This window comes from Vanessa atalanta, chromosome 20 (genome assembly GCF_905147765.1).
Source record: "Vanessa atalanta chromosome 20, ilVanAtal1.2, whole genome shotgun sequence".
Lineage (NCBI taxonomy): Eukaryota > Metazoa > Arthropoda > Insecta > Lepidoptera > Nymphalidae > Vanessa > Vanessa atalanta.
In genome coordinates, this window is record NC_061890.1 from 1,458,655 (window position 1) to 1,575,623 (window position 116,969).

The following is a 116,969-nucleotide window of genomic DNA, read 5'->3' on the forward strand; positions in this document are numbered from 1 at the left end:
AATAAGGACATCATCAATGTAGACAAGAATATCGCCAGATTCAATGAACTCGCGAAGTTTTTTAGCGATGATTCGCTGGTAAACTACCGGAGCGCGACTCGCGAAGTGTTTTGTCTAACAGTTCTTTAATTATTTCTCGAACGCGAAGCGTCTCGGCATGTGAAAGACGGTACGGACGGCAGTAAACTGGGGTACTGAATTTAATTTAATCGACATATACCCTGACAATCGTGTTTGCCCGCGCCGCGATGGCGATCTATCGTGAACTATGGCGAACTTTACTTTGAGAGGATCTAGTACTATCGCTCGAACTAAACGAAAAACGACGGGATCTACCACGAGAACGGGAGTGTTTGCGCGAGTATCGCTTCGTACGAGTACGCGACTTATAACGAGGACGGTGTCGACTTCGGTCACGCGAGCCACTTCGCGAACGAAACCGAGTACTACTACGCGATATACTACGTACCATTTTTGACAAAAACAACAAAAAAAAACAAACAAAAAGAAATGCGACTTTAAAGAAAAACAAACAAAAATACGATTGTGGAGGGTGATATTTTGTTTCCTTTAAAAAGTGGGCAGCGTTGGTGTTCTTTATCCCACTTCTGATGTAAGGATCAGAAGTGGTTAAAGATAAAAAAAAATAACAAATATGACAAACACTCTGTATTTCTATTTCTTACAATTTATTTAAGGAAACAAAATGTCAATCAACACTTTAACAAAAACACACAGCAATTCGATAATAGAAATAAACGTAAGCAAAAGAGTAATTAAAGGGCTCACGTGACCAGCGATCCGACCTCTCGGACTGTCGACAAGAAAATGTCCCTACAAACATCTGTTACCGCTCTTTTATACGATTCGGGTAGCAGCAAAAAAAATTGTTTGTCCGATTTTAAAGAAGCTTAGCTTATAATATATATATTGTTTCATCCCAAGGCATGCTATAATCTGTGATATCGTTAATCTTATAATAACCTTTTGCTCACAAACTTTCTGTAACGTTTTGAAATTTTTCTGACGAAAGATTTGAATGTTTTCTGGGATCTTGTGTGTGTGTGTTAGTCAGGTTACAAGAATAAAGAGTTTTTGTTTGTTCCTTGTGTTAATAGAGTGCACATCACAATTTCTAGATATTTTAACGAATATATATTAGAATGAGCTGAACCTGCGGCATTAATCACGAGAAATTTATAAAACTACCTATATAACACCAAACGTCATCCTCTATTTCACCTCCCCACTTCACCCCCTCGAGGGGCAAATGAAGAAATATTAGTCTATGTTTCCCGGCACTGAAACTATCTCCATACCAAATTTCGGCGGTAAAAGACAGAGTTCCTTACGCATTTGTAATATACTTATGTATATATTACATTATCGACTAAATATTATTGAACGTCAGTCAATACTTATTTTTCTTAAATTTACCTCTTCTTAGTAAGGCTTTAGGGTCCAGGTTATAAATTTCTCGAATAGGCTTTTTTCTGCATGACAAAGATCGTACTTATATCTGCTATAGTACTAAAATGCCGTAAGACATTATACTGTGAAACTAATTAATTATACCAGTCGCGCTGTATCCACATCAGTAGTGCGATTCTGCAAAAACCACGTTAGGATTATAAACAGTTTTCATTTCTGAACTCATTTCGATACGACCTTGAATTGAAAAATATATGGTATTCCGTAATTATATGTCATATCGTGTGAAGCGAAAACTGTGAAGCGAGATGATAGTGCAGCTACTTATATTGTCGGTTTTTAAAAAAACATTTTCGATTAGAAATTTCTAAAGAACTGAGGATTTAAAAGATCAATGACGTTATAATTCATGCAAAATATTTTATAAATAATTTATTTTCCAGTTTAAAATAAATTGTAACGCAAAATCATTCTAATATTTATGTGGCCGCGAATGCCGCAGAACTGAGTCTTCTCGCCAATTTACTAATATGTACGTGGACCCATTGGAGTTTACTATCTAAAGTTGAACCAATATATTCTGTGTGTGTGTTATTATGTCTAATGGTTCCTCATTTAAAAGTATCTAAATCACTTATGACAGATCTCACACTTGGTGTGTGTAGTCAGTATGTATATTGTATATAACAGAGAGAGCATTGTTCATTTCGTCATGTAGCAATTGAGATGTTTTTATTTTAAAAATTAATATACGACGAATATTAAGTTAATAAAAGCAATTCATTCATACTTCCTTATTTTATTGGAACTCATAAAGTCATTATCATAAAAATATTGTTAATTATTATAATATTAGTATTCATATTTATCTCGCTTTATTTTCTTATGGTATAGTTAGGAAGGACAAATGGTCGACCCGATGTCTAGTGAACACCAACGCCCATAGACTTTGGGGCTCCAAGAAATATTAACCATTCATTATATCGCCAACAGGGACCAGTCTTAGGAATTAAGATGCTAGATCTCTCGTACCTGTTGTTAAACTGGTTCACTCACCCTTCTAATCGGAACACAACAATGCTAAGTACCTATAACTATATCGCGGTACAGTATCTGATGTGCCATTTATGCAATCAAAACAATTCAAAAACTCACAGACATAAGAACTGCTAAACTAGTTTATTTTAGTAATTTTCACAGTCTTATGTCATATGGAATGTTGTTATGGGATAAGGAACCATTCTTTTATTACGTAATACTGTTTACACTAGTTCTTGACGCCCTCCTCCCTAATATAAGAAAAAATAAGAACTGGCCGATCCCTCCCTCCCTGTTTAATATTTATTGCGTAAGAATCTAAAGGAGAAAATGAATACAAGTTTGGTTTATTTTACTGTTTATTTTTCAAAGTTACAACTTTTCGTAAATGTGTTTATTTGTAATTTCAAAGGTTCTAAAGGTATACACCCGAGCGAACCTCAGCAATCGCGCGGGTTCCCGCATTTTTCAAATAATTTTAATTTTTTGAGCTTACGTAAGTACTATCGAAACTCCTTCCCACCCCCTTGTAAGAAAACATAAGACATGGTCGAAGCGACCCCCCTCCCTAAATGTTCTTACGTAATAAATGAATGGACCCTAATGCAGGAGATATTGAAATAATATTTATTATACATAAAAAAGCTATCCGAACTCTTTACAATATTAGTTCTAGGACATCGTTACACGAAAAATATACAGTTAGGTGTATTACGTAACGGCTGCTTCACAATATATTAGGATAATATAATGTTTATACAAAAGAAAATACTAAAATATTCCATAAATGATGTTACAGCTACATACATACTATTAAATTAATACAAGAAATAAAAATAAACTTGTCATCCATATTTTCCGTTTGCATACGGTACAGAAAACGTTTTTGAGCAATGGTATGCGCGTTTATAATAAAAAACCTAAAAATAAAATCAAATTACCATTCCACAAATTTAAAAAGTTTAAAGACTAAATTAATTAATAAATCATTATTATTCATTAACAGAAAACTTTTTCGAAAAAAACGCCTTTTTAGTTACGGGTTCCATCCCAGGACTGAACACTAATTTTGAATAAAAAACATTGTAAATCTGTTTATTGGAAAAAAAACAACTATGCGAGTTTCTTGCCGTTTCTTCTTCCTGGAGACTGATTTCTGAAACGCTGGTAACGTTTAAAAATTGACATTCAAAAACGCTCATGTCCATGCTCAGGACATACACCACCTGAGCAGGGATGCCCAGGCTGCCCTCCGAATTCTGGGGGGGGCAATTTTGCGCTCGCCACTGTTCGGGGCAAGCGGAGCAGGCATCATAAGGCAACCCCTACCACCCTCACTGTGGACTTCTGCAACATAAGGGGACTCAACTCGAACTTGAACGCCGTCCACTATCACCTTGAGACGGCGAAGCCGGCCTTGCTCTTTCTTACCGAGACTCAGATATCTTCTCCTGCCGATACGACTTTTCTTTCCTACCCCGGGTATAAATTGGAACATTCCTTTGTACCACGAGCTGGGGTGTGCGTTTACGTCAGAGATGATATCTGCTCTCGACGCCTCGGCAGCCTTGAAGGACAGGACCTATCAATTATCTGGCTGCGTGTAGATTGTGACGACCATCCGCGAATCTACGCTTGCCTTTATAGGTCCCATAGCGGTAATGCCGAAACCGACCGACTGGTTGAGCACGTCCAAATGGCTACAGATTCCGTACTGCAGCAGATCCCATCCGCAGAGATCGTGGTTCTTGGTGATTTTAATGCCCACCATGCCGAATGGCTTGGATCACGTACTACTGATCATGCGGGTAGATCTGTTCTCGACTTCGCTTTAGCATATGATTTGACACAACTGGTCACCTCGCCAACGCGAATACCGGACGTGGAGGATCATACACCTTCCCTGTTGGACCTTCTGCTGACTTCTCATCCGGATAGCTATCAGGTTATCGTCGATCCCCCTCTGGGCTCGTCGGACCACTGTCTCGTTCGGAGTACAGTTCCGGTTATGCGGTACTCACGACCTCGTTTCATGGGCTGCCGCCGCGTGTGGCACTACAAGTCAGCGGATTGGGATGGGATGCGGTCCTTCTTTGCCTCCTACCCATGGGGGCAGGTTTGTTTCTCGCTGGATGATCCGAGCGTTATAGCCAACTCTGTTGCCGATGTAGTGCTTCAGGGTATGGAACTGTTCATTCCGTATTCTGCGGTGCCCATCGGTGGCAAGTCCCAGCCCTGGTTTGGTCGTTTCTGCAAAACGGCCTCACGCCGAAAATGGGAACGTTACCATGACTGGGCTAACGCATCAGCGTCTCGTGATGTAAAGACCAGCGCATTCAGAAAGGAATATAACTCTGCCTCTAGGTCCTTCAAGAATGTGATTGCTAAGGCAAAGACGGAGTACATTGGCAGAATTGGCGAGGGACTGGTGCGTCTCCCTTCAGGAACACGTGCGTTCTGGTCTCTTGCTAAGGCTGTTCTTGGGAATTTCTGTCAGCCTTCCTTTCCCTCTCTGCACAAGGACGGTGAGTCACTGGCCCATACCGCGAAGGAGAAAGCTGATCTTTTAGGCTCTCTCTTCGCGTCGAATTCGACTCTGGATGACCAAGGAAAATCACCACCAACAATCCCGCGATGTGATACCACGATGCCGGAGATTAAATTCCGGCAAAGTGCAGTTCGTAAAGCACTCTTTTCCTTGGACATTCATAAGTCGAGTGGACCCGATGGCATCCCTCCAATCGTGCTACGGACATGTGCTCCCGAGTTGGCACCGGTCTTAACGCGTCTATTCCGGCAATCTTACGCATTAGGCGTCGTCACGATCTCCTGGAAAACTGCTTTAGTGCATCCGATTCCCAAAAAGGGTAACCGCTCAGACCCATCCAATTATAGGCCTATAGCCATCACCCCCTTGTTCTCCAAGGTAATGGAGTCTATTGTAAACTGTCAGCTCCTGCGGTATCTAGAGGAGTACCAGCTGATTAGTGACCGCCAGTACGGTTTCCGTCGGGGTCGCTCAGCCGGTGATCTTCTAGTTTACCTTACTCACAAATGGGCGGAAGCAGTTGAGAGCAAGGGGGAGGCATTAGCAGCCAGTCTGGACATAGCGAAGGCCTTCGATCGCGTGTGGCACAAAGCGCTTCTTTCGAAGCTTCCTTCCTATGGGCTTCCCGGGAAATTATGCAGTTGGATTACCAGCTTTTTGGCAGATCGGAGCATCAAGGTCGTTGTCGACGGTGCATGCTCCGACCAAAAATTCGTCAACGCTGGTGTTCCACAAGGCTGCGTTCTGTCACCCACTCTGTTTCTTCTGCATATCAATGACTTGTTGCAAATCAGGAACATTCACTGCTATGCAGACGACAGTACCGTTGACACCTCATACACCGGCCGTGCTAATATTTCTCGGTAAAAAGGTCGAAGAAAACCGGAACAAACTTGTGTCTGAAATCGAGTCTTCGTTAAACGAAGTCTCGAACTGAGGCCGGCTAAACCTAGTCCATTTCAACCCCAAAAAGACACAAGTTTGCGCGTTAACCGCTAAAAAAACACCATTCGTCGTATCTCCACGATTCGAGAACATTCCGTTAGCCGCCACAGCTAGTATCGGAATACTTGGCATTGATGTTTCGAGCCTCGTTCAGTTCCGCGGTCAACTGGAAGTCAAAGCCAAATTGGCATCAAAAAAGCTTGGTTTGCTCAGCAAGGCAAGACAGTATTTCACGTCGGCCCATCGCCTAAGACTATACAAGGCGCAAATTCGGCCTCACATGGAGTACTGCTCTCACCTCTGGGCGGGTGCTCCCCAGTACCAGCTCCTTCCATTTGACCGTATCCAACGTAGAGCAGCTCGAATTATCGACGATCAAGCTCTTTCTGATCTGCTCGATCCTTTGGCATTGCGTAGAGATGTTGGATCACTCTGCATCTTCTACCGAATTTTCCACGGGGAGTGTTCCGAGGAATTGTTTGGATTAATCCCGGCAGCTGAATTCCACCTTCGGACATCTCGACAAAATTCTAAATTTCACCCGCACCACTTAGATGTCCGTAAATCCACAACAGCGCGATTTTTAAGGCATTTTCTGCCTCGCACAACCACTCTGTGGAACCAGCTTTCGCCGGCGGTTTTTCCGAACCGATACGACTTGGGAACCTTCAAGAAAAGAGCGTACTTATTTCTTAAAGACCGGCAACTTAAAGGTGTTGCAGATTTCCATGGGCGGTGGTAGTCACTTTCCATCAGGTGAGCCTCCTGCTCGTTTGCCCCCTATACCATAAAAAAAAAAAATCAAAATATACTTTATTCAAGCACTTGTGTATTGTCATTTTATAGAATTATATTAAACATGAAACTTCAAATGGTTCGTAATGTAGATTTCACCGAAATAACTGGCAATAAACTCAGCAGTTAACAGCGTGTTATAATGTGCCCTAAACAGAAATTCTAATGCATAAAAATTTACACTCTTTTGTCTTTCCCTCCTCATCAGACACGGTCCTACCTAGGTCTTGTAACTCAACAGTAGGTAATTCAATAGGGACTGACTCCGCTGTTGAAGAAAAATCCAGATGGCGCTGCGATCGTGAGATGCATACACATAACCTGCATTTTTCAAATAATTATGTACTATACTTGTTTTTTTTTTTAAATAAACGGAATTTATGGAAAATATCATATATAAACAAGATTTTTGAGTTAAGATTCACAAGACAAAGATCTAACGACAATTCTACTAATTTAACTTCCAATATTCCCCACTAAAAAATAACCACAGCTGCATCGTAATTCGTAACTGACGGACAATTTTTACTAATTTATAAGGGTATCTGTATGATATGAATGATAAAAAGCGGTACAAATTATATGTTAATTAAAAATAAGAAAGAAGAGATCGCTGTTCAGCGATAAGGCCGCCTCTTGTGCATCTTTCTTAAATGTGATTCTTCTTTTTGTTTACTGGTGTACAAAAAAGAGTATTTTGATTTTGATTTAAAATATAAATTATAAATATTCAACAGAAAATAAATCTTCAAATAAACAATACTTGTACATATCAATTATACAGCATGTTGAACATAAATAGGACTTTAATCGGGTAATAAAACAAACTTTTAATGCATAACATTTTATGAAAGCTTAACATAATTGAAATGAAAATTTTACATTTTGTGGTGACATACATTTGTATAGTTATTTCGAATTGTAGCTCTGTTGATTGCTTAGAATAACAAAAACAATTAAATAATAACACATCATAGCTAAGATCTAAGACTTCTCAACCAACCACAAGTTACTCTCAGGATTTTCTAAAATTAGTTAGCAACGAGACGTAAGACAAATATTTGACATAATTAATTTATATGAGCTGTCAAAAAGCGATATTACTCACTATGACTACTTAATATTAATAATAATAGATAAGGCTTTGTCAAAGCCCACATCGGTAGGTAATAGTTACAATCCACTATTATATTCTATTGCAAACAAACCAATGTTTACAATAGTTGTTCCGGTTAGTGAGTGAGCCAGTGTAATTACAGGCACGACAGACATAACATCTTAGTTCCCAAGATTATTCATTGATAATATAAGGGCTCTGTTAATATTTCTATCAGAACCAATATAAATGGGACGTGATGATCATTTATCATCAGGTGGCCTAATTGCCAGACTGCATTTCTATTTTCAAAATTTAAAAAAAGAATGAACAGGTGTTCTTTTTCGAGTAGACAGTTTATAAAGAGTAGCATTCAATACATTGCTGTCTTTTTCATGTTCACATAAATAACCACTAGTTGTTTACATAGAGTGAGACAGGTATAAATCAGCCATACAAATTCAATAGCACATTAATCCTCTCCAGCGGGTACGGCATCTTCCAACCTTTTTATATATTTCACTCTAAGCTCAGTAACTGCATCACCTTTCAACTGATCCTGAAAATAGTTTATAATGTGGGATTTAATGCAATTGTATTAAAATATCAATAATAAATAATCATTTAAAATAAAACTGGAGCATGTTTGTTTGTCCTAAACACATTTTTTTAGCCTACATAGCTTATTAATTTTGCACAAAACTATATAACAACACACTATCCCCACTGGATGAAGCAATCAAAGGCAAAAATATTTATTAAATTTAGAAGCATAACACTTGCTTGATTGTCAAATATCTACCACATAATGTTCATAAATGTTATGTATGTTAAAAGTGGGCGAAACCACTTAGTGAGATTTAAGTATGAAATATATTACCTAACTGACTCAAAGTCAGTTATAAGGAGATTAAACCTGCTGTTTTGGTAGCCAGGTAGCTCATATTATATAATTAAATAAGTATTTACCTGAACAAACCAACACTGCACATCAAGCTGCACCATTTGCAAGGCACCTCTTATAGCTCCTGGTATCAGAGCACAATATTTAAGTCCATTATTTGGCATTTCAACCCATTCACTAAGCGAGCACTGGTCCCAAACGAGGGAGAATTCATCACCTGCACTGCTCCAGCTGGTAACTGTGGGCTGCATATTCAAGTATAACCTGCAATGTGAAATGAACTTGTAAATAATAATCTTACTAATATTATTATTAATGTGAGAGTTTAAAACTTAAATATTTGTTACTCAATTGTGCGAGAAATGCTACATAGATCTAAAATAAATTTTGCACAGATATAGATCATAGTCTAAGATGTGCTACCATAAGTTACTTTTTATTCTGGAAAATGTACTTAAACCTGCACAAATGCTAGTGGAAACTAGTAGAAATATTAATTTTATATAAGCAGCTGTTGCAGACATTTGAATAAGATATATTGATATAGCTTGCTACATGTATATTCTTAGTGGAGAAATGGTAAAATAAGCATAAAATGACTTCTTAATTTAGGATAAAATTCTTTAGCAAAAAGGAAGCCATTCCATAGATGCTCAGTTCAACTAGGCCTACCTTTCAGCCCATGGTGACAAGTAAGCCAAGTTGAGCTGAGTTCTTAGAAGTGCATTAAATTTAGTATTTGGGACAATATTAACATATACAAAAGCGTGTAACAATTTTTATAGTGACATTACTCTTGTGAACGTAGTATGATATATATATATATATATTTTTATAACTGCCTTTATTTTTTACGATTGCAATTTATTGGTAAAAAAGTGAACATAATTCAGTTAAAATCTACCTAAAGGCCTGTTGAATTTTATCAGCTGTCTCCCTCATTTCCAGGCAGCGAGTCGACGTTGTTCGAGCGAGAAAGTCTTCGATAAGTCGCACGCCCATATTGTAACCAATTCGCTCCAACTGTTTGTTTACGTCCTCTGGGTTTTCCGTTTCCTTTAGCATTTGGGAAACTAAAGCACCATATGTAAGCGTCAATAGTTCCGAATTCTGTAATTTTATAGTGAATTATTTAGTCGAAATATGTAAGTTTAGATAATAATTTAAATTTACCAAATTATTTATCATACCACTTTTTTAGCGTCCAGGCGAGATGTTTGACGCGACATTTCTATTTGTTTTTAACTTTCAAAGCGATTTTCTTTAATTTATTTTTCTCTCCTTCAGACTACAATAATATTTTCTAATTCACTTTTGTTTTTAATGACTCGTACTGGTATGATTCTGGTCTGACAATTGACGTCAATAAAAGATTAAAATATTAGTTGTCAAAAATGAAAGTGACAATTGTCTGACATACTGACATTTACTTGAATAATATATATTTTTTCAAAATGTGCTAAAAGCAACTGGCAAATTATTATATTCATCTTTATATTATATTATACAATATAAATACATAATTTTTTTAAAAGATTTATTGTATCGATAATCCTTTTTTATTTTGCCATTAATATTTTTTTACAAAAGACTTGATCCCAAGCCGGAATTATAGTATTAAGAAAAAACATTTTTGAACTTGTTTTGTTTATCAAAATATCGTTAATATTAACGTCAATCGAAAATTAAAGAGGCCTTAATGAAATTTATCATACTTTTATTACTTGTTAAAACATAGAAATTATATAGCAATGTTAATATTATTTAATTTTGAACATTTTTATTTTATATTGTAAATTTTAAACTATGGAAACTGATGGATCGGAGTATGTAGGTCAATCGAATAATTCTATTGAGGGATCCCAATCGGCAGTCAACAATTTGATTATAGATTACTACAAAAAATTTGGAAGGAAGAGAGATTTAGAACAATTTTTTTCTCTATCTACAGCCCAAAGTGATATAAAAGATCCTACGAGTTTGTTTTGGAGAAAGATGAAATCTCAGGCTGATTCTTCGGACTCTGGAGAGAAAAAAAGTGAATCGTCCGCAGAACTTTGTCGAATTTCTATAAAGTGCTCTATTCCTGAGCCCTCCACATCACAGGTTTGCTATATTTTAGATTTTAGTAATGTTTTCAAGTTTAGCAAATTTCAAATAAAAAATTATATCAAAACTTTGTAAAAACGTTTTCTATGTTAAGTTAAGCAAACATGCTTTTAGAATCGGTAATATTCATGTTCTGACTTAACTAATGATTTAAACATGTTATTTTTATAAAGTTTCAGATTTAAATTAATCATTTAAATAAAGTTCAATAAATTTTCAGAATGATTATAAAAACTTTAAAAGTGATTCAGAGTCTCCACCGATTATAAAAGATGAAGCAGCACCGGATGTGTCTAGAATATCAGATAATGAATCTATTAAATCTGAAGATATGTATTCCCATAAATGTAAGTAATTGATATTGTATCTTACATCAAATATTCGTCAATGTAATAGATTCAATGATTCAAAAGTATCTTCTAAGTATTGCAAGAATCAGAACAGAAAATTTACTTAGTTAAATACTGAGGATGAAGGAGGTTGCATATTTTTTATTATGATAGACATTAAAATACTTACAAGATAATAAAAATTGTTATATGCAATTAATTTTAAGTTTCATATTTTTATATAGTAGTGTAATATTATAGTCTATTCTCTGTATAAATGTTTATTTTAGAGACATACAAAACAGTCAAATAGAAAAATCAGTATAATTACCTATCTTTAATAAAGAATAACTTATATTTAACGAGTGTGTTCTAAATAAATATTGCCTTTACACTTTGTTACTTGAACCAGTAATTTTAGAAATATGAGATATTTACATAAAAGTATGAAAAAATATGCAGAGCTTGTTGTACCACTTGTACCACAGTTAGTGTGAAAGGACTGGTTGGTTAAACATTATTGCTGGTTGATTAAAAAATCGTACATAATACAATCCTTATTTTACCTTTGCAAAATCGAGACTGATAAATGCATTAAACAATGAGTAGAATAAGACATGTTCATGAAACACAATTTTTTAACTAATCTAAATTATGCTTATTATAGTCAAATCAAATCGAAGAAGGAATAAAGAAAATAAAGCCTTAGATTTGCATATTCACCATGGTTATCTAATATCTGTGCTGCCACTATAAACAGTTCTTGATTTATATATTTTTTTATAATACAACATTATATTACTTACCTACACATAAACACTTTAATTTTATTTTAAAAGGCATATTATTCGATACAAGGTTATATTGATGATAAAAAAGAGAAGTTAATGCTTGTTGACTTCCAGGCAGGAGACATAACATACTAATATAATTGTATTTAACTAACATGACTGTATTTTTAGATGTTGAAAAAGAGTAACTACTGAGTTTCTTGCCCGTTCTTTGCGGTAGAATGTACATTCTGAACCAGTGGTAGCTTTACTTTAAATAGTTTGTTAAATGACGATTCAAAAGTGCTTGTCAAAGACTACTTGAATAAATTAAATATTTTGATTTTTTTAAAGTTTCAATAACAGTTGAGTCAACTGAGTCAAATCTATAAGAAACATTATGATTATTCAAGCTCTCTGCTAAATATAGCGTCTCAATTTAATACCAAATTTGGGTTTGGTACTCTTGTTGTCAAAATAGACCATAGGTAAATCATTAAATGAAGTATTTTATAATGTTCTTTCAGCTGTTGATGGCACATTGGATACTTCAATAAATAAGCCACATTCACCAACCAGCAGTATTACATCTCAAAGAAAACTTGAATGGGATTCCTTGGCAGATGTTGGTTATGCCAATGCAAGTGATAGAAAGAATTCAGCATCAAGCTTAAGCACGATAGAGCGGATGGCATTGCAGCAACAATACTCAAATAATGATACAAAGCAAGACTCAGATTTAGGAATGCCAACTGCACAATCAACACCTCTTGATGTTAATGACAATAAAGCAAAAAACAAAAAAGGCTTTGCTAAGAAAACAACAAAAATATATAACAGAGATATTGATTCGGTTAATCTTAATATCTCTCAAACCTCTGACAATAATCGGCAACCAATAAATGTAAATTTGACAAAACATATATCTTTCAATGTTGAAAAAGATGGAGGTATTAGTATTGAAAATGTTTCGAAAAATGTATCTTTAAGTCCAGAAAAAGTTTCAGTCGAAACTGAAGTAACACCTCAAGCTACAATTGATAAAGAGATACAAACAACTTTGAATAAAAATAAACAGAAATCAAGCAGTTCTAGTGATTTCAAAGAACAACATGCCAAAACAATTCCTGTTCTAATCAATTTGAACACTTTAAAGAAAAAAACACGAAAAAAGAAAGTTATGCGAATAAAACGGCAGCAAAGAAGAAAATGTTTAGCCACTGAAAGAAAATATGTTCCACTTGAAAAAAGTACAGAACAGCCATCAGAAGCAGAGAGTTTTGAATATATGCCAGGTCATATTTACAATCAAAATCAAATGAATGAACTGAATAAAAACAATAATGACTATGGTAATAAATCTAGTCTAGAATCAAGTGCCGGACTTACAACTGACTCAAGTAAAACAATCAAATATTCTTTTACAAAGGATTTAGAAACAGGCATTGATATACTCAAAAAAGCTCTAGAACATCGATTTGAAGATTCAAAACTAAAAAAGAAACTAATTAAGGAAGTAGTCCAGAGACTTATTAAAACGAAATATAAAGATGATGATAGTTCAGCGGAATTTTTATCAGGCTTAAGTTTTGATAGTAAAAAATTAGATTTACATGATATCACTCATTCAACATCAAGTACCTCAGATGCAAATAACACCGCCACTAAATCCAAATCAGCCAAACCAAAGAAATCTATTTTACGCATGGACAAATTTAATGCTAGTGCAATAGCATCAACATCTCAGAGTGTCCCTAATTTACCTGTTCTTTCGAAGATTGAAACACCTATTGCTTGTCCCAAAAAGGCAGTTGACTTGTCTAATACAGATTCAGAGATATCCAATAAAAATAAAAAAATATCAGATACTGGAATTGATAAAACTTCATCAGAAGTATTATATAAAAAGTACTTAGATGCGTTGAAGAGAGAAGAGAATTACAAAAAACATTTAAAGGACAAAGAAATATTTCTTAAGCAAAAACTTGTAAGTTCCGATCTTGCATTCAATGTTGTTACTCAAGCTGAAAGGAGAAAAAATAATTTGAAAGACTTAATGAATGATTTAGTAAGAAACAATTACGACGATGGATCAGGCGATGCCAGTAAATTAGAGGGTGGATCCAATTCGAATATCAATTTAGACAATTATAATTCTTTAAGAAAACAAAGAAGTCATTCTGTTTTTACTCTGTCATCTGGTAACTCTGATAATTACACAAAGAGATCAAATGAAAATAAAAAATCACAAAACAAAGTTGATAGTGCCAAAGATTGTTACCACAGAGCTGAGAGGCACTATTGTTGTTGTCCTTATCACACATCACATTCGCGAATCGGAGTCTTAGATAGTGCAGTACAAGTAAATATAAAAAGTAAAGATGATATCTGTCCTGATACAAAAGCTACACAAAGTTCGCCACAAGAGCATAACGAGATAAGTGAAAAAATATGCCAACACAAATGTGAGAAATGTAAAAGGCCTCAGACTAAAACTCATATTGTATCTGATTGTGCAAATGATGATATCAAATATTTCTGTGTCTGCACTGGAGACGAAGGAACGCAAAAAGTACCTGAAAATATACTTATTTATAAATGTTCAAGACTGACCAATAAGTACCTAAACTTGGGTGATAATTTAACGCCAAAAGTATCTAATACTGTAAGTGAACAGTTTTCAAGTAATTCTACCTCACCTCGTCAGAAAATATCAACATTCAATAGTGAAGATTGTGAGAAAAAGTGTTTAATTATTAAAGACAATATTAGTTTAAATAATCAGACATCAAAATCATCACAAACAAATCTCAACTTACCGATTAAACTTCGAAGTAAATCTAGTGAGCAAAGTTTAGATTCGACTTCGACTGGAGAAAAATATGGTAACAAAAAGCTTGATAATATACAAACTACTATAGATCCGTTAAATGGAAGGACTAATAAATATATACATGAGGCTACTCGATGCATACAAACTGAAATAAGCATTGATCCAAAAATATCTGATCCTTCATTGTCTGATATAAACATAATTAATGATAAAAATTGTGTCGAATTAATAAGTGAAAAATTCAAAGAAGTTTCACAGTCCAGTAGTATCCAGAAACAAACCGAATTTAAAAGTGGTAGTAGTTCGGCAGAGAGTAATGCTATATATGAAAAAGAATCTTCCAAATGTGTGTGTGTCAATGTTAAAGAACAATCTACAAATACTGTTGAAAAATACGATAAAGAGATTCAATCGTCTGTTGATATTAATAATGTTATACCTGTTCACGTGGATAAACAGAGTTCTAACAATTTTACCATTCCAATTCAGGGCACAAATATGACACTAAAAGTCAGCTTAGGATCTGGAAAGGATGACAATTTATTTACGAAAGATACAATGCAAAATGATTTAACGCATAACACAAAATTTGTATGTACGGGAACTGAGACAGATAAAAATAATATCGTTGAAAATTATACGTCACTACAAGAAGAGTGTTCGAAAGGAGTACAGTCAAATAATGCAAATATATTTGATGAGTTTTATGAACAAACAAAGACTGATACTGCATGCTGTGAAAATAAAAATGCAGTTTGCGAAAATATTGCCACGAATACACAAGAACATACTACGTTCCCTAAACCTTGTTCCGTAAATACGTGTCTCACTGATTGTTGCAAATACAATACTTTTCCAACAAACGATAAAAGAAATATTCAGAAACCCTTACTTCGTTCCAATACAGACACCGGCAAAATGGAGAAATCTTGTCATGTAACATTTACTCCAATTAACAATCAAGTCATAAAAGATGCAGAAATACAACCAAATCTTGCGCCGATATCGCAAATGCAATCAAAATCTATATCCACAATGGATTGTAGAGATAAAGCTCAAGTTATTTGTTCGGAAAAAAACTCTTTAAAATCAATAGACACTAAGAAAAGCAAATCAAGTTCTGAAACGGAAGAAGGGATACCGTTAAAAAGTTCTAATAGTGACACCGATAATGATACCAAATCGTCAACCTCTAAAGATCCCATACTTGATATAATACAAGATATAACGAGACGATATTCTAAGAAAGATATTGAAAAAACTAAAAGAAAGAAATGTTTTCGTGAAATTATTACATTTCTAAATTATCTCTTAGACACAGATGAAACCACAGATCAAGATGGAAATAAAACGTCATCTTCGTCAGCATGCGAAACTGTATGTGATTCCAATAACAAGTTTTTAGCTAAAGAGTCTTACAAATTATCTCCAAGGAAGACTTTTGTGGATAAAGGCGTACAGTTATCCACAGAAAAGTCGAAATCTTACAAATCGTGTACAACTTCTTCAGATTCTCCTATTTCAACTGAATTACCGAGTACATCGTCTGATAATGCAACTTGTAAAATATTGAATAAAATAAAAAAGGAATGCGAAAAATATCATCAAAAGCGTTGCAAATCTCATGGTAAAGAAAAGAAGTGCGAAGCTTCGAGCAGTACTTCTATGAACTGCGACCAGTGTCGACGTGTGCACCATTGCTCGTGTAAAGGGCATAAATGTAAAAACCACAAAGCAAGAAAATCCGGCGAAAAAAAGAAAAAATGCGTCGCGTACAACTTGATTATACAGACATCAGACAGTGTGGTCAGTGAAGAGGTAACTTGTGATAATAAACGTCATAAGTTGCAAAATATAATCGTAAAAGTACCGTCGAAGCGGAAGGTAGAAAATATGCCCTTTAAAGAAGTGGCCACGAAAATTGAAAAGGATATGCTCCATTGCAGCCCGAGATCTAAGAATTACCGATCAAGAAGTTTGCCGAATGATAGCGAGATATCTAGCACAGACGAATTTCTGAGGAAGACTAATGCATACACTGTAAGGGAATATTTAGAAAGAAATCGTCCCGACTTTGTAGAGAAGTGTTCGAAGCGTCAACATTGCTTGAAGTTGATCAACGAAACTAGGTAATTATTTGAATTCTTACTACGTTCCGAATGTAATCCCTAGTATCATTTCTCAAATAAAACCATGTAAGTCCATAGAACTCACCAATTTTTCTTACTTTAGACCAAGTGAATGTGATAAACCTCGGCTGAATATGATAGTTGTTCACAACCCGTCGTGTACACCTAACCCTTGTACAGAAGCTTGCAATATGTGTTACAAAGGTATTATCATTCTTCAGACATTTAGATATTCGATATTAAATAGTTTTTATTATTTGATTTGAATTACAAATAATTGCATTTATAGGTGTACCAATAAACAATTGTAATCCATGTATTGATCCATATATTCATTGTGTACAAAACGAAGTAACAAGGATTGGTGAGTCCGTTGAATATGCTATTTTACATGGTAAATATTTAAATTGTATCCCAGTATATATTATGTTATTGAAGAGTCCAATAACCATTAGGGCAAACGGGACCTAGTCACAGTCACGATTGTCAAATTTCCTCATTGAAATGGCCAAAATGTGCATAATGACATAATAAATTCGATTAATCACATGATAATACTTGATAATTATGTATTAAATATTGCAGATAAAAGTGTAATTCGGAATCGCTTCCACAATTATCAAATACACTTTATGTAACGCCTGTTCAATTCAGGTACTTAAAAATTTGGTCCCAACTCAAGTATAAATACTTTAGAAAAAGTTTAGTTAGACTAACAAGAGCAAAAGTCATCAGATTGTTCTATATAACTACAATGGGCTTGGTAGCATCTTTAACGGCCTTATTTAAACTGCTATTATTATTAATTTTGTAAAACAAAATATTACCCTTTAATAATTACAGAGCAAGTGAACGCTCTGCCAAGCGGCAACTGCTGTCATTGCAGTTGGACCGAGCACAGGCATTGAGTGGTCTAAATGAGAATGAATTGAAGAATTTCGCCAAATTACTGGGTCATGAACTGCGGCGAAAAAAAGGTATTTGAAGCCTGGGCTTATTATCTATTTTTTCAATATAAAAACAGCAATACTTAGTGTAGTTAGATGCGTAAGGAATGTAACAACTTAGGATCAAGGTTTGAGGCTTATTGATGTATTAAACATCTATTTCTAACAGTGACAATGTCGACTGGCGAGGGGATCTACTTACCATCAGATGGCCTATTGCCACTCAGCCTACCTTATTTAGAAAGACTAGTAGTTATGCCTATAACAATAGGACAACAAGAAAGCACAACTGCACATAGACATTGGTGTCCTGCCTTAAATTGTACAAGCTCACTCGGCAGAAAACAAAATTGGTAATAATTAATTTTGTTTAAATAATATTTTATTTTCAGTTGCACCAAAATTTATCAGTGAACGTGAAATGAAAAAGCACTCTGAGAAAATTTATAAGTCACTACCTGAGGTTGTCCATAAAAAAGAAGAAATTAGAAAGGAGAACATAAAAAAAACTAATTTACTTATGGCAAATATTTTCAAGAAGGTATAATTCTCAACAATTTTCTTAGTATTATAATTTGTACTTAATTTTGTTACATTACTTAGAATGCTCATCTACTCTCCAATAAAATCAGCAATACCAAATATTAAATAATTTCGCATCATAAGAGGATATTTTATAACATATTGTCTTGGCCTTGAATTTTTTTTTGTATCTTTCCACAGTTTAGTCAAATATTGCTGAGCGTTATTTTGTTAAAATAATACTTTATTTATTATTTCAGAATCTTCAAAAGAAAACGCTACAAGGAGCCGTAAACTTATCAAATTACAGTACAGTGATAAAAATATGACATTCAAGTAAAATAAGATATGTTTCCAAGGTGTTCAATGATTAAATTTTATTTTTTTACCATTGTTGACGTCACTGTTTTATAATGAAATAAATTTAATGTAATTCGTTTCTTGTTATGGATATTAAATTAAATAAAACGTATTTCGTATTTTTTATAGACTTTCTTAATTGTATTGTTATTACATATCCCCCCACCTGTGTAAACTACGAAATTAAATATGTATGTCCAGAATATGTTACTAGTACTAGTAATACTTGGAAGATTTTGCGTTGCGTATGTATTTATAAATATAAAAGTCATGCTCGGTTGGAAGATATAGAAGGTTTAATAGAAGTGAATTGGGCGGCCAAATACGAAAAATATGAAGTAACGTCACTAATGGTTTCAATCATTTATTTTCATTTTTTTTTAATTCGGTTTTAAGCCTCATGTACACGTTGGGCCAACGTGTTGGGTTAATAAATTTAGCCACAATAGTACTGTCTACTTTTATCTAATAAGAATAAACTTGTAACCCCTACTTTGCGTTTGCATACAGTACAGAGAACGTTTTTGCGCAATGGTATAATCATATATAATAAGATACCGGGAAATGTAACCAATTTACCATTTAGAAAATTTAAAAAGTTTATTAATACTAAATTAATAAATAAGTCTTATTATTCATTAAAATAGTAATTAAAAAAAAAACGTCTGGTATTTGGCTTGGGGTCCATCACTAATTATTGTAAAAAAACAGCACTGTAAATCTGTTTATTTGAAAAGAGCAACTATGCGAGTTTCTTGCCGTTTCTTCTCGCTGGAGGCTGCTTTCCGAAACGGAGGTAGTATTTTAATATCGACGATTCAAAAACACTTCGTTGTGATTGGGATTCGGTGTCAATTTTATTCAAGTAAATTACTTGAATAAAATTGATTTTGATTTAAAGATTTGTAATGCTGTCATTGCATATATAAGTATTTTTCGCCTGGAATGTCAATACAATTTTGTTTGTTTTCTTAAAAGAGTAGCTATATTACTTTTTATAAGGCTAATTATTTACCTAATAATATCATTAACCAACAAATAAAGTCAAGTTGTTGCCTTGTCATTATTTGTATTTCTTTGTTCAAATTCATTATCAATCTAATATTCGTATGTAACTGAAATTATTCTATAAACAATCAAATATTCCGAAATAATTTCGAAATTGTAACCCTATCAGAAACCTATACTATATTATACATCCGTATTCATATCCACATCTGTAATTTCATTTCCATAACATTCCTTTTTTGTACCATTTATAAATATTTTTTCCATTGGAACGAGTTGATAACTTCATCGTTATTTTTTTTTCTTTTATTACTTATACAACGTCATTTCGTAGATTTTTTTCTCTTTCTCGTTACGTGTGTTAATAATTGCATCTGGTATTTAAAATTCCCTCTACCCAGTTCATAAAACATATTGCCTAAGTAATTATATTTGTAATGCATAACACTGTAGTTCAGCGCCGTGAAACAAAACGTATTAAATATTGACAAACTGTCAAAATCAAATCAAAAAGTGACTTATGACAGATAGTCGTTCGATCGAATGTTTTTCTAATATCATAATTAGAAAATGATTAATTCAGTGAGTAAATAAAACATAAAATGATGGACGAAAACGAATTCTTCAGGGAGACAGTCCAACATTTGGCAAGATGTCTTTCCTGTATAAATCCTACACCATGGGAGAAGGTTGGTTGCAAAACATCAAATATAATCTTGTTTATTATTAGTTGGCATTACGAAATCGTCGATCGGATGCATTACGAATATTGTTACATTATGATTTCAATAAAATATCTAATTAAAGTATTCACGTACGTTTTAAAAGAGTAAAACCTCAATAAATATGACCTCATCAAGTAAACAGTGACATAAGCTATGTTATCGTCATCCTACCTTAGTCAGGGTCAACTTTCCCTGTCTCCTAACTTAAATTAGAGCAAATTAATGTTGTTTAAACACCTATATAGTAAATAAAGTCAAAAATAGTACATAGTTCATACTTATATACTTAATTAATATAAAAGAGCTTTAAATATACCAACTGTATGTAATAAGAAGAGCTTAAACAGCTTGATTTTTAAATGTTGAAAAAAAAAAAAACAGATTAAATACTGTGTTTCTTACCAGTTCTTCTCGCTAGAATCTACATTCTGAACCAGTGGTAGCTTCACTTAATGTAGTTTGTTAAATGACTGAAAATTGTTTTGTTTTTTTTGATAGCTTATATCTTGATTCTGGGACATCTTCCTCAATCTTAAGACAAGCTTTACTATTTCTGAGATAAAGAATTTTGGTACTTTTTTGTAAAGAACTCATTACTAATATCAGCGGGTAAAATTCCCACTGCTGGGTAAAAATCTTCTTTTGGGCTAGAAATCAATTTGACACGTACAGATTTCCTCAGAATGTTTTACATTAGCCCTGTTACTAAAACAAAAATAATCTTTAAATATTTTTATGTATTTTTCAGGTGAATACACTATTCATGCTGTGCCCACAAGCAAGTTCATCATTTGTTGTGACACCACGCAATCAAGAAGCCAACATAGCTCTAGGCATTTATTTCCTACAAAGTGGCCTTCAGCACCAAGACAAGCTACTACCATATTTCCTAAAAGTACTCAAGTGCCTTACAAATGCACAATTTGAAGAGCCAATGTGTCGAATCAAGAATGGTGATCGTAAGTTAACATTTTATCATATACTAAGGATATTTAAATATATACATTGAGTTCTTTGGAATGCCATATTTAAGTGTCCCCTATAACACTCTCCCTTCTGAATGTTTTGAATAAAGTGGGTATACTTACTTTGCTATATGTTTACAACAATACTATGTATGTATTTACAATATAGATATATTCGAAATAAACGGTGACAACCATTCTATAGAGACAAGGATGTAAGGTAAACTAATAACACATATTTTCCTCTACTGACTTTCTTGCTGGTTCTTCTCAGTAGAATCTGCTTTCCGAACCAGGGGTACCTTTACATTTAATTCAACACTGTAGCATGAAGATTCAAAACTGCTTTTATGACTATACTTGAATAAAGAATATTTTGATTTTGAATTTGAAATAGCCTAGAGTGATAAACTTTTGGATAATTGGAATTGACATGTCTTCAACACAAGAAGCGTATGAGGTATGTGGATCTCACTGGCACCGAGTGTGCTATAATACCCACTCAAAATTTGCAGTACCATCTCTCTTGAGGGATACACTCGCCTCGAAGGTCGGACAGGCTATTCAGCCCACCAATGCCTAGCTCCGATGATGCCTTTGATGGCATGGGGAGAGGGTGTGCTTACCAACCTTGCGCATAGACTAGAATCTAGACTCTAGATCATATATTTGTATGTGTAGATTACCATTTTTTTAATTGGTAAATAAAAAACTACAAATTTTATTGATCATTTAATATTCTGAAATCACAGTAGGTATTGTAAAAATTAATTTTATACAGTCAAAATAACAACTCTGAATCCTTATTTTTTTAAGTTTTTAATTAATAGGTTTATATTTTACTTTATATCATTTTTATTAAATAATTACATTGGTTTATTAGTACACTGTGCCCAATATGATGTAAGTTACTACTTTCCACCTCCAGCTCCAGCTCCTGCATTGCCACCGGCTCCCATACTAAATCCTGCACCACCTGCAATATTAAAACACCTTTTTGTCTAGATGTTGTAGTCAGTTGAGAGTACTTATTGTAAGTGGGAAAAGCCTGTTTATGTGCCACTGCTGGGCAAAGGCCAGCTTTTGAGAAGGTTTGGTGCTTACTCCATCACGCTTCTACGATGCACGTTGGTTAAGACGGTAAAAGTATACACGTGGCAGTATGTGTATACATTTTCATCCAACACGAGCATGTTTCCACATGATGAAGGAATCATCGCCGAGCATGAGATATATCAAAAGCACAATTTAAGATTATGAATTTAGTGTTGATAGCCCCGGGTTCAACTAAAATCGTCGATTAAGATCAAATTTTTGTAAGGATTAGTCCATCATGGTTCCCTTTAAAATAATTGAATTTAAAATGATTACCATTTGCGCCACCACCAGCTTGGCCATCAGCTCCGCCAGCTGAAACAAATATAAGATGGCAAAAGTATCATTACATCTCCGAACAATAAAATATCGTCGCTATTATCTTTTTTTTTTTGTTAAGATTCACGGAAGTTGTGTTTTAACAGCCAAGAATTTTTAATTAACATCAAGACAATACATAAATGACACATAATTTAGCTTCGCTTTATCTTGTTTTTTTTTTTTTTTAAATAAATTTTATTTTTTACTTGAATAAGATATTTAAATTTTAGAATTAATGTGACTGTTTTTTTTAAGTTTTGTCGTGTTTTTTGTTTACCTCCAAAACCACCACCAGCGCCAGCTTGGAATCCTCCTATAAAAAAAAAGTTTACATTTCATAAAGACGATTGAAGATATTTCTTAATACTCAATAATATTAAGGGCAAGGCGTATGTTATGATTACCTAAAAGCATGTAAATATTTTGATGCTTTTAGGTTTAGTTTATGCCTCAAAAGGCCTCAAAAGAGGAGAAGGTTTGGATATTATTCTACAACACTATCTCAATGTGGATTAGTGAATAATACTGTAGCATATTTTCGTTCAACACATGCTGATGTCATGTGGCGTGAAATAGAATCACCTTACGAGTAATTTTAACAATACAAATTACCATATAATGCGTAGTAAAAAAAAGGTATACGCGGGTGATTATATATCGTGATGTCTCTTTCGTAATCGCCTTGTATTTGTAAACGCGATTTTATATTTGGGCTAATTTTCGGCCGCTGAGAGAATTCATTCCTGACACTCCATTATTTATTTATTTTTATTTTTTTATTGGAAAAGTTACACCATCAACTTATCACTAAGCATTTAAAATTAATTTCTGACTTGGGTAACATACAAAGTGATACGTCTTTAATGGTGTAAACAACATTGGCGGTCCCGTGTGTAAACACCCTTAGTGTTTATATTGTTATCATGAGTTAAAATATCAACATACCTCCAAAACCGCCATCAGCTCCGCCACCTGGTTAAATTAAAAATTATTTTTGATGAGTTTTGGTGGTTTCTGAACATTCCTAAAGAATTTTTAAGATTCGATCGACTATTAGAAAAAAAAAAGTTTCATTCACACTTACAGACAGTCTATTCAATTAATAAATTCGGATTTAGGACGCGTCTACACATATAGTATCTATCACTTCAGAAGAAAATTTATGAAAATATTCATAATAATTAATTTCAAAAATATTTTTTCTCCAACATATCTAATGTTGATTCTGCTTTAGGTGTTTGTAAACATAACCGCTTGACTTTATTTTGAGACTTGTTTGTGAAATAAATGGTTGAAGCATTTATTATAATTTGCATCTCACCTTGTGGGGCCGGAGACTGTTGGCTCTGAAATTAAAAAAAAAAATTATTCATCAGTTCAAGACCATAATGTTATAGGACGTGACTCTGACTGCACTCTCAGTTTATGTGGTCTTTGAAATTGTAATTCGAATGACGTTTTTATATTTATAATTATGTTATAATTTAGTTTCTCATACGTATTTTCTCGTTATTTCCGCCAAAGCAGAATAGTAACCCTGTTTCGTGGGTACCGTATGAGCTAATTTACACATTATTTATAAGAACTGTCTAACGGATATAATTACTGCACTTAGCGTTTTGTTGCGAGTTTGAGATGGTAGAAAACAAACACGCCAGTATAATCATTCCAAATGAGGTTTGGCTCTAAATCGTCAGCAGGGCTTGTGTTATACGTTTCTTGCAGTGTATTATCTATTAAAGATATGAGTCTAATTATGATAAGCACGGCTTAGCAGTTGTCAGACATAAGAATACTGACGTATTTAATTTATGATTTTAGTAATTTACATAATGAGATAATTAGTGGTCGGCTAGTGTTAGAAGTTCGACCACAATATTTATTGGAAATTTGAGGAAAACCTAACCGATTTTTTTCTAATCTTATTCTTTTTTATTTAATTCAAGCCTTTCAATAGGTATCTAATTAAAAAAAAAAAAAAAACAAAAAAGAATAAACAAACTGGACAAAAGGATACTGAACTGTTTTTTCTTTGCTTCGTTTATGTAAAAAAAAATTAGACAACAGTGAAATTCAAAATTGCCTCGACAATTGGACATCACTATTGATAATGTCAATCATTTCATTTTAGAAGTGCTTTATAAATAAATATAAAAATTCATAAAAAAAAAAAAAAAATGTGAATTATACGAAAACTTACATTTCCAACAAATATTAGCGCTAAAACCATTACACAAGCAATTCTAAACATTTTTTCTTAGAAAAAATAATCAATGGTGTCACTGTAGCTGAAGTGAAGTGATAATATTAAAAAACGTGTCTCCAGTTTGTTTATATAAAAGGAGAATCGTTAGAGGGGGAGGAAATGAATAATTTTCGCTAGAGTGTCATCTAGACGCGTTTATATGTACATTTATGATCGTATAATAATATAATTACACGGACTGTTGAACATGATTTTACAGAGATATATTATAGTAATAACATATTTTATGTCGTAATCTAACATTAAAATATCTCTTTAAACATATGACGGCATTTTTTTTTTTTAGTTATTACCGTCACGCCATCCGACTATTTTATTTGATGTTTTTTAATTTACTCGGCTTACTTCTCACTTCGGCGAATCCTGAGTTTTAAACTTATAATATTTTAGAATAATTCTTAATTTTATACGTCTGATACAAAGAAATAATCTTTTATAGGAGTTAACCTTGAACTGTCCATTTGTAGTCCAAGGTGTACAGCATTTTTTTTTATATTGGAAAAAAATAACATTATTTTTTTCGTCGCAAATAATCTATCAGATCAATAGGATGAAAGGACGAAGATTAAAAAAAACATTTTAATCCTCTTATACATAATGCATCCTGTCCCGTTTACGAGTCATTTTAAAGTTTATTCCACCACGCTGCTCCAATGCGGATTGCTTTGAATACACATGCGGCAGAATATCATCGGACACATGCAGTTTCATTGCATTCTTAGCGTTTTCCTTCATCGACGAGTAGGAGATTCATTATAAATACAAGTAATGTTAACGTTTGCCTGGTTTTGAACCCGCAATCAACGGTTAAGATTTATGTGTTCTGGGCCTTTTGGGATCGATAAACTGAGTTCCTACATGCAATTGTTCATAATTAAGTTTTAATGCGTAATAATACTGCGTTATTACATTTTTTATTCGCCTATTTAATTGCATTTTCGGGTCCTCATTATATTAAGTTAATTTAGAGAGATTTTGTTCGTCTATAAAAATATAATTAAAAGTTTTTTTTTAATTAAATATATCATATTCAAAAAGAAAACATTTTCTATATATTGTATAATAGGGTAATATGTTTATATACTATAGTAATGATTAATTTATAATAAACCTTTACATTCTAACTTGCAGGTATACCGATGTCAGAAAAATTTAGCTTCTGTTTAAATACATTGCTGTCAGACGTTGCGACGAAGCAGCCAGGATTGCGTGAAGAAATCGTCACAGCCCAAATCGAACTTATGTCAAACCTCACAAAGACCATAATCCACTGTCACGAAAGCAGAGATTATAACAATATATCGAAACTACAACTCTGTAAGAGTACTCTACCAATTTTAATAGGACTGGCCAGGTCTATGGGACGCTATGCAACAATTGAACCTCCTCTATTGTGTCGGTTATTCCCGCAGCCGAGCAGTCCAGTTAAATCAAAGGATCCTGAGCCGAGCTTCGAATATTCCACCCTGGATAAGAAAAGAAAGTTTAATCAGTTCCGCCCAATCATTCCAAGGTCTCTGTCAGGCAACCTAAATCCTAACATAGAGAATATAGTAGAAAATGGTAGTGACACAGTAGACAGTGCGAACGGAACACTAAAACGAGGATCCTTACACAGTTACAGCTCCGTCCCATACGACCCGACGACATATTTTTTCCACAAATTCGGGTCGAGTTTCAACCAGTTTCCGTATATGAGGTATTCTGAGTCGCCAGAGAAGAGAACTAGTGTACAGTTCTACGTGACGTATCTCCAGTCGATATTGTCTCTGGCGAAGAAGCTACTGACCAAAGATTTGTTGTCGTTTTTGGACGAAGAGGCTGAGGATGTGTTTGCTTCCGGTCAAATACAGGTATGTATGAAACTGTCCTTTCTCAATTGTTAATCGATCATCTATTGGTGGAAGAGTTTTGTGTTCAGTCTGGTTCCGATAATAGGTTTTGTTGTGTTCCGGTTTGAAGGGTGAGTGAGCCAATGTCACAGGCACAAGGGACATAACATCTCAGTTCCCAAGGTCGGCGGTGCATTGCCGATGTCTTTGGAATGGTTATTTTTTTTACGGCATCAATGTCGATGGGCAAGAGTTACCATTAACCATTAGTGGCTCATTTGCCTGTTCGCGTACGTGTGCCAAAAAAAAAGTAATTCGGGAATGAATGTCTATGAAAGGGACAAGTATTTTTTATCAATGGTATTTTTTATTCCAGGTTTTCCCATACAAATCATTTTCTGAGACGCTGAATTTGGTACTGGTAACACTGTTACGAGATATCCTGCAACACCAGAAAGATTTACCTGGACCTTTTACTAAAGATGTGCAAGTAAGTAGTTACATATGGTTATACATACTCGCAGAGTTCTCGTTTACTTGCAATGCGTTAATGTTGTATTTATTGTGTTTTATCGTGTAAGTGAATTACTATTTATTAACATATTAATTACTTTTCTTAATGAGAAATAAAGAATTATTTCTAACTAGATATATATTAAATATTTTAGCGCTAGCCTTTCTTAATTTTCTCAAAACGTCTAACACAAGATGAGACGAGATTTTCTCTCAGTCGTTTTTCTGTAAATAATTCCAATCTATTTTTTCCAGCTTTTCTAGAATTTTCTTCCTTTTTTATTTTATATATACGTACTCTGTTTTATTTAATATTATATGTACAACTTTGTTTGTTGTTTCTTTATTTGTAAGTCTTAGTTTGTTTTAATTATATATAATTTTGTTTTACTGTACATTCAACATCAGGGGGCTTATATGGTACAGGTAAAAAGAGATCGGTGCCAAGTATGTATAGAAATGTTTGGCGTATGAATTTAGTTTATTATTCCACGAGACGAACTCCTAGGAAACAAAATACTCGCACCTTATTGGTCGATACGTTTGGCCGGATTCGTCTCGCATATTATGCAATCCGATATGTAAGACAAATATAAGAAATGATATGGTCAATGAAGGTCACGCGCGTTGACCAATAAGCGCACGAGGATAATTTCCTTTGGGAACTCGTGTCGTGGAATGGATTTTATAGATTTCATTTTCCATTCATCCATTTCATTTATCGCCAACTCCAAAAAATGTGTTGTCATTTTTACACCATTTTATCACCTATCATTACCAACCCTTATCACCCATTGCCAACATAAAAAAACACCTGTGGTAGTCCGACCCTGTTAAATGGCTCTATTTTTTTTTTAACGCAACCCTCATTATTATAATATGTTAATAGATTTTTAATAAAAAAAATATATGTGTCGTCCGATTTGAATAGGCTAACTGTGATTGTCCGACCGTGTAAAAATTCTCTACTTTCTTAAACCAAACCCTCATAATTGTTATATGTTGACAGGAATTCGTTAAATGCCTGTTTTTGAGTGGACAAACTGAACTCCAAAGTCGGCACCACGATGCGTCAGAGAAAGAGGACCGAGAGAGTAACTTCGCGACTGTGAATAAGTTCAAAGTGAACGTTATGGCGAATTCCGCGTGCGTCGACTTGCTCGTTTGGGCTATCGGCGATGAAACAGGTAAATGCACTCTTATGGCACTATACATAGAGTTCAACATATACGTGATAAATATTTATTACACGTACATATTGTACAATATATTCTTATTAATGCTATTTTACAAGCTTTTATTTAACTTCACCTATGGTCAAAATTTCCCTTTAAACTAGTTGGAACTGGTTTAAATTAAAACTATTGAGTAGAACCTTGCACGCTTGGTGCGATTTTTCGCGCTAAAAATTAGAATCCCAACTCGAACGAGTTAGTATAGCTTTATATTAAATTTAATAACAAAAAAAAAATGGAGAAAACTTTTATTTGATTCTAATTGGTAATAAAATCTAGTATATTCTAGAAGGTTTTATACAATTTTTTAGTGCAATTTTTCTCTTAAATTGAATGCACAAACGTGTTCTCTTACAATACTTCTTTCACGAAAGGTTGTCCGAAAATCCGCCTGTGCGTACCATTTTTTTTTTCTTGTATTTTTTTCAGTTTCTCTTATGTCATCTGTTCTTTACATACTATGCAATATAGTAAAAACAAAAAATAAATAAATAAATAAAAGCTTGTTTTCAATATCTAATTATTTCATTTAATCGTATTGTATGTATTCTATTCTATAGTATAAATTCTTGGTTTTGTAATGGTTCCAGTGGATGAGGACTATGACGTGCCGGCACTTATAAATGCTCTAACAATATTAATAGGTATACTTATAAATAAGGTTTGAGAGTTTACCCTTGACTAACATCTACGGTGCGAACAACTATATATGAAAATTTGATTCATTCCATTCAATATTAATATATTTAGATAACTCTCATGCCATACTATGAAAACATTGCCAAATATCATATGAAAACTAATCCGATACTAAAACGTACAGACATATCGGTTTTAATGTGTTTTTCTCTAATTTCCTAGTAGAAGATATGTTTTGCATTAAATTGCATGCATAGATAGATATATATCATACCTTTTATCTATTTGAAATGTTCTCTTTTAGGGGCCGATTCTTTGTGTGGACGATTGACGGAGAAAATAAATTCTAACCATAATCACAAACTAATTCTAGCTCATATGCCACTGTTGATGGTCTGCCTTGAAGTAAGTACTATTTTTTTTTATGGCATTGGTTGGTGGACGAGCTTATAGGCCACCTGATGGTAAGTGGTCAACACCGCCCATAGTGCACAAAGCGCTGTAAGGAATATTAACCATTCCCTATGCGCCACCAACCTTGGGAATTAAGATGTTATGTCCCTTGTGCCTGTGATTACACTGGCTCACTCACCCTTCAAACCGGAACCCAACAATACAGAGTACTGTTATTTGGCGGTAGAATATCTGATGAGTGGGTGGTACTACCCAGACGGGTTTGCAAAGCCCTACCATCAAGTAAAATTAACTATTCTATATTCATTAAAATGGAAGGGATAATATTAAGTCTAGAGGAGGCATTTTGGTTTAATGTGTTGGAATAAAATCGCTTCGTTTGATCATATATATACATGTTGATAACATTTATTCCAGGGACTAGGTAAATTAGCGACGAAGTTTCCAACGATAGCGAACACGTCGATATACTGTTTGCGAGATTTCTTGGTTACACCTTCGCCAATATTGTTTAAATTACACAAACTGGAACTCGAAAAAACGGGGAAGGAACACATAAAAAACTCAGGTAGGATTACTTTTTATTCACAACAGATAAAATGTTGCAAAAAATTTTCAAAGAATTTTACAGACCAAAATCATTCATTGGACCTCATGAATTGTGTTGTGATTTTTCATGTGTTTAATTCGTGTTTATTATTCATCTCGTTCTCGCCGGTGAAGGTAAATATCGTTAGGAAACTTGCATATGGCGGATAAGATATGCCACGTGTACCTATAAATCAGGAAGAATGGTGTGGAATACATTCCAAACCTTCTCCTCAAAAAGGAGAGATCTTAGCTCAGCAATGGGACTTTTCTTTACCTCATTATTCACTGTAGCTCTAAGAGCTATTAGCTTCAAACACACTTCTAACATTTCGCAGTGCAAAACAAAGAACTTCAAACGGAAACAGGGGCGCCTTTAAAGTCGACTCCGTTCGAGAAACTTCGAGACTCTGCGATTGGGAACCTATGCGTCGCTCTCGAAGCTGCGCTGACAGTTGACCCGTTCTGTGTGCCCGCTCTGGTCGGCTCCGTCAGTAATAGGTTGTTCACTGCTGAGACCAGTGACAGGTGAGCGACTCTAAAGCATTTAAAATTGATAAATAATATATAAACAAAGTGTGAAATTAAGATTACAAAAAAAAAACGCTTAAAATTGGTATTTTTTCCAGCGAGTCCTCGCTAATCAGTACGAATATCGTTATAATGTTGGGTCACGTGGCTGTGGCTCTGAAGGATACACCGAAGACAACAGACACCATATTGCAATTTTTTCAACAGAGGTAAGGTCGAGATGTTTATTTCTTGAAAACAATGTTTTGCTATTTTAGTTATAATGATACACTATTTGTACAAACGTATAATTTAGTCTCCAGGTCTTAGAGCCTTATAAGGCAGTCCAGTAGTTGGGGTAAACAAGCATTAGTCATCCCATGGCATACGACAAAGTGAAAAGCATAAGCACTATTCCAATCAGTGGCGTAGCTATCATAGGGCCAGGTGGTGCAGTGCACCAGGGCCCCTGAGCTCTGGGAGTCCTCTAACCTAAGCTATGAAAAGAGCTTTGAATAGAGATGAAGTATGGATTTAAATTACTAATGATATGTTCAACTCACTGTATCCTGTATCCCATTTTTATTACTATTTATAATTTTGAATGCCAATATACGTTAAAGAGGGGGCTAGGGCCCGATTCTTTTTCTATGCACCGGGGCCCTTACCCACCTAGCTACGCCCCTGATTCCAATCGACGTTGGAGTAAAGGTAGAACCTTAAATTTACGTATTTCATGCGATTTGCTAATAACTCAGCACAATATGTCTTTTTTTAGAATACAATATCATTGCACTTAACTACTTATATCCAATTTAAGGTTACTTCTAAAATTCCGATAGCAATTTCGTCGACGTTCAAAACGCAATCTTTACGCAAATCCATAGTGAATATCATAGATTAATCAAGCTCTCGACCAATTATATCGCGTCAATTTGCTGTCAAATGTTGTTTATTTGACTTTGGAATAGACTATACACGTTATTTTCAGTATCCAACATCTTTATTGCCTACATGACTTCTATTAAATACAAGACTATAATAAGTCATACTAATAACAATCGATATGTTATTTGAATCTAGATTATGTCGTTCTCCATCTTCGCTGGACACGCTGATAGTGGATCAGCTGGGCTGCATGGCGCTCGCCAGCCCCGAGGGTCCAGCTCATGACGAGATCATGAGGATGTTCACCGTCATCACAGTGGAAGCAGCCAGCGCCGCCTACCAGCACACTGATGACAGGAAGCAGTATCGGTGAGAATCCCGTGACACTATCGAGACGAGACTGGAACAGTCCGCATTTTCAGATCATTGTACTAAGTAACTAATTGTTGAAGATACGCTTGAGTGTTATGTAAAATTAAGGTTATTTTATAGCCCTTGTAAACGAGTTATGTAAACAACCTTGACCTTAAATTGATATGTGTACATATTTAAAAGGAAATCGATTAAATGTGTTGTTTATTTAGTAAAATAATCATTCAGTACAGATGACTTCAAAAAATTTTATGAATGTGAATATAAGAGTTTTTTGTTTGTTGTGTCTGTCGGCCAACCACTGAACCTAATTTGATGAAATTTGGGGCGAACTAAGTTTAAATTCTAACGAAGGATTTTGGTTTGTTTTTTATACCCAAAACCTACGACCGCTATCCCTGACACTTGAGCTAAGTCGAGGTCAACTTAGGTAAGTTTGTAATGTAACGATGGAAGTCAAGTTGAACTATACGAAACGCACCAAAGCAGCGCAACATCAAGCATATATTTGTCCGTGTGAGTGAGCGAGACAGCGTATAATGGCTAAATATTAGTTGTCTCAATAAGCGTATATCGCATGTGTGCAGGCACGTGTCCGGCGCCGTCCTGAACGCGCTGGCGAACATCGCGGCCAACGTGCGTGGCACGGGCGCGCGGCTGGAGCTGCTGACGCGGCTGCTGGAGCTGTTCGTGCAGCTGGGGCTGGGCGGCGAGCGCGCCACGGACCGCTCGCCCGCGCCCGTGCTCAAGGCGTCCGGCAGCGCCGGCAACCTGGGCGTGCTCATACCCGTCATTGCGGTGAGTGCCGTCTCTTCCCCGCTCCTGACACGCTTCTTCTGACTCATCAGCTTAAAAGGAGGGGTAGACAGAGATATTAGTAGTGCCTTGATTATTTTGGGCCATTGTTACTAATCTTTTTTTAAAAAAACAGGAATCGTTAATTTTTTATGTCTCTAATGTAAATAGACTGTGGTGGCCTTACCATCAGGTGACCCATTATACAGTCCACCTACATGCTATAAAAAAATGAGGCACTATTATACATGTAGGTTGCCACACGAGGATTTGACTGGGCTATTGTTGCTCTTACGGCAACAATGTTATGACACCAGAATTTATTCCCTCCAAATATAATCACCTGTAATTTTCCATTCCCGAAATAAAAATGGTAAAATGATTCCAGGAACATTATGAACGTGTAAATTCCATCAATCGAATCAAATCTCGTTACAGGTACTCGTAAAGAGATTACCTCCGATAAAAAATCCAAAACCGAGATTGCACAAGCTCTTCAAGGACTTCTGGCTTTACTGCGTCGTGATGGGATTCACAGCTGCCGAATCAGGTTAATATATGAAACTTATTTGACTTAATCGAATATTCTTCCTATATTAATGTATTCATAATTTGAATCGCTCGAATTACAACCTTAATTTGATTACCTTTAAATTCAATTTGGCACTTCTCTTTCATAATTACTTACCACTTATAAACTGTGCTATTATTACTAGTATTTAAATCATCTTATTGTCTCCTCTTCTATGGCCACGCCTGTAGCCATGCGAAAGCGTGAGTAAAGATGCTTCTAGAATGTTCTTAGATGTATGTCGTTTGGTTTTGTATGACGGTTTCATTTTTTTAAATGATGATATATAGCTATGGTACTTTTTGTTGAGTTCAATATTCGTTACCCTTTTTTCAGAAAAAACATAACTAAGCCTAAGCCTGTCACCCTGAAACGACCTCCCCCAATCCCCCTCCCGGAAAACTAGACAAAATAAAAATATACTTTATTCAAGTAGGCTTTTACAAGCACTTTTGAATCGTCGTTTAACAAACTATATTAAGTGAAGCTACCATCGGCTTGGAATGTAGATTGTACCGAGGAGAACTGGCAAGAAACTCAGTAGTTACTCTATTTTCAACATGTAAAAATACAGTAATGTTAGTTAAATACAATTATATATGTATGTAATATATCCTGCCTGGAAGTCAATACGCATTAACTCCACGCTTTTTTATCATCTATATAATCTTGTATCGAATAATATGCTTTCTTTACTAATGTACCAAAACAAGTTATTTGAATGTATGAAACGGCAAAGTTAAAAATGTGAAGTTTAGTGTTATTAATATAGTCTGTATATCATCATTTAAATACATACAGTGATAAGTGTATGTTGATTCTACTGATTTAACCGTGTAAATACAAAGTAGTTATATGAACTCAGTGTTTTACGTTATGTCCTTTATAGAATGCGTTGTTAGTTCGATACATATATATATTATTATTTCTAGGAGTGTTTGAAGATTGGTTTTGCTTTTTGATATTTTGATTAAGCGTTTTTTTTGACGAGTTTTTTTTTTGTATAGAAAATTTGGTGCTGATATTTTTTTTTATATTGCAACGTTTTGTGATAAATTAAAATTTACAGTGAGGTTTGATTTTTTTTTCTTGTTTGAAATGTGTGTCGAGTTTTGAAGTTTTTTGAAAATTAATCTCTTGTGTATAATAATTTAACTTAATATTTTTTACAAACAGACATAGTAACAATGTATAAGTAGACTAACGTTGAATTTAGTATTTTAGACAATTGAGAAGAAACACGATGTTAACGAAAAAATATATACGCTCAAAAGTTCAGTAATTGTAATAACCTTTCTCAGGACTGTGGCCCCAAGAATGGTACGCAGGTGTGAAAGAGATAGCTGTAAAATCTCCCTTCCTTGTCTCGCAAACGTCCCTGCGCTCTGAAATGCGAGAACTGCAGTACACGTCAGCCGTGCGAAACGACTCCGTGTCGATAAACGAACTGCAGGAACTCAAGACACAGATACTGAACCTGTTGGACCACCCGCCCGACGTCACTGTTATCGTTAATAAGCTGACGTTCGCGCCTTGTATGTATCTCCTGAGTGTTTATTGGCTGGAGACTTTGAGGTGAGTGTTCTATATTTAAATTATATATATTTTTATAGGCCTTGTGGTTTTTCATGTTGAAAATTTTATTTGATAATTCCATCATTGTAAATATTTTTGAGGATACATTAATTCGAAAGCATGTTAATAAAATAATGACCATCTGATGCTAAGTGATAAACAAACTCCCATACATGAAGATCTAATGAACTAATACCCTTGTCAGCCAACCTAGGCCCTTATCAGCCAGTGAAAAATACTTGGAATATACGGGACATTACAATATCGATTCATTTTTCGAAAACAAAATCTAAATATAATATTAAATATTCATTAAAGTTGGCTCTCATTAGTAATTTTATATCATAATTTTACAAGATAATATTAAATATAAAGTATTATGGATTTGGATTGAAGATTCTTATCAAGTAAACCAATTTAGACAATAAATCGTGTTAAAATATTCTTAATATATTTTAATATCATACCGATAAAAAAATGTGTTTAAAAATACACACACTATACGTTTATACACACACACAAAATATATTTGACACTTTTTAAAAATGAATGTATTTTTTATAGGGTATTAAACTCACCAGAACCAAGTTTGCAGCCGATTATCGAATATTTGAGCGATACGGCTCTTCAGAAGGACAAAAGTGGTATGTGGCAGTGTGTTGCCAGGTCAGTATTCGAATTTATATTAAATATTTAATTTTTTATTGAAATAAAAAATTTGTTATGTATCTCGTTATATATTTATTCCATATTATTTGAAACAGCCTTGCTCGCGTTTCAGTGTTAGGGTAGGTCGTTTGGTGTTAAGCGTAAAAAAATCCTATATCCTACCTTGGAGTTCAAGTTTGGTTCATATCAAATTGGGTTCGATTCAACTGTGAAAGAGCAAATAGACAGACAGACAGATTTACTTTCACATTTATAGTATTATATATTTCCGAATTCATACAGTGATCTTAATCCAATTTTTAATGTACATTGTTCTATAATTTTCTACATTATTCATTTCTTAACTTAACAGGATTCGAATAAGGATGGAAAACCGAGGCATTGTTCACTTGTTTTCATTAAGAAACTCGTTAAAATGTTATGTTCATTTAATGTCCAAATAAACGATAAAAAATGTTGCCAACGTAGAATTGGCATATAAAATTAATTATTAATGCTTAAAATCAATGTATTTTTATTTTCATATTCTTATTTTTAATATTTTTAATCTATATTGATATCAATACTTTGATATTAGAGGATATTATTGTTGTTTTATTGAACACCATTCAATATGGTTTGCTGAAAGAAGAGAGATCTCTGTTTTATCATTAGGGCGTTTCTTGTACATTTTAGTGGACTTCTATGTATGTATTATGTACTATGTATATATATGTGTTGTACTATTTTATGTATAAGTTTAATTTCAAGTGTATTTGTCTTGTATACATCTTCGTTACTTTTTAGATTTTGCTTACGGAAAGTAAAATGTCTAATTGCCGTTCGTCCAGCTCTACAATCTACGATCCGTAAGCAAAACGATTGGTTTGCTGAATGTACTAAATCTATTAATCGTCCAAGAGAGGCCCATATACTTTCCAAGATATTATAAAAGAATATGAATTTTCCGTAGCGTTGGCGACAAAGTGTTCCAGAAGTTTCTGGATGTTATGTCGGAGAAGATAAAGGATGAGTCCCGCGAGAGGGAACTCGAGGGCCACGCTCAGTTCCTATTGGTCAATTTCAACCACATACACAAACAAATAAGACGGGTAGCAGATAAATGGCTAGCAGGCCTGGTTGATAAATTCCCTCATCTCTTGTGGAACTGTCGGGTACGTTTCTCTTCTTCTCTCTCCCTATCTTTCTATCCCTTCTCCTCCAATATCTCGATCATATATAACTAAAGCATAAATAAAAATTAAAATATTTTTAGGTACTTTGGTCGATGTTGGACATTCTTCAAGTTCTAAGCTTTAGTCTAGAATTGGACGCGAATCAAGAAACGCCATTACTGAAAGTTCCCGGGACTGACTTCACTCTACAACTACAAGATACATTGGAAGGTCGTGAGGTTAGTGAAATAGTTCTTTTATATTGATTTTCTTTTAAATTGCAAATCGGGGTATTATCGATTTTTTTTTGCTCTTGATAAAGGAGATCGTTGTGAGGAATCTCATATGTGTTGGAATAAGTTCGACTACATGTAAAATTATAAATGTGTGTTGAATTTGTATCTTCGAACTTGTACCAAACATTTTTCTAAAAAGGACAGGAAACTGAGCAATAGGTTCAGGGATTTTTACTGTGCGAATTAATGATTTTAAATTTAATTTTACAGGGTATAGTTAAGGATTTCGCTGATCGCTGTCATGGCATCGTCCAAGAGGCTATGAAATGGGCCCCGCAGTCCACCAGGTCTCATTTACAGGAATATCTTAATCAGGTAATTATAATATAAAACTCTTTTGATTTTGATCGCATTATAGATTATATCCACGAACACGATGATGAATTAGAGGAATATAAAGAGAGGAGGACCCAATTCAGCAGAGGGACGTTGACAGGCTTTTACTTATATTTTTTTGAATTAGGTACCAAATTCAACACTATGGCACCATTGTGGACTGGCTCTCGCAACGGGGGCTTTGCTGGGAGCGGCCGGCCTCAACCGCATGTCCGCCCCACTGCCGCGCTCTGCCTTGGAGAAGAGGCCCCCCTGTGTGACGCAGGACTCCGCCGCACTGCTGGCCGTCGTCTCGCAAAGGAGCAGATATTCCGGAGAGGTAAGTAAAGCTTGGATGAATAAGTGCTTTTAATTAATATATATATTTGTGATGATATTGACATGATTATGAGTCGATTTTATGGTAGAATAGCGCCACACGGTCTGAAATCGTGGGTGTCTTAAGAAGATTTTTGTAAAATGGATCTATTGATTAAGTTTACCACTTTTTTGGTTTCGGGAAACAATTCCATCAGCAAAATCATACCCAGCAAAGACCTGTTGGTGTCAGTGTCAAATTCTTTTAACGCAGTATGTTCACTATACGTTCTAAAACAAATATGAGAATAACGAGCGAATGATTATAATCTAATTTTACTTGGTGGGAGAACTTCGTGCAAGCCCGAGTAACCAATTACTCGTCAGATATTCTACTGTCAAACCAAGCTTAAGACACAGCGCTACTACTACTGAGGTCGATTGCGATAGACTGGTTAGTTATTTTTTATCGCGTCAACGTCCTCGGACAGGAGTGACTCACCGTCGGGTGGGCCGCATGTCCGTCCGGCTATAACTAAAATGAAAGCGAAGCTAAAGGGCGGGCCGGCGTCGCAGGTGGCGGGCGCGGTGTACGCGGAGGGCGGCGGCGAGGGCGGCGTGTGGCGCGTGGGCGCGCGGCTGCTGGCGGCGCTGCGCGACGCGTGCGCCGGCGGCAGCGAGACCGCGCACCGCGCCGCGCTGTGGCGCTGCACGGCGCTGCTGGTGCACGCGCGCGCCGCGCCCGCCGCGCCCGCCACGGCCGCGCCCGCCGCGCGCGCGCTGCTGCACAGCATCGGTGAGTGCGCCCGCGCTCGCTACGCCCTCACCTCCTTACTGCCGAGCACCAGGCGGTGCGTATTCTTAGACTCGTATGTGTCCTACTTGACGCGCTGTCCGGTGCGGTGATTTTGCGTACTGAGTTGCGGTCAGTCGAATCAAATTTTGTGTTAACAAGTGCTTGGGCTATTATTATTATGAGCAGTGAGAGCAAAGTGAAAAATGTGCGCTTGAACCATAATGGTTTTGTCTGATCTGATAAAAGGAAACAACGAACAGCAGGAAGCGTTTCAAATTCGTCTTCTTCAAATTCTTCTGATAGTAGGTCACACAGAAGAAGGAGAAAGAAGATCAAGTCTTCGAATCGGCTTGATGATTTGACAAAAAAGGTCAGTGAGCTTATCGACATTTTATTGCAAAATATTGATGTACCTGCACCTCAGGCATTAAATTATTGGGTTTCGTTCCTCCGAATAATAACCGACCCATTATTGATCAATCTTTCAACAAAGGTGGCATTCCATCGCCACAATCACCAGAAATTACTGACAAAATATAAATGTTACTGGAGCAGAGGGTTCTACAAGTGGTCAATCATCGCCACCCCAAGGCCAGTTTTCTATCAAAAATATTTCTCGTAAAAAATAATTTCACATCTCCAAATATCCCAATTTCTACTGAAGGGTGATTGGATGGTGAAACGCGACCTGTCCTCAGCCTACTTACATGTATAACGGAATATCATCGAATGTTCTTGAAACTTTTTTTAAAAACAAAAGACTTGCCTTCCATTGGGACTGTTTTGCGCTCCGACGAACTTACTGCTGCAATAGCCAACTGGGTGACACAACATTAGCGCAACCAAGCTTTTAGAATAGTCGTTTATTTAGACGATTTTGTAATAGCGAATCAGTCGGAAGCAGGTCCTCAATCTCAAGCAGAGTTAATAATAAGCTCTAAATTATAAGATGGACTATCAATTACGAGAAATCTATAATCAAATCAACTCGGAAAATGGAATTCTTAGGAATAATTTGGAACACCGAGTTAAATTTCAAAAGCCTTCCCAGAACAAGATGGACAAGATATTGTCCATTTCATAACGCCTGAATCAGAAACGTACAATAACTCTCACTCAAAGAAACGCTTTGGGCTCCCTAAATTGCGCCAATTTTGTTCCACGACGGAGATAACACTGCCATGAACTTGCAAGCTACGGTAATGAAACATCTGAAGTGGTGGATCAATACCTTGAAGATGTCGCAGCCAAAAACATCGTTGCATTCAGACCTGATTCGAATTTTGGATGGAGAGCTTAAATAGACCAGACAGTGGCAGGCTAATGGGGAAAAGATCAGATGCAATGGTATTGCGGCCGCAAAGAAAGATTTGCCATATAGCTACAAGACATTTCAAGTTAAAACAAAGGCGTCATTTGATTTCACTGTCAGACAATGGAACGTTATCTCATATATTCGAAAAGAAGACGGCACACGGTCGACAGCTCTTCTCAATAAAACATACGAAGAAACGAACCGGCTTTTAAAATTCCTGGACAAGTGGGATATCACAATGCCAGCAAAATACATTTCTGGAAAATTCAACGCCATCCCCATACAAAAAGAAGAAACAGGAAAGGCAACCCACTCTCACGGATGCTGTGCATCGTCTCTGCTCTCTTTGCCGATTTCTTTCCCTTTTCCGTCATTGTGGCACTAATTTATTTTGATAAACACCTATAATTTTCTTTGAAAAACTCCCTTCAAAAGTCAACGAGTTTTTAGGCAAGGGCAAAGGGAATTTGGTAACCGATGCTGTGAGTTTTATGAAAAATATTAATTGCTTATGTCACTTACATTAACAAAAATTATAAAACACTATTTTCGAATTGATAACGATGACGCTCATATTTTCCATTTCAAATTGTTAATTATAAGAAAATGATTGAGCAAGGATATCAAGTTGAATAAGGTTTTCCCTCATAGCATGGTCCCAAGTGGACATATTCACGGAGGACGCGGTGACCACGGCGGTGGAGTGCTGGCAGTGGCTCAACACCTCCCGACCGGACCTGGAGCTGCGGCTCCTGCAGGAGATCTTCGCCGCCTGGCAGTGCACTGTCGATCGGAAGATGGGGTTGTTCTCTAAGCAGACCGACGAAACTAGTCCCTTAGCGGCACATGAAGGTTATTATTAGTATTTATTTTATACAGTTAAATCTTTTAAATATAAAAAATTTAAGGATTTAAAACATTTGAATATATACAAATGCCAAATGCGCTAAAATTAACATTATGTTTTTTTGTATATTCAACATATATTTTGTATAGATTCATGTGTAGCTTATTCTAAACGAAGAAGCAATAATGATAAAAAAAGACTTAATTTTACATTTATTATATATCTCAGCTATATTATGCCCTACTAACAGTTCTTGATTAATATATGTATGTATCTTTATTGATAATACAATACAATCATCATTAACCATCATTACACATAACCACATATTTCCACTTTAATATTATTTCATAAATTCAGATAACAGTTTCGTCGACGTTCAGAACGCCATTTTTTTGCAAATCCATGGTAAATATCATAGAGTCTTCAAGCTCTCGACCAATGATGTTTAATGTGATATATGTGTTTATAAGTCATAACTATCTACCTCAGAAAAAATTACATACGATCTATTTTGTTGAATAATTTTACATAATGTGTTAGTAATAATATTTTTAATGTAGGTGCAAAATTAGAACCTCGACCACCATTCGTGGCTCCACACGCGGTGTGGATCCGATATCTGTGCGAGGTGGCTGAAACTGCAAAGTATAACAGTCTGGAGAAAGTCGAGATGTTAGCTAGTCTTCTGCACAGGTGAGAATTGTGATTGAATTTATATATTAGTCCTGGTAGCCTCCACCAATATGTATTCTATTACCGAACATATAACGTATTGTTCTATTTCATTTGTGTATGCCAGTGAGCCAGTGTAATTACAGATATAAGCGTTGACCTCGTATTATTCGGCCTATTCGCTCGTCTGGTTTTCTCATATAAAAAATAATAAAATTACGTTGTAGTTACTCGGTGTCTGGGCTTTGTGCAAGCCCGTCTGGGTATACGCCTCCCCCCCCACTTATCATATATTCGGTGGAATACTATAATAGTCAAGCAGCAACACTTAGTATTGTCGTGTTCCGGTTTGAAGGGTGAGTGAGTCAGTGTAACTACTGACGCAAGGGATATAAAAAATTAGTTCTCAAGGTTGATAGAGCATTGGCGATGAAGTGGTTAATTAACGCCGCCAGTGTGACCATAGGCAGTGGTGACCACCTACCATCATGTGATCTATTTACCCGTACGCCTATCTATGCCAATAAGCCAACCTTAGATAGTAACTTGGAATCGCTTTACTGTAAGTATACTAGCTCACATTAACAAGTAAAACAACACTCATTACAGGTAAATTGTCTAACGAGTGGTCAGTAGGTGTTCGACGTAATGACGAGAGTAAGAGAATAATTGTTTATATTTTTTTTAATTCCCAGGTCACTGCCAATAACAGTGGGCGATATACGCGACCACATAAACAGACACGTCGATGCGGCCGGAGTGAGATTCAGGTGAGTTATTTGATTTCTATTTGTATCGATTTTCTATCTTGCTCAATGACTGAATCGCCTTGCTTATAAATATATTCTAATTCTAAAATTCAATCAATCAAATTCACCAATTTGCGTGTACATAAGTGTTGGGAACGAATCTCTACTTTTATAAAATAACTTCCTAGTGTCCAACCTCGATCGCCTGTTTGGGAGGAGGGAGGCGGAGGATGATGCTAGATATCCTATGTCTTTTCTGTATTCCTGACAACGTGCATGCAAAATTTTATAATGATAAGTTCAGTAGTTAAAACTCGAGAGCGTAACAAGTACATAAAGTATTAATATTACTAGTTTAAAAAAGTATTCTATGTTACTTCCCTGGTGTTCAAAATTGAGACATACTAGATTTTATCAAATTTGGCTCAGTGGTTTAGTTGTGGAAGCGTAACAGACAAGAGTTACTTTCGCATTTATAATATTACTATGAATATAAGTATTCAGGTTCTCAGTACAAATATTATTAATTCTACGATTCAATTGAACGTAAATATCTAGCCGGTGCGACTCTTTTTTACTCCGACTATTTGAGCTCGACGAAACTTCGATGTCTATTCCTTCCATTCTCCTCTAGTATTCGACATCTCATCGTTTACATCCATCTTTCTCATCTCCTCCTCCACACATGGCAACCGGGTCTCCTCAGGTCCCCCCGTCCCTCTAGGCTGATGCTCATGACTCTGAGTCAGCGTATCTCACAAAAGTGTCCGTTCCGGTCCGTGCCGGCGGGCAGGCTGCTGTCGTGCGGCATCTCGCTGCTGCAGGGCGACATCCTGCCGCGCTCGCTGGCGCGCAACATCCTGCGCGAGCGCGTGTACAGCGTGTGCCTGGACTACTTCTGCCGCGGCCTGCAGTGCCCCTCCAAGAGCGCCGGCGCGCTGCGCGAGGACATCATGTCGCTCATCAAGTTCTGGCAGCTCATGCACTCCGACAAGAAGTACCTGAAGAGTAGCGATATCGGCGGTGATTGGAAATTATATTTACATTCGTCTCAATATGTTTACGTCTCCTCGACTCGCTCTCTGTGTAGTAGAAACGAAAGCTTTTGCCGGGTACTGCAATATTGCAGGCATATTTGTGTTTGGTTTTTATTCTAAACTTAATTTACGTGTACACTATACAGTAGGGTTTTGAAAGTAAAAATCGTTCGGTGGACGTGCAAATGGGCAGCCTGGTGCTATATGGCCAAAACCATCCATAGACATTTTGCTCTAAAGTTTATTAACCTTTCTCTATACCGCCGATGCAACATCGATCTTGGCATCTAAGATGTTATATGCTATCAATACAAAATATTGTTGTGCGGCGGTAGCACATGTGATGAGTGGTACCTGCCCAAACAGCATCGTACAAAACCCTACCATCAAGTAAAGTATCATTAGCGATTGACCGTGAAAATTTTCGATTATTAGATTTAGTTTAAATTTGCGATTAAAGACATTATATTAATGTTTAAAATTGAACTTTCAGCTGATTTCGAGTTAATGAATCCCAGCAGTAGGCAAAGTTTATACGCGTCAAATTCACCGACAGACCATCGCTCCTCTGTTAACAGTAGCGATATTGGAAGCAGGCAGACCACTGGCTGGATAAACACGGTAAGACTTTTCTCATTACTATACATACATATAAAATTAGCTTTAACCCTACTGATTTCTGATCTGGCCTGGCCGGCTCATTGGGGAATATGAGGACTCAGGGTCTCGGAATCTGAAGGTATATAAGCCAACCGCTAGATACATGAGGCCATTTGTTATCTCTTTTATAGTATGAAACAAAGTCGCTTCCTGCCGTCTGGACGCTTAAATCGAAATTAAATGCTGGTTTCATCAATAAACAGAGTTCTTCAAGAGGAAGGTTTATATGTACATGTCTTTTATGATAGAGAAAAGCCGAGAATTTCAACATTCCTAACCGGAAACACCTGATTTTTTCTATGTTTGTTCATCAATTTAAAACTTGTATATATACCCCTATTGTACCCGTGTAAAGCCGGGACGGAAGTACATAATACAAGATAATTGTTTCTAGATTCATCTAAATAAGTGTTGTGTCAGGTGCCGATGTCCACGACGACACTGAGCAGCGGGGCCGGCAGCATCGCCGGCAAGCGCTCCAACCGCAGCGTGAAGCCGCCCGCTAAATCTCTGGATCCTTTCGTTAAAGATTATGTCAAGAAGAGAAATCTTATTCTGGAACTCATGGTAAGTCGAAACTAGTCCCAAAACAAATTCATAATTTAATATACTTGATTTTATTTTATAATTCGTCCGTACTGAAGGTTAACAAGTTTTGGGCGAATTTTTTCATGAAAAAACGAATTTTGGACGCAAATTTTCCACATGTATTAATCTGTATTAAGAGTGGCTTAGTGGAATAAGCTCCCACACCAGCAATGGATTTGTTCATTCGTAGGTTATGATTAAAAACATCATTATAACTGTTATAATGAATAGTTGAAAAAGTAATTATTGCTTTATTAGTTAAGTGTAAAGTATGTATTGACAGGCAGTAGAGATAGAGTTCCTGGTGACGTGGCACAACCCGCACGGGCGGCCCGAGCAGGCAGTGCCGGGGGAGGACAACATCGCCACCTGGAGGTCCAAGCCCAACTCCGAGAGGATCTGGCGGGACTACACCAAGCTGGCCTGGGACATCAGTCCGACGTTGGCGGTGTTTTTACCGGAGAGGTCGGTAATTTTATAAATGGGGATTATAGAAATGCTGATAATGTTCTGTAAAACTCTTAAAAAGAAGTAACTACTGAGTTTCTTGCCGGTTCTTCTCGATTAAATCTACTTTCCGAACCGGTGATAGCCTTATATTTAATTCAACACTGTAATATGACGAGTTAAAAGTGCTTTTAAGAACTTATATATAATGTATATAGTCCATTGCAATGGCAGGAGCACCAAAAATAAATAAAGATTTTGACCTTGACCTGACCTCAGATTTGACTTTAACTAGTGAAGAAAAACTACTGAATTAGTTGTTCAGTGAATATTAAAGAATGATAAGAATAATAAGAAACTTATGTTTTATTATTTAACTTGATTTTGAAAGTACATTTTAATGGTAACGGTACCGTGACGATCTTCGAGAAATCTTCATTCAATTTTGATTCGTTCTCATAAAGTAATTCCTCACACGATGAACATCAGCTGAAGCCTACAAGTACATGTTGTTTCCAGGTTAAAGAACGAGGGCATAGTGGCCGAGATCAAGCGCAAGGTGCAGCTGCAGCCGACGGCGGTGTGCCACGTGCCGCAGGCGCTCAAGTACCTCGTCACCACGGAGACGCTGCTCAACGACGCGCACGAGGTGAGCGCTCGTTGGAGGTGGCACTCAACCCACCTAAAAACCTAAATGTGTTCCATTAGTATGCACACGTCTATGAAAAATAATATGACTGTAGAAGCATACCAGATAGCGTTACTTTCGCATTTACAATATTAAGAAAGTGATTGAATCCTCCCCCCCAGCTGGTGCACATGGTGACGTGGGCGCGCGTGTCGCCGGTGGAGGCGCTGTCGTACTTCAGCCGGCAGTACCCGCCGCACCCGCTGTCGGCGCAGGCGGCCGTGGCCACGCTCACGTCCTACCCCTCCTCCGCCGTGCTGCTCTACATCCCGCAGCTCGTGCAGGCGCTGCGCCACGACACCGTACGTTGAAACAGCCACAGCATAACGTAACATCAAATCAAATGTATTTTATTCATGTCAGCTTTACAATAAAGCGTTATGGAATCGTTAATATTTCAACTCTACCACCGATTTGGAAAGCAGCCTCCAGCCAGGCGAAACGAAACAAAGTCGCATAGATGTTCTTTTCAATAACCACATCACCATCTTATTTCCCAACCTGCCAGTCAGCCTACCTGCAGCATGACGAAAACAAAAAAAAAACATTCGCATTATACGTTCATAACACGGATGTCAATACAAGTTTTGTTGTCAGATTTATTTTCTGTTACTTTACCTAAAATTAAACGTAATCCTCTAGAATTGAAAACGTTATTTATCTTTTATATATTTAACTTCTGTGATGTAAACTGTTATGTTTATTAGCGACCACTATTAAACATATTCATTGGCCAACGTGCAAACGTCGCCTGAAAGCAATTGCTGTATAGCAAAACACACAAAAGACAACATAACTTTTGTCCGTATGTCTAAGTTTTTTTTTCTTTCTTATATACAACAAGATATTATTGTTTTATGCGCAATTAAAACACATATTTATTTTTATGTATGTACAAATGTAATTAATTTTGTCAAGTAACTAAAGTCGAAGGATATGATTAATATTACATCATTGGTAATTTTGATTCCAGATGGGCTACGTAGCCGAATTAATAAAATCCCTCGCGAAGAAGTCTCAGGTGGTCGCGCACCAGCTGATCTGGAACATGTACACCAATATGTATACGGACGAAGAGATGCACAATAAAGATAGTGAGTGCTTTGACATTATTTTTATTATATTATTAACAAAATAAAATTACTTTAAATAATATTATTACAAGAATGGATTAATCAATAACAAAATATTTTTATAAAAACAGTCTAACAATGATACCCTTGATCGTATTTGGCGCTGCCTCCTGTCAAAAGTGAACAATTTGAAACCAATGTGAGAGTATCCGAACGTCACTGCGTCACAGGACGTTCGGATACTTACACTAATTCTCCATATAGTATAATAACAGAACTGACGTCACGTAAGAAGAATCTATAGCATTTTCTATGAACGGAAAATATATTGGCTTAATGTCATTCAGACCGGTTGAAAGGCACCGGTTAGAGAAATAGCTAAACTATTAATTAAACTAGTTGGCTGCGACATATTATATATTTTGTTTATAAGGCCACAAATATTTAGCCACTCTTAAGTTCAATTATAGGACCACTGAAAACGGGTTTACTGCTGAGATATTCTTCGTACCAGCTTCCAGCTCTCGGAGTCTAGAATTTGGTAATACTTGCCTCTGAAAACATGCGAAACTGTTGATCCCAAGCGTTGGTCGAGGGAATACAGAGTGCCTTCGGGTTTGCGACACATTTCCATTATGAATTGTCCTGAGCAAATTATTAGCTAATAGCAATTCACTGCTCTACAAAGGCCCCCAAACGCAGTTCTTTGCCTTGCGTAACATATAACCTCTACTAACCTCTATAATCTGATATGGTATAGATATTATCTAATGTTAAAACTTTTGTTTGCTTTCACAGCGGCCTTATTCGACATACTGGAGAATTTAACGAAGTGCATCGTCGACACGCTCTCCGGTCCGGCGAAGGCGTTCTACGAGAGAGAGTTCGACTTCTTCAGTCAGATCACGAACATCAGCGGCATCATAAGACCTTTCCCTAAAGGAGCCGAAAGGAAGAGGGCTTGCTTGGAAGCGCTGAAGAACGTTAAGGTGAGCCGCTTACGTATAAATATTAACACTAAAAGATGTAATTTAATTTGATTGATTGTTGATACTACATATAATTTGACAAGCTTTTAATAATTTAATTGCATTTAAATTAAAAAAGGCAGTTGGTTAATCGAAGTGTGTGTACCCGTCCCACTATCATCAGACTATAATGCTTTAACGTTTCAGGTGCAACCAGGCTGCTATCTGCCATCCAATCCCGACTCTATGGTCATCGATATAGATTATAAAAGCGGTATGTTTCATTAACTACATACGTGTGTATTATTTTATCTATGGTGACACTGACTATACGCTGTATTTGTATAGGTAACTAATTTTCGTTGGTTTTAGGTATAAAACGCCTAAGTTCTTCCCTCGGGTTCAAGCTTGCTTCTAGATTTTTTGAATAACAATAAAATGCCTGGTGGCTCTTGGACTCATTTTAGTTGTTTATTTTTTTTATTATTTCATTCTAAATATTGTCAATTGAAAAAGTGTATTTGTAACAGGAACGCCGATGCAAAGCGCCGCCAAAGCGCCGTACTTGGCGCGCTTCCGGGTGCGGAAGTACGGCATCTCCGACATGGAGACCGTCGCCATGGCCATCGCGTCCGGGGAGGACCTGCCCGCCGTGAGTGCCTACCATTCGTACCTTTTGCGAATTTAAAGTTTATATGATTGATTCCAAATGGACCATCTGATGGTAAGTGGTCACCACCGCCCATAGACATGGGCGCCGTAAGAAATTTAAGTCATTTCTTAAATCTTCAATACACCGACCTTGGAAATTAAGTAATTATGTATTGTACCTGTATTTATTGACACTGGCTCACTCATTGTTTAAACCAATATATGATGAGTGGCTGGTACCTACCCAGACGGGCTGAAAGCTCACCCACTATGTAATTTATGAGTCATAAGAGATTTTGTCATTAGAAAACATAAAACAATAATATATACTCGTTCTTATGTCAAGCGAATGAATCGAAATCGATTGAAACCCTTTTTCGCCACAAAACGAACATGCTAAGATACATTTTTTTTATATTGTAAGTTTTAATAACATCTGATCTAGTTCTTTTTTATTTAAAATAGTTAGATGGTAAAATGGGCCACCTTATGGTAAGTGGTCACCACCGCCCATAGACATGAGCGCTGTAAGAAATATAAACCATTCCTTAAAACCTCATTCAATCGTTCATCGTTCGGAACTAAGATGTAATTTTTATCGTATATTTATATTTTCCTTTTTTAATATTCGTTGGTTCGAACTTACCTTTAATCGTGAATGAATGTTAACCTTATTACAGTTGTACGTAAAACGCTTCATTTAACATTCTGTGCTTCTTGTACACGAGCAGGAGGAAGGCAAGGACCGCTACACGTCGATCGCGGCGGAGACGTGGCAGGCCGCCATATTCAAGGTGGGCGACGACGTGCGGCAGGACATGCTGGCGCTGCAGGTCATCACGCTCTTCAAGAACATATTCCAGCAAGTCGGCCTCGATCTGTACCTGTTCCCGTATAAAGTGGTCGCCACTGCGCCCGGGGTGAGTGCTGACAGCTCTCCTAAGCTCGCTTAGAATACTTGTCTCTTTGAAACGGAATCATATTGATCTCAAATGGTAATACTGGAAAATGGATTCGAGCTGTGCATACAACTCTAATTTAATTAAAATTTTAATAGCATTTACTTATTGATGGCCGGGAATGAAAATACCCTGACCTAAGAAGAATCGAAGAAATAACCTAAGACCAAAAGATATACGTGTACTACTCGGGACGAGAGAAGTGATAACTTAAACTAATCTAAGTTGAACTATTTAATATTTAAATCGTTCAACTTGAGAAATGCTTAGGTTATTTATGTTAAAATGATAATGTAAGGAAAGGTTATTAATAAAATCTTTTATTACTTAGTTAGTTACAATTTTTCAATATGTAACTAAGTAAAGTAATGTTTAAGAGAAAAGGAAGCCAGACAGACTGGCGCCGTAACGCGTTACGTAATGAAATGGTGTACGCTTCCATAAGAAGTTATAAATAATAATAATTAATAAATAAATATTGGACAACATCACATACATTACTCCGATCCCCATGTACGTAGCTAATGCACTTGTGTTATAGAAACACAACATGTTAACATGTGTTATAGAAAATCAGAAGTAACGACGGTACCACAAACACACAGACTCAAGAAAACATAGAAAACTAATGAACGTTTTCTACATCGACTCGGAACCTCGGTGTGGCGTACCCATGAAAACCGGTGTACACACTACTCGACCACGGAGGCCGTTTATTACAACTATTATTGTTATCACAACAAACACAGCTAGAAGTAGAGCGTATCATTCCTAAGGGGTGCTGTTATCGACGAACTTAATAATTATAGTATGTTATGTGTATGTTTCAGTGCGGCGTCATAGAATGCGTGCCCAACGCTAAGTCCCGTGATCAGTTGGGAAGGCAAACGGACATTGGCATGTACGAGTATTTCATAAAGAAGTATGGGGATGAAACTACGAGAGAATTTCAGGTGATTTGAATTTTTTATTTTTATTTTGACATTAATGTTCGTAAGAAATGTGACCTTAATTAAATAATGTATATTTTTTTTCGTGAGTTTTCAAATTATCTACGTGTACGGTAGCTTTCCTTAATCTATATTTTACCGTTACTAAATAATTTCAGGCGGCAAGGAGATGTTTTGTAACATCGATGGCTGCGTACAGCGTTATTGGATTCCTGTTGCAAATCAAAGATCGCCACAACGGCAACATCATGCTGGACACGGACGGACATATCATTCATATAGGTAAGCTTATTTATTTCCAATTACGTTTATATGAAAAAAAATAGATTTAATATTACGGACAGAAATTTTTGAAGCTGACTGTACAAATTGTAAACGAAAAAAAATATGAAAATATAATTTTTTTTTTTTTTGATATTTATGTTTAAATCTTTGTACGACTAAATAATTTACAGATTTCGGCTTCATGTTCGAATCGTCACCGGGTGGTAATCTCGGATTCGAACCGGATATCAAGTTGACGGACGAAATGGTGATGGTGATGGGTGGTAAGATGGAGGCACCGCCGTTCAAGTGGTTCTGTGAGCTCTGCGTACAAGCCTTCTTGGCTGTCAGGTGAGAATGTTCTAGATAAGTATTTATTATGTTATATACATAATATATACTTGTGTTCGGCGGTGAAGGAAAACATCGTGATGAATTAATTTCTGCCCTGTGTGTATCCACCAAACCGCATTGGAGCAGCGTGGTGGAATTATCTTCACGTTTACCCTTGCTGTGGGTACACTTTATATAATGTGTTAAATGTAAGCATTTTGTATCCTGAGTTTTTCACGGTAATTGAAAATATAACTTTCATATTAAATCAAAAAAAAAATTACCTTGCCGTAAATCATTATACAAGGTGACACATTTTGGGTGTACCAGGGTTTTTAAAAAAAATCGATATTGTAAATTTAATAAATGTATTTATGTTCCAGGCCCTACCAGGAGGCAATAATATCGATAGTGTCGCTCATGCTGGACACGGGGCTGCCGTGCTTCCGCGGGCAGACCATCCGCCAGCTGCGCTCGCGGTTCGCGCCCAACTCCACCGAGAAGGACGCCGCCGCCTTCATGCTCGCCGTCATACGGAACTCCTTCCTCAACTTTAGGACGCGCACCTACGATATGATACAGTATTATCAGAATCAAATACCTTACTGAATATCGTTACTATATCTAATGTAGAAAACTGTATCCCCCTCCGGTTAAATCCCCCCCTGGGAATTTTTAAACCCACCGTGGTGGTTTAAGGTTAATCTGTATATGTATATATCACAGAAGGGTCTCTTGTGGTAGAATTTTCATACTCAGACGTTGAAGGAAGGCGTATCCTCTCTTCGATGAGGATACCGTTAGCAAAATTGTTACTTATTTCAATAATATTCAATTTTAATACTTTAGTTTTTCTACCAGTCGGAAAGCATTTTCTTTTATATTGTTTCATTTGTTTTTTTTTTTATTATTATTAATGTTACCATTTTGAAACGCGTATTTTTCAAATTCAGGTGTAGATTGATGTTTCTGGAGGCACAAAGAGAATCGTCACATTGTCCGTAAAGTCTGCCCGTGTCATGTCAACTCTGATATTTATTAAGGTTTAATGGTTTTATTTTCGAATTTAAGACGTTATAATATCAATACAAAACCTTAAATATTGAATGAAATGTAATCCTTCTCAATGTTAGTTTAATGCTTTTATCTGTCAGACACACTTTTAATCCAATACTGTAATATGGATGCATTTACACGCGTGAGTGAGTATCTTCGTAGGCTGACGTCGACACATAATTTTACGTCGTTTATTTTTTTTCAAATTACATACACGGACCGCTTTCCCAGTAGAGCCGAGTCTTGTCTGACAAAACTTGGTGAGCTAATTTTTTTGAAGTATTTGTGCTTTGATAAATCCCACTCGTTAAAACAATACTATGTCTATAACAGATTATAAAATCATTAATTTGTATCCTGAATTAATAAATATTATAGACCAAAAGTTAAATATAAATAAATATATCAAATAAATGCAATGTTAGTATGTATACAAATATATGCTATCGGAAAATTGTAAACGCCATTAGTTTTAAAATGAATCTAGCCAATTTCAGTTATATAATAACAAATCTAAAATATAAACTACGAAATGTTGTGCTTCATGTTTACATTTTTTATGCTGACTGTACAATATTATCAAAATATTATCTGTTTTATGCTTCAATTTCAATTAATTAATATCAATAAAAAAGTACATTTATAAATAATAATCAAAATAAATGGTGCAGTAACTTTCGATCATCGAATAATAAAAAAAAATATTATGTTTTAAATAATTTAACTACAATCAATATATCAGCTTCTTAAATCTTACGATATAGTAATATCATACTATATAGATAAATAAATAATTAAAAATATATAGATATATCTATAAATTATGCCACGAATCGACCTCCTAAGGAACAATATACTTGCACCTCATTGGTCGATGCGCGCGACATCGATAGGCGAAATGAATTCATCACGAAAGATGTTCTAAAAGTATCTGGCTAAAGAAAGTCACGCGTATTAACCAATGGGTGCCCAAGGACAATTTCCTTTGGAAACTCGTGTCTTTGTATGGTTTTTTATTTTAGTACCTTGTTCATTGATTTCCAAGATTGACAGTTGGTATCGGTTCTTTAATAGGTTTCGGCATAATACTTTACACGTAATTATTTGCACATATTTAATAATTGCTTTATAAATGTAACAATTTTACGAACAAAGCGTATGGTGTTGCCGGGTTAAATAATTTAAGAATAATTATATTTAGATAGAACTGCGTCCTATTAGGTTTCTTTTAGATGTTAATAGAAATTATAGCCAAAATGACATTGAAAAAAAAATATATCAAACCATATATGTATATACTATAGCCATGAATAATGTTATCATACCTTATGAAATCGGACTTAAAAAAATAGACATTTAATTAAATACATACTTCATAAAAAGTTGCGTTTACACAATATAGCTCAAACATGATAAAAAAATACGTGTAATGTAAACGCGCCACTATTAAAAAAAAAAGTATATTTTTTATTCCAGAAATATAACGATATTTTCATGTACGTAATATTATATGTTATTTATTGTAATGTTTAAATAAATGTGTGATTATTTCGATATTTAGTGCAAATTTGTTATTTTTTGTCCATTCAAGTTGTTGATCATGTCGATATTCTATTAAATTTATTATTAATATACGCTTTGAATTATATCATTAAATATAAGACTAAATGAAAAAAAAAACAACTTTGAAGAATTCTATATATCTAATACCATAAATTTAGTATAAAATGTTTAGAGTGCTGAATTTTATGCTGTAATTAAAAAATATTTCGGCAATAAGATTGCAAAGCTTGGATATAATTAACAGAACAAAATACAATGAAAATTAAAATTATGTATTAAGTGGAAGCTGCCATTTTTTTATGAGGCTGTTGGATGAAAGCATCATTGAAAAAAGAGAGATTTATATCAAGACTCCCGATTGAAACGAAGTTGCTTTGTATTATATATAATAACAGACAACGAAATAATATTAACAACGTTTGACAATATATAAATGATAAAAAAAAATGTGATAAACATCAAAAATATTTTTTTTTTAATATCAAACCGTAAATAATAGAAAGAGAGAGATAGAGTGACAATTTGTGTCACTTCACTGTAAGCCGTGTAAGCTTCGTTCTAAAAACTACTGGTTAATAACGGTTCTTTTAGTCTTTTCCTAAGCTAAAGTCTATTCCATATTTAAAATTCAAGCTTGTATCTTATTGCCGTAACAATATCTGTTATGAACATTCCTCTGATAGTTACTTTGTTGTTGGAATTAAAGTATGTGGTAAAGGTGAAAAGTGTTTTATTTCTAGCATTACCACCCTTCGACTTTTCCTTGAACCCATAAATTTGTAACAAATCTTCATAATCTGTACTAAACATTATATTGAAGTATAAAAATAATTGTTTAAGTTTATGTCTATTATAAACACTAGAAGAACACCCGACATTATTTTTGTGTGTCTGTTGGGGGGTAATATAATCAAAATGTGTAAAAAATATAAATTTACCACTTAGAGTTGGTAATAGGTAATATTGTTAAGTGTTAGTTTTTTATTATTTCTTGTACAGTGCCAGTATAACGACAGGCACAAGAGATAATATAGTTCCCTAAGTTCTTAGCGATTTGGTGGAACCGGGAATGGTTATAATGACTTAGTGCCAATATCTATGGGCGGTGGTGACCACTTACCATTAGGTGACCGATTGACCCGTGAGCATACCCAGAGCAAAAAAAAGTACAAATTTAGTATGAGCCAAAGCCAGGGGACTGCTTTTCTAATAACGCAATTATATTTCATCTTTGATTAAGGTCTATACAGAAAAATCGTATTATTTTCAAAAGGACAAAAGTTTGCTTTGAACAAAATAAACAGTTTACTGAAATAAAATATCTTTATTTTATAAAACAAAATAAAAACAAGTTATACTTGATTATCACAGCTGTCTAAAAATGATAAATAATATTCCAACTTCTTGATAACTTTCTTAACTTTGCTTAAATCTAAATTAGGTAAATGATTTTGGTTATGTTCGGGGAATTTTCTAGAAAATGTGCCTTTATTCGTACTCTTGTCATTTAAGTCTGTTTTATTTCTTTTAGAAAGTGATTTTGCATCTGCAAATATTTGAATGATATGAGAGAAAGTTGATTTATTGTAATGCAATTTATTTTCTTCACTCGGCCCTTGTAATATTTGTAATGTGTCATTTCTCATCACTTCTAAGCTTGCTTCATCTGTTTGTATTAATTCACTCTGAAAAAGATGGATTTCAATTTTAACACTATTTAATAGTATCAAGAAGATGAGTTAGATCTAAATGTTGGTTCTCAACAAAGTAAAGTTAGATTGATGTCAAAGGTGTTTTGGAATTTCAAGGCTATTTGTGAGGTGAATGAGCTTAGAGGAAGGAAAGTCAACCTCATCCAGTACTTAAAACCCATTGATTCTGAGTTCAACATCAGGCAAACATGACTGGATTGTTATGTATTTAACTAAATTTTAAATTTCATGAAAGGCCTGGTAGCAAAGGAAAAAATTGAGAGCAAAGTTCACTTAACCACATTGAAGCAGCATAGTAAGCTTCAAACCTTTACCTCAAAACGAGAGGGATATGTCCAGCAGTGAGATATTTACAGGTTGTTAACTAACTTTAGCTAGAGGGCCCAAAAGGCATTCTAAGCTATAGAATTTAACTAAGATTCCCTTGTTACAAATTCTTTTAATGAAATCAATCAATCAAACTCAGAAATAAGAGCTATAGAACACTTGACTTACTTGTAGACACCTCTGTGCAACAGATTCTACTGCCGATTCAGGATCCTCAAAATTATTATTGCAATTTAAATTAGTACATATATCTAGCAAATAAGAGGCAGTTTCCATTGGTTCTATTTCACCATTAAAATATCTCATGATGAAGGCATAAGAAGCTACAACATTTGCCATATTAAATCTTATAGCAGGCGATGGTTTCACTGTCTGTAAATAAAGTATATATTAAAAAATAGTATTTTCTTTACCATTCATCCAACTGTAGGGTATTTTTTTTTTGTTCTGTGTGTTGCGGACTTATTTTCAGTAAAACTAATTAAATTTAAAGACCGCCCAATGTCATAGACACATATTTTCATATTATAGTAAATAGAATAGAATACTGTTATTTTCATATACATTATATTAAATAGTTATAATGATAATTTTAATTTATAAAATAAAACTTACAGTGAGTGAAGTGAACTTTGGTACAGATTTTATTTCAGGGAATTTTTTTAAAGCTTCTGTTTCTTTACTTGACTCTTCTACATCCTCTACAAGTTTTTTTTCTTTAGTAAAGGACCACCATGGCTCCCATTGAGGTATTATAGTGCCAACATCACCTTGATTAAGCATGGCCTCAAAATCATTCCTCTCGTCTTCTGTTAATGCATTCCAAAGAGCATCTGGGTCGTCTAAGTTTAAGTCTTGTATTCTAGTATGTAAATCTATTTCAGAACCGTCGTCAGAGTCTATTTCTTCGACATTTTCGATTTCTTCTATTAGATCATCATTGTCATTCTCATGCATTTTTTTCAATATATCTATCATTTTGGCTTTAGCATCGTCACCAACTTGATGTGATGCTAGTTCCTCATTAACGCATTCTCTGTAAAAACTTTCCGAGCATCCTTCGTGTTTTTCGGATTTGTAGCACTCGAGTGAGCAGTAGAAAATTTCGCATCGTGGACAGCAGTACTTACTTGGTTTTTCATCGCATCTGAAATTTATATTAATATAGGAATTGTGATATGGACTAAGGACAGAGCAAGTATTAAATGCCTTTACAAACAAGATACATTTATAGTCTTGACTTACAATCCACATAACCTTGTTTGTTTTGATTCAGAAGATTCCTTCGACATTTCACACTAAATATGTTTACAATTTGATTTCTTAGTCAAATATTTTGAGGAGACTTTACCTAAGTTTATCGTGTTGAAAAAATTATACCATATTTTTAATAATTTAATTCAAAGCCGATAACTAAGTACTAGGCTAACTTGACCATACATAACAATATCTGTTGTCAAATGTCAGTTGTCAACTTGGCACTTTTAAGGTGTTAATTGAATATTTGAATTTTTACAACTGAAATTGTTTTGTTTATATTTTATTTTATGTTATAAGATAAAAAAACAATAGCTTAATAAAATAATTATAAAGAGTCAATTATATGTTCAATTGTAATCTATTACAAAAAGCATTTTACTATTTATTTATTAAGATATCATCTTTTGATTGTAATGAAGTTATGAACTTCAAATTTGTGATACTGACATTGGCATATTATAATTGTGGTATGGCAAGATATATATTAATTATTATATATATCTTGTGGAATTATTATTATATCTTGTTTTTGTTGTGACAACTTTAAAAACAATAAGCAAAAATTCAGTTTTTACTTGCTTACCAAGTAATTTTATTCGCTATGTTGCTTAAATATAAAAATGAAATAAGAAGTTTAAGCATTATTAATTGAGATATAATGCAAAGACTGAAGCGTACTGTTATTTTGTAATCCTGAAGATATTTTTAAAACGCGAAATGACGGAGCCAGAAATTGTGGATGACTTTTATGGAGTCTACCTTCTATATAACATTAATCCGAAATTTAAAGGACGAACTTATATAGGGTACACGAGAGACCCAAATAGGAGAATTATGCAACATAATCGAGGCACTTGGGCCGGCGGAGCTCATCGAACAAGTAACAGAGGTCCTTGGTAAATTTTTACATGTATCTTCTCATTGGCTTAGTTATTAAAGGCTAAAAATGTGTAAATTTAGAACTATATATAAGAAAAAAGAAACACATTTATACAGTATCTTGATAAATTAATTACTTATTTGTTACATTGCATTAAAATATTTGTTTAAGAAATTCCCAAATATTGTATAATTCTAAAAAAAATGTTTTGATTTCCATAAAGTATGAAACATTATTATTTTATTTTAATTTCTTATTTCATTATTTCAGGAAAATGGTTTTGATTATTCATGGTTTCCCAAACAACATCTCAGCATTAAGAGTAAGTTATTTAATCTATTAGTATTTTTTTTACTATCATTATTAAATTATATATTATTTTAACAATTCTTTTCCATATATATAAAACTTGTTCGCATATAATTAATATTTTATAATTTCTCTTAATTTCATATTTAGAGTTAAATTTAAAATTAAGAGAAGTTTACAAGCAATTAATCAATATATTCTTTTGTATTATTTGATATTTTTATTGAAATTGGATTTCCGTCTATAAAACTCATTCATTGTACTAATATCAATAAATCAAGTTATCTGACAATTATTGTGGTAGTCATATGAAATTGATACCAGTAGACCTTCTTGTGATACTCCAGTTCTTTTTTTGACTCAGATAAATATATTACTTTATTTGCTATATGTATTCCTCCTAAGGCCAAATAGTCTATTGTATTCAATAATTTACATGCTTAAGAATGTTGTATGTAGACAAATGGATATGTATTTTTCCCTAAAATCTAATTGTTCATTAACAAAAATTCTGGTTTAATTTAAAAAATAATAGTTAAAACTATTGAAAATATACTTTTCCAATATTTAAAAACTAATGGCAAATTTTCTATTTTAAATAGGTAGGTCAAATAGGTGTACTAAGAACTAAAAAAGCAAACCATCACCAATTAACCATTAATTATGTCCCTTGTGCCTGTACTTATACAGCCTCACTAGCCTTGCAAAGCAGAATACAACAATACATAATAATAAGTATTGTTTGACAGTAGAATATTTAATGAGTACTTACCCAGCCATACACTTGTACAAAGCCCCACAAAGTAAAACTACCAACTTTGCAAAAGGATGTTAAATTAATGTTGAAATTTTTGTATTAATTGAATTTCATTTTAATCTGTATAAAAATAATTGTAGTTTGAATGGGCATGGCAAAATCCAAATAAAACAACAAGACTGCAGCATCTCGACTTGAAAAGAATACCTCGAAAAGAAACAGAGTTTCAATTTAAATTAAGAGTTTTATCTGAAATGCTCAGAGTTGGTCCTTGGTATCGATTGCCTTTGGTGATAAGGTGGTTGGAAAATGACTACTTTGAAGAATTTCCAGTAAGTTTATAGCCTTTCTTTCTTTATCTTACAAAGAGGTTTATGATCTAAATTATAATCCAAATTGATAAGAATTAAGAAAAAAAAAAGTATTTCCTAATAAATTACTCACCTCATAATAATTATATTCTAAGCAAATATCAAAAATAGATATAAGTAGTTAGAGCATCTTTTCTGTATCTGTTAAATCAAACACTTAAAAACAGTTTTTTAATGTAAAATATTCTTATTTTTGTTATTGTCTATAGTCAATTGTTATGGAAAAGAGGAAAATAGTATTGTCCCTTAAAGTATGTTCATAGATAATTTTTATTTATTTTCAGCCTGAAAGAATACCTCCAGATCATATGATAATCTGTCATGGTCCAATAAAAAGTAGAAACCTCAAGAAATCCAAACCAAAAAATACAATAGTACCTACTATAGAATGCTTAATATGCTCCGAGTCTTTAAAATGTACTGAAAAATTGACCTGTACGAACCCCAATTGTAATTTAGTTGCCCATATATGTTGCCTGGCCGAAATATTTCTCTCTCCCGGAGAGTATATACCTATAGCTGGCCGTTGTCCATTTTGCAATGTTAAATTAAAATGGGGTGACTTGATACGGACAATGAGAGGATGTAATCAATTGACCACAAACGATGATGGGGTGGAAAGGGAAGTTGATGATGAATTGGATGAAGATGTAATATGTACTCAAGATAAGGGATTTGTTGATAATCCTTCTTGGTTCCTTGATTGTAACGAAGATTTATGACGTATTAAATATTTGACTAAAATATGTTTTTTGTTTTTATTTAATGATAATAGAATTACTTGACTCTTATAACATTATGTACTCCACTTCAGCTGATAGTCGAAACTAGATTTTTAAATTTCAGTTGGTCATCTTGTGGAATTATTCCTTGGGGAAAAAATATATCCCATATCGTCTTTTTAGTTAATAACATTCGATAACACTTCTCTTTTTAAATACATCTATTGAACGTAACATTTTAATAAGTGTGGATCTTATGAATTACCAGCTGTGCCCGCGACTTCGCACGCGTTCGAATTTAACACTAACAAAAACTTATAATATTAACTTTATTATTATTTTATATATAATTCTAAACAGACAGACAAAAATTGTAAAAATTTGTTTTTGTATATGTACCTTGTATACATATGCATTTAGTAAAAACTGGTTATTTTAATACTACAAACAGACACTCCAATTTTATTATATGTATAGATAAAACTGTTCCTGCTAATCTGGTAACTAAAATTGTACATACACTTTTGGCGATGGTGACTGCCTATAGAAACTTGAATATCGAATTGCCAGATGATATTGGAATGAGGAATGTTTGTTTGGAACACGCAAAACGCGCATTTCAATATAAATAAAAAACCCTTATTTAAATCTAATAATACTTTGCCCTTTTCCTGTATACGAAGAAATAAATTTGATGGTAACGTAAACTACAATTACTATGAAAATTGATAGATACGTATTATAGCTAGCTGTTTAGAGTGAACTAACAGTTTTTGCCTATATGACGTCACATCATGGCGGCCTTTGTTTTTGGTCACGTGGTATACAGATTAAAAAATACGACTTTAATTTTTATAAATTAATAGTCTGTTTTTATGATTCAAAATCAGAATATTTAAGTAAGTATATATTTTTTTCATAAATTTTAATTTTTACCAAATTTCATAATTTATTTTTCACTACCGAAACTGTCCTATTCACATTGAAGCAGCGTTGTGTGTTTAACTCAAAAGAGAGCCGAGGCCTTAGTCCAGTGGGAAATTAACTAACTAAAGTAACTCTTACTTTTAACTGCAAATCATTTCTTTTTTACTATATTCAGGTAAGAATATTTTTAATATGAAATCTCACTAATACGTTAACATTTATTAGACCGTGAACGCATATTTCATTGTTTTTTATTTATTTTTACTCTCTCGTTGACACAGATTACCTTTTTTTATTGAACGGCAATTATTTAGTGCGTTCTCAATAGCTTCGCGATTAAGTCACGTCTCGCTTGAATGCAAATACTTTCACTGCCTCAGTAACGGGTAATCGGGCATATAAATATTCAGTTTTGCTCGGAGAAGACGATAATATGATAAAGATCTTGGATTATTTACTATTCAACAGTAAATTGTTAAACTATGAATGTTAAATGACGATTCAAAAGTGCTTGTAAAAGCCGACTTGGATGTATTATGTTTATGGCTTCTGTCAATAGGTTGACAATTCTGCCAGTGTCAGGGTTGAAAAATACACGTGGTTAAAGCCGACTTGAATAAAGTATATTTTGATTTTGATATTGGCGAATGTCAAACGTAGCTGTCTCGCACACCAAGATAATATGGCTCTTTTGTTTTAGTTATTTTGTAGTGGTATACTCTGCCTAGATATATGAATTATCTAAGGTTAATAAGCTTGACAAGATTAATGGGTGCCATTTATATATCTTACAAAGTTTATAAGATTGAAATTAATTAATAACAGAGTTTATTTTGTTTTCGATAATGAATTTGCCTTATTTAGTAAGTAATGCATGTTATTATATTAGGTCCAACTTGAAGTTTATATTAATAAAAAAAAACACAGTCTCAACTCTTTTTTTGAAATTGCAAGATTCTATTTCTTTACTAAAGTACTTTAAGATATTTTTATTCCGTTAATCATTTATTGAATAATGATAATAATTTCAAAACAAATTCACCTTACACTAATAAGAAACGCCTTTACGCTTTTATTATTCGGCATTTTTTAATGATAATCTCTTTTATATTAATAGTATTCCTTAAAATAAATAAGTAGAAAGTTCAGCGTGGGAAGACCAGAATATACTTACTAGTTCTGTTTAAAAGCCAACGTTTTTTTTGTGGCTTCTCACTCTGATGTCATTGCTTTGATTTGGTCACAGGCACAAATGAAGTTTAGGTGCATGTCGTGCATCGTGCTGGTGATCTATCAAAATGAAAATATATTTTTGTTTCCAATTATTAAGATGTTGCTTTTAAAATTTATATATAACAGTTCAATAAGTTTAGACATATAATTTTAAACTTCACGGTGCGCTGGTACTCAACTATAATAGGTAGTAATTGTCATGGATTTTCTTTTAGTTTGAATTTATAACATTTTTTATATTTTCTTCGGTCACAATTTTCAGAACATGTGGCATTTTTGCGTAAAAAACGTAATTTTAAAACACATTATTTTTGTAGGTAAATAAATAGATGAAAAATAAGTGTGAAATAAAATATATTTTCAGTCAAAATGTGTTCATAATTAGTAAAATAAATTACTACATCTACCAGGTACAATAATAAATAACGATATAACACAATGTTTTTTACATGAATAGGTACACTTATTAAACAAATAAAGTAAATAGTTGATTGAGCATATCTTATAATAAATTTGACATATGAAATTAAAAAAGACGACCATAGATAATAAATAATAAAAACAATAATTTTACATATAACTTTAGGATCATTTTGTTACATAAGAAAAATAAAATTCATGCATCATACAAAAATAAAAAAATAAGTATTAGCAAACAACTATTGGTAAAGAAGATTAATTATATTATGAACATATAGCTATTATACTAGCAAAAAATCTTCGCTAGAAATAATTACAAAATTAAACAATTAAATGCATTTCATTTGGTATCAATTTGTCTATATAATAATTTAAATAATACCTAACTATTAGTTACAAATAAAAGATGGAATACAAATACTCAACAAATTCACGGCAGTCGTCAATAATCACTGAAGATGTCATCATCATCATCATCATCGAAGTCGTCGTCATCATCAGCTCCTGGCGGAACGAGTGCTCCGTTCAGTACTTCACTAATTGGCTCCTGGAAACCCATCGCTTTAGCCAACCCGTAAACAACTCTCATCACCAATAGCCTCGTAAAGTCAACTGGTGTAGTCTCCTTCCTTTGTAAGGTAAGCTGCTTCTCAGTCGGATAATCCATTGTTTTTTTCCTCATTTCACACAATGTAAACACACAAAACAGCATCAAGAAAAATACAATATGGCGCCCCATTTTAAGTTTAGTTCCCGCCAAAATTTACGTCAACTTTTTTTTTTTAAATAAATTGTTTGGCGTTGTCTTTAAATCAAATGCATAATTTGTAAGGTTTAATACGAGCTCGTAACCAACTAACGGGCTGTAGTCGCTCGAGCGAATGAATACTCAGTAGCGTGTAAGCAAGACTGTCACCGTCAGTGTGTCATTCCAATAAGTGTATGGATAACAGAACTCTTAAGACGTGTGGGTTTGATTATATAGTTTACTGTTACTTTGGTGCAAAGCGTGAAAACGTCAATATTAAGGTACACTAGTCCCATGGTGGTATTTAACTAAACCTTAATGACATGAAAATTTAAGGCTACTCTGCATTACGGTTTAGTCACCGAATGAAAATATAATGAAACACGAAAATGTTATTTTACTGATAAAATTTTAAAATTTGGTTATAGTTTTAAAAACTGTATCGAAACGATTTCAGCGTTTATCTTAGACCAACTCTAGTCGTGCGAAACACATTTTGTGTCGTACACATTATTTTATATTGTTAAAAAAAAACCTTTACAATTTGTACCGTTGCTAGTTACTTAAATAAAAAAAAAATACGGCAAAAAGTCTGAACATGTTTTTTATTATTTACGTATGCAGCACATATGCTTCGAATAACAAAAAATAGATATAGAATTGGTAATTACGTAGAACAATTTTCGGATTAAAAAAAAAGAACATGTTTGCATTTTTATTGAGGAAATAAACGTTACAATTAAACTATTATTACGAGGCCACCGATTAAGGTAAACCATTACATGGGTATCTCAATTATATTTGGCATCGAAGTGTTACTTTAGCATTAAATACTTCTGTTTTCGGCTTGAAAGATTTCTAATCAATGATACATTTTGACACACTTCTTAATTTGGTTCTCTAAGGCATAACACAAACTAGCTACTTTTTTAAAATTATATTCTACGCTACGCAAAAGAGAGCATGTATTCCGACGGTGTCTAGAAAAAAAAAATGACTTGCCACCGATATATTATGCTTCTAGCGGTGATGCATAGGTTTTGATCAAGCCTACTTGGGTAGGTACCATCGAATCAGGTAATCTAAATCTAAACAGCAAAACTTATGGTATACCGCAACACAACAACAACAAAAACGAAGGATGACTGAGTCAGTATAACTTCAAGCAAAATCGATATAACATTTTGGTTACCCATATTGGTGGTGCAATGTCGATGTAGTCTAATCACCAATTGATTAAAACTCTTTTTTTTTATTTAAAGGTGGAATAAGCTCCAATACCTTATTATAAATCGATTGTATTAGATACTCCTTACAATATATTCAATAAAATATGTCGATTCATGGCTAGTGGACTGTTTGTCACAAAGTGGCTCATTTACTTCTTACCAAAATACTTTTTTTTTTAATAACAACGAGCAAAATTCTAAAAATTAAGACCACAACAATTCAAATCAAGAGACAAAATTTTAATTAAGGTCACTGTTTTTATAAAGATGTATTTAATATTTATGTAAGAATACGCTTTACGGTTTAAATACCTTCCTACTTAATGAATACGAATGATAATGAATGTTTAAGGTTTTCCCGCGTATATATTTAACATAGTTGAAATAATAAATATTATTATTTCAAACTGAAATGCTAAACTTATTAATAAGTATCTCGTAATAGAGACGAACTTTAAAAATATGATTAATATAATACAAAGTAGTTCTACAAATTTCTAGAACCAGTACGAGATGTTTGGATATTTATTAATATGAAAAAAGTGTGTAAGTACCCTAAGGTCGGGTGAAAGTAATGTATCTGGCACGTAACCTGGTTCGATGACATTCTTAAAATAGAATCAGAATCGCATTCAGAATGTTAAATATCATAATTATAAGTACCTTATTAAACAGTAATATAATTATGAAAAATGTTTTATTCAAATCCTTTCAAAATAAATGTAATCACCGGTTACTTACTGATAAATAATTATAATTATAATCATTGATATTTGGTGGTGCTAGGCAGACGTATGTTGGTAAAGCCGTATCCACATAATGCGCTGGTCTTGTACGGCATATTTGTCGTCGGTTAAATTGCCTTTCCTATGAACCTTAGATTACATAAATACACATATATATCTACACTGAATGTCGTACTGCAAAAAAACTTAACAAACGGACCAACTTTATTACCTTGGTGTTTCGCGGTTGGCACTCGCCGAACGTCATACTACTTTACAACTGTGCGTGCACTTAGTAGCCAAATTATGGCCACTATTTTCGCGTTCTCAGTTTGACAGTCTAATTATGTCTATTAGACACAACAGTTTTAGCAAAGTTTTGAATAGGTGAAGTGAATAGTTTCGTTCAGAGTATTCTGTGGTTGGTTTCGATAAGGAAAACTGAAATTATATCGGTTTAAAGACATTTATTTCTCATAAAGAACACAAAAGTTCACTTATATTATGTTGTAAAGTACCTAAGACAATGCAAAATTTCGAACGTTAGGCAAAAAAAAAATATCGTTGCTGGTATTATAAACCTGTGTAAAATAATCACGATAAGCTATGATATATAAATTTAAGACTTTTAAAAAGATTACTTCGAAATTATTATGTACAGGTAAATGAACTTTTTACGTAGTGCATATCTAAATTTGTACAATAAGAATTATTATTTCTTATCTCATCGTGCGCCACCAACCTAGGGAACTAAGATTTTGTCTGTTATGCCTGTAATTACACTGTCTCACTCACCGTTCAAACCGGAGCACGATACAAAGTATTGCTTTATGACGGCTGGAGATGATGAGTGGGTGGTACCTACCCAGACGGACTTACACAAAGCACTACCACCAAGTACTAATAAAAAAACGAACTTTGGTACGAATTGTTTTAAATATTAAAAAAAAAAACGATTTTATCAGTTCTTCGTACAGTCGAGAAGGATTTGATATTTGGGCCAAAATTTCATTTTCATCCGGAACCAAGCCGAACCAAGCATTGGTTTCTGCACAATGTTTCTCTGCACCTTTGACACGAGAGGAATAAAAACACGCATACAAAACTAGGTGGTAGGTGGTGTATGCCCGAACCACGATTTAAACTGGTGACCTTCAGACACACTTTTTAATATATTAAACTTTATATTAATATTTGGATTTGTAGTATTATTTGTTTTATTATATTAATTCACGTTTTGGTTAAATTCTCAACCAAATTCAAAAGATCAATCGATTCGATATAGTCTATCAATTTTTATAGTGTGTTTTTAAGGAGAATTGAATAAAATTAATCATAAATTAAAATAATATCGATATTTTATGCTCTTATTTAACCTTAACCCACTTATAAAATATACTAAATAAAAAAAATGTATGTGCCTTTACGACATTTTATTGTGTGTGTTGACGTTTTGTTTTGGATATACACACAAAGGAATAATAAATTTACATATCTTGTGACAATTTTATGAACATAATCCGTCACAATCCAGCTCCTAAAAAACAAAGTGCTTTAAGCAAATATAATACGGTCACTTTTAAATTCAGAGATGCATCTCCTCTGTTTGTATAGTCTATTTCGACCACGAGAGGACAAAAGCCAAAATAACAACATTTGACATTGCATTGATGCGAATATGTAAAAATAAGTTTGTTTATCTTTATTCCTTCTTCGATCGGAATAGGTTGTATATAGATATTTTAAAGATCTACAAATTTATCATACAAAACTTTTTTGTATCTTAGATTTGGCAGTGTTTGCGTACAACTTTTCGGTCTACATAAGTATATGGAAATAATAAAATTGGAGAGAAGTCATATTTTGGAACTATGTGTGCAAAAATACATACGGAAAGTTATGTATATTATAGAAAATGCAACATCATAAGATATATTCCGCAGTTAATTTAAGATTCAGAGAATCTCTTAATAAATTTAGAAAAAACTGACCTGGCATATAAATTAACTGCCTCTTATTTTTGTATTTTTGATTAGATTATTTTAGGTAAATTATAAAATGAGTTCTGATTTTTCCAATTCTTTCTTTGATTGAACAGTAAAGTGCTTTAATATTTTTTAAAGAGAAAGACCAACAGTTGGAAAACAGAACAAAAAGTTACTGAAGTGTTTTGCTTTCATTAAATAGGCATATAGATAAAAACTTGTTAATCAATGCTGAGCTAATTGTGTATCACGTGAAACTATATAAATTTAATAGCCTCTAAATGCACCGCCAATCCTGAGAACTGAGATGTTATGTCTCTTGTGCCTTTTACACTGGATCACTTTACTTTCAAACCAGAAACCACAATACAGCAACTGGTTATATTTTAATATGTGTTATCTACCCAGATAGCCTTATACAAAGCCCTACAACCATTTGAGTCCCTATTGGTTATATTTTAATATGTGTTACCTACCCAGATGGCCTTACGCAAAGCCCTACGACCAGTTGAGTCCCAATTGCGTCAGCTTAGCAATTGAACTTAGAACCTCGGGATCTGTAATTATAAAATAGGTACAAATGAAGTCGGGATTAAAACTGGTATTACGAGAAGCGATGCGTATCTTGCAAAATATAATAGGCAGGTTCAATATTATACGTGCGTGAACTATTGGCATTTAGGAAGCAACAATAGCATATAAAGGTAAAAGTCCACCGCAATTGCGGATTATTATATCGGATTTGTTACGATAGTTTTTATTAGTGGAAATTGGCGCCAACATTTTATGCCCTAGATGTTTTTACATGACAACTAAAAAAAAATTTTTGTATTGTTTTCAGGGTTCATGTATGTATGTACTAATGTAGGTATTTTATGTATGTATGATATGTATATAAATGCCAAATTAAGTTTTTGTTATTAATATATTTGACTTAAATCCTTAAAAAAAAATGTGGTAAATATTATTTATCGTACTAATTTTAAAAAAGATAATAAGTTTGTTCCGGGTTCGATTCCTGGCCGAGGCGATATAGAAAAAAGTTCAATAGTTTTCTATGTTATCTTGGGTCTGGGTGTTTGTGGTACCGTCGTTACTTCTGATTTTCGATGACACAAGTGCATTAGCTACTTACATTGGGATCAGAGTTTGTGATGTTGTCCAATATTTATTTATTTATTTGTGATCATAATTTATGTACGATACATAAATATTATAATATACTAGTATTATAATCTTCTTTACATTCAAATATTTATGTAATTAGAACATTCCAATGTGTTTATAAAATCTCATGTTAATACCTATACATTATTTTGCGTGTGCTTTTCTGGATTTATGCAAAAAGTACGTCTAGATTAAAACATACAATGTTTTCAAAATATCCTTTAAACTTTAAATCTCCTTGGGAATGTGAAAGTTTAAGTTCCGCCTCGACAATACGAAAATCTGTCAACGTTTGTGTGGTCAACGTGTATTGGTGACGAGAACAAGAACTATTCTGTAATAAGATCTTATCTACAGAAAATATTACAATCTTGTATAATTGATCGTGACTCTTTGAAGAACAACAATAAGTTGTAAATACATAAATTGCCATCTACTTAAGAGGAAATCATAATAAAAATGAGCCGAGATGGCCCAGCGGTTAGAACGCGTGCGTCTTAACCAATGATTGCGGTTTCAAACCCAGGCAAGCACCACTGAATTTTTATGTGCTTAATTTGTGTTAATAATAATTCATCTCGTCATCAGCGGTGAAGGAAAGCATCGTAAGGAAACGAAGGTCTACAAATGACAGATTCTTTGTCCTATAGTTTAAGAATTGCATATAAATGCAACGTCCTAACTGTCACTCTATCGATTCATATCTGTCGACCTCCGTGGTCGAGTAGTGTGTACACCGGTTTTAATGGGTACGCTACTCTGAGGTTCCGGGTTCGATTCCCGGCCGAATCGATGTAGAAAAAGTTCATTAATTTTCTATGTTGTCTTGGGTCTGGGTGTTTGTGGTACCGTCGTTACTTCTGATTTTGCATAACACAAGTGCTTTAGCTATTTACATTGGAATCAGAGTAATGTATGTGATGTTGTCCAATATTTATTTATGATTTATTTATTATATCGTCTGGACATGGCCTTTTATATTCATTGTTTTAAAAGTTACTTTTGAATGAGCTTAATCAAAGATAAATTTTAGTTTTTCGTTTTTTTTTTTTTTTAATTTTAGATTTTTATTGACTATCGAACACTTATTCCGAAATTCCGGGTAGTGTGGAAAATAACTTAAATGGAAATAATGATACACAGTAAAAATTAAGACTTATCGAATTATTTAAAATTGAATAAGTTTGAGGTAGCAAATCGCTCTAAAATGTCTTCGATCATAGACATAACTTTTATTTTATTTAGAAGCATCAGGAGTTCCGAGGTTTTTGTTATTTACCAAAAACCCAAAATACATCAAATCTCCAATATTTATTCGGCTATAAGGCCTTTTCCACAAACTTTCCCACACTTGAACGTCAACAAAATATTCGAAAGGGTACTATTTATCAATGAAGAATCTTACAGAATATTGAATTCTAGTTCGTTTAAATATTTTTGGCAAATATGCAAAGTAACTTGTGATGGAAGATAAAGAAAGAAAAGAAAAATGATTGGAAGACAAAAGAAATGAAAAATGAGGAGGTTTGGAACATATTCCACCAAGCTCCTCCAATGCGGGTTGGTGGAATACACATGTTTAGAATTTCTTTGAAATTAGACACATGCTGGTTTCTTCACGATGTTTTCCTTCACCGCCGAGCGCGAGATGAATTATAAACACAAATTAAGCACATGAAAATTCAGTGGTGCCTGCCTGGGTTTGAACCCGAAATCATCGGTTAAGATGCACGCGTTCTAACTACAGGGCCATCTCGGCTCTCATTTATTATATTACTAAGGTACTTTGTATTCAAATAAGAGAAATATTTGCCTACGAAACTAATTAATTAGAAAACCTTATTTCTCAATTTTTTGGCGGCCTGGCCCTTAGGCAATTGCCTCCACGGCTTAATGATTCGGCCCTGGTCAGCGAAAAGTGGTTTTGATGTAATATGCTCGGAGTCATTGAATTCAAATTTGTGCTCCAGTAGTGCCATAATTAATGTATAATAGACAATGTTATGTTATATTAACATAAATCACACTTCTTCTTTCAATTGATTTAATGTTTTAAGTTAAATTATCCAAAGCCTTCAATTAATGCAATGAGGTAGGTTGTTTTATTTTTAAATTAAATATATTTAAAGAAAAAAAAAACAAAACAATCTTGTTTAAATAAATGCTCATTGTACGTAAAACCTTTGTTCCTGCGCCTGAACTCTTTCCCATGTTATCAAAACATGAGGTTAGGAGAATAGAGTGTTTATCTGTGTTTATCTTTAACCCTATTCTAAGGGAAGTAGGAAAAAGATAAACAAACCTAAGATATACGTATTTCATGCGATTTGCTAATAACTCAGCTATATTGTGCACTACTAAGAGTTTATGATTAGTATATCTTTATTTATAATACAACACTATTACATTTAACTATTTATATCAACTTTAATTTTACTTCCAAAATTTCGATAACAGTTTCGTGGACGTTCATTTTTTCGTAAATGCATAGTGAATATCACAGATAAATCAAGCTCTCGACCAACGATATCGTGTCCATTTGCTGTAATGTCAATGTTGTTTATTTGGCCTTTTTCTTGTTATGGTTGGAATAGAGTATATACACACACTCACACAAAATGAAAACTGATTTAGCTCCTGCACAGTTGGTTATTTACCGTTTAAAATGACCACTGTGATAAAAATTGGTCAATAAATAATAATTTCATATTATGTTAAATTCAATATTTTTTTGTCGTATTAAGGAATTACGAATGTTACTCTATTTTAAAATCATCATCAATATATATAAGTTGTTACTTTTGATCAGAATGTCGATAAATATAAACTTTACAACGTTTTTGAAGTAACGATAGAAGAAGAAGTAGAAGAAGCTATAGCTCTGAGGTCGCTTAACACAAAGTCCTACTCATTTTGATCTCTGACTTTTCGATCGGAATATGTTACAATTTTTAGTGTCACTTTGTCCTCCATTATGATAATAATAAGAGATGCAAAAAGAAAAAGGCAAACAACTTGTTCAACTGATTATTTGTCGAAAAATGTCAAATAATATTTTTTTTTCGAAAACTCGCTGCTAAATCTAAGTGCGCAGATAATAACATGAAACTTAAGGATCGCCTCCACACATTGCAATTGACAAATCGATTATAAGAATTATTTATTTTGGAAAAATGTATCGTTCTTTATGTATAATAAAGGTTAATGTTTTAGTTGTCGTTTATTTAAGAGACGTGAAAGTTTAACCTATAAAAATGAATTGTCGTTAGTTGTAACCTCAGTCTAGAAACATCACCAATTGAAAGTACAATGATAAACGTGAGTTCTTTATATAAATATTTATACTATTTAAATAGTGTCTTGTGGATTCCTTGAGATTTTAGTTTTGTTATGATTTATCTAAGCATTACAACCTTTTTTATTTAACAAAAGTCTGAATATTAGTAAGCAATAAAATTGCGACGTCATAGTAGCTACTAACTTGACCGGGCCTCAAGCGTTTATTAAATCGTATAAAAGATATAAATATATAAAAGAATAACAAAACTTCAACCTCGTTGTAGATTTTTTTAATAATAAAATTTCGTTCAAATGACAGCGATTTATCATTATTTATTAGTATCCATAGTAAAATATTTATTTATCTACTATGTTTTTTTTTTAATAATTTGAATTTAAATTTGGTAATAGAATTGAAAAGGAATCCATATTTCGAAATTCAAAAAGTTTGAATGTTCAGTCAGGTCTTAGGTCAAGATTAAAGATTCATTGGTTGTCATAGAAAAAAAAGACGTTAAAAGTTGCAACACGACGTGAAGAATCATTGATAAAAAAAAAGTTAGGTACGCGAAATTAAATCGGGTTTATTTGTAATGTCCGATAATTTTGTTATAAATACGTCGTTGCCTCTTTCCTTAAAGTCTACATGGATGTTATTTTAAATTCGAAACTTGTAAGTAAAATGTTTGCAAACCTACTTCGTACTAACTGCTTTCACCAAAGCGGATAATGCAAGTAACAGAAAAAAAAACTTTAGCGATGAGCAGCAAAAAAAAAAAAATTTAAAAGCGAAAGTAAATTCCTAAATGCTGTCACTCCATTTTTTTTCATCGCAGCAATTTTTTTTGTGATGTTTTTAGCATATATTGTAATCTAGGCCACAAACATGTCATCTATTTTAGTCAATATTTTTTATAGTATTCCAAAAACTTAATAAATATTTTTAGTTCCATAGATAGCGATTGTTTTGTTGTAAAAGTCGTAATGGACTATATTTTTTTAAATTATTTGTATTATAATTATCTCCTTGATCCAGTGGCTAGCTTGTTCAGGTGAGGTTGCGGGCCAAATCCCATATCGGGTCAATAATAAAAGGCCGCAGTTAGGGACTTACCATTGGATTATTTCCTTGCCTCAGAGAGCACTTTAAGTATTGGGTCCTGTATTTACTACTATTAGAATTCTTGTAACTTAGAAAGTTTATGATATTCCTCACAATAGTAAACCTCAGCTTAATCGAAAACGAGGGCTATTTTAGTAATTTATAACGTTTATGACACGATCCCGATTATTTTCCGATCTAACTTCAACCGAACCGAAACTGGATCATTATGTCAGTATAATTGAAAAACGTCTGAACGGCAAAACAATTGTCGCTTCCATTAATCAAGTGCGAGTCGGACTCGCCCAAGAAGGGCTCTGTACCCGTGTCTATAAAAACGACAAAAAATCATGACTTGAATGAGAGACCCCTTAAATATATATTTTAGTATCTGTTGTTATAGCGGCAATGGAAATACACGATCTTTGAATATTTCAACTGTCTAACTATCACGGTTCATGAGAAACAACTTGGTCACAGACAGACAGATGCGACGGACAGGCGGACGGACGGAGTCTTAGAATAGGTTTTACCCTTCGCTACGGAACCTTAAAACCGTGGCTAAAATCGGCCAGAAGGATATCAAAAGATTTGTTTGAAATTTTAATTAATAAATGAACAATATAATTTTATTAAAGAGTTTGACACCTATATTCATTTACATAGTAACCAAATTTGTGAAATAGTAATATCCACAATGTAGAAGAATGTTAAAGAATATTTAAATATTTACGTACCACATGTATATTTTTGTATACTTAACAAAGTGTAAGAAACGTTAAAAAAAAGTCACACCTTTATAGTGTGCTTGTAGCATAAAGCCTGTCGTCTATGTACTGTTAGGAATCATATTAGTAAAAAGTTGTAAAATTATCTACGACTAAATCTCATTGTCTTGGATTAGTTACAGTGCTCCAGAAGTTAGAATAGGTTCTGAGTTAATGATAACTTAATAGTAATAATATCTATTTTTGATTCATATTTAAGTATATATTTAAGAACTTAATGTTAACAGTAATAAATGACGAATTATAGACTTATAATCAGTATATAATGAATAAAAATTAAATCAAGATTTAAAAAATGAAAATGAAATGAAAATTACACCAATACTTCAGTGTTGCAATGAATTATTAATAATTTTAATATTTTATCACTAGTATTAGATATTTTTTATTTTATTTGAGAACACACAATGACTTAACTCATTAATTTTTACCAATATTTTACTAAGAGCTTGCTAGAGAAGTGTTATGTAATACAATTTTGTACTTACTTGTCACTGTTTAAAAAAAAGAAAGTGCCCTCAAGCGTCATTATGTCTGAACGCATTAAACTCGAAATTTACCAAAAGGAATTAGATACATTTCATAATTCATTAAAGTTTTGTGTAATTGGACTAAATATAAAGATAATTAGAACCATCTCAAGCTATGCTGGGGCCCTTGGACACCCTTGAATTTGGGCCCATTTTGGTAGATATTTACTATCATGTACAAATAATTTGCTTATTGCCAGGCTTTAAGTATAGTTTTAAATAAACGGTGCCGTAATTTTCGTAAATTCGTAGGAATCTGATTGGTTATACAATCTTAAGTATAGCCTTAAGATTATATATCTATTTTTGTCATGAAGAGCACGTCTATAGCTTTCTACTTTTAATATCGACTTTTGATAAATACGTTAGTTTTTTCTCACAAAAAAATAATTGTATAGCAGTCAACGTGAGCATAAACGTGTGAAACCAATTTTTGGTTCTTCGGGGCCCTCTAAGGATGCGGCCCTGGGCACGTGCCCCTTATGCTCTATGGTATAGATGGTAATGAAAATAACTGTTGAAGATATCGGAAAAGTCGGGAGCTTTGCTTTTCACGTTAACTAATAGATATATTATGATAATAACATTTTATAATGAAATCAATACTATCGCTTACGAACAAATTCGGTAACTCTTTTCTTCGTCGCACCGCCAAAAAATTGAATTTACTACCAGCACACGTGTTCCCCTTTTATAACCTGGGTTCCTTCAAACGAGGCGTGAAAATGCACCTTGCGTGCCGGCGCGTGGCGAGGGCGACTAGTGCAGTTCATTCTTACTGACTACTATCACTTATACTCTATTCCTACCGTAATAGGAAAAAAGTCAAATAAACAACGTTTGACAGCAAATTGACGCGATATCATTGGTTGACATGCATTGGCATGATTAATATTCACCATGGATTTGCGAGACTTATTAGTGCACAATAAGTGCGGAGTTATGAACAAATCGCATGAAATACGTAATTTCCATTGGAATAGGCTATATCATTAGGTGAAGTGGAGTCATATATCTGGCATCTATATATATTTATTCAGTTTTCAGTTCTATTCTACCCATTCAAAGCCGGTACAGGGTAGCTAAATAAATATGATTACAACGACAAGGATAACAGTCAGCCAGTGACGTAGGTAAGCTATGTACCTATTTAATGAAACGTAGAGAAGCATCCGCTAAAAAACATACCCAAAAACAAATCTTCATAATTAATTTCATCACAATATAAAATAATATCGAAGTGGGTTTCCATCTGCGCTTAGCTTTACTGACGTTGTGTATATTAAGTATATATTTTTTTATATTCATAATATTACAAGGTCATTGTATATTTTTAAGCCACAGATAATCAATTGTTTATCTTTATTTTTAAAAAAGTCGCGAATTGTTTTTTTCTATTTGTTTTCTATAAAGATTTAAAATTGGAAGATACAAAAAACACATTCGGTTTTTTTTATTAATCTGATTATCATAGTTCATATTATGAGCTTATGATACGTGTTGTAGGTTTGTCTAACCAGTCCTTGGACTTGCTGTGGTTTTTAAAGTCGATATATATGTGTCATCTTAGATGCTACCAGTCAGTTCGGTCGGGACGTTAGATCGATCAACATGCGGTCTTTGGCTTACATTTTTACGTTATTTGGATTGTCTGTAAGTCGAATTTTTGTTTATTTGCTTATTTTCGTATGCTTGGGAAAATTTATTGCGTAGATATATTTTTTTTATATGTTACATTAAAATATACTACGTTTTTATATTTCTTTATATACATTTATTATATGAAGGTATGTAATAATTATATTTTTCACAATATTATATTTTAATAAATTTATGACGTGTGAATACGCTTAATTTTCTCAGTAACATCAAGAAATATAATTATATTTTTTTAAATTATTATTTGAATGGGAAGGATGTTTTAAATGATTACCTTTGTGACGTGATTAATTATCATTTAATCTCATTTGAATACGAAAACTAAGTGTATGATGCCGATTTACATAATATGGTCATATTTTTGTGTATTAAAATATATATAATGTCAAAGTGCCTTGATGCTTATTGGTAATAAAAAAAAAACAGATTAAAAAATAATTTATTTAAACGGTGTTAGAGTAATGTTGCAATTCGAATTGAAATACCAAATTTTTATTGTAATGGTCATTTAAATATTTTCACTTTTTAAGCAAAGTAAGCATAAAGTAAATATGTTCGTTACCTATTTAGAGTAAATTAAGTAAGTAAGTTATTTGCTTTCTATGAAACTTTGAAATAAATATTGAATTACCAAGAGAGAATATAGACAAATAAAACTAATTCAACTTAATACATTTTTTACTGTAGCGGTATTTACGCAATTAAACTCATAACTCCAAGTGTAAGTAAGTTTGTATCGATATTTTTATAAATACCTAAAAAGAAGTATTTAATGATCATTGGTTTATATTGATGCTTGTTATATACTCAATTGTAAATAGTAACATGAGCCAAATTGAGTTAAATTATTTGCAGGCACTCCCTACAAACGGATCTACCTAAATTACACATTATATACAAATTTAAAAAGTTATCTCAATAAATACATTCGTATTATTTTAATTAAGATTAATTAGGCAGTGTAATCACTTAACTTAAAGAACTATCTGTGAATCCATGGCTGAAATATAAATATACTTTTTCTTTTATTATCAAAGGCTGAAAGCTTTTCAGCTTTCATACATTTATGTATAATTGTATTATCTCACTATTTATTATGTTTTTATACTTTATATACATGTGATAGTACAAAAAGGAAAGGTACTATTATAAAATCTGATACGGTTACATCTATTATCCGCGTTAGGCAATAATTGTAGGGTTAGTAAAAGTCGGTCAATGACCCCGTTTGATTTGCACTAAAGTTTAACCGCCATATATGGTGCTGTAAGTGTTAAATTATATAAAACAGGTTCTCATGTGAAAAACTTGACGTGACTTGTTTTTTTAATAGATTGTAAGAGATTTATATAGATGACATGTTATTCTCACAATGGCTAACGCGTTACGTCTTGGAATTCATTATAATGACTTATAACTTTAACCGGGATAGCTATTTTATGTGATTTCTTGAATAAAGTTATATAGTTATCTTCCTACTATTTTTCAATTTATTGTCTAATATTTATTAATCTATGTTTAAGCAAATAATAAATTAATTTGTTAATTAGTTATAGCATAAATAGAAGAGCGTACTATTATTTATTTAAATGTTTATTGACCACATTCAATTAAAAGGTACAAAAGACAAAGCCGAAATTCATCTCAAGTAATTTGACGCTAAATGTACTTTAATATTTTTTTTATTCTCATTTATTTCTCCCACTAGTGAAAACACGTGAAAAGCCCAACCATCAATTTCATAAACATTCAAGTGTTTAAGTGTATTTCGTAAACAATTTAACAGATCTACAATTACATATTAATTAGGCTTAGATGAATACATATATTATCTGTGTATTTATCTGTCATAGTGACAGTGACAGAAATCGATTTGCGCGGGAAGATTAAATATAAAAACAGCGGATTGATACCTTAATATGATATATTTTATTGATTATTTTTAATACCTACTGACTTTCCTTAGTAAAGTGGTGAAAGTTACAGTTATTTTATAGTACATTAGTTTTAATTTTACAAGTTTTTATTTAACTTCGCATGATAGTATTTGTTAGTAAAATCTTGATAATTAATTTTAAGCCTGTTCCACACAACCGCTCGAGCTGAAATTTTGCACACATATTCGATATCAACTTCGAAAAATTCGAGATTAAAAGAAATCTAGAAGTTAACTTTATTCGTTTTAAATCCCGAATTAAATAAAAGATTGTTTTTAAAGCTTTTTTTATTGCTATTATTATTATTATTATATTATATTTTTATATTATATATTGTTGTTTTAGTTGGCGGCTGCAAGTCAGGCGCCTTGTATAGAATTGAACGATGGCAACAAGATGCCGGTCGTTGCTCTGGGAACTGGTCGAGGGACTGCGAGTGAGGTATGATATTTTTTTCATCTAATTGTACTTAAATATAATAAACATAGCTTTAGTTACCGGTATATCAATACTTATTTAAATAGCGTAAGATGGCTATCACAAAAACTCAACATGGCGAGGGTATTTAATTTAATTAGTAAAAATTTCAAAATAAAATTCTACCACTTCAAATATTATAATCTTTTTTTTTATGATATCGGTAGGCGACGAATTTACAAAAAAAAACAGTCTTCTAATGATTAAATGGTAGATAGAAAAATGCCGTTGAAATGATACCCATGGGATATTTAAATTTCCTATATAGCACGCATTATATAAAAAAAAAATAGTGGCCTACAGTTTGCCGATATTTTTTCGACGCGTTCTCAGCTTTTAAATTCTATCTAGACTACAATATTAACAATTAGAGCTGAATCAGATGACTGTCTCACTACGATAGACGCAATGCTCCGCTGTAGTGAAAAGTCATGCTTTTATCAGATACGTTGTCATATTCATTATAGGCGTCACTCATTGATACATAGATAAAAACAGGTTTATGAATATATAATTAAAAATATGTATGTGTGTTTGGCAGTTAGGTAACTTTTGCTTAACCCGTAACAATAAAACGACCAGCATTTTATCGCTGGAAATTGAATGCTATTAATATTTTAAATGGAATATTGGATTGAAAAGGAATATTGGATGTTTCTCAAACATTTAAAAAACGGCTAGACGAATTTGGATTACATTTGGGATACAGATAGCTTTTACCCTAACTGAACCATTCCTCTGTCCTGTGTATCACTCATGATTCATTCTAACCTAACACATGATACCTAACAGCTGACCTCCCCCACCTCCTAACGTGAGAGCGCAGCCGTGGAAGCTGGCTTGTAATTACAAATCTAGTCAATGTTTTCTCCAAATGCATTGCAGTCTAACAGATGAATTATATATTTCGATGATGGCAATATTTTTCAAAAAAAAATATATAATATTAGTTCATTAATTCCAATAATGAATTCGAACTTTCGTAATCTAAACAAACGTGGCATATATACGATATACGATGCATTTTTATTTGATATACTGTCATAACTAATGACATTGACATTTCAATTTAAATAAAATATATAATCAATGAAGGTAAATAATGCTGTTTTAAAACCGTACCTTGAACTTTAAGTGTCTCTTTAAAAATAATTTACAATCTTTTTGCTTTCGCTCTTGACTAATTGCATTTTATAATAAAGTGACATTTTTTTTAGTTATGGCAATATTTCTTAAGAGATTTAACTAATTTTTTACCTGGTTTATTTCATATAGTAGTAATTAGAATCATAAATTATTGAGTGTTCTGCGTACTTTATCTTAAAATATTTATCAATAAAGTCAGTCCCAAGAATCTTGCATGCATAAGTTATGGCAATTCCACATAAATAAAATAAAAAAACTCATAAAATAAACAGTACCTAACTAGAAGTGATCAGACGTTATAAAATATTTAACCTTGTGCAAATAAATAACGAAATGCATTCGTAATATTTAAATTAAAAAAAAAAATACGCCAACGTATGTGGTCATTTAGTTAAGCATTTTTGTCAAATTTAAATGACAAAAATATAAAAAAAATATGTCGAACTTCAAACGCAAGGAAATACTAGAAATAAAAATTGCGATTCACTGAAAATTGCAATTAATGTGATGAACTTTCATCTCCTATTTTCAATAACGCTGTAACTCTTATTCATAAACAGAATAGAATCCAAAAATCTATAATAATATATATTTATTATAATATAAACATAAAGAATGGCAAATTTCCATTAAAAAAAAATGAAGGATGAATCGTCAAAAGTAAAGGCAACAAATGTTTTTCAATCATAAGCAAAAGTCTAACTTTCCATAATGATGATGTTTTGTCCAACAATTTATCCTCATAAGTGATAAATTTTCATTTTTTTTTTTAAACTGTCCTTGTCTCATTAACCTTAGCCTTAATATACAAACTTCACATTTTTAGCATTAGAATTGAATTTCTATTCACAAAGTTGATAATATTGGAAAAATACATGGAAAATATAAATATGATTGATTTTTAAATAAAAATAAACTTTATTCAAGTAGATCTTAAGAGCACTTTTGAAAATTAATTTATTATGCCTCCCATCGACTCAGAATATAGATTATATCGAGTAAAACCGGATAGAATTCATTCGTTACTTTTGGCTACCAATTAAATAAGTGCGTTATTAAAAACTTCACCATTTATTTCTAAACTATAAAGGAGTATCTATATAACAAAAGTTCACGATTGCCAAAACGTTTACGAGCGAGTTATTTTGCTTATTTTTACTCTGTGGTTATATGTGGGTATATTAAATGTGTATGTTATAACAATTACTTGTATATCATAATATAAAAAAATATAAATTGCAGGTGTTTATGCTAATCATATTTTATTGTGATTAATAAACAGTTATGTGTTATTGGCTCTCGTTGCATAGTCTGTAATGTTATAGGTATTTTATATGTAATTTATCGTTTATAATTATAAAAAAAAAAATAGAAAAAATTACACAATTAACTTGTCACTAAGCACTTTAAATTGACAACAGATATAGGTAACATTCAAAGGTGTAATCAACATTGACCTTCAAAAACAATAATGATACAAATCTTGTAAATTAAATTTAAATTTTTATTTCGTATCGTCAAATTATTTATTTAGTTATTACGTTTTGTTTTAATTTTATCCACTGCCGTCCGTCGTGATCTTATCTATAGGAATAAGTTTTTTTTTGTTCGAGATTAGCTCGTTCATGTAAGTGACAATCATAATCATCGGATTAATAATATTGGTAACGATTTATAAAGACGTTTTTATTTCGTTGTGTAATACTTAGTAATTATTTCGAGCTTTTTTTTATTTTATATTTTTCTAGCAAATGCACTAATAGCACTAGATCGCAAACTATTCTGCCAGTCGCTTAATTTAGAGAATACATAATTCATTCGTTTAATTATACTGAATATATTATCAAGCTCTTTTATTCTTGTAAATCTATGACAATGGCGTTAGGATCATGGAAAAAACGTACAGTTTAGGTTTCATTGCGAAATGTTTCCATTGCATTCAAGTTAGCCAAATTACTTTCAATACCATTTTTTTTTATGATATAGGTAGGCGGATAAGCAAATGGGCCACGTGATGGTAAGCGGTCACTACCTTCCATAGACAATGTCGCTATAGGAAATAATAACCATTCCTTACACCATGCGCCACCAACCTTGGGAACTAAGGTATTAGTCCCCTGCACTTATAGTTACTGGCACACTCATTCTTCAAACCAGAACACAGCGATACCGAGTACTGCAGTTTGGAGGTAGACTGTCTGATAAGTGGGTGCTATCTACCCAGTCGGGCTTGCAGGAAGCCCTACCACCAAGTAAAAGATGAAATAATAGAGTATAATAGTTGAAAGTTAAGTTGATAAGACTGAAATGATTGATTTATTAAACATATATATATGTAAGACTTTATATGATTTATTGACAGTTCAATGAACTTTGCTATTGAAGATAACTGTCTTGCCATTATTATTGTTTGTTGTAATTTGCGCTTAGAGGTCAATGTCCAAGTGTATTGACCATAGATACTGTACGAGTATATCAGAGGTATTGACCGAGGTATTATTTTTTTGGTATAGCGATATTGCTTCGAATTTTTGAATATATAATCGAGTTATTCTTTACATTAGTAGTTAGGTATGAGAAAAAATATACATAAACCTTTGCTTTATTGAATTCTGATCGATTAATCAGTGGTTTAAGATTTTGATATCCAATATCTCTACATGGTATTTAAACTTGAGCTCAACGGCAGTTCGAATCAGTTATTGATATGACGAAGTCTAAACTTATCTGAGTAACTAATACTTATTTACAAATTTAATTCTAAATAATTAGTAACACTACTAGATTACACGATGTGGTTTCAGCTGCATCTGAGAATGGAGCAGATATTAGGGAACTTATGGAATAGAGATTCCCACCACAAGAGGAGAAAAGCCAATAATATTTGACAGCAAATTGACGCGACATTTACATTGGTCGAGAGCTTGATTAATCTATGATAATTCACTATGGATTTGCGAAAAAATTGCGTTTTGAACGTCGAAATAAATGTTATCGGAATGTTGAAAGCAAAATGAAATTGTTGTATCATAAGTAAAGATATATCATAGAGAACTATTAGTACTGCACAATAGTGTTGTTAGCAAATCGCATGAAATGCGTAAATCAAAAGTTTGTTTATCTTTATTCCTACTTCGATTGGAGTAGAGTATATGTGTTAAGTCACGATATAAGCTATATATATTCAAAATTTCATCCAAATCCGTCGAGCTGTTTTTTTGCGATTGAGTGACAAACATACAAACATCAAATATAATATAAAAATAAAACGTACATACGTACGTACGTATGTAGTAAAAGTACGGTTATATAAGCACTTTTGAATCGTCATTTTAAAGAACTGTATAAAACGTGAAGGTACCACCGGTTCGGAAAAACCACCGTGGCGTATTAGTTGCGAGGGTTGATTTACGCTCTATTAATAGGGTAAAATGACTATAAAACTACTTATAATGTATAAATGCTTTAAGTATTATTTTTATAAGTATTTTAAATATCCATTAAAGTTCTCGTAGCAAGTCACTCTCGATCACCAATTTGTGTAACGCTTGTTTACGACAAAAATTTCATAATTTCAGTCCGCTTCAGTTGACGAAGTCCGTCAGTCTGTTTATTGGGCTATCGAGGCTGGATACAGGCATATCGACACAGCTGCTATCTACTTCGACGAGCCTCAGGTCGGTCAGGGAATAGCTGATGCGATAGCTAACAAGCTGGTCACCAGAGAACAATTATTTGTTACTACTAAGGTATGTATATATTCAGATGTTAAGTGTCTTTGGGTAGAGGACTTTTGGGTATATATAGATTAAAAAAAGATCCTCTACTCAAAGATTGCCAGTTTTAACAAAAACAGCACTTATTCTAGGTATGGTAAAGTATGTTACTGTATATATTTATGTTGATGCGAGTTTTTTTTTTATATCGGTAGGCGGACGAGCGAATGGGCCACCTGATGGTAAGTGGTCACCAACGCCCATAGACAATGGTGCTGTAATACATATGATTGCGCCACCAACATTGGAAACTAAGATATTACGTCCCTTGTGCCTGTAGTTACACTTGCACACTCACCCTTCAAACCGGTACACAACAATCCTGAGTACCGCTGTTTGGCGGTAGAATATCTGATGAGTGGGTGGTACCTACCCAGACGGGCTTGCACAAAGTCCTACCACCAAGTAAATCGTATCATACGATCCAATTATCGTGTCGTACCGTATCATATCAGAATTTGCCATACTGCATAGTACTGTACTGTGAGCTGTACTGTGCCGTAGAGAACCGCTCCTTCTTTTAAATTTTTCATCTTAAGCATGCTTCCTACTAAAAAAATCTTCTTGTATATATTTTTATAATGGAACAGAAATTTTGATGTATGGATTTATTTTCAGCTATGGAATGACAAACACCGAAAAGAACAGGTGGTACCCGCACTCAAAGAGTCGCTCGGAAAACTTGGTCTCGACTACGTTGATCTCTTTTTGATACATTTCCCAGTCGCTGAGAAGGTATGTCATCATGTTTATTATTAGGTTTCCCCCAAATTTTCAATAACGTGAATATATATCGTCAGTAAAAAGGAAGAATAACTTAAGCGCCAAACTGGTACTATTCGAAAATGAAGTTTAAAGTTTAGTGATTGATTAATTATTTAAAATGTAATAGAAAGGACTTAAAGTATATCCAATCAAATACCCGTTAAATCGCAATTCTGATCCTTAGGACCAGCCCTCCTATCACCCGAGGAGGCAATAAGGCGAGGTTATAATTTTAATTAAGGTTTTTGCACTACTACTCCTAGGTATAATCAAGACATTATTTGGGATAAGAGACGAATATTTACTAAATACCTATAGAAACTGAACTGAAGTTCATTCTTAGGTAATTCTTATACAAATTTTTAATGCAAGATATATACGAGATAACAAAGACATTAATTACAGTATGTGATGCAAGAATGATCATGATTCACTTAGTTTATTTCATCAGTTAAGTAATTTAAATGTAATAGCAATTTATTTCCTTATTAAAAAAAAGCAACAATACCGAGTAATTTTGAAGCGTCAATAGCGCAATGGTTTATAGGCCGCCCAGCGAGGTAAAATGGTGCAGGATCGATCCTGACCCCTTGGGTTATTGTCGCTCCCAATCCTGACACTAATGATAAGCTTAAAAGGAGCGGTAAATAGGAACATTAGTAACATTTAAATGGATATAAGTCGTTAAGGGGAATAGTGTTGTATATTAAAAATAAATTTATTTATCAAGAGCTGTTAGTAGAACATAGCCAAGCTATTAGCAAATCGCATGCAATGTGTTAATCTATGATTTGTTTATATTTATTCCTTCTTCGATTGGAATAGACAAAAGAATATCTACCTGATATATTGGAATTCAATAGAAGATAATTTACACAACAATAAGTAATTGCACTGGTTATTATTAAAGAAAACTTAGATATTTTTTTATAGATATATATTATCTTTATATACATATTTATGTTAGATTCTAATTGCTTCTTACAGGAGGACGGTTCCCCTGACGATGTGGACTATTTGGAGACCTGGCAGGGAATGGAAGATGCCAGGCAGCAGGGTCTGACCAGGTCAATTGGAGTGTCAAACTTCAACGCCACACAGATTGACCGTTTGATCGCCAACTCTAACGTCCGGCCTGTTGTCAATGAAGTTGAGGTACGAGTTTATTAACTGGTATAGTTTGTACACTTACAATAAATCAGTCTTGGGACAAGGGATCCGTTTCAATAATAAAATTCCGCAGATATTTTTAACTTTGCGTTTAATGAATTTAATTAATTTGTAAAAAATACATTGGTAAAGAAGGCATATCATTCGATACAAGATTATATAGATGATAAAAAAGTTTGGAGTTAATGCTTGTTGACTTCCAGGCAGGAGACATGACATACATATATAATTGTATTTATCTGACATGATTGTATTTTTAGATGTTGAAAAAGAGTAATTACTTAGTTTCTTGCCGGTTCTTATCGGTAGAATCTACATTCCAAACCGATGATCAAATGTGCTTCTAAAAGCCTACTTCAATAAAGTATATTTTGTTTTTGATTTTTGATTTTACATCACTCGACCAAAAGTTTGTGACACACCAAATGCACGTCTATCTTTACTAGTGTAATTATCGTGTATGCCATTAATTACTTGGGGGTAGGGCTTCGTTTCAGCCCGGATAGGTACCATTAACTGAGCAATAGTTAGTGTTGATGCTTTCCACATACTGTAACATCTGAGTTGCCAAGGTTTGAGGCGTATCGGCGATTTGGATGGTAATTATGTTTTAAAGTGCCAATGTCTATGAATGCTGGTGACCACTTATGATGCTACCACAAATTTGACTACCTATTTTCCGATTTTTTTTTTATGAATACTAATTTAAAGATCTTGTATAATCTTTACAGTTTTATAAAAAATAGAATGCTTTATTTATTAATATATTTTTAAAATGAACTAGTGTTTCTATTTACTTGTAATTCTAAATAATAAAATAATCTATATTATAATTAACTATTTTTTTATTTCCAGGTGAATCCAACTCTTACTCAAGAAGCATTAGTAAATCATTGCCAAGAGCTCGGTGTGGCGGTGATGGCGTACAGTCCCTTCGGTTTCACGGTCTCTCGGAAGAACCCTGACGCTCCTCCACCACGGTCTGATGACCCCGTACTCGTCGCAATGGCCAACAAGTACAAGAAGTCTACCAGCCAAATCGTCCTGAGATATTTGGTAAGTGATAAATAAGCGTAACAATAATTTAATAGGGCAAGTGTCTTCTCTTTCGTTGAGATTATTAATTAAGACTAGTGGGTATCCCGCGAAACTTCGCGTTTAATCAAAAGATTTTTAGGAATTTCGAAACCTATGACAGGTTTTGTTTTGATTGCATTTAATTGTAAGCTGCAAGTCACTCGTCTACATTGGGCGCTAAAATGATGAAAACTTCGATTAATGTTTGAATTTTATTTTAAGGGCTACGTCCATAATTATAGGTTTTGAAGAAAGGAAGAAAAGCTTATGCACCAAAATCTTATTCTTTTGGAAAACGAGATTTTCAGGAAAAACTTTAGTAGTATGTAGGAGTATATCTTGCACGAAGTAGTATGATGTTTTTATTTATTTATTTTTATTTAAAGACTTCATTGACATTCTCTGCCAGTCAACCTTTAGATCGAACAGAACACCATGAAAACGGTATTTAATAATTGACAATATGTTAAAATAAAGTCTTCCTGACCGATTTTGGTCGCTCTCAACGAAGACTGTGCAAGAGATATGCGTAAATTTTGTGAGCAAACACTCTCCCGATTCAATGTTTTGGTGCTTTCGAAAACACTGCCAATTTCCAAAGCTCGTGCAGTTATGGATAAATTCTTGACATAAAACTCAATACCTTTCATTGATTCGGAGCTTTGAACCCAGAACCTCGGGATCTCCAGCTTTATCACTTAGATACTGGACTAAGCTAGAAATGCAAATAGTGTATAAAATAACGATGAAACAAACACGAATACCATTTGAAGAGAATAGAGGCGTATGTCATTAAGGTTACGTATATTCATTCGTCGTTTTTCTTTCAGATCGACCGCGGCCTCGTTCCGATTCCGAAATCAACGAACAAGAAGAGAATCGCTCAGAACATCGACCTGTTCGACTTCTACCTGACCAAAGAAGAAGTCGAATTGATCAACAAATTCAACAAAAATATTCGCGTCATCGACCCCGTCGACTGGAAAGACTACCCCAACTATCCGTTTTGGGAATATTAATTTTTATCCTAAAGTAATATATTTAAGTGTATTAATAAAAATGTGACTAAGTAAATGTTTTTTACTTGAATAGTATACTAAGTTCACTTCAAAATTTGAACAATTTTCATGCGGAATTCATATGCTGCTCGAATGGCAAGAGAAATTCTTGACCAATGATGATGGCTTATAAGAACTAGCTGCACGTTCCGACTTCGCTCATCTATAATAAAGATTCTGACAAACATGAGATTTACGAAATTTTAGCCGTTTACGCTCTGAAAAGGAATTGTGTATAGTCTTCCGAGATAAATAAGCTATCTAACACTGAGAGAATTTTTCAACCAAACAAACTCTTCAGCTTTTTTTTTTTTTATTTAAACAAGCACACTTACAACATACATATTAAACATTTACAGCCAAAGCGACTATATTAAAATATCAGATATGTACGTCAATGACAAGTGCACATAACATATACAAATTACAAACAGTGTACAATTAAAAAGTCCACACAATAATTCAAAAATAAAACAAAAACATTACGCAAAAATCACAAAATAAAAACAAAAAACATCACTACATAAACTTAGGAAAACTAATTAACTTAGAGAAGAAAAAAAAAAATAGTCGACAACTTTTCGTTTGAATACATGAAACGAATCACAAAATGGGTCCAGACCTGGCAACTTTTTGGAAATTTCATTACAAAATCTTGCCAATTGCACCACGGGAGACTGGGATTTTAGCTTTGTATAGATCATCAGGTTGATGAAATAAACTTTCGATTTTTGGATAAAAATATGGAAACAGTTCTGCTTGTAGTGCAATTGTTTGTTATTTAAAATTGTGAAAGTAAAAGCGTCTGTCTCATATGAGATATTATTGATTTCGAGCAAATCCCAAAAATAAAAAGTCAATCAATATTCAATTAAATTCAAAGTGTACATACAGTTGCAAGTTGATACATGTTTATTATACAAGCAACAGAATTACCTTCTAAGCTTTATTAGAGTTTTTTTTTCTTTCTCTCTCGTGAGACCCCTGACAAATATTTCAAGATCGGTTGAAAAGTTCAGATGTGAAAGCGTAATAAATAAACAGACTCAATTTCGCATATATAAAACTACATATTTAGAATAAATATCACATTTTGTTTAGTACGTTAATATAACAGTATACCTCTTAAGTAGTCCTCTTGTAAAGGTGAAACTCTCCACCTGGGAGAGTTTTGATCCTGGCGCATATCATAGGCTAACCAACTCTACAAGTGATATTATAGTGTCAAGTGACGCTTCATTGATTTAGTGGGTTCAAACCCCGGTCTGATCAGTAAAAAAATACTGAGTTTTCATGGGAAGGGTTCTAGAAAAAAGAAGTGGCTTGCAAAGCACCGAAGCGTTGGTTTTTTGGGTTGTTATGGGATGAGGAAATAAAAAGTGGGAGCGCTCACACTTGAGAGTAATAAATGTAATCCTTTATAACTCTTTTTTTTATTAATAACATATTGTTTAATCATTTGATCGCTAGATGGCGGTATATGACCTTTAAATCGCGCTATCGTTTGTTACTTTTATATATTTTAGAATGTTAAGTTACTTTTTTCGTTAGATTGTTTTCTTTTTTGTATTTTATGTTACAATTTCTCATATGTACTTGGTTGGTATCAGCGTTGCAGAACTATCGATAGTCTGAATATCGATAGTTGACCTCGAAAACTATTCAGGATATCGATAGTATCGTTTTGATCAATACTATTGATAGCTCTCCGTGAGCAATAATATTGATTACAACAATACTATCGATACTAACGATAGTATCGTTAGCTCTCTGTAAGCAATACTATTGCTAGCAGCGATACTATTGGTACTATCGATAGTATCGATAGTTTTGGACTATCGATAGTTTAGGTTAAAAGTAATGTTTTTTGCAATACTATCAATAGTATTGACACGTGACAATACCATCGATAGATTATCGATATGCAACACTAGTTGGTATTCCAGATTGGTATTTTTATTAATACATTACCAATATGAATTTAAAACATCAAAGGTTTAACTAAATATCCACTAAAACATTTTTATATCATATAATAAAACCTTATTTAAAGGATATAGATAATATGTAAATATTAGGATAACGTATATAGAGATGCTCGTTACTAAAATAAATGAATAAAAACGAACATAAAAATATAATCAATTTATTTTGGAATTATAACATTTAAAACAATCACATTTTTATACATAAATTTTAATATTTCAAAGGTATTTGTATTAGACAGTTAAAGTCCGCTTAGCTTATAAACATTACACCATTTTAATTCGAAATAAAATTTAATCTAACCTAACAATTACATTTAAACATTTCGATATAATCCTACGCAATTAAAGATAATTTGAGGTATATTACTAGACCCCGTTAAAATGTCTCATTGACGTCACGATAGTGTATCATTTTTGACATTTAACAATCGAGTTTCAAGTTTGATCCTACATAATAGTTCTCATGTAATAACTATCGTAAAGTCGATGTGACAAAGTAACGATACATTTTTGCATTTGCTGTCCGATACGATAAATCTTTTATTTTTATTTTATTTGGGAAACATACAGTAAACAACACATACACTATATAACAATTAACCCGTGCACATACCAATCAAGTTTCTACTAAAAACTAATTAATGTATGCAGTAAACAAGCAATTCAGTGAGTTATAAATATTAATTATCTAAATTCAAAGATATGAAACACCAAAACAAAACAAAAAACCATAGCAAATATAAAAAATACCATAAAACAATGACTAAATTGACAAATGCATACTAATTTTCTCTTTAAATGTATTGAGCGAACAGCGATCGTATCATATGATAGATAACGTATCGTATGAATGTTTTCTGTATCGATTTTTAGTACTAGGCCATTCTAAGGTGATGTCGATTTAATTTAGCAAAATTCTTAGGACAATCGGGAGCAATGAATGACATTAATGCAGAACTTTTTTCTTAGTTAGTTTTTGCCTAAATGGCACAAGATTTTCCATTGACATTTCCCAAAATGTTATTACGAAGGAAATATATTATTACTTATTAAATTAACGCGAATAGTATCCAAACCCGAAATGGTGAATAGTAATTCGTTATATTTATATTTGAAATGTATATTTTACATTAAATATTTTCTAGATATTTCTAAACAATTAAAGTTATAAAGTTGTATGTATGATGTTCTTAACATTTTTGTATGTTTGTACCATTATGTATAATTATTTTTACTAATAAGCTTAAAGATATTATTCGGTTTGAAGTTGATAATATTTATCGTATCGGAAGCCACACGTAGCAATCACTACCAAATATTTCAAACTTGCTTAACACTAATTTATTAAGAAAATCACATATTTAAAATGCTATCCTAATAGTTGACGGTCAAAAATGTAAATATCATATTATTATTTAATTGAAAAGTCACATGGTACTTATGATAACTAATCAATGTAATTTAGTAAATAGAGCAGGACAACTGTTTGAATTAAACGGCTTTACATATAAGAAAGAGCGAGATGTACTATAATTTTAATTGATACTTATTTAAATGTCGGTCAAAAATTTTGAGAATCAGTCGATAGCAAGCTGCCTAAAGGAGCCATCGATGCCGAAGAGTTCATCGTAGTTGGTCGGCTTCCCGGGTCGGAGGCTTTCGTTTGCGATTAGAGCATCTTGCAACTTAAACCAATCCCTGTATTCGATTAGTTTCTCGGTCCATCTCTCTGTAAGGAATTATTTGATTTTAGAAACCAATTCTTCGAGACCCATATTTTACTTGAACGGCAGACACACAAGATCTTTTGCGAAGCAGTTGTTATATTTTAAGACTAGCCATGCCCGTGACTGCGTGCGCTTTGTTTGAATTTAAGCTATTTGGATATTGTAGGGTAATTTTATTTTTATTCTATATATAATTATAAAATAAAAGTAGCCTAAGTTACTCCTTATTACATCCGCTGTCTGCGTGTGAAAGTCCCGTTGAAAAAGGTTCAGCCGTTCCAGAGATTAGCCGGATAAAACAGACAGACAGACAGAAAAAAATGTAAAAAATGTTATTTTGGTACATGTACCGTGTATACATATGCATTTAGTAAAAATAAGTTATTTTAATATTACAAACAGACACTCCAATTTTATTATATATATAGATGTAGATTTATTTTTACCAATAGAATATAAATTTTGTATGTATAAATTTGCCTTATATGAGTTACTAAAAAATAATAAAGTCCTTGAATGTAGGCTAAAGAAAAAATAACGCTTAGGTAATTCATGCCCTATTTTATTAAGCGAAGCATCAGCAGCCGATTAAACAGTCGAGATGTCTGTTAGAACGCGTGCATCTTAACCGATGATGTCGGGTTCAAACCCAGGCAAGCCCCACTGAATTTTCATGTGCTTAATTTGTGTTTATAATTCATCTCGTGCTCGGTGGCGAAGGAAAACATCGTAAGGAAACCTGCATGTGTCTAATTTCAACGAAATTCTGCCACATTTGTTTCCACCAACCCGCATTGGTGCAGCGTGGCGGAATATGCTCTAAACCTTCTCAAAGGGAGAGGAGGCCTTAGCCCAGCAGTGGGAAATTAACAGACTGTTAATGTAATGTATAATGTAATGTTTATCAAGCGCCAAGACAGTATTTAAAGTAAATGGATCAAAGCAGCACTTTATAAAGCTATGTTTAATGTAATGTAATTAACTTAAATATTGTGACGTTGTAAATTTTTTTGTAAAGAGTTTGTACCGGCTAGTTTTCAATATGAAGTCAAGCTAAAATGATAAAGGTACCTTGAAGCTCATCCATAGTGCCACATTGGCCGCCGTACTCCTTCGGCAGCATCTCTTGAGGAACGTACTTGTACAGATCTTTTACTTCTTTGTGAATGAAAATCTATGAGAAATTGTGTTTTTATTATTCAAACGAATATTTACTTGGAAGTTTTGTAGCTTCTATATTTTAAAAAAAGTTCGTACTTATGAACGTGCGTGTGAAAAGTTTGGAGCAGCGTGGTGGAATATGAAAGAAGGTTTGGAGCCTTCTCCTCAAAGGGACAAGAGGCCTTAGCCCAGCAGTGGGAAATTTACGGGCTGCTAATGTAATGTTTTTGTATGTTGTGTGAAAAGTTCTACTTCTTCGGCATAATTAAAAATAGTTCTTATTTGCATGCAAATAATTAATTACAATTTAATTAAATATAATTACTTATTTTTCCAACACAACTATAACACTCACCTAGAAATACAAACAAACATTCACAATTTGAATTCGTGGTAAAATAAACATTCTAAAATAAGATAAAGAGTGAATGAGTGACTTGACTCTTCATTGGCTGTTTAGCGAGCGACATCGTCATGTAGCTTCTACGTCACTTAAGCGCATCATAAAAATTCCCCTTTTTTTTAAACGCCAAAGAGAGGCATAAAAAATTTAAGCCAGTTTGAATCTGGAATGGATGGAGATGTTTAGAATCAGAAGAGATTCTAAACATTTGCATCAGTTCCATCAATACCTTAAATGGGTATTTGGTCTTATGAGTTTTTCACATTTTTCAATAAGCGTCAATGTGCTTGAATAAGTTACTATGTTATAAAAATATATATTGAAAAGAATAAATGTAGTAATCCTTACTCGTTTCCTGATCTTCTCTTTCAGGAATGGTTTCACTAAATTGACAAATCTCTCCACGGTCGGTGATGTATTTATAATGTGGACTTCCTTGAGCTTTACTGGGTATGCTTCCTGAAATTAAAAAAAAGATACACACATTAGAATCTTACACTTGAAAAAAGAAGATGAAACTACTAACGATCAGTTAAAGATTGCTCTCGAGGTTACTCTTACGTACTTTTATATACCCTGTAAATTTAGTTTTTATATTTTGTAGAAAATTATTTCACCAAACTTTTCCACTACGGTTTGGTGAATGTGTCAGAATTTCGTCCAACCCTTGAAAGTTTTTCACGAGGTGTTCCTTCACCATGAAGACGAAATTAATAAATATAATATATAAAAGAGAATTAACAAATACTGACACAAGCCAATAAAAAACTTTGCGTGTACTCTGTCTCACAAGTACAAAATTTGTGAGACAGAGTACACGCATTATGGTTGATTTTCCAATTATTGTAAATATTCGCTATAGACCGTTGACAATTTCAAAGAATTTGTAAATAAATTGTATTCTAAATTCAACTAACCTGAACACAAATCATGAATTTCTTGATAATGGACGGTGACAGCCTGGCCAGCAGGCTCGGTCCCAGCACGGCACCATCCAGCACATAGATGTCACCAGCAACACCCACGACTTCCTCCACGAGTCTGACGTCACCAATCATTAGTGCCAGCTTCAAGGTGTCGGTGATTTGTTGGGAATCGAGACTTGGATAAAGACCTGTAATATTATGCGCGTTGGTCTTTTATTTATTAATTAGGTTTGCTAGCGATTTTTACATTTGTCACTCTTACATATATATACAATTAGGTATATATATGCTAATTAAACTAATAATTACTATTGCTTAATAACCAAAATCTTATTGCATGAATAAACTATCAAAAATCCCATCAGATCAGTAAGTCAGTAAGTCTTGGACTTTTAGTTTAAATACGTCAGGTTCAGGAGAGTTTTAACCTCACTGATCTAAGGCGTTGATCAAACGTCGTTTAATAAAGCGGCTAGGCTGTTAATTAAAAGTCTATTTCAACTAGTTGGCTAAAACATAGATGATATAAAGATCGTGATTAATACATAGTGCGATTGTGAGACTATTATGTAAATTACGTCGATGTTATTTATAATATTGTATTGTTGTATAAATGTCTAGGAAACGGTTCTTAATGTTTACACGTTTATATATTATTTTAAATATAAATAGACAAAGCTAAATGTTATACAATATTATATATACATACTTAAACAAACATACTAGCAGATAAACATAAGAAATATAAATTCATTAGTCTTATCTTTTTAAATATTAAATAATAAAAACAATTGTTTTTATTATTTAATATTTGTAAATTATGACAATTATTATATTTAAATCGGTTTGAACAAATTTTATTAATATATATTTTAACGATCGGCATATTCTCATATAACACTCAACTCTGCACAAGATTTAGGTTGCGGTGTGGTTCTCTTTACCTAGCACGAGATGAATTATAAACTCCATTTAAGCACGTGGCTTTGAACTCAGAATCATCAGTTGAGAAGTCACATATAGTCGCCAATGTGCCATCACAGTATAAATATCTAAATAATTATTACGTTCAGTATATAAAGAATAAATACATATAATTTGTATACAATGCGTTGTTCTAAGGACAAACCTTTATGTTTAAGTCATGTATGCGATTTACGTGAGACGATAGCAAATATCCTTATTTATAAAACAAACAACCACGAGAGTTTATAATCGATGGCGGTATTTACTTTGTGATGTTTATTTAATTTAAACTTTTTAAGTTTGTCGTAGTAATTCTTTAACATATTTCCGCAAGTATCGAATTTTAAGCTAAAATATTTGAATTATTGTAAAGTTTACATCTCAATTGATTCAAAAATAATACTCAAATGTGATTAGCATTTTAGATCAGTAGTGATATCCTATACCACCCACGTCGTATCTCAATCGTGAAATGACGTAACTCATCGTGTGACGCGACTTTGATACGTGTATCCTTTAAATTATATAATCATTATTGTCAATATCGCATATTTGTTTCTGATAATCATCTTCTGCTTTGGGATTTCATGTGGCTTCAAATAATAGCTCTATAGTTTGTTCATTGTTATTTTGGATGACCATATAGCTAATGTTAAATAGAGGTCATTATGTACTATTATTTTGCTCATTTAATTATCATAAAACTAGTTATCGCCAGAGGTTTTGCTCACGTTTGTCCTTTCTTGAATTCAAGCTTGCTTGATACCAAATTTCAGGAAATCCCGTTCAGGGTTTTGGACGTGCAAGCGTAACATACAGACAGACAGGCAGAGCAATTTGCATTTATAATATTAGTATATATGATGTAATAAATCAATCGATAGAGTCTAAACAATTATGTTCTAGTAAAAATATCATTGAGTCTAAAGAAAACTTTATATCGTCTATCGTTTTAATAGTCGTCAATTGTGTTTAATTAGTAATTTTTGTTTTTATTTACTTAAATTAGAATAGAAAATTAATTCTAAAATTTAAGCATAAATACGGTCTAATTTTTACTGTATTAATGGAGGTATTGAAACAATTCAACAGTTATGTCACAAATTTAAACATGACTCTTACGGCCGAATACTGAAACGTCCCTGAAATCAAACACTGAGTTGAGGGCAACTTAACTTTGAGTAGTTCCTAAATTTAATTGGTATTCTCAAACGTCATCATTCAAATTGAGGGCGTGATTAGCTGAGTGGTCCTCAAATATTTAATAGTGTTTCCACAAAGGTTTCCACAAACTGTTGTCAACAACTTGTCCCGCAAGCGTGTTAGCGATAATATATCTCTTAAGCAGTCTAGAAAAATTGTAATAAAGACCTATCAAGTAAACAATTATTAATCTCGTTCTATAGTTCTGTACAATTATTTCAACAGTCGGCAGAAACTGCCAATTATTTAAGTGGAAATACATCATAATATAATTAACCGCATATATCTAGTTATATCCAGTGACAACCGGTTAATTTTAACGTAACAGAAACGAGGTTTGTCATAGTCTGATATTTGTATCTTAGAAAGAAATATACAAGTTAATGACAACTTGAAGTTTTGAGTAACGAAATTCGTCTGACATTAAGTATCGAATATCGAAAGTACGAAATCCAGTTGTGAAAGTTGTACGGCAAGGCCGTTTTAAGCTAAGAACTCACCACGACATATTGTGACTCGTCTGCCATTTGGCGTGACACCTGGTAACGCGGGTCCTTGGCTGGAAATAACAAAAAAAAAAAAACTTAATATTTAGTTATTTTCCTATACAATATTTCCTTTGTATTCTATAGAAATAGATGTTAGTATTATATAGTTTGTGATCGAATTTATCTTAATTAATTTTTAACGATCGTGTTTATTATTGCGCACATCTTGGACACATTAAATTTTGATCGATATATATGTTTTATTATTAATATTGAAAACACTTACATAATAATACTTAATTCATTCTTAATGTGAGCAACGCCTGTAACGTATATATGTATATTGTTCGTTATTTTTTTTATAAATAAAAACAATTAGTATACACACTTCCACGGTAAGCGGATATTGTTATTTAAGATCAATGTATAACCTTTTCGTGTCTGTTTGTGTGTGTTATTTGTATGTTTTTTCTCTTTAGTAAATAAGCGTACAATATATACTTAGATTTTAAAAATCTTCGTGCTAATACCTCTTGACTTTCATACAAGATATATTATATACAGTTATTCGATTATAAATAAATAAATATTGGACAACATCACATACATTACTCTGATCCCAACGTAAGTAGCTAAAGCACTTGTGTTATGGAAAATCAGAAGTAACGACGGTACCACATACACCCAGACCCAAGACAACATAGAAAACTAATGAAATTTTTCTACATTGACTCGGCCGAAAATCAACCCGGGATCTCGGAATGGCGTACCCATGAAAACCGTAAAAGTGTACACACTACTCGACCACGGAGGTTGTTAAAATGAGCAGTAATGAGCTTTGTATTCTTTCAAATGTTTTAAAAGTATAACTACTTAGTTTCTTGTTTTGTTTTAATTGAATTTTCTAAAATTATGACCCAAAAGTGCTTGTAAAAGCCTACTTGAATAAAGTTTATTTATATTTGATTTGATGGAATAAATACAGAAGTTAAATTATATAATAATAATTATCTTTTTGTAAATAATAAACGATTCGAGCTATTAAAGTTAATGACTGGAACAAAAGTAATATTTACTATGTTTGTATATTGCCAATGTGTGAACACCACACAACATTGTCATATATATCTTATATATAAATATATCGATGACGTCATAGACGTATAAATATTGCAAATGAAATCGTTTGAAATATTTACGTAATCCATATTGCTTACTAAGATTACGCAGTTTATGCGCAAGCACACGTCCTTGAATCATGAAGGCCTATGCTCAGAGGCTGTCTCTTGAAAATCAATCTTAACACACATCACTTACAGTAGCTTTTGCTTTATTTCCAAATGCCTGGTATAACCGATATGACATTGAAAAATGGACTCTTCGGATTTGATTTAGAACTACTTTTGCAAGAAGTGAAGGTTAGTAATGTGTTTTATCGTGTGTTAATTTTTTAAGGTCAATATTGGTCTTTGTATTTTAACAATAACTATGTTAATAGCACGAGACACTGATGACGTCGTTTATTTAAAATAAACAACACTTCTATCGATGAATACATCCGTATATTCTTGAGTTCTCGCAAAAATCGCCAATGGCGTAAAAATATATCATATTATACGACTAAGGCACTTTATACACTATATCTCAATAATGGTTGGTGGATCGGAAAGATTTCAAGTGCAGCGCCGGCTTTATGTGTTCTCCAAGGTACCCGAACCTCAGTTTCTCAACACAAAATACGAGTTACATTTTTGGACTTATTCGAGATATAAACTTGGGTGCTAGAAGTCCGTAGCCTTTAAGTTAATATTTAAATGATCAAGTAATCCAATGTCGAAGAAAACTGGTCTCGTCTGGTACTCGTCCAATGGACCACCTGATGGTAAGTAGTCATCACTACACATAGACATTGATACTGTGAATAATATAAATAATTCCTCATTTCACTAATGTGCTACTAACCTTGGGAACTAAGATGTTATATATATATAATAATACACTGGCTAACTTACACTTCAAACCGAAACACAACAATGGTAAGTATTGATATTATTATTACAGACGGGCTCGCAAAACGCCCTAAAAGCAAGTAACTCTCGAAAATAAAAGAACTCTAAAAACGACTTTCCATTGTAATAAAAATGGGGAAGAGAATGTCATACTTACAGTTTACTTTTAAGGATTTCTCTTAACGCAGGGCTTGAAGCATCTCTGTTCGTGAAAAATTCCGGGCAAGCGGCACGCATTGTGAAGTACATGTCCAGCTTACGTTTGCACTTCTCCAAGGAGAAACTGCTCCCACGGAGAAACGTCATCAGAGGATTGTCCTCTATAAGAACGGAAACGAATATTATCCATTCATCTAACAATTATTCCTATGCATGTTAATGAATGTATTGATTCGATGGGCATTTAATGAGCCAAGTGACCGTAATATTAAAGTATTTTTTCTAGTCCCATTACCAATATTGATTAACATTTAAATTGCAAGGAGGAACGATTCTATGAACTGCAAATAAACCATGGGATATAAGACGTTTTGTGTCTAATTCTATAAATCTAGTAACGAGAACTCTGTCAACCAAAACAATAAAAATAATAAAAAATCTTAAAATCTCAATAACGATAAAAACTGTTACGGTTTTCGTATCTGTGTTATAGATATTAACGTCTCACTCCAGCTTAATACAGTTATAGAAGGTTAAAGAAGAAAAGAAATATTACAAAAACAAATAAACATTAAAAAATATTTCTTTCGTGTAAAGTAATATGAGGACATGCGCGAACGTGGTCCTTGGTGGTGAGTGTTATGTGTATGTGAATTTATTAAAACAGGCAACGAAACCAACAAACACATAACAAACTAAGGAGAGAACTCATACATGGGGCAAATATACAAATATTAAATTAACAAATATTTTAAATTAAAATTGTTCAAAACTTACCCCATTCGTTAGGCAGATGTGGTTCTTTCCTGAGCCATTCCTTGATCGCGGCTAGATCTCGGTCCCTTGTATTGATGTTTTCATTCAATTCGATCCTTATCTCCTTAGATAACTCTTCCGTCGGTTGCGTCAGTAGCTCCGATTTTATCTTCATTGTACTGAAATTAATAGTGATTACTGTTTAATTATATTAATAATTCATTGTTTTAATAATATTGTACCATTGATCTTATCAACATTACATTAAACACAAGCTTCCGCCCGCGGCTCAGCCCGGCTCAGCTGGAGGGGGATAGAGAAAACTGTCCAACTTTTTTGTGTTAAGCAGTAATAAACATCAAAACATTTACATTTATAATATTACTAGCCGTTTCCCGCTTCGGAGGACCTTACATAAATTTAATAAACCGGACAAGTGCGTGTCGTTCCCGCCTCGCCCACCGAAGAATCCGTACAAATTTATAGGTGCATATTAAAATAAAAATGAAAGTATAGATTATGAAAAATAGTCTTGGATATTTTTAAACAGTGCAAACTGTTAGGTATACACCAAAATTATTAGGTACCTAGGTATTATTATAGGTATACTTACAAAAAAGGAGGAAGGTTTTTTTTTTATTCAGTCATAAATCGAAAATGATACATCAAAGAAATAATTCAAAATCTATTTAAGCTTGTGCCAATAAAGCCCTTTCATACGATACCTCACATGATACGGTTAACTCTTTTCAAAATTTATACACATACATACATCGTAATTTAGCTTTTCGATGTTTGTCAATTCAATCAATCTTTTAATTAACGTTTTAAATATTTCTCCTTTCAAAATAGTTTTGGAAGTGATCTTCTAAAGGTATAAGCCACACTTGGTTCTATTTTTTATAATTTATGTGTCTGTTTGTTTTGGTATATTAAGGTGAAAGTTTGTCTGTATGGATGTTTGTTACCCGTTCACGCAAAAACTGAATAGACTTTCATGAAACTTTATAATAATATAGCTTTTACACCAGAATAACATATAGGGTATAATTTTTAAAGATATGGGGTGAATATACCCGACAAGCAACACCCGAAACCTAACCTAACGTTTTAAGGGTCAATAAATTATCTTTTTGTTTATTTGTCAAAGTTATAAAACTACAAATTATATATCAATTGTCCATACTACAGTAAGTTGATCAACAGGTACTGTTAGTAAAACATGATAAAAAATGTAACGCAAAGTATATCGTTTTGCCGACCGTACAATGTCACGTAAAACTAATAAAGATTAGTAAAAGTCTTATGTTGCCAAATATGATTGCAATTATGTTTCGTATCTGAATGACGGATTGCGTACATTTTATATCCTTGACCTTAAATTAATCGTACATGTGGTCACCTAGGCAATCATTATTTCATCATTCAATATTGAAGTATCATATACCGAAGTAATAGGTATTTCGTTGATATACGGTGACGTTAAGGCTGTATACACACAGCGGTCCGAGAACATAGGAACGAGTTCACACATACGACAGTATTTAAAATTCAGTAATAAAATCGATCCGACAAAATATTCATGGAATCTTTTCCTCACAGAAATATATCTCAGTTGAATCGACCCTGCGGACCAGTTCTACAAATTCGACTAGTCATAATATATTTTACTAATTATTAACTTTCTACTAATTAAATGGTTACTTGCCGGTTCTTCTCGATAGAATCTGCATTCTGAACCGGTAGTAGGTTTACTTGAAATAGTTTGTTAAACGACGATTCAAAAGTACTTGTAAAAGCCTACTCGAATAAAGTATATTTTGATTTTATTTGATACGAACCCGATTCAATTTCGATTCAACTTCGACTGAGTCGCAACTGGATCGTTGTATTTATAGAATAGGAAAAGGTGACGTTTCGATTTGTTTGCGATAGAGTTAAAAAAATAGTAGTAGAATTGCCCCAGTCAGGCTGCTCTAAAAACTGTCCTGTAAATACCATCTATGTGAATGTGCACTAAGACATTAGTTTAAATAAAAAAAGTTTTTTTTTTATTTTTATTTAATAGGACCAGTTGAGGTTTGACTTTTCGCTGACAGGACGATATTTTCACGATTTCTGACGACATCTCTTCCTTCCTTTATACGTCAGTCAGAAAGAGTTACGTAAAGAATGTTAAATCTAAAACATTTATTTTTGAAAAAGGAAAAATAAATCATTCTTTATGACCAATGGCGTTGTTTTTTTAAATATATGGTAATAGTCAGTCGCTGTTTTTATGTACTTTAAGTATTGCAAGTAGTCATTTACAATAAACTAGCTGAATCTACGGCTTTACCTGCGCAATATGTACAAAAATGCATTAGTCTAAGACTAGTAATTCTTTTCCGATAAAAACTTTCTAATTATTAGATACGAAAACGATAATTTAATTCTAAAAGTTTAAGGTTAAACGGACAACTCTTATTTAGATCGGTCAGAAGACTGCTACAAATTTCTATATGTTATTTTTGCATGCAAATGAAAACAAATTAATTCGATTTCTCTTCTATCATTGGTCAGTGTTGCCCGAAATAAATACTTACACGATCAGATTTACCATATACATAAATAAATCAGTGAATATTCATCGTAATTGTTAATATTATGGAAATTATTTATAACATTAAAAAATAAGTCTGTTTTATTATAAAATGTAAATTTTATACAAAGCATATAATATTCGTTATATATTAACCTTGGCTTCGTCTACATTCCATTCAAAACCAATTTTTACTATATTTTGCACTAAAAAAAATTAAATTCGTTTATAAGTTAAAGCTACATAACATTTTTAAAATTAATATAGATGACAAAAGAGTTTCGATTTAAATTTCACTCTAGTGTAATTAGGGTGTAATTAGTAAGTACTGCTATATTTAACGAACTTAATACAATAATCGGTTTGTTTTTTTTTTTTAATATTTTGTCTAAATCTTAACATATATTCAAGTAATAAATGTAAATGCTGTTGACTAAAAATATATAAATAAAAAATAAAGATTATTATTGAGTTTAAATTAAAACTTTTATTATTATAATTATTTGTGTACGGGAAAGATATATCTTGATGCAATTATATAATTATACACGATTAAGGTTCTTAGAGCGGTAGAACTCAATAAATTATACATTGAAGGCACTTAGTTTTTCGTGACTCAGGTGGATATTTATTTTAACTTGAGACTGTATTGTGGTTAGCTTCAAAATGGCGTCATAATTGTCAATGATCGAACATATTATCAAGTTTAAAGTTAGAGTTTTGAATAACCGGTTTTCCCCAAATTTGATGTAAGTCCAATATGTATATTTATAACAACCAAGCAACCCGTCTAGGCAACTTACACAACTTTTAGGTCGAAGAGTAAACTTAAAAAAAAACATTTTTATTTCGGGTAGTTGAAATTCTCGGCTCTAATATAGTATGTATGTATTATACATATAAACCTTCATATTGAGTGAGTCTGTTTATTGCTGAAAACCGCATTAAAACCCGTTGAATAGTTTAAAAGATTTAAACGGCCAGATGGCGGGATGCGACTTAATTTAATACTATGTGGACTGTAGATATGATGTTTTGACCGATTTTGGTTACGAAGGTCGTTCACTACGGCGAATACCTAACGCGGAAGATGTTATAATACTGGGCCGGAGATTAATCATCGAGGCCCCTAGCTAGGCACATTTCGGGGCCACTTTATCCTTTTCGAACTCGCTAAACTTTAGCCAAATCACAATAATTACATTATTAATAAAATTGTCTTTTGGTTAATTTTAATAATAATATTTTATTACTACATTGCGAAGGTACGCGATTACTATGTTTGAATTTATAAAAATTATGCTTCAACAAATTCATTAATAGTAAATTTTTAAACATTATTTCCTAAATTTTGCCGACCTGACCTAGCCATTGCGGGCCACTGGGCAGCCTACATTGCCTAATGGATAATCCAGCCTTGGTGTGCACATACAAATACTATTTTCTCTTAAAATCCATTGGTAATTTAAAAAAAAAAAATTTACAAACATAATCGGATTTGAGAAACGTAGCTGTATATTTAAATATAAATACTAAATGATCTTCAATTATCCGTGCTTATAAGCATAATTTGTAAAATTATTGCTATTAATATATTTACGATAACTTTGGATTAAATCTTTAGTCTCTGTTAGCCAAATAAAAGTAAATCTGTTTAAATATTATGAACGTTTGCGTCTTTTTTTTTTTATGGCATTGGTTGGCGGACGAGCATATGGGCCACCTGATGGTAAGTGGTCACCACCGCCCATAGACAAAGCCGCTGTAAGAAATATTAACCATTCCTTACATCACCTATGCGCCACCAACCTTGGGAACTAAGATGTTATGTCCCTTGTGCCTGTGATTAAACTGGCTCACTCACCCTTCTAACCGGAACACAACAATACAGAAAGCGTCTGTAATAAAACATTAGCATTGTTGTATATCTTAAAACTGCCTGATTAATATATTGATGGTAAACATATATTGGCGCGTCTTGGGGGTAAATTCGTATGCTGTGACGTCAAACGGCTCTCTTTGGCCGTCATATCCCCTTTATACCTACCGTTCTCTGCTCGCTTTGTGTTTGTGAGGATTAGTTGCGGGTTCGGTCACAAGGTGTTTGGAATAAAAAGTAATCTTTGTCCTTTGTGCCTACTTTATATCATATTTCATCAAATTCGGTTCAGCAGTTTGGCCGTGAAAGCATAACAGACAGACTCACACACAGACAGAGTTACTATCGCATGTGTAATATTAGATGTCACCGTAATTAATTACAGTGTAATTGTGAACGGAGACTTATTCATTATATTTTTTTTTTATAATGGATTATTATTAAAGTTATTTACAATTTTACGGTGATTTATATATTTCAATAATGAATATTATTATAATACTGAAAATATGAAAGACGTAGGTATTTATTTTAATAAGGAAACTTTTATATTTTCATTTATTGTACGACGTATTTTTTATTTATTTTTTTTTAGGTGTATATTAGTGTCCTGTAGAGGTAATTTTTTTGTCAGTCAGCTTGAATAAAAAAACTTGAATGCAATTATTTAATAATAATAGTGGTGGTAATTAGTGGTGGTGTTGATACACAATATAATAAAAAATGATGGTTCATTTTTATAATAAAATTAAAATTTTAAATTCATATTCATTTTTTTTTTTGTGGTTATCTATGAGTTCATTTATATATTGATTCATAAGTTCGAAACGTTTTTTATCTTATCTTGTCGAGTCATTGCAAAAGCGTCACTAGTATTAAACATTTAACTTAAACTTTACGATTTTAGATTAATAAAATATGAACGATTTTTTAAATCCCTGCCTTTTGGCAGGAAAGATTTTTATCTTAGCAAGGAATACCAAAGGTCTTTACGATCTCTATCTTTCTAAATATATATTTTCTACTACAATGTATTGTAATATATAATTACTGGTTTCTCTACATAGTATAAAACGAATTTTGGCGTCTTTAGGCTTATCTTGTATCGCAATGGTTTTTAATGCGGTTTTCATCAATAAATAGAATGACTCAAGAGGACGAGGAGGTGGAAGATAATAATAACTGTCGAATGTTTTGATAATTTTGAGTGAAAGTGAGATCACTCTCAGCTATAATCACAATAGTAGAAAAGATAACTTGACGTGTTCTCCGAGATACGGCGAGAAGTACAAAGATACGACCGATAAAATTCGATACTATTTCCTTTATTGTCTGATATAGATTGAGTTAGATTATATTATAATAACGTCTATAGTTCTATAATACAAAGGGTCTGACCAATAATTATTCACATATAACTTTGTGGAATGATCTAGATGTCTGAAGTTGGACACACGCTTTGTGGTTACTGCAGATGAAAATAAAGTCACAATCGTAGTGCGCACTCGGTGTTTTTTTTATGATACCGGTAGTATACTATTTATATTAGTAATGAGCCACCTGATGGTAAGTGGTCACCACCGCCCATAGACAATGGCGTTGTAAGAAATATTAACCATTCCTTACATCACCAATGCGCCACCAACCTTGGGAACTTAGATGTTACGTTCCTTGTGCCTGTAGTTACACTGGCTCAATTACCCTTCAAACCGGAACACAACAATAATAAATTCTGCTGTTTGGCGGTAGAATATCTGAGTGGGTGGTACCTACCCAGACAGATATATATAAATAAGTTTCTATTTTTTAATATAATGAATGCTACAGTACACGCATCTCTGAAATAACGAAAATATTGAACTTTATTTCGTATGTAACGCTTTCGTTGGGTTTAACGCGCGTAAAAATAACATGAGCTCATCAATTACGGAGCGGCAATTATACGGTGATTTTAATATTAAATGAACTGTAATTATTTATAATATGATCGTTATTATTAATCCGGTTCACTTACAATGTTTATCGAGGGACGTGTTATAGGGATGTACCTAAGACGCGTTTGAATAAGTTGTAGTGGTTTTGAAACAGTGATTATAGGTGATGGGGTACTTGGTATTTTTAAGGACATATTTGTGCAGAAGGGCTTATGTGCCACCTGATTGTAAATAGTCACCAACGCCACCATAGAATACCACCAAGTAAAAGTACTTTGGTAGTAACCAAAATCTAGCTTAATAATTATTTTATAGTTAGATTTGCTTATTCTTATATTTTAGTTACAGTTATTTTTTTGAGAAGAATTAGCAAAAGAAACTTAGTGGGATTTTAATCTTTTTATTTTTATTACTTTTTATATGTTTATTATTTTTTTTATTGATCATTTATTTTACAGAAGAATTACTAATATATTTTAATTTGCTTGATATCTAACATCGTCTAAAAATTTACTAAGTATATATATATCGAAGGGGTAAATGTATACGAAATATAAGTCTATTCGTTTCACGTTCGTAATCTCTTTTTTTTTCGATATTCCATCGACTATGACACTTTTCGGCTGTCACGTGTTCTTCTACGTCATACTGACGTTGTCATCAAGAATAAAAATAAATAAATTCTAATTAAATATTTTGATGCTTCGACATATATAACTAATAGATATACTTTACCATACAAACATTGCTTAGAAATAATATTCCAGAATCAACCTTTTTAATAAGAGAAACCTTAAGGGTTTTGTGTAACAATAAATAGCAACACCTTTTCCATTTCGTAAATATATATTTTTTATTCGATAAAAATAGAACAAAATCTATTTTTTAATTAAATGAAATTATTCTATTAATATAAAAGTAATCGAGAAGAATTACGATTTGCGCAAATGTATACTCTATTAGGGTGAGGTCGTTGCACCTAACGGCACACGATGCAACTTGCATCCAGTACCGTTCCTGACCTTTAATATAATTGGTTTTATTAAATATTTATGTGTACAAGTATCAAGACTACTTACACTATAAATGGCTATAAAACGACAGCTGTAGTAGGAACATTATTGTTTAAAATAAATTAATTATGAAAACCTATTTTAAAAGTATCATATATACAGTAAATTTACTAAATTTTATTTTTATTTTTATTTACTACTAGTCGTCGCGACTTCACTAGCGTTTTAGAGGGTTGGTCATCGTTGTTTTATAGCAAATTTGTTTAGTGGTTTGGCCGTGAAAGAGCATCAGAGAGATAGAGATACTTTTATTTGCATTGTCTGTAAATTTCCCACTGCTGAGCTAAGGCCGCCTCTGCCTTTGAGGAGAAGGTTTAGAGCTAATTCCATCACACTGCTTCAACGCAGGTTGGTGGAAAAACATGTGGCAGTATTTTCATTGCATATATAATATTGGTATAGATAGACGTGGAATCTAGAAATTGCGACCTAATAGCGTCCTACGTTGGAGTAACGATAAGAGACAATTTTGTATTGCTTTGAGAGGATGGTTTTGAGTTTGAATTTTGAATATATGCTGTTGACAAGAGATTCCTTCTCAAAATTCAGCTTCTGGACTCTGGAGCCAATCCTGTTTTTCCTTCTCATAATAACATTTAACATACAAAATGTGTTACCATCGGAACTGAATCAAAATCTTAAATTACAATTTTGAAGGATAGTAGGAAGTGGATCTATCTGTGGTAAGATTTGATCTAAACAGACAAACGTTGCATGCTTAATTTAATTCCCTTTAAAAAAGAGTCGGATGACAATCACCTACCATTGCATTGGAGAAGTCTCGAGATATCTGCTCTGATCCTATTTCTCAAGAATAATTTGCATTGGAATATTTACAGATGTTACTTTTTACTTTATTATAAAATATTTAGAATAACGTCGTATTAGTATGTATTTGTTTATTTCCATGCAGGATATATAAATTAACTTGTCTGCTATTAACATATCTATGTAAATTAGTTATTCGATTAACTACTTATTTTCCGCTCGGTGGAATCATCGTCATCAGAACTTTTAGTAGCATTATATTCGATATTAAATTACTAAATGTCAATAAAGTAAATTTAAGAATATAATTTAAAATCGATAATACTTAAATACACCGTTGAATTACCTATGTTACATAATTATTTCTTGACAAAAGTAATAACTATAAATAGAAATTTATGTCAAAAAAAATTCGACAGGAAAATCGCGCGACGATCTGCTATCTGACCGGAAAACTATCGTTGTTTTTTTTTAAACACGCGTCACGCAAATATCTATAATATTGTGACATGAAATTTGTACAATTATTTTCATTGTGTTTCATTTTTGGCTTTATTACACAAATGAATTCAACGTATAACGCACACGGTAGTCCTGCCGTCTGTTAGATTTACCATCCTGGAGGAGTCTCCTTTGAGATCGTATCTCGGCTCAGGATGTAGTTTGGTAATGACTACTTGTTTTAGTTTACCAGAAGACAATCTAGCATATTGACCAAATGATGGTACGTGTTCACCAGAAAATGCGACGACGCTCTGGGTTTCTTGATGTAATTTGCCTTTCCAGACAGACTTATAAATGAAAACTACAAATTATGATTATTTGAAATATAGTATCTTAATTGCATGAGATGAAATATGTACATCCGTACAACGCTGACCAATGACCATTGTTTGAGCTGTAACAAACGACGTATTAAGAAACGTAATACATTTTAACACGTCGCGTCTTGCCAAACATTGCAACATCTATTCAACACATATGAAACTGTTTATTTGCGTTTTATCTCGAGAATTGAATGAGTGTTTTGGAGATGAGAACTCTTTGTTGTATTTCTATATCAGAATTGTGTCTAGCATATGGGAATGATTGTACGTGGTCACCGAAACTGGATTTTGCGTTTGTGGTTATAATGGGTCACTCATACTTCAAGCCGGAACATTTCATATCCGATCCAGACAGGCGTAAAAATTAATAAATCTTTTAGGCAACTATATATTTTTAAAACTATACGTACAAGAAAAAAAAATTACACAACGAAACAATACATTTCTAAGGAAACTCACAATTATTACCGAAGGTATGATAATCACTATATATGTTGAAAAAATAATACTAATAATGAAAATTTTCGATAAAATTAAATTTAAAATAATACTTTACGTGATAGGTAAAGTCCATAATCATTGATATTAAAAAAATAAAAATAATAACAACTAAATAGTTCCTATTTCAAACTTTAACGAACGACCGAAGCGAAAACGAATCCATAGAAATTATAGCAGATAATATTCACGTAATGAGTAATGTCAAATTAATTATTATTACGATTGAAATAATTGCTATTTTTTATACTTTAAACTTTAATAAAGGGTAGAAAGATATATCGGTTGAGAGTAAACAACACTACTTATTATAATAATAGTTATTTACACTTGATATGAACGAAAGAACTTTTTTTTTGGTAAATGGGCATAAAAATTCATTTTTACCTAATTTACTTACTTTACATTGGCAAGTATATATAATTTTTATATCGTTTTAATGTTCAAGCTAAGTTCAAGCAAAGAAATTAAAAATCGACAAAGAAAATAATTTATACATTATCTGAATTAAAAACAAAATTGTTCTATATTTAAATTAAATATTATAAATAAATAAAAAATAGAACAGATTACTTACATGAGTCCGATGATCACAGATTAAAAATGAGAGTAGTTTTTTTTTTAATTTGTTTATACAGCCAACATCCACACAGCTGTAGCAGTCAGCTATTACTGACCTCGTATCGCCTCTCTCTGCTGGTTGAGAAATGTATTGCTAACTTGACTTTATGATTCGTTTAAACGTACAACGCTAATGGGGCAAGTAACTCGATTATTCATTTAAAATCTTATTAGAATGTGGAGAAAAAAGCTCTTATTAGTGATTTGGTTAATCAAAGTGTACACATACGTTATAATAAAATAATTAACTTTAATGGCTGAATACAATAATTGCATAAAATACCTGTTGCTTTAATAAAACGATAAATGCGTTAATATTCAATTATTACAACTAATAATGTATTTAATAACTAAAATGGTTTTTTAATTCACATTAAATATAAATAAATAATGACATACCACCTTATCAATTATCGAAATACACAATAGTCTTAGTAACATTATTTATAGCTTGTTCGATTTATCTAATGTCTCTTTCTATCCCATGGAATTAACATTCGATAGAAAAGAACATCATTATTCAACTAATCATCCTTCTAAACGATATTCATAGCTATAATCGTTGATTATTTATAACAATTATACAGTATCAGTTTCATGCAAGTGGTTATAATGTGTAAACGCGCCTTCACCTGTGATCAGATCCCAAAAAGTTTGCTCAAGATTTGGCAATTTAAATAAGAGGTCATTAATAAGAAACATGGCGTCCGTTACGAATTTGACAGGATGTATAATTATAATACCTTATTTAACCTATATTTTACTTAGTAAACTTCAGAAGTGACTTATTTTTAAATAATACTTATATTATTAATGTAAAAAAAAGCGTCTTTTTAATATAATAAGCAAAGATGGATCCGAGATGGCCCAATGGTTAGTACGCGTGCATGTTAACCGATGATTGCGGGTTCAAATTCAGGCAAGCACCACTGAATTTTTATGTGCTTAATTTGTGTTTATAATTCATCTTGTACTCAGCGGTGAAGGAAAACGTCATTAGGATACCTGCATGTATCTAATTTCAACGAAATTCTGCCACATGTGTATCCACCAACTCGCATTGGAGCAGCGTGCTGGAATATGCTCCAAACCTTCTCCTTAAAAGGAGAGGAGGTCTTAGCCCAGTAGTGGGAAATTTACAGGCTGTTAATGTAAGCAAAGATGTATCCATACTAATATAATATAAATGAGAAAGCAATACTTGCCGTCTGTCTCTAACGCTTCCACAGCTTAACCACTGAACCGATTTTTACAAAACTGGGTGAAGAGTAAGCTTTAGACCCTAGAAAGGAACTCTATGAATTTTGTATGTACCTCTCATCTCAGGCTCATGAGCATGACGGTATAGAAGAGCGGCATGTGGCATGACTCATACCGTTTGACGTTACGGCACACGAGTCAATCAGTCAGCAAAGGTTACTTCGGTTAAGGGATTTTCAATAAAAAAAAAAACAAAACTATAGAATGACTTAAATGGATTGATTTAATTATAACGTCGATTTTATACGACGTTAAGTATTCTGTATTTTGTGAATAAATATCTCATAGAAAGATCAACTTCATAGTCGACACATATAAATATCTCTAATCCCATAAGGCCTACAACGGCCAGAGACTTGCCATGTGCATCAGCTTCAATTTAACCGTGAAAATATAACTTATCAACGATAACGACTAATGTTCTGTACGATTATATTTTATTAACTGGCATGCGTTGGATTGCTTGACTCAAATTTTTGAAGTTATAATTAATTCTTTAGACGCTGTATTTATGTTGCGCGCCCACAAGTGACATGAAAACTACATGATTTTTTTATTTTTTTTTATTTTGGCTTTTATTTGTGCCAAGAGGGCGCAGATTATTTCGCCAATGTCACGTCAAGTAAGTATCAAGTAAGTGTCAATTCGCTCGAAATAGACAATTTCACGCCTTATATTATTTTACAATGAATATTTTATTACAAGTTAAATTGCCAATGTTTAGTGTTGATTTGTGATTTAGTGTTATAGTTGGAGTGAAAAAAGAAGAAATTATATTTATAATAATATAAAATTTATTATTAATAAGAAGATTATTATTATATTATTTTACATAACTATTTTTAATTACGCCGAAGAAGTAGAACTTCTCACGCGTACAAAAGTATACGCACCTTTTTATACAGTTAACCAGCCGTAATTCGTCAAATGTTTCAAAGCGGTTTCGTGTGATGTAATTTGTTGGAGTGGCTTTAGAGTACTGCCATCGAACTCTTGAAGTCTGAAACTTCTCTAAGGAGTATCTTATAATCCGAAAATGACATATGTAGCTACTAACGTCATGGCATGCTCAAACATACATTGACAAAGATTTTGTGCAATAAATGTGCTGTATATGTATTGATGTTTCGGATTTTAGGGGGTGTCGGCTAAGCCAGGGGCCGGATTATCCGACAACCCCGATAGTCCGAAATAATATATATTACACCGGGTCAACAGCTAGGTATAGAATTGTTTCAAATTTATATTATTACAACATTATTTAGATATTGAGTTCACACGGTTTCATTTTGGTTGACCAACATGTTTTATCTCGACAAAAAAATAAAAAAAATAATGGTAAGTTTAAATTAAGAATTAATTTGATTTTGATTTAAAAGAATTCGATTCGAACGATACGGCAAGCGCCGGTTACCTGGAGGGTATTAGGTGAAGTGACGAAGTGGCTGACAGCGGAAGGGTGCTGAGAGATCGAGCTTAGTGGCTGCCATTGGTAAGCCATCCAGCAGTGGACGAGGATATTGTGATGATGAAGATAAAAAACGATTTGCGTGAACGCGATAAAACAGAAGGAAAAATATGTGTCAAATGAATCAAAAGATCCTACAAATAACATTATTGCAATAATAACATTAAGATCGTAATCTTAGACCATACAATTATACATCATATTACATACTTTAGAAAAATTGAATAGAATACATTACAACATGTTGAAGTTTAAGTAACGCAATAATTTGTTAAATGTAGATTAATGAAATGCAGAGAACTTGTTAAAAATTACAAGATATTAATTATATAGTCAAGGTTATAAATATTGAAACCATCGGCTTCAATGTCTCCTCCATGCTGATCGATATTTTGTACCTAATGAGATTTGTCCACCGTTTCTCGATAAATAACCCAATAAAAATAGATATGTCATATTTGAATATATCGAAACACATTTCAAAATGGCGTACATTATTGTATTAAACAAAAACGACAACGATATTTCAAGGTCAGTTTAAGTGAAAAGTTTACGTGTTACGTTTCGAAATAAAACGAAAAATATTTCTCGATGCCTGAAATAAATAGTAAAAATATATATAGCTCTGTTATCTCAGTAATCTGCTCACTGTGTGGTGCTCATTTATATCAGTGTGAAAATTGTTCACGCTCAACATTCTAGTCTACGGTTCTTATGGGTAACAGTAAATAAATATAGTATCGCGAGTTCGATTCCTACTCTGATCAAGAAGTAGACCTTGTTTTTAGAATTTTTCCTTATAATATATAAAACAAATATTTGGGTAAAAGAACATTTTTTTTTGTTATGAGTACTCTCAGGTAATCTTGTTACATAATACAAATCTCTTCAACCGACATACATATATATAATTAGCTTATGAATCGAAATACCAATTTTGGTATTAATAAAAAAAAATCATTATTTTTCAAATTACAGGTTGGCGTAATAAATACAAAACAAATGAAATCAATTACAATATTAATAATTTATCGTTTACAAAAGTAATCGTTAAGGTTTTATATAATCGATTATTCTCAGGCCATTCCCTATTCTTTCATCCTCATTCCATGTATTTATTGATTTAATCCAGGAATAATTGAAGTCTAAATTCGCTGCGTTTTAAGTTGCAAATAAATAAATATTGGATAACATCACATGCATTACTCTGATCCCGATGTAAGCAGCTAAACCACTTGTGTTATGGAAAATCAGAAGTAACGACGGTACCACAAACACCCAGACCCAAGACAATGTAGAAAACTAATGAACTTTTTCTACATCGGGAATCGAACCCGGGACCTCGGAGTGGCGTACCCCTGAAAACCGGTGCACACACTACTCGACCACGGAGGTCGTCTAGTTGTAGTGTTTCAAATTTGTAAAAGTAAAAGAAGGTACGAAAGATTTTTCTCATGATATTCTTATTATTTCACGTCTGCGATTTTGATGGTCGAAATTATCCTGGAAACGAAGAAAATGAGCCAGATAACCAGACACACATGGTCTAGCAAGATCGCAGGACAAAGACGAAGGAAACTCTATTTCTCAATTGCGTCTAATTGATTCGATATCTGTTCAATTGAATTTCAGAAAGCTAAGAAAACCAATTGGTTGAGTAGTTTTGAGCTGTAGCTTGGAAGAAAGATTTGAATATGGCAACTGTTTCTTAAGATATTTATATCAATAATTTCATTGATATTTTTAGGCATAGATTTTTTTACCAGATATATTGGCAAGCATCGTTTTTTTTTTGTCAGAGAAATATTCAAGTGTAACATCAGAGGATGACTGTCTCTTAGATTTTCCTTGATTGTTTGTTTGTATAAGTAATGTGAGCGTCGTCCAATGTTATGTTACATTCTTATGTTTGTCACTTAAGAAAATAACATAAATTATATAGAATACCGTTATTTTTTGACATTTTTATGCGTTGTAAATTGACAACGCAGAGGGAAAATACAGGCCATTTTTAGTGGTATTTCACAATGTCAAGAATCGAACAATTCAGGCCATAGATTACTGAAATAACAGAGGCATTATGTAATATTTAAATAATTTATTTCAGACATCAAGGCTTCGATTTCGAGGAATTATAATTTATTAATTACAAACACAAACAGCAGACGTGTAACAGCAGACGTGACAGAAGTAAAACTTCGCATTAGAACAGTTTTTATTAAATAGAAAACAAAATTTTAAAAATCGATTGGAACATAATTCAGAGGCTTTTGATTTTTCTGATTCGGTTTCAACTGACTTCAGGTTCGCAGCCAGCCATGAGCAAATAATATATAGGACTCCTTTTTTACAAATTCAAAGTTGTCACTTATTGTCAAATGATAGAGCAGCGCTATTATGGTGGCAATAGCGTTTCTCAATGTTTCTTATAGCACAATTATCACTATTAAATGTCTGCTATGAACAATTAATCATATCGTATAAGCATAGGAGACACTTCCAGTAAAAGTATGCAGGTTTGTTTGAAGAATCTTGAGATTACGAGACTCGTATGAAATCATAACGAAGTTTGGCGAAATATTTACATTCTGAAGCATCTTATTTTTTTTTAGAAACTGGCTTTACTCCAAATATGTATTAAGAAAAAATTGCAATATTTTTATTATCTAAATTTTTTTTGGACAACATTTCTCTGCTACGCGGATAACATTGAAAATAAAACGACCTGTCTTAGATTTGACATTGAAAACAAAAATTGGCGGGTATTTTTAGCGTCATATTCGTTATCAATGTGTCAAAATCTCAGCTCCTATAGTTTCTTGTCCTGTTGAATATTTGTTTATGTTTGTGTTTAGTCCCCATTGTAATTTTTTATGTAAATATATTGAACGTAATAGGATTAAGCTGTAAATTGTTTTGTGATTGTTCTTATGTGTTTTAATAGCAAATATTTTTTATCTAATTATTTATTATTGTGTTGTTTTAGGTTATGGGTTTGCAAACAGTCTACTACTATTATGCCTACAAAATTAAATTTAGCTTGTTATCTTGACCGTACCGATCAATCTCCATCATATTTTCTCCATCACACGTGACATTGGCGAAATAATCCGTGCATTTTTGGCATAAATAAAAACCACAAAATGAATGGCTGAATGAATCGTAGATATGGGCTAGAAAGAAGTTTATCTATTTTGATAGGTGTGTGACGTAGTTATAACAATTATGATAGTCATTGTCCCATGACACTGTAGGACATTTCACGATCGTATTCCGCCTCCTATTAATGAGTACCGAGTTTGGTCTTTCAAAATAACACTTCGGTCAGTAGTCCCTCTCTCTGTCAACATTGTTAATTTTATCCATTTTAATAAACAAGAAAACATTAAATACATTAATTTGTAGATGAACAAAATGATGACGACTTGCGCCTTAATTAATTATTAGTGCAATGGCACTAAACCAATTCAACAAATTTATAAACTGCCAGGAGTTTACTTGGAGTTTACTTGGTGGTAGGGCTTTGTGCAAACCCGTCTGGGTAGGTACCACCCACTCATCAGATATTCTACCGCCAAATAACAGTACTCTGTATTGTTGTGTTCCGGTTAGAAGGGTGAGTGAGCCAGTGTAATCACAGGCACAAGGGACCTAACATCTTGGTTCCCAAGGTTGGTGGCGCATAGGTGATATAAGGAATGGTTAATATTTCTTATAGCGCCTTTGTCTATGAGCGATGGTGACCACTTACCATCAGGTGGCCCATGTGCTCGTCTGCCAACCAATGCCATAAAAAAAAAGTTTAGGTAATGTTGAACAATATATATAATATATTTTTTTAATTCAAATATGCGATTGTAGTTGTGCCAAACGTTTTGTTTTCTGACGACCTTAAATAGATACTTGATGTAAGGATCGGTAGGTATAAATTGCAGATTGTTCTGATAACAGATGAAACTTGTCATCAAGTTTAAAATGTTCGAATCTCTTATAATTTGTGAGAAATAAAATTATTAGTAAAAAAGTACCAGGATTTAATAAATCAAAAGAAATGCAAATCTATAATTAGTACATTTCCATATTCACATACCTTGACGGATGCACAGAATTTACATATTTATGACAATTAGACCCGACATTGTAGCAATGTTTTTATGTTTTTTGACACTATGTACTATGTACCTACCAATAAAATCCAGAAGACATGTTGGCAACCTAATTGCTTACAATATTAATAATTATTTTATATCTAATGTTACCAAGGATCATATGTATAATAAAAATAACAATTTAATTTATATTAACACTGATAAAAGTAATTTTAATTGAATTTTAAGACAAAAGAGGTCGTCTCTGGCTCAAGTATTATTAATACTAATATTAATTTACCTAATAGTAATTTATACTTGGATAAATTCCTAAATTTTAAAATTAGATATAAAAGGAATACAGGAAAAGATTTAGAAATTGAGTTATTCATAAACAGTAATTCCATTGATATTTTATGAATAAAAGAACATTGGCCTGCAAATTATCAGCTTATGTTTAACTTCAGTGGTCACCAAATGGCTGGTATGTTCAGTAGAAAAAAAGCTATACGTCAAGTCAAATGTCGTATGGCATCCCACTCTGGGGTAATGCAGCTGATATTAATACCATTTTTGCAGAAGAGGCTATTCGTGCAATTTATAACCTGGGCCCAAAAGATTCATTAAGAGGTAAATTTAAAGTAATTAAAACAATGACTGTCGCTTCTCAATTTGTTTTTGATAATGTTATGTATGTACGCAAAAATATAAATGATTTTCCCAGAAATTGTAACGTACATTCTATTAACACTAGGAACAAGAATAAACTTGTTACTCCAAGTACCCGATTACACAGGGTTAGTAACTCTTTTTTGGGGCAATGTATACGTTTCTACAACATGATCCCAGAAAACGTTCAAAATTATTCAATTACAAAATTTTAAAGAATCGTTAAAGAGCGTTTGTGTGCTAAAGGATATTACAACACTAATGACTTTTTAGTTGACTGCACACCTTGGGAATGAAATGATCGCCTCCAGGCTGTTTCAAATAAATAAAACATAATTATTATTGTACATGCAAAATGGAAAAAAAATAAAAAATATCCCGCTGAGTTTCTTTCGCCGGTTCTTCTCAGGTCCGACGTGCTAAATTCCGAACCGGTGGTAGATTTTTGACTATCAATAAGCAAGTGTAAACACTTCTATATTAAATAAAGATTTTTGACTTTGACTTTGACTTTGACTATCCATTTCCATTTGACCGAGTGA

General features: G+C 33.2%; 9 protein-coding genes across 14 annotated transcripts; 4 read left to right on the forward strand and 5 right to left on the reverse strand.

Moving 5' to 3' along the window:
- Window positions 1-7,585: 7,585 nt before the first annotated feature.
- Window positions 7,586-10,106, reverse strand: LOC125071754 (trafficking protein particle complex subunit 3). Its single transcript, XM_047682116.1, has 4 exons — window positions 9,948-10,106; window positions 9,662-9,867; window positions 8,823-9,021; window positions 7,586-8,412 (listed from the first exon to the last, which is right to left on the reverse strand). The coding sequence occupies exons 1-4, from the start codon at window positions 9,984-9,986 to the stop codon at window positions 8,326-8,328; spliced, it is 531 nt and encodes a 176-aa protein (XP_047538072.1). The 5' UTR covers window positions 9,987-10,106; the 3' UTR covers window positions 7,586-8,325.
- Window positions 10,107-10,435: 329 nt separating this feature from the next.
- On the forward strand, window positions 10,436-18,860 carry LOC125072005. Of its 2 annotated transcripts, XM_047682469.1 has the most exons (7): window positions 10,436-10,591; window positions 10,709-10,863; window positions 11,087-11,213; window positions 12,493-16,927; window positions 17,771-17,904; window positions 18,267-18,415; window positions 18,657-18,860. In XM_047682469.1, the coding sequence occupies exons 1-7, from the start codon at window positions 10,564-10,566 to the stop codon at window positions 18,723-18,725; spliced, it is 5,097 nt and encodes a 1,698-aa protein (XP_047538425.1). In that variant the 5' UTR covers window positions 10,436-10,563; the 3' UTR covers window positions 18,726-18,860. The 2 variants fall into 2 exon arrangements, with proteins under 2 accessions (XP_047538425.1, XP_047538424.1); XM_047682468.1 differs by having other exon boundaries at window positions 10,436-10,863.
- Window positions 18,861-20,299: 1,439 nt separating this feature from the next.
- LOC125072145 (phosphatidylinositol 4-kinase alpha) lies at window positions 20,300-54,158 on the forward strand. Of its 3 annotated transcripts, XM_047682670.1 has the most exons (40): window positions 20,300-20,453; window positions 21,238-21,448; window positions 26,268-26,649; window positions 26,755-26,989; window positions 27,345-27,458; window positions 28,491-28,668; window positions 29,307-29,360; window positions 29,660-29,760; window positions 30,187-30,337; window positions 30,696-30,885; window positions 30,987-31,097; window positions 31,951-32,124; window positions 32,715-32,925; window positions 33,361-33,472; window positions 33,685-33,696; window positions 34,795-35,068; window positions 35,633-35,734; window positions 36,690-36,891; window positions 36,993-37,130; window positions 37,398-37,502; window positions 37,651-37,842; window positions 38,397-38,616; window positions 40,583-40,783; window positions 41,342-41,474; window positions 42,149-42,223; window positions 42,996-43,225; window positions 43,733-43,860; window positions 44,320-44,466; window positions 44,771-44,952; window positions 45,454-45,583; window positions 45,745-45,924; window positions 46,596-46,716; window positions 47,494-47,684; window positions 47,871-47,937; window positions 48,194-48,315; window positions 49,046-49,234; window positions 50,104-50,226; window positions 50,382-50,505; window positions 50,679-50,838; window positions 51,204-54,158. In XM_047682670.1, the coding sequence occupies exons 1-40, from the start codon at window positions 20,367-20,369 to the stop codon at window positions 51,427-51,429; spliced, it is 6,285 nt and encodes a 2,094-aa protein (XP_047538626.1). In that variant the 5' UTR covers window positions 20,300-20,366; the 3' UTR covers window positions 51,430-54,158. The 3 variants fall into 3 exon arrangements, with proteins under 3 accessions (XP_047538626.1, XP_047538624.1, XP_047538625.1); XM_047682668.1 differs by having other exon boundaries at window positions 26,268-26,989; XM_047682669.1 differs by lacking the exon at window positions 29,307-29,360 and having other exon boundaries at window positions 26,268-26,989.
- Window positions 22,190-25,225, reverse strand: LOC125072146 (glycine-rich cell wall structural protein-like). Of its 2 annotated transcripts, none has more exons than XM_047682672.1 (6): window positions 25,071-25,225; window positions 24,192-24,216; window positions 23,816-23,842; window positions 23,148-23,183; window positions 22,826-22,861; window positions 22,190-22,430 (listed from the first exon to the last, which is right to left on the reverse strand). In XM_047682672.1, exons 1-6 carry the CDS (start codon window positions 25,119-25,121, stop codon window positions 22,366-22,368), a joined length of 240 nt encoding a protein of 79 aa, XP_047538628.1. In that variant the 5' UTR covers window positions 25,122-25,225; the 3' UTR covers window positions 22,190-22,365. The 2 variants fall into 2 exon arrangements, with proteins under 2 accessions (XP_047538628.1, XP_047538627.1); XM_047682671.1 differs by having other exon boundaries at window positions 22,826-22,864.
- A 596-nt stretch (window positions 54,159-54,754) lies between the features above and the next one.
- On the reverse strand, window positions 54,755-56,930 carry LOC125071822 (zinc finger HIT domain-containing protein 2). 2 transcript variants are annotated; one of them, XM_047682215.1, is made up of 4 exons: window positions 56,724-56,930; window positions 56,094-56,625; window positions 55,647-55,850; window positions 54,755-55,124 (listed from the first exon to the last, which is right to left on the reverse strand). In XM_047682215.1, exons 1-4 carry the CDS (start codon window positions 56,768-56,770, stop codon window positions 54,792-54,794), a joined length of 1,116 nt encoding a protein of 371 aa, XP_047538171.1. In that variant the 5' UTR covers window positions 56,771-56,930; the 3' UTR covers window positions 54,755-54,791. The 2 variants fall into 2 exon arrangements, with proteins under 2 accessions (XP_047538171.1, XP_047538172.1); XM_047682216.1 differs by having other exon boundaries at window positions 56,830-56,919.
- Window positions 56,931-57,299: 369 nt separating this feature from the next.
- LOC125071851 (structure-specific endonuclease subunit SLX1 homolog) lies at window positions 57,300-59,794 on the forward strand. The gene is made up of 4 exons (XM_047682253.1): window positions 57,300-57,634; window positions 57,889-57,940; window positions 58,825-59,016; window positions 59,340-59,794. The coding sequence occupies exons 1-4, from the start codon at window positions 57,456-57,458 to the stop codon at window positions 59,775-59,777; spliced, it is 861 nt and encodes a 286-aa protein (XP_047538209.1). The 5' UTR covers window positions 57,300-57,455; the 3' UTR covers window positions 59,778-59,794.
- Window positions 59,795-62,769: 2,975 nt separating this feature from the next.
- LOC125071852 lies at window positions 62,770-63,096 on the reverse strand. The gene has a single exon (XM_047682254.1). It carries the CDS (start codon window positions 63,094-63,096, stop codon window positions 62,800-62,802), a length of 297 nt encoding a protein of 98 aa, XP_047538210.1. The 3' UTR covers window positions 62,770-62,799.
- A 12,343-nt stretch (window positions 63,097-75,439) lies between these two features.
- On the forward strand, window positions 75,440-86,991 carry LOC125071711 (aldo-keto reductase AKR2E4-like). The gene is made up of 7 exons (XM_047682060.1): window positions 75,440-75,563; window positions 77,852-77,947; window positions 82,708-82,878; window positions 83,524-83,640; window positions 84,658-84,825; window positions 85,696-85,896; window positions 86,748-86,991. The coding sequence occupies exons 1-7, from the start codon at window positions 75,522-75,524 to the stop codon at window positions 86,934-86,936; spliced, it is 984 nt and encodes a 327-aa protein (XP_047538016.1). The 5' UTR covers window positions 75,440-75,521; the 3' UTR covers window positions 86,937-86,991.
- A 2,135-nt stretch (window positions 86,992-89,126) lies between these two features.
- On the reverse strand, window positions 89,127-109,015 carry LOC125071665 (alpha-tocopherol transfer protein-like). The gene is made up of 8 exons (XM_047681983.1): window positions 108,899-109,015; window positions 98,783-98,940; window positions 98,004-98,166; window positions 95,850-95,908; window positions 93,172-93,368; window positions 92,603-92,713; window positions 91,762-91,864; window positions 89,127-90,692 (listed from the first exon to the last, which is right to left on the reverse strand). Exons 2-8 carry the CDS (start codon window positions 98,934-98,936, stop codon window positions 90,541-90,543), a joined length of 939 nt encoding a protein of 312 aa, XP_047537939.1. The 5' UTR covers window positions 98,937-98,940; window positions 108,899-109,015; the 3' UTR covers window positions 89,127-90,540.
- Window positions 109,016-116,969: the final 7,954 nt, after the last annotated feature.

Bases quoted from the DNA above. Each gene is read 5' to 3' on its own strand.
- LOC125071754 (XM_047682116.1), bottom strand. From the start codon at position 9,986: ATGTCGCGTCAAACATCTCGCCTGGACGCTAAAAAAGTG. The intron at 9,868-9,947 runs GTATGATAAATA...ATAAAATTACAG, and splicing joins GCCTGGACGCTAAAAAAGTG to AATTCGGAACTATTGACGCT. The intron at 9,022-9,661 runs GTAGATTTTAAC...TTCACATTGCAG, and splicing joins AAAATTCAACAGGCCTTTAG to GTTATACTTGAATATGCAGC.
- LOC125072005 (XM_047682468.1), top strand. From the start codon at position 10,564: ATGGAAACTGATGGATCGGAGTATGTAGGTCAATCGAATAATTCTATT. The intron at 11,214-12,492 runs GTAAGTAATTGA...ATGTTCTTTCAG, and splicing joins AGATATGTATTCCCATAAAT to CTGTTGATGGCACATTGGAT. The intron at 17,905-18,266 runs GTATTTGAAGCC...TTTTATTTTCAG, and splicing joins TGAACTGCGGCGAAAAAAAG to TTGCACCAAAATTTATCAGT.
- LOC125072145 (XM_047682668.1), top strand. From the start codon at position 20,367: ATGATGGACGAAAACGAATTCTTCAGGGAGACAGTCCAACATTTGGCA. The intron at 29,361-29,659 runs GTATACTTATAA...GTTCTCTTTTAG, and splicing joins TGCTCTAACAATATTAATAG to GGGCCGATTCTTTGTGTGGA. The intron at 43,861-44,319 runs GTAAGACTTTTC...GTGTTGTGTCAG, and splicing joins CCACTGGCTGGATAAACACG to GTGCCGATGTCCACGACGAC.
- LOC125072146 (XM_047682671.1), bottom strand. From the start codon at position 25,121: ATGTTTAGAATTGCTTGTGTAATGGTTTTAGCGCTAATATTTGTTGGA. The intron at 22,865-23,147 runs GTAAACAAAAAA...TATTTGTTTCAG, and splicing joins CGCTGGTGGTGGTTTTGGAG to CTGGCGGAGCTGATGGCCAA. The intron at 22,431-22,825 runs GTAATCATTTTA...TTAATATTGCAG, and splicing joins AGCTGGTGGTGGCGCAAATG to GTGGTGCAGGATTTAGTATG.
- LOC125071822 (XM_047682215.1), bottom strand. From the start codon at position 56,770: ATGTCGAAGGAATCTTCTGAATCAAAACAAACAAGGTTATGTGGATT. The intron at 55,851-56,093 runs GTAAGTTTTATT...CTTTATTTACAG, and splicing joins CAAAGTTCACTTCACTCACT to ACAGTGAAACCATCGCCTGC. The intron at 55,125-55,646 runs GTAAGTCAAGTG...CATCTTTTTCAG, and splicing joins TTGCACAGAGGTGTCTACAA to AGTGAATTAATACAAACAGA.
- LOC125071851 (XM_047682253.1), top strand. From the start codon at position 57,456: ATGACGGAGCCAGAAATTGTGGATGACTTTTATGGAGTCTACCTTCTA. The intron at 57,941-58,824 runs GTAAGTTATTTA...AAATAATTGTAG, and splicing joins ACAACATCTCAGCATTAAGA to TTTGAATGGGCATGGCAAAA. The intron at 59,017-59,339 runs GTAAGTTTATAG...ATTTATTTTCAG, and splicing joins ACTACTTTGAAGAATTTCCA to CCTGAAAGAATACCTCCAGA.
- LOC125071852 (XM_047682254.1), bottom strand. From the start codon at position 63,096: ATGGGGCGCCATATTGTATTTTTCTTGATGCTGTTTTGTGTGTTTACA.
- LOC125071711 (XM_047682060.1), top strand. From the start codon at position 75,522: ATGCGGTCTTTGGCTTACATTTTTACGTTATTTGGATTGTCT. The intron at 77,948-82,707 runs GTATGATATTTT...TCATAATTTCAG, and splicing joins GTCGAGGGACTGCGAGTGAG to TCCGCTTCAGTTGACGAAGT. The intron at 84,826-85,695 runs GTACGAGTTTAT...TTTTATTTCCAG, and splicing joins CTGTTGTCAATGAAGTTGAG to GTGAATCCAACTCTTACTCA.
- LOC125071665 (XM_047681983.1), bottom strand. From the start codon at position 98,936: ATGAAGATAAAATCGGAGCTACTGACGCAACCGACGGAAGAGTTATCT. The intron at 93,369-95,849 runs GTGAGTTCTTAG...ATAATATTACAG, and splicing joins ACGAGTCACAATATGTCGTG to GTCTTTATCCAAGTCTCGAT. The intron at 92,714-93,171 runs GTTAGTTGAATT...TTTTAATTTCAG, and splicing joins AATTCATGATTTGTGTTCAG to GAAGCATACCCAGTAAAGCT.